The 126,501-nt window shown below is 43.3% G+C and overlaps 5 protein-coding genes across 8 annotated transcripts in view; 3 read left to right on the top strand and 2 right to left on the bottom strand.

The window, feature by feature from the left end:
- Nucleotides 1-4,828: 4,828 nt before the first annotated feature.
- Nucleotides 4,829-69,890, top strand: znf385d (zinc finger protein 385D). The gene is made up of 8 exons (XM_069720395.1): nucleotides 4,829-4,916; nucleotides 14,650-14,786; nucleotides 40,330-40,437; nucleotides 49,340-49,508; nucleotides 62,737-63,081; nucleotides 64,527-64,708; nucleotides 66,954-67,055; nucleotides 69,604-69,890. The coding sequence occupies exons 1-8, from the start codon at nucleotides 4,895-4,897 to the stop codon at nucleotides 69,832-69,834; spliced, it is 1,296 nt and encodes a 431-aa protein (XP_069576496.1). The 5' UTR covers nucleotides 4,829-4,894; the 3' UTR covers nucleotides 69,835-69,890.
- A 19,028-nt stretch (nucleotides 69,891-88,918) lies between these two features.
- rab5ab (RAB5A, member RAS oncogene family, b) lies at nucleotides 88,919-94,290 on the bottom strand. The gene is made up of 6 exons (XM_069720397.1): nucleotides 93,747-94,290; nucleotides 92,937-93,088; nucleotides 91,901-92,023; nucleotides 91,577-91,670; nucleotides 90,694-90,801; nucleotides 88,919-90,330 (listed from the first exon to the last, which is right to left on the bottom strand). Exons 1-6 carry the CDS (start codon nucleotides 94,054-94,056, stop codon nucleotides 90,314-90,316), a joined length of 804 nt encoding a protein of 267 aa, XP_069576498.1. The 5' UTR covers nucleotides 94,057-94,290; the 3' UTR covers nucleotides 88,919-90,313.
- A 4,141-nt stretch (nucleotides 94,291-98,431) lies between these two features.
- Nucleotides 98,432-107,478, top strand: efhb (EF-hand domain family, member B). Of its 4 annotated transcripts, XM_069720394.1 has the most exons (14): nucleotides 98,432-98,734; nucleotides 99,359-99,415; nucleotides 100,216-100,344; nucleotides 100,777-100,945; nucleotides 101,091-101,201; nucleotides 101,309-101,438; nucleotides 101,523-101,594; nucleotides 101,686-101,756; nucleotides 101,867-102,021; nucleotides 102,177-102,384; nucleotides 102,654-102,869; nucleotides 102,963-103,144; nucleotides 103,660-103,755; nucleotides 106,186-107,478. In XM_069720394.1, the coding sequence occupies exons 1-14, from the start codon at nucleotides 98,678-98,680 to the stop codon at nucleotides 106,201-106,203; spliced, it is 1,671 nt and encodes a 556-aa protein (XP_069576495.1). In that variant the 5' UTR covers nucleotides 98,432-98,677; the 3' UTR covers nucleotides 106,204-107,478. The 4 variants fall into 4 exon arrangements, with proteins under 4 accessions (XP_069576495.1, XP_069576494.1, XP_069576491.1 ...); XM_069720393.1 differs by lacking the exon at nucleotides 106,186-107,478 and having other exon boundaries at nucleotides 103,660-105,040; XM_069720390.1 differs by lacking the exon at nucleotides 106,186-107,478 and having other exon boundaries at nucleotides 102,654-103,144; nucleotides 103,660-105,040.
- Nucleotides 107,220-111,262, bottom strand: LOC138633875 (m-AAA protease-interacting protein 1, mitochondrial). Its single transcript, XM_069720396.1, has 5 exons — nucleotides 110,745-111,262; nucleotides 110,215-110,286; nucleotides 109,740-109,866; nucleotides 109,488-109,632; nucleotides 107,220-107,940 (listed from the first exon to the last, which is right to left on the bottom strand). The coding sequence occupies exons 1-5, from the start codon at nucleotides 111,150-111,152 to the stop codon at nucleotides 107,856-107,858; spliced, it is 837 nt and encodes a 278-aa protein (XP_069576497.1). The 5' UTR covers nucleotides 111,153-111,262; the 3' UTR covers nucleotides 107,220-107,855.
- The window catches only part of satb1b (SATB homeobox 1b), a 94,012-nt gene continuing 78,686 nt past the window's right edge, over nucleotides 111,176-126,501 (top strand). The window contains exons 1-2 of the mRNA XM_069720383.1: nucleotides 111,176-111,237; nucleotides 117,525-117,646. The gene's annotated coding sequence lies outside the window, so the exon portion shown is untranslated. The remainder of the gene's footprint in view (nucleotides 111,238-117,524; nucleotides 117,647-126,501) is intronic.

The raw sequence follows: 126,501 nt of genomic DNA, 5'->3' as shown, positions 1-126,501 counted from the left end.
TGAGCAGAGAGTGAAGACAAAAGTGTGTCATCGACAAAGGGTGTGAAAGAGGAGGGAGAGGAAGACAAAGAAGGCAGAGTCAATAAACTTTTATACTATTCAGTCCCTCCAGGAAATCTCAGGCGTTGGAAACAATTAATACGATATTTGTGGTGGGGGGAGTGGGGGGGGGGGCAATTTTGAAAAAAAAGTTTTCTGCAATAAAGGCGGAGAATAGAAAATTCTGTCGAAAGGCATAATAACAAAGAAGTTCGACTTTTTAGACGTAACTCCTCATTTACAGTCGAACACGACTCCTCAACTCATCAGCAAAACAAACCCGCACACCGGCCGTCGGGCGAAACCAGCTCAGCCCAAAGTGACGGGGTTTATGGGAAATGTGGTCTCGTCATGAGAACCGGTTCTCGCTTTCACCGACATCAGTCTAATTACACGGTATGTGTTGAATTACACGAGTTAAAACAGCCTTGTAGTTGTAACAGACTGCATTTTGCGTTTGTTAGTACGGTATGTGGTGAATTACTGCGATTTAAAAAGGATTTAAAGGTCTTATCCTTTACAGCAGATGTTGCCTTTTTTTTCTTTCTTTTTTTTTATAATGAATTACAGTCACCGACAGTTTGTCACTTTTATGACTCAGGATTTTTTTTTCTTTTTTTTTACTTTGAGCCCCGTGGTCCTTTATGCTGACTAAAAGGAAAAAGAAAGAGGACTAAAATATTTCCACGTGTTTCTGTGATGTGCAGTATGCTTTCTATCTAATGTGAGTTTTTCTTTAGTAGGTTGTAGTTAAAAAAACAAAAAATCTTGATTTGCAATTTTTGCCAATTCTGTGATTTACTGCAAAATGAAAAAAGTGCACAAAACTGCAAATTAAACACATTTTGAGAAAAGCCGCTCCATAATCAATCATTTTTGATTACAACAATTTGAAAAATCCCGGAGAGACTGCATATAAATTGTATGTATAAATTCAGATTACCATTTAGCTTTCTTTTGTTCATTATAAAGCAGGTCTAGGTGGTACAGAAATATTGTAAAAATGTTGAAATACTCTGTCGATGTAAAAAAAAAAAAAATACACTGAGCACACATGTTGCAACTGTGCTACTTGGACTTCTGTAGATTTGTGATGTCACAAACTTGCTCTCACATCATATGTCCGACCTTTTACCTGGTAAAAAAAAAAAAAAAAAAAAAAACATTGCGGTCGTTTAGTCGCACAGCTGCAAGATCGGCGGTAACCTGTGATTGGCCGGGGCGTGTGTCACTCAGAGACAGTCGGCCAATCAGAAGAGAGGGTCATTATTTATGCACCTTAGAGACAGCCTGTTGTCGGTAGATCTCCAGAGAAGATTTAAGCGAGGAGACTTAAAGCTATACTGAGAAGATTTGATACTGAAAACCACCTTTTCTTTAATATACGTGGTACATTTAAGTAAGTGAGTTACTGTCGCCTCACTGCAGTAATCAGATTTCTTTGATTTTAGCGTAAGCAAACAACCCTGTTTCTGTAATCCGAGTCGGGCGATTAGAGAAACATGGCCGCGCTGCAGACTTTCCGACGGAGAACGTTTCACTGTGACGGCGAAACCTAAGAAAAGAAAGTTAAAACCATTAAACGTAGCAACGAATCCGTGTTTTTCAAAATGATTTAGTCGATTCACACTGTGAAGACACGCTGTGTGCTCCGCTCAATGCAGGGCCTGTCTTCTCACTGAGCCGGCGGTCCAAATGCTCCGACACACACACACACACACACACACACACACACACACACACACACACACACACACACACACACACACACACACACACACACACACACACACACACACACAGGAAAACAATAAATTAGCATGGTGCACAAATAAGTCTGGGGATATAGGAGAAATCCGATGACTGACCTGCTGCATGCATGAATGTTTTCTACAGGTGGAGACCCGAACCGTGTTACTACACGAATCCCCAATTCCATTTACATTTACTACGAATAAACACAATACCAGCTGGTAGATAATCCTCCCTGGAACTTGGTGGAGGTAAAACAAAACAAAAAACATGATGAAGTAGCAAATGACAAGAAAGGAAATGAGGTCTTTCCCATCAATCAAAGGTGGTGCCAGAGTTGTTTCTTAATTTGTAAGTTGAAGTGCATCTGCAGAAGCGCTCTCAGCTCGTCAATAAGACGATCGGGCCGCCCGTGGCAGCGCCGGGCCCTCCGCTGCTCAGGCGGTCAGATTGATTAGATAAGGTTTGACGTTAATGGAAGTCGGGATACATCATGGGTTTTTTTTATATTTATTTTTGTTGTTCCTTCACGTCAGCTTGACTTTGTTCTTCATGTAAATGTGAGTTGTTATTTCACTCGGCTCGGCACAGTTTCCTTCTTCGCTGTCGTCTGGAAAAAAAAAACCCGCCGCACACGAAGATTTGTTGAGTCACTCTGATCCGACCAATGGGAGGGGCCCCAGTGGGAGGGGCCTAATTGTGATGGCTTTGAGGTCATTTTGTTTGTAAATGTAACTCCTAAAAATGTCGCTATGGAGGTATTTTTTTGTCTTTTATGCAAGCAAAAAAAAATTATTCTCGCACTGCAAACAAAAATCAAGTTTGTAAGTAAAAATATATGAACTGAGAATAAAATTATTTGCATTGTAATAAAATTTGCTGTTAGATTTGGTCACAAAATTTCACTCGAGACTTTTTGGCTGCAAATCGAAAACCTTTGCTCGTAGCCCCCAAAAATGCCCGTTTTTGAGACGTAATATATAATTAATGACTAATTATTTTTAGATGGACCCCCCAGAAAACTAATAAGAAAGAGTGACTTTTGTAAATGGCACCATAATAACTTGTGGAAAAAAATGTATTGACTCTGTATTTCATGAGAGAAATTGAATGGGAGTCTATGGAGCCGGAGTCTTTTTGGAGCTGACCTCTACTGGCACTTGTTGGTACTGCAGTTTAAGGCCTAATTTTTCAGACCCGAAAGCTACGTCCACTTTTATATCCAGTTCATAAATGATACGAAGAGTTGTAGTAAATTAGTAAATATCGGAGCACGATAAATGCTCCTTGTATCTTTAAATTTACTTTAAAAACGTTGTTTTGGTTATTTGCTGAGATGGTGCTCAACAAACAGCTCAGCATACGTCATATGTTGGTCCATAACGTGCAATGATTGGTTAAAAGCAGCTCCAATATTTTGAAACGTAATATCTGCCTGTTAGTTGCAAAGGCAGGGTAAAAATCTTCAATGAAGCGAGACCAGACCCGTATATTCACTTAAGTGAGTTTGGTTCTGGTAATAGCGGGTCTGGCAGCACAACAAGCTGCACTCTCCTGTTATTACCTCGTTAAGTTGTAATGGCGAACGTGTTTGCGCACGGCTGCCACCAGCAGATATGAAGTGAGGCTTCAGGACCTCTCATTTTAGGTTTGTTTTCTCCCAAATTTTCAGAGTAACATCAGGATATCTAACTTTAACATTCACCCTCTTTTTTTTTTTTACAAAAAAAAAAAAAAGAAGAGTGAAAGCTCGGATGCATTTTGACTCTTAATGGTGAAAGTGGTGTGTGGTAACAGCGTGGTACCCTATTAATGCCAGAAAAAGATTTTTGCAGTGTATGTGGCGTTGGTACTGTTTACTGCTTGTGTTTTCTGTGGTTTTGAAATAATTCACCTCATTTCAACCGCGCGGCTTTGTGCTTTCAAGCGATGTAAAATCGTTCGCCGATGCGTTTCGAAACACCGCCGTACAATTTCCCTCTTTTCCCGTGTTGTCGTGGCAAAGAATAGACGTCATAGAGTCGGATGTGAATGGGAGCCAAAACATTTGCGGCTGTCGAAACCAAAACAACGAGCTCAACTAGGCTAAAACGCCTGAGATGGCCTTCAGTCCAGCAGCAACTTTCATGAGACACGACACGGCTTTTTTTCTTCTGAAAAAAATAATCACGTAGAGTTTAAAATTCCTGTCTTTTTTTTTTTTTTTAATTTAAAAAAAATGTAAATTAGTGTATTTTCAGCGTTGTGACTGAAATGTTCCGTTTTCCTGAGCTGTCTCCTGCTTTCATACATCAGTCAGCTCTACTTCCTACGTGTTGCCCGACCTCCTACATAACCTGACTTTTGCCAGCAAACCTCCTTTTTTCTCTTTTCTTTTGTGTGCTTGTAAGCATGTTGAGTGAAGAAGGAGAAAAAGCAACCAGCAAAGATATTTACAGAGGTGGAAACAGAGAGAGAGAGAGAGAGAGAGAGAGATAAGGGACGAGAGCAAAGAAGGAGAAGGAGATGGAAACGAGGGAAAGGGGAATAAGATCAAATAAAGGCAAGACAGTGGGAGGGTGGGGGGGGGACGAGAAGTGAGGAAGAGAGGGAGAGACTCGGTTGACACATAAAACAAAGATGAGACAATTAGAGAGAGAGAGAGAGAGAGAGAGAGAGAGAGAGGAAGGCTGTTGCTGGAAAATGGAGATAGACACCTCGGAGAGAGAGAGAGAGAAGCGAGGGGGATTCGGCTTGTGTGGAGGGGCCAGTGAGGAAGAGGAAGAGGGGGACGAGGAGGAGGAGGAGGGGAAGAGCTAAAGAGGAGGAGGAGGGGACGTAAGAGGACCAGTACGAGGAGAGAGGGAGAAAGAGAGAGAGAGAGGAGAGAGAGAGAGAGAGAGAGGGAGCAGATACGAAGGTGCACAGACAGCGGCGGCGGGCGTGGGGAGAGTGCACCGTGCAAGACCGGCCATCGACGCCGCCGTCCGTCGGATTGAACACACACACACGCACACCTTGAGGGAGTGTATGAGACATGCCCAGGCTGCCGTCCATGGACACACACACACTGGCGGGGCACCAGAGAGGAAATACAGCACAGCGCCGAGCCTGAGGAGAGAGCATGGAGAGCAGCATGTTCTTTGGTGAGTCCGTGTGTTGGCTTTTTATTTAGACGGGTGTGTGTGTGTGTGTGTGTGTGTGTGTGTGTGTGTGTGTGTGTGTGTGTGTGTGTGTGTGTGTGTGTGTGTGTGTGTGTTTCTTCTTATAGCTGATCATCTATTTATTATGTGTGTGTGTGTGTGTGCCTGTGCAGAAGTGCTTCATCTTAATGAACTCCCTTGTTCAGGAGAAGCAGCGCTTTTCCATTTAAGGAGAGTGAAGTTACGCATCTCAGGTGGCTGCAGGTCCGTTTATCACAGTCAAACAGTGTAGAAATGAAAATGTGCTTTCCCAGCCTGATTCGTTGCCTGCTTCTGGGAAACTAAAAGAAGAAGAAGAGGAAGAAGAAGAAAAAAAAAAGATGGATCTGATTTCTTGAAGCGTGAAGTTTCCCTGTAAAAAAAAGAATGTTGAATGAAACCTGCTCACCCAGGTTAAAAACTCACTTCTTTTTTCGCGCTCCTGGTGTTGTTTTTTATTGGACTCTATCCCAGGCGGAGGATTCAAGCTTTTGTTTTTGGGAGGGGGGCGGATGGGGGGGTGGGGGGGAATTTCTTTTATTGCTGTTTTAAAAAAAAGAAATTAAAAAAATAGCCGACTTTGCCTGCAGGGGATCTAAATATGATTTTTGGAGTTCGCCAGCTTCGAGAGCTACTTGATAGACTCTTATGTAGGATATTTAGAAAAAAAGCCCCCCCCCTCTTCTATTAGTTTTTTTTTTTTTTTAATATGGAGGACACTGGAGGAAGCTTTTGGAAGACTTTAATACCCGAGCGGCTTCCAGTCAAGTGCTCTTCTCAGGCTGGCAGGAAGAATAATTACACAGGGATCCGCAGTTGTGGGAGGGGGGGTGATTTGTTAAATGAAAGAGTCTCTCTTTTTTTTTTTGTCCCAGGGATTAAAGCGATCTGAAGTTACAGACCGTGGCATGTAAAGAGCGAGAAGGATTTTCTCTTGTTGTGCCATACACAGATGAAGGAGGGAGGAAGGGAGGAAGAGGGAGGAAGGAGGGAGGAAGGAAGGAGGGAGCTTATAAATGAATAAGCTGTCAGGTGCGGAGAGACAGCTTCGGCTCTTTTTGAGCTCCACCGGCCCGACGTCGGTCAGGTGATGAATATGAAAGGTTTGTGCTGGGGGTCCGGGGTGGATGGACGGGCCCAGAAAACATCACGTTGTGGAGGGCGGGAGCAGGTTCAGAGAGGGTTTGGGCAGCGGCTGATGCTCGTTTCGCCTCCATTTCTGTCCGACAAAGTACCAAGAAGCATCTTATCTCTCGCTGCTCGCTGTACAACAAAACACAAGCGGGTCAGGAGAGGTCGCCGTGCATCGTTTTAGCATTCATGAGTCCTGAGTGCAGCGCGGGGAGGAAAGTGGATGGTCATCTCTTAAAAGATTAATAACAACTGTTTGTGCCACTGTTTAAGGGGAGCATGTTTTTTTTCTGTTGAAGCGATTCACATCAGGTCACTTTTGACCTTTTTTTATTTTAACTTTTTTAAAACACGCCTATTTCTTAGGCCTCTGCTCGGAAATTGCATACTTATAATAAAAAGAGTATATCTCTGCAACCACAATAAAAGAGTATACAAAAATATATATTTTTAATAATAAAGGGAACACTTGTGAGATTTGTTCAGATGTGTAAATATCAGTATATATGTCCATTTTTTAATAATAGTTTTGCTAAGTCTTCTTCCTGGCCCCCAATTGGGGGCCTCCAGGGCTTAAAAGGTTAAAGGTGATGGCAATTTTCCTGCATCCATTTAAAAAATAAAAAAAAAACAGGCTAATAAGGTGTTGAGTGTGCGGCGCAGTCTTACAAGCTATTAAGTGTTGTTGAGTTCGAAAGCCCCCCCCCCCACCCCCCCGGAGCAGAAATCTCTCCGGCGGGTTGTTTTTTTTGGCGGTTTGCGGTTTGGCAGCACGTCTTTTTGGTTAACCTCAGATTACAGAGCGCACGGCGAGTTATTGTTGGAGCCGCTTCCACAGACAGCTGTGTTTATTAGTGAACTCATGACAGCACCGAGAGAGACGGAGAGACACGGTACGCTAATCTGAAGGGGAACCGAGGCTGTCGCGGCGCTCGAAGCCAAATGTTTCCCCGCGTGTGAAATTTAAAAAAAAAAAACAACAACAAAAGAACGCAGGTTAATTGGAAAATCTGTGAAAATGTCGCTTTAAAAACAACAACAACAACTGAATCCAGCCTTTGTAGTCACTCTGCTGGTTTTAATCAGGGTGAAATGATTTCTATCCTCCTCCGCTTGAAGGGAAAATACTGATCCGTTAAAGGGGTCACCGAAGACAATCAGCAAACTCCATGAAATCGCAAAAAGGTGTTAATCACCAGTCTGGAGCATCATCAGCATCTGAATGAGATCGAGCAGAAAGTCAGATTTATCTCCTAATTGGTTTTATATTTGCAGAGGGGAAATGGATGGGCTTCTTTTTTTGTTTTGTTTTGTTTTATTTTATTCAGACTCGCGGCCTCTACGGACGGATCTTATCGGCGGAGGTTCGGGACAGTAGGGGGGAGGGAGTGTAGTAAAGAGGTGGAGGAGAGCACAAGCACAAGATGATTAATTATTAATGCCAGTCGGCGTTCTCCAGACATCATTTTTACTCTCTTGCCTGTCTCGACACGCTTGTCGCAGGAGTAAAGGAAAAAAACACAACAACACTCCAGCCAGGTCCTTTCAGGAAGGGCGAAGCAGAGGACAGATAGAGTCTGAAGTACAGTAGCCGTTCGCTTCCAGTCCAACGAGACGCTCCTGACGTCTCCTACTGTCTCGTGTTTGCATCGTTTAACGAGGCCCTCAAAGGGAACGGATAAACAAAGGCCGGTGGGTTCAAAAAAAAAAAAAAAAAAACTTTCATCAACTCCCATCTTTTTCAAAATGTTTCCACGAGTCGGATCTCATCTCGGCTCTCGACGTCGGCACACACACAAAATAAAAACAGGCCCCAGGTTTCATTTGTGTCAGCTGGTTTTAATTTGAGTCATTAGAGTTACATTTATGGCATGAATCCCTACAGCGCGGCGTCAGCCGACACGATGAGGTTGTCAAAGCTGCTAATGTGTTTGCATGTCCGGCAGACACACACCGAGCGATGTGGAAGTCACTCTCCTTTTAGCTCGCTTTTGGTCTCCACCACCTCCCGAGGCTGATAACTGGCTCTTCGGTTACTTATCGTGTTCTCAAGCTGAGCTGACATTTTGGTCTAAGGCGTGCATCGGGTTCATGAGGAGTCATTTTAGCCTGTTGTGTCTGGAAATGATACCGATCAGACCACCGACTGGAGTGAATCCAAACAACGGAGTAGCGGGTTTTTAAAACCAAAACAATGAGCTGAAAGACGCTAAAAATGCACCATTGAACAGAGTGGGGCGGGGCGGGGGGGAGGGGGGTGACGGCATCGTCGCTAATGATTCTCATCACTACGAGTCCTACTTTTCCTTGTAGGTCCAGTTCAGACTTAAAATTCTTGGTGAGAGGATTTGAAACTTGGAAAAATAATCGCAATTGAAAAGCTGCCAGTTTCCACCGAAGCAACCAGTGGAGGCAACTCATCGGACTTCTGCTCCAACTGACGGCTTTTCAACCTTTTTTCGTAGCTGGATATAATTTATAAAGCCCTAAAACACGAATGAGGATAGTGATGGTGAGTTACTCGCAATAGTTGTATTTTAAGTCGCGATGAAACGGGTTGAGAATTGGAGCTTCAACTAAATAGCTGATATCTTTTCTTTGGGAGTTTTTTCTCCCGGCTGGTGTGAAGCGTTGGGTTCCTTGGTGTGATGTTGTGATTTAACATCATATAAATAGAATTGAATTGCAAATTCATGCCGTGAACTTCAGACAGTAGAGCTCCCCTGTTTTGTAAATCGCTGCCATCATTTCAGAGGAGTTGGTGTTTCCTGTAATAAGCAGAACAATCGCAACCTATCGTGACTGACGGTCTAAAAATGCCCAGCGGCTACTTGACAAACCGAGTCGTAGTCGTCAGCTCCGTTCAGACTGCTGCAACTTTTTCCTGTAACTTTCTAAAACAGTTTTGTCTCTTTAATGAATCTTTGGTTTAAATGGGGCTTTATACATTTGACCCAGTGTTCATTGTGAAATATTGATTAATGCAGCTTGAAGATCTTTAGTGACCTCCTCGGTCAAAAATCTAGTTTTATTGTGCTACTATATTCCACATTCAGAAATGAGTTGGAGTCTATTCAAATGGTGCAGACGGATGAGAGATCATTAAGAAGTGAATTTCAAGATTTATTTTGTCCAAAGACAGATTCATTTAAAAGAACATTTTGGCCGTGAGGGGTCCAATCGTGAGGTCATGTCAAAAGGTGGCGATGACTCAGATGAATTACGGGAGACGAGGCAGGATTGCTGATGGGGACTTCAGGCTGAGGATCCTTGGAAAAAACACAGGAATGAGGTTGGAGATAAGGAGGACGAGGGTTGAACCAACTACGATGATATTTAAAGAGCGAATGGACCCCACCCCAAAAAAACAAACAAACGAAAAACAAGCAGAACAATCATTGGACAAAGAATATATTGTGATTTTGACCACGTGGGAAAGCGGAAGTGACGGAGAAGATGAGTGGAATTAAACCAGATCGTGAAGTGACCCGATCTTCCTTCTTGAACTTATGCATCAGCTTCATCGCATCGTGTCAGAAACTTCGCCTGTTACTTCATGTTTTCGCTACGATAAGATCATTTTTTTTTTTTTTTACGTGATTACACATCGCATTTGATTCTGCACGGCGAGTCGGTTTCAGGTTGTTTTTCTTTATGCACTCAGAAAGTGAGCTCCTTCTCTCTCTGCAGCTTTTCTGTGTGGCCCAAATAAATCCAAACTCACGGTCAGATTTTTTTTTACATACACAAACATTTTAAGAACCTCAACCACTTATAAATCTCCCATTTTTAGCCGATCGCATGCTTCGGTGTCAGCGCCGGCGCGAGGCGGCGAGACGGCTGCGGGACTCGATGTGTAAACAGATCAGAGCTGGAGAGAGATTTGTTTGGAGGCTGCAGCGGCTGACATAAAAATTTTTTTTTTAAAAAAGCCTTTTTTTTTTTTTTTTTTTAAAGTTATTCCTTTCGGTGTTCGACTCGTTCCGATTTACGTTTGAGTTTTGATCATCTCAGAAAAACGCTCCTGAGGAGAAAAAAAAAGAAGAGAAACAGACACCAGGCTGGAGAGAACTCCTTCCTCCATGCATTAGTTATGACTCCCCGGCTGCTCCGCCAATCTTCTCCTTATTTTAATGAGCGCGACCCGGCTGACCTTTTCAGCGCGGTACAGATCTCAGTGCAGTAGTAGATGACAGCGGAGGCTCGGCCCGCCTGGGATCTGCACTCCGCCGGTGAGGGGAGGGAGGTCAGGATTTAGAGAGCTGTCAACGCGACGCAAAATATTAGCATTCATCGCCCGCCTCGTGTTAAATATTGACATTTTTCCAAAACAAAGCGACGATCACGTGGGGCCATCTGGGCCTCGGGCAACTTTGCCGGAGAGTCGTGAAGTCGGTGTTTTGGCCTCCAGGGGTCGGAGGTTAAAGTTCAGTTTAACCCGACTCATTTTTCCTGCTTCTTTTGCGCCTCCTTCGCTGGTGGTGACGGACGAGCAGGCCGGAGAGGCTTTTGAACTGATAACCGCCGCTGCAGGCAAAGGAATGCGCTCACGTGTTCGGGCATGTCGGGCCGTTGTTGTGTTTCACAACCCGGGGGCACGAAGAGAATATTCACAATTACCTTTTTACACCCCAAACAGTCGGAGGTTTACGAGGGTGTTTAAAGGAGGTTAAGTCCATTAAGCAGGAGACTTTTCTACAACTTTTTATGACAATATTTCACTTTTTTTTACTCCACTATACTGATGTGATTTTTAGCAACAGTAGCAGCAATTCTCTGCACTCTTTATGGTAATGTTTGTCGGTTGGTCTTCCACTCTGGTCCAGACTGAAATGTCTCAGCAAATATTAAATGTGTTGGCATGAAATTCGGCTCAAATATTCATTGACCACAGAGGATGAATTATAATGACTTTGATGATCCTCTGACTTTTTTTTTGACATTGGTAGTTATAGTTTGGAGGGAAATACTTCAACGAAGAACGGTTCAGTTGCTGTCATTTTTGGTGTCAACATTGGATTTCCCTTCAGGAGGACTTGTAACAGCTTTGGTCAGCTTTTGTCAGGACCATAAACTCTACGTGTAAATGGATGTGCTCTCCGGGTCTGAATAGAGAATCCAATACAGAAGTGCTTTAAAGTGAAATACCGACAATGGCCACTAGGGGGCTGTTCCAAAAACCCCTCTGGCTCCAATAGACTCCCATTCAAAAAGCCTGAACTTCTCTCCTGAAATACAAAGTCAATAGATTTTTTTCACCAGCTATGATGTTGTCATTAGTTAAACTCCTTCCTTCTGATCAGTGTTCTGGTGGTTCTTCTGGAAATAATTCCATTGTTAATTAGATTTTTGGCTTCAAACACAGCTATGTTTGGGAGCATGCCTGGTTTGATCGACATGCTCGGGGTGCAGTCAGGTTTCCGGTATCGGTGGGCGGACGTAGTGTCCTCAGGTTCTCGTCTAAATATGATCACTTCTGGCCGAAAAACACAAAAACAAGATGGCGAAATGTCAAACTTTCAAATCAGAAACTCACAAACGTCACAGACCAACACTTTTATTGTTTTTTAACTCAATGTCTTCAAAACTAATGCCGTTCTCATCAGCCTTAGTTGTACTTTGTGTTTAGTGGTATTTAAGATGGCGTTGGGCTAAAAAGGAACGAGCAACGGCACAACCGGGTTGGCTGAAGGAAGGAAGGAAGGAAGGAGGGAGGGAAGGGATGGAGGGAGGGAGGGCAGAGCTTCAGACTCATCGAGACCCTCTGAGGTGTCGTGGACCAAATCGACGAAACACTTTAAAACCTTATGAAGCCACAAAGGTCCGATCCGATCACGCCCTCCTCAAGGCGCACGAGGTAACTCCCGCCAGCTGAGGCGGCAGCGACGTAACGTCATATTAAGACTTAACCGGAAATGTTCAAACGCAAATGTTCGTTTTTGTTTTTTTTCCACACAAAACATACATCGAAGCAATAAAATATGATGTAATGTCAGAGATTTAAATCCACAACAGAAACATGAAGTACCTTTTAACGACATTGAAATACATCTCGATTAATACATCGCAATGATAAAAAAAAAATGCCCGTTCAGTGTTGTCATGGAGAATTTGTGAATGATCACACCAGTGACTCGTGTTGATGGAATAACAAGTGATTTTCTTGTTTCCACTGGTGGAACAAAATCGGCTTTGTGGGTACGAGTAGAAAAAACACGGTGACACGTCCGATTTCATCTCCTATCAATCAGCAAAACCAAAACACGACCGCGTCGAACACGCGTGCTGATCCCGATGGTTTTTTGCACCGAGCGCGTCGGCTCGGACGGATGGCGGATTTGAGGCCGAGGTGAAGCGGCGACGCCTGAATGGGGGTGGAGGGGAGAGAGGAGGGGGGGGTGAGGTGGGAGGGAGGTGGCTGGCGTCATGGCTGGCGTGTCGAGAGACGAGCGGCGGTCGGATGATCCCTGGCGAGAAGGACACGCTTTGTTGAAGTCGGGACCGGGACATGTCTCCACATGAGAGACGGGCATGTGTTCATTTTCCGACAGATGGCAGCGCTCCGGTGACTGGAGGGAGAAGACAGAAGACGAGGGAAGGTGGTGGTGGTGGTGGTGGGGGGTGGGGGGGGGGGGTCTGTGTTTTGGGGTTTTTTCTCATCTTTATGACATTTTTTGCTTTTTATTTACCCTTAACCGCCGCCTGGGGACCGAAACGTGGCAAACCTTGTTTTTATTTGTCTCAAGACGGCGTTTTTTTTTATGGCGTATCTGCCAGAGCTTTAGAGCCTCGCTGGCCCACGGTCCCACTGTTGTTAAATGTGTGGTAATAAAAAATCAAAAAAAAAATCATCCCTCTGGTTCTCATTACAGCTTTGTGAAATAGCTTCTTTAATTCCTAATGTTCTGGAAGGCTGTGACAGTTTTCTCTCGACGTTTTGGTGGGTTTTTTTTCAATCCCGCCGTGTTGAAATCGGCCCTCTGCTGTTTCCAATTGGTGGGTTTTTTAAAAAGCACTGCTGGCGTGGCGCACTCACATGACAATAAAAAGTGAAGTATTTACTTTTTGTTTTTCCTGGAGATGTGTGAGGTCAGCCCGCTCTCTCTCTCTCTCTCTCTCTCTCTCTTTCTCTGAATCATCTCACGATGCCTCGCTGCTGTCGTTTTCCAGCCGTCGGCTATTCGTGGCGACAATTCTCAGAATGAAAACATCTGTTTTGCGAGCGATAAACATCGTCGCGGCGTCACACGGCTGGCGCGTGTGTTGCTCTCCGGAGACCGTTCGGGCGTCTGATTGCGATTGTGAAGAGAATTAAGAATTCGTTAAATCTTTGAGAGGATTCAGGACGTTTCTCTGAACCGCGGCGGTCGTGGAAGTGTTGAAATGTGTTTGATTTCGCTTTAATTGCGAGCAGCGGGATGAGTGAATTCAGCGAATAAACAAAGCATCAGTGTGCACTTACACATCAATAGAGAAAAGAACTGAAAGTGCGAACGAAGTCGGCTTATTATTCATGTGTTAACTTGGCTGGTTTAAATTGCATTTATGATGACGATGCCCAAAAAAATTTGACAAATGAAATGAAAATGGAATAAAATCACAATATATAAAATCTAATTGTACAAAAAAAACAAAAAACAATAAAAAATGTTGTTTTATTGTGAATATTGACGTTCATGCTCAACCTTTGGTTCCATACGTTTGCCACAATAACAAGCAAAGACTCATTGATTTGCTTTGTTGGATGTTTGTCAGTTTTCATCAGATGAAAGTGTTTGAAAGCTAATTGAATTGAAGATGATCTTTTCAAGAGTTTGTAAACATTCATAAACCTTCTTTATAAAAAGAAAAACCCACTGCCAAATGATAAAATTGGTTTTATTTGTTGACATTGATCCATTTGTTTGACAAAACAGTCTCAACTCAAGGTCCACCTGTTAGCGTTATTTTAACTTTTGACCACATCTCACGATCTTCATCGATTGATAATGCGTTCGAAAGTTTCCAGAAACATTTGTAAGTCGGAATAATTTCACCGCAAGCATTAAAGCTCCAAAATCGGAGATCGGAAATGAAATAATGAGGAACTTGGTAATAAAATGACGAAAAAAATCTCACTTTGAAACGATGGAAATCCGCCCAGAAAAAAAAAGAGTGTGAGAGTCTTCAGTTTTTCCAGCTTTAAAAATGTTAAAACCGTCCAAATTGGGAGATTTCGGTGGGGATTTCCGTGCAATCGCAGGAGCAACGACCTACTTCAACTGACTCCTGAAAATTTGTTTTCACTGCTGGCGTTCATTTAAATCGAATCAGCTTTTTCACTGCGAGCTCTGGAACTGATGTTGGTGGCAAAAAACAAAAAAGAAGCTCCGCGGACGACTTTACACAAATAACATGAGAAGACGAGAGTCGACAGACTTGAAGCTTCACTTTGGGTGTAAGCTGAGATTTTGGCTCGAGTCTGTTCACCCCACCCCCACCCCCCCGCTCCCTCCCCCTCCCTCCCTCCCTCCCTCCCCCTGCCGTCTGCAGCTCAACATGCTGCCTCTTCTTCTCCCTCCTGCAGGTAACACATGTCAAAATGGCCTCATGCCCGCCCTGGTGCGTCCCACCCTGCCCGCCATCCAGACCTCGCTGGCCATGAAGCAGTTCCTCCCGATTCCTCTGGACTCGGCGGTCAGCCTCTTCCCGGGATTCAACACGGTGAGTCCTCATATCCTCAATCTCTTTCTCTCTCTGTGTGTGTGTGCGTGTCTTGTGATCAGATGCTGTTTGACCCTCGCTGAGGTCACACCTGCTGCGATCCAAGTACAGAATGTTTCCACTGTGGGTTTTTTCTTGACATTGGAAAATATGGTTTCTCCAATAGCAAAAAAAAAAAAATCTATAAATAAAAATCCACACGTGAGCCATCGTCCTTCGTTGAAGCTGTTTTTACCGCCTGGAAGCTTACAATAAGCAGCTTTTCAACCTTCCCGATCGTTCGCCTCGTCTTTTTCACGTCTCCGTGCTAAAAATGTCCAACTAGTACGATTCTTGTACATCTCTGTAGTTTTGAAATGAAAGGACGCATCCTGCGTGTGTCTTGTGTATTCATACACGCCAAACATTCAGACTGGGAACCGGATATTTTCTCTTCTAAGTAATGCAAAGAAGCATCGTTGAAACATATGATTACAGTGATTATTGTGCACTTAGTCTGCGGACTATTTGCATGTTGTGTTTTTATCTTTGTGTTTTTGCAGACGGCTCGAAAACTTAATGTAAACTGATTGCAGGTTGGTTTTCAAGGAGGGATTTTGTTTGCAGACAGAAAGACGTTTACCGCAGAAAATATCGACAATTCGTTTTTTTTTTTTTTTTTAAATTGTCCTCTGTGGAAACTCGCCAGAAATGGACGATGTGATTGGTCGACGCGTTTATTCGCGCGTTAAATCGACATTCCTTCTGGAAAATTTTTATTACGCTTTTTCTGCGCGTAATATTTGCGACAAAAGCTGCAATTTGATAAAAAAAAATAAAAAAAAAATATCAACGTGCAAATTGTGCACGAAAACACGCAGTTCGCTGCAGAAATGTTTTAAATTATTTGCTATAGTTTTTTTTTTTTTTTTTTTTTACATCCAAACAAATTAGCCAATAAATGATGGAACATTTCCTGGAAAGAATTTGGTCATAAAAGGGAAAATAGATGCAACTTTCTACTTCTTATATACATTAAATACCATCAGAATCTAAAATGTTTTTCAGTCGGTGCAAAGCTGCTCAGTCGACGACGTAAACTCTTAAATTCGTCTGTATGCCGACGATTCAACGTGTTTTCTTCGTATTTGGAGCCAAATTTCCAAATGGTTTTGCAGGAAACTTGAGGACATGTCCATGAAATGCTCCAAGGAGGTTTTGTACATCGTGTATTTGTCATTCTGCGTGTTTGCATCTTACCTGATGTCTTTTAGACACAAAGCAACTTAATGAATGGAAAAACTATTTTCACAACATCGATCGAAAACGTTTCTTCACGGTCCGCTCGCTCGTCTGGAGCCAGGTGTCAGGAAATTTAGTTACAGCTTTTTCCTCCAGGGATTTTAATGGTTTTATGATATCAGCATAATAAGGAAATGTGATTAACATATCTGGCGAGTTTATCTTAACACTGAACAGATTTTATTCTGGTACCAGGAGGCAAAACATCCTGTTTCCAGACTCTTAACATCCCACCGGGGCTCGGCTCCAAGATCTCACCAGAAACGTGAACTCCCTGCCGCGCCCGGAGATCTCAAGTTATTATCGGCCTTTAAATCTCCTCTTAAAACTGATGTCGTTGTTTTATCTTGTTTATATCTTAAATCTATCTGTTTTGTCTGCAAAGCACTTTGCAACGCTGATAGCTTTCATTTCTGTAGCACCAGTAATATGTTCACTGACAACATTATTCATCAACTATTTCAATCACCGATTAATTGTTAAAATCATTTTTCAATGAAAAAACACTGAAAGTTTCCAAGTTTGAAATGTTGAAAAGTTGCAAAATTTCTTTGTTTTATCTGATTTTAAACTGATTATCTTTGAGTTTGAGACTGCTACTGGTGCAAAACGAGACTTTTTCTCCCATAATTTTGGACATTTTTACAGACCGATCAATTGTTTACTCAAATAAAATATTGTACAAATAAAATTCTGCAGATTAATCAGTAATTAGAAGGTTTTTAAATCCAGTTTTCCCCTTAAAAGCATGAAGAAAAAAAAAATCTGAATATAGTGCCTGTTATGTGCATTGCAGTCACTGGCCTGGTTTATTATACGTATATGTACTATTCATCTCTTCTTGTTGATATATTTCCTTTGGAGCTCATTTCCTCAGACGGAGTATCACAGTAAACGCCGTGAACAGCTCTCTGAAATGCACCGGCAGCATGTGGCCGCTCAAACCTGATTGGATTTGCGATTGGTGAGGAGCTACCTTTTTAAATGGAGCACTCACACCCCCACACCCCCACCCCCCGCCATAGCTTGCACTTACAGTACCGGGACGCACACACACACACACACACACACACACACACACACACACACACCGTATAGATCTATTGATTTTCCTTCTTTTTTTTTTTTTTTTTGAAAGTAGAAAGTAATTATGAGGAAATATGTGGCCTCACACGGCTCGAATCACCGAGGTCATCAGAAAAATACGATGACTCCTGGGAAAAAAAAAGGGGCGAGAAACCCTGACAGATAAAAAGCCTAAAAGCTTTTTTTTTTTTTTTTTTTTTACTCTTCACTGTCTTCTTTTGAATTACAGAGGATAGCTCAATTTGGAAATCTGCTGGAAAGAAGAAGGAGTTCAAATATGGAGCACAGCTGGATGACGATGAGAAAAAAACAAAAAACACACACATGAAGGAGGGGAAAAAGAAAGCGAGACCAAAGTGGGGGCATCAGGGAGAAAAGAGCAGATAACCCAGGGGAAGACGGATTGTCTCTGCGAGGACAGTTTCATGAGAAAGTTCAGGAATACGGCGTCCCTTTACTCGCCCCGTCTAATCTGTATTTAACAGAGTTGTCTGGAGATAATGAGTAATACACTGGGAAGCCTCCAAATGGTGGAAAGCTGATACTAGATTAACACAAAGTAATCACCTCCCTGCTCTCCGGCGCACACTAACACTCTTTCAACCCTCCGCTTCGCTCTGTTTCCCTTTTCGTTGCTAACTTTTTGTTTTGTTTTTCCCCTCTGAGCTCCCACGGGTTGTTTTTTTTTGTGGTTTTTTTCTGATAACCGGCAGACTATGTTTTAAAAGAAAATATATATATAATTTTTTTTTTTTTTTAAAGTCGAGAAGCTGCATAAAACGAACTCAAACACGAGTCTACGTCGCGTTGTCGCTTTCAACACCAGCGTAAGTCGGGTTTCAAGGGTGCAACAAAGGAGGCTGTTTGTCAGCTCGCAGGTCTGATCGGATTTCTTTATGCGGCGTGCAGCGGGTGGCTTCCTGGGTGGGAGAAGATGGTTGTTGGGTTTTTTTAAGATTACATAAACTGGAAATATCAAATCGGAGGCAAAGTTTCAACATCAAACTTAAGCAAGAGTTTAAAAAAAAAATTGGAAAATTTGTGATATTTACTTTTACGCAATTTGTGTTAAATGTAAAAAATACATTTCCAATCTGAAATGATGTGAACGTGCTAATTTAAGTGCGCGAAAAAGATTCTCGGCTTAAGCTGAAAAGCTTCTTCCCACCTTGAATCAGGGCAACGAGGTCAAGTTTTAAACTAACTTCGGCAAAAGTTTGAAAAATAAAATAAATTGTGATATGTACGATTACACATTTTGTTAAGTGTAAAAAAAAAAAAAAAAAAAAAATCCAGCTGAAATTATGTGAAGTTTGTACGAATGTAAATTCTAAAACGTGCAAATTGAAGTACCTGAAAAACGTTTGGTCGTTTACCAAAACGTTTCCTCCCGCCTCTGCATATGTTCGCTTCGACTCCAGTTTATTAGAAGATCTCAGACTGTAATCGAGCACAGAAACAAAGCAGCTGTTCCACTGAGTGCAGCAGATTTTATGATTTACAGATCAAGCCGAAGCTAGTTTCCATCTGTACTCCTGCCGAAAGCAGACGCTTTCTATCTGCTCGGATGAGGTCAGATTTGCTTACGCGCCTCCAGGGTTCAATAAACATTCACGCTCCCTTATTAAAAAAAATAAAAAGAAGAAAGAAAGAAAAATAAATTCCAAGTAATCCTATAGATGATGATGACAGTTCTTCCATTTACGCACTGCAGCGGTAAGAACAGGACTTCATCTTGGCAGGATTCGGATAATTGGATGCAATTCTTTTCAGATGTGGGACAAATGAAAGCAGAAAACGGTGAAAGCATGTCCACACCTGCATGAAACGGGACGAATACCAAAAGTTTCTCATCGAGGTTTCGTGCGATCTTGTTCTGGGACGAGTGACTGACACAATCAGGAAATCCTGAGCCGCAGGGGAAGAAAGACACGTTTGTTCTTTTTGGCAGCTTTTTGGCAAAAACGAGGTGACGTTAGTGGTTCGGAGGTAAACGAGGATGCTGACTCGGTGTATTCGTGCTATACCAGGTGTTGAACATTTTACGAGCTGCTTGTATCACCTTCCAAAGTTCAGTGATCGGTTCGGGTTGCGTAATCAATGCGTTGCAACTTGATTCACGATGTCAATGTCAAATAGACACTCGTGGAAACTCGGCAAGTGCAGTACCTGGAGATAAACAGTTGGTGGCGCTAATTTCTCCGCTTGTGTACCAGCAGAAGAAGAGGTTGTAGCGAGATGACGTCATTAAAAAAAAAATATCGGTGGGGAACAACGTGTGGGGTGATGGAAATATGACGTGTCAGGTGTTTTCATTTTTGTGCCTGACGAAGTTACTTTAACAGTTTTTTTTGTATTATTATTATTATTATTAACGTAACTATCCCTTTAATATAACTCCCCCTGAGTCAAAACTGTAGACTATATAAAAGTGTTCGTAGCTTCCGGGTCTGAAAAATGAAGTGTCTTGAAAGCTGCAATACCAGCGAGTGCCACTAGAGGTCGGCTCCAAAAAGCCTCCGGCTCCATAGACTCCCATTCAACTTCTCTCATCAAATCCAAAGTGAATAAAATGTGTCCATCAGTTATCTCGGTGTTGTTAGCTAAAGTCACTCCTTCTTATTAGTTTTCTGGAGGTCCATCTGAAAATAATCCCTCATTCATTAGAAAAGAAGATTCAAGAAGACCTGTTTTTGGGGGCGTGTCTGTTTGATTGACAGGTCTGTGGTGCAGTCAGGTTACAGCTATCGGTGGGCGGGACGTAGTATCGCTGGAGTTAAACAGTCATGTTCTGGGTGTTTGCTGGGACTGTTGGTATTTATATCATTGAGAGCAGTGTTGCACCTCTTCAGTAAAACTCAACTACTAATTTTGTAATATTGGATTTACAAATCGATTTTCTTATTACACATACATTCGTATACATACACACTATATTTAGATTATTGGCTTCGCCGTAAACTACAGAGGTCAACGGGGGGTCGTGCAGGCAAAACTAATTACTTTACGAACACGATAATAATTTAAATATCTGATTTAGGTCTGGAAATATTCATATATATTTAATATTACACGGATAAATTGGTATTAAGATTCATGGGATGTCAAAAACAACCCGTTTTGTTGATGAACTACTACAAATATCCACGTATTTCCATCCAAAACATCAAAACATGACAATTATGAAACCCAGCAGCTCATTTATATTTGGCTGTCAATGACAGTACCGTTTTCACTGTTTATTTAACATTTATTAATTTGAGAGTTAAAATTAATTTACCCCTCTGACAGTTTCTGGGCTCCATAACGAGCACATAATCCTGTCTGGTTATTGTTATCTGTCAACAGCCTCTTTAAAAATTACTCCTTTTTTTTTTTTTTTTTTTTACCCCTTAAATTCATCCCAGTGTTTTGCTGTCCGGGTTCAGAGGGGGAGGGGCTTAAAATTCCTCACAGCACCTCTGACCTGCAGATAAATATTTTACTTACAAAATGTAAATGAAATTAATCAAAACATCTGGTGCAATTACAAGTTCTGGCTTTGTCTTACAGAACATTCCTCATCTGTTTTCATATAATCAGGGAGGAAAGCAACGGCGTCTCGTTTCATCGCGTCCTCCCGCCACTGAAATATCTCAAGTGAAAAATAGTGGAAATTATCACCAGAATTGGAGAAATAATTTCTAAAAAAAAAAAAAAAAAAATCACGCACTTGCTCGGTGCGGTTGTGTGTCAAGGTGTGTTGCCGCCGACCCGTTTCGCTCGTAGAGAGAAGGGCCACTTCTTCCTGAAAGAAACAGAAAAAGAAAGCGAGCTTTTTCTTTTAAGAAGAAGAAGTTTCACGATTGCTCTGCAACTTTCAATTGATTCAATCACGGAGGAGTTATTGAAATTGCCACCTTGAAAGAAAGAAATGGAGCAAAACCGGAGAAAGAAACAGGACCGAGAGAGTTTTGGAGTGTAATGAAAGAGAAAAGTGAAAGGGGGGAGTGGGATGTTGGTGGGGGAGGGGGGGGGTAAGCGAACGGAGGGTCGGTGGAGGAGGAAGAGGAGATGTGTGAATGTTTGGGTTGTGTCTCTCTCGCTCTTTTTTTTTTTTTTGGGCCCCTGAAAATAAGATCTATCTCGCCCTGCAGCCGACATTTGTCTCGGAGAAAACAATACAAACTCCATTTCCCCCCGCAGAGTAATCAGGAATGTGATTTATCGATCGTGTGCACGGATCTGCACGCTGGGAAATTGCTTTGTAAGTCCAGAAGCCCGACACCGACCGGGCTCAGCGCCGCACAACCCCGCGACGGCGTCACGGCCCATTTCGATGCCCCCCCCCCCCCCTAAAAACCCTTCTCTCTCTCTCTCTCTCTCTCTCTCTCCCCCCCCCCAGCAGTGGCTGCAATGGAAACGTTGGTCTTTGACGAAGTCACAGCGAGCAGCAAAGTCAGAGCAGCTCTTTTGTGCATTTGAGTAAAAAGCCGTGTGTATTTTCTGCAGGACTCCTCAGCGAGCCCGGCCTCCGGATCAATGCGTCAACCGGACAAACTGGGCATCAAACAGCAGCTCATCAACCTCCGAAAATCTTTTAAGACTTCGCCGACCTCGGCCTCGGTGCCGTGACGGACAGGCGCGCTCCGGGACACCGTGACATCACAGCTGGGCGTGGTTTTATATGTAAATAAATCCAACCTAAACCGGAGAGGACGGAAAAGCTGCATCTCAGCCCGAAGTTAGATTAAACTATTTTAATGATGAGAGAACGTGCACAGAAAATATTAAAGAACAAGACAGTGTGCATAAAAATAATTCAAGAAGAGGCATTCGATTCCCAAGAGGCGTATTAAGAGGAAACATCCAGTCACTGATCTTAAAATTCTGCTTTTCTACCAAGCGTGAACAAAAACAAATCTTGTTTTTGAACGATAACATATCCGGCAGATTGAAGCTGTAGTTTGGTACTTTTATATATAAATGAACATCTGTTACGTTAAAGCTTTTTCCAAATGAGTTCAGTCAGTGTTGATTAAAGTTTTCAGGTAAATCTTTGGGCAGAGCATTTTCTACCTTGAATGAGGATGTGATAATTAAATCGTGCGGCTTTTATAGGCTTTCCACATGTTATCAGACCGAATGGATCAAATTCAGTTTGTGAAACGAGTCATTTCCCAGATGTTGTGATGCTTTAAAACATTTATCCGGCGTTTTAGAGCCGAAACAGCGGAGTCGGAGTCGGCGAGGGCGGAGCCTATGACGTGAGCACGCGTCGACAACAAAAGTTCGCACTGCAGCTTTAAACCGCTTGGGATGAATTCAGCAGCAGCACATATTATAACGTATACCAGCGATTGCAGCATTTCACGTTGCATCCTCGGGACCGAAACTTTATTTATATCTTCTTAAAAGTTGAAATAATTTAGGACTAGAAGGGGAATTGCAGAGCGCAGACTTCGCCAAGGGCCTAAAACCGCAACCGAATCTGCTCCTGCAACCACTTCATGTGTCTGAATATATTTACAAAACTATTTGAATAATTTCAAAATGTGCTCGTGCAAAGCTGGAGCCTCAAATCTCGGCCGTCGTACCGGTTCTTGCGTGCTGTATTGAATTTGAGTGCGTGCATGTGTATCCCAGTGGATTACTGGCGCCGTTATTGTGGAGTCAGCGTATTTCCTGAATGGCCTATGTTTGTTTTCCAAGATTGAAGTTTACGACTATCTGCTGCGATTTTAAGATGTATTGCCTTTTAAAATTGAAAAATACTTTGTGTATTCGCCCCGTGATTCAGGTCCTCTCCAGAATTGAATGGGTTCTTGGGCGAGGCTCCACCTTTCACCGGGTCTAATTGATGTCGGGCCCGAAGTGTTTCCATAAACCTGCTAACAAACAAAACAACCTGCACAGGAACCCTTAAACACCGACTTAACAGCTGTTCATTATTATCAGAGACACTGAAATGTGTCTTAAAAAGCAGAGAAACAAATATATAACAATAACATGTAAACAAATCTCAGCTGTTGTGTTGTTCTGCAGGACATTCAGCGGGGAACATTTAAAGATCTCGTTAAAGGAAATTCTTCGGGAAAAAAAAGGGGAATTACAGCGTTAAAAAAAAAAATACTTCCAGATCCTCCCGCTCTACGGCTTTATTCTTTTATTTTTTTTTTTTGTATCTTCGACTTTCAAATGACAAGTGATTGCTCAAAGCGCCGAATGATGATGGAATAAAAAGAACAAAGGGGGGCGAGTCGGGGCTGTTTTGCAGCCTCTCATTTGATTTACACATGTCCTATAAACATCTAATGCACTCTATAAATTGTGTTCCCTTTGAGGGAAGCGTGCGCGGCCCACAAAAAACGACGCAGTGATCAAAGCGAGGCGGACCAACCGCGGCGCCGGCCGCCTTCCTTGCAGCGGGTCGCACCTGCTGGAGTGGAGTGGAGTGCATATCTGTCTTAACGCATGTAACCCCCCCCCACCCCCCGCCAACCCCCCCACCCCCTCTTTATCATTTAGCTCGTCGCTCTGGGGCTTTTTAACCCTCTGAACCGAGTGGAAGTTTTATGTCGGAGGAGCTCGTCTCGATGTGTTCTCCCACGAGAATATTTCACTCTTGGCTGGACGGCTGCCAGCTCGCTCTCGCTGGCTCTCGCTCGCTCTCGCTGGCTCTCGCTGGCTCTCTCTCTCTCCATCCGCTGGAATGCAGAGAGCCCAAGATGATTTTTTTTATGGAGCTGCTTAGTGCCAGCTTCCCGGCCGAGCCGACGCTAAAGTGCAGCGTCTCCTCCTTGTCTGAGTGACCTATCAGGTGCCGTACGCTGCAGCCTCAGCTAATGACTCTCGTTTGAGTGTTTAAATTCCCCCCCGAATATCAAACCGCGGTGCGATAACGCGCCGACGTCGGGGCTTTTTAAACGGTTTGCGTGTTTCAGAGCATCGTCAGAGTTCTGCATGTGAGAAAGGGGGAAAACGCGAGCCAGGAGAGGCCTGTTTTTGATTTGGATACCTCGCTGCCATGTGCTTTGGGTTCTTTGAGACGGTAACAAAAATATGTCAGCTTTAACTGCCCCATCTGATCATCTTAACACAGGGAATACTGCTCAATTGGAGAATTCAAGACGGTATGTAGCAGTTAAAAAACAAGAAAAGCAGAGCAGTGTTTTAGATTTGGGTTCCCAAGGAGAATTTGTGGAAAGTTTCTGGAGTTTCTGTAAACAACGTTCACAACACCAGACGTCGGTGATGCGTACGAGGCTCAAAGTTCGTTAGAACTGTCACCTCGTAGATTGACGACGTCATAAAAAACAGATCTGTTGTAACAGTCTGCCACAAAATACGTCTTATTCAGCTGTTGCATGATGACCGCAGATGTTGAACAGATTATCACGATGCTGACAGTTTCCTTGCATCAACACGATTTGATTAGCGCACATCAGCGGTTACCTCGAGCTCCCCCACGATTCGAAGGATGCAATTCAAATTTAAGTAGATGTTAAACTTTACTGTCAGATATATCTGAAATCTGTATTTCTTTTGAGAAATTTGGTACGTTCTTTCCTTTTTATTAAATATAAATACTCATTCAACACTTTGACGTTCTATATTTTTGCAACATAAAATATTGTTTCTGATATATATCCAAAGTTTTTCATCTTTTTTTTTTTTTTACAAAAATCTCAAATCCTGAAGAACCGCTGAAAACTCTGTGAGAGCATGTCTGAGTTCAGTTTAAAAAATACAGTACTTGGAAGTTCACAGGAGCGACTGCGTGCAGCTGATTACATTTCACCGTCTTCGAGGAAGAGCGTTCGTCTCACGGTATTATTCTCTTTCATGGTAACAGCCTTTCTCGCTGGAGGCCAGAATCTGATTTTACTTAGGCAGAAAACTTGTGGATTTGTCTTGAAACTCAACCGGAGACAGTTCCTGCCTCCAAAAAACGTTTAAATCACTGAAAATTAAACAATCTGAACTTTGCAGACATTTGAAAATTGGTAATTACAGTTGAAGACAGCTGTTTCTTGAGCTCGCCCGGAGCCGAACGCCGTCCGACACCCGTCGCTCAGCGATCCCTTCCTCGGTGTGTTGCGTGTGTTCGGGTTTGGCCCTCGGGCCGTACCGTGTTTCATCATCAAAGCGGAACCAGCTGGAGCTCCAGTGTGAGCAGTTTGCACCTGCAACACCATTGTTCCCGTAATGAAAAGCACACCGGTCCCAGAGCGGGAATTCACCGCCGTCTTTTCGCACGGAGACAAGGGTTGACCCGGGGATTTACGAGTGTGACGGACTGCTAAGCCTGATTCATTATTTTGATTGGGCTGCTCCGGCGGGCCTCGCACGGCTGCGGTGCGAGAGGTCCTCAAATGCACCCTGTTTGTCTGCCCCCCCCTCCGCCCCCCCACCCACTGTAAAGCTTTCTCATACGTGTTTTTTTTTCTCATGAGTCGTGTTCCTCTCTCCGTGAGCTCACATAAAATGCGTCCCCTGTGTGCCAAAAACAACTCAAACCATGGTCACCAATAAATCATTCTGGCCGCAAAGCCCCTCAGACGTGGGGAGGAGGTGGGGGGGGGGGGGGGGCAGCAGAAGAAACTGGGCTGAGTGTCAGTGGTTTGAATTCCTGCTTTCGCACTGGGAAAGTAGAATGTAAAGAAAATGCAATAACTGTCGTGTTGAAAGTTTGAGATGAGCACATAACCACAAGGGAGTTCCTCCTCCCTCCCCCCCAAAAAATGCAGCTCACGAGTGCATGTAGTCTGCATTTAACGGTACCCGTCTTTACTGCGGGAGATAATCAGTTTAAATACGTATAATGGAATAAATGACAAGCAAGCCACTTAAATAAAAAGCACACTGGCTCAGCTAAACTTTTCCTGCATTTAAGTAAAGCAAAAAAAATACCAACATCGGTGAAAGCAGGATTAGAAAGTTGAATCCCTACAGGGCCTGTGAGGAAAGTTACAGAGGATGCGGTGCATTCGTTGCATTGTTAACATTCAGTGTTTGCAGGTGGCTTATGCATTTTTCTATCCGGCGGCATCGATTTTTTTTTTTTTGGGGGGGGGAAATCCAATAGATGGCCACGCTCCTCGGGCTCCTCTCTCATTACCACAGAATCAGCCTTGTTTGATATTCATGGCGGAATATTACAAGAAGATAAATCGTTTAATCTCAGTTTTTATTGAACCCTGTCATGAGCGAGACACTCCCCTACATCCTGTGGGTGTAGCCGAAGCGGCTTGATAGAATGATGGATTAGAAATTAGCCTGTGAGTGAATTTAGCACAAAAAAACAAAACGCAATCAAACTGCGGTTTCAGTTCGCTGATTTATATGCAAAAAGACTTTCAGTGTCCTGACATCGCACTTTTCGAAAAGCTTATCAAGGTGCATGCTACACAGCTAAACACATGCAGTTTTAGAAGTGAGTGTACCTCATTAGAGAATGAAATATTCCATGTCCATAATCATTATAATTTGTCTTCAGAGTTTTTTTTAAATGTTGTTTTTCAGATCATTTTATGCCGTTTTATCCAACAGATCACTTTGCAATTAAAAAATATGGGCAGCATTTTAAATTTCTCCTTTTAGTAGTTCTCTTTGTCATATAACTTCAGTCCCAGTGATGCATATTAAAAGCATTAGCAGTTTTTTAATCATAGTTTTTAAGGATTATCCCGTTGGCTGTCTGCAGTAGCATCATTGTTGAATCTACAAATTTACAGATGATACAGCTGTGTTTGTCTATAATGGCTTTCTGGTAGCTGGCAGTCAGCAGAGGTTGGAGAAAATCCATTCGAACCTTTGAAGTTGGAAAAAGTGTATTTGAAAGGCTCCAATCTTCAATGCAGTAACAATTTTGGAGAAAAGTTTCAGAACTGGTTAGGTCTTGGATAAAGGGCAGACAATACGTAGTCATGTCTTCAGTCGACTGTCTACCAAACTGGTTTCGTTGAAAGTAGCAGGAGATTACTGAAAGTCTACGGTGATGCTAGCAGCTATACATTGGCACAATGGTGCTTTGGGCTAAATGCTAACATCAACATGCTAACATGCTCACAATCACATGCTGAAGTTTATAAAAAAGGAAGAAAAATAGCATGTTTGTTTTAAAGTTAGTTTGAGTAATGACAGGTGTTGCAGTGGACTGTTTTGGTGATAGCGGAGCTGAGCCGGGGGGCAAAGCTTTCAATTCGCCAGTCGATGTACGTTTCAACCCTCATCTACAGTCTTGACCTTTGGATCAAAAGGAGCCAGTTGAGTTGGTTTGGGATTCTGATTGGGGATGCCTCCTGGGCACCTTCCAGTGGAGGTTTTCTGGGCATGTCCAACTGATAAGAGACCCCGGGGTAAGACCCAGAACCCGCCAGAGGGATTATATTATCTCATCTCGGGATCCCCCCAGGTGGAGCTGGAAAACGTTGCTAGGAAGAGGAAGGTCTGCTGCAACCCGACCTCAGATAAGCAGCAGAAAATGGACAGCTGGATGGATACTTAAGACATGACATGAACCCAATTTTTAGTTTTTGGGAGGGCTTTCTTTGTAAATCACAAATGTCAACGTGATAGCCAGAGAAAAAAACTGAGGAGGACTAGGTTTCATCTTTTGTGCCTCATGGACATCTGCACCAAATTTCATGCCAATCCATCCCATAGTTTTTGAGCTATTTTCATTTCAACCGAAGAGGCGAACGAACCGAGATCCCTGTAGCCAATCGCCTAAAAGTGCTTTTGAACATGTCATTTTTATAAGAAAAAAGTATAACTGTAACACATTGTAAACACATCAGCCTCCTGATAGTTGGGACAGTGCAGTCATAAAAGAATAAAGCATTAAAAACTCATAAAAGTAGCACTATTATTGCTGCACTCTGTTTTTGGTCCATTAATTTGTCAGTTGAATAAAAGGTTTATTGGTCAGAAATATTGTAAAAAGAATATGTTTAATTCTCACTTGGTGCGCACCCAAGACATTTTTTTGACAGGTTGTTTTATATGAACTGGACCACAGAGAGAAGACAAACAGAGCTTTAATTAAATCCGATCTCCAGATAATTACTTCAAATAGCCGTAATGGCTGACAGCCGGGACTCCGTGACGGCGCCGAGCCGAGAGCGATGCTTTAAGGAAGGGACGCGGTGCAGAGGGTGGCGACGGTCTTACATATTTATCTTTCATCTCAGCTGGATGCGGGAGAAAAATTGAAATAGGGTTCAGGGTTGCAGAGGAATGGATAAAGGAAGCGTTGGAACATATTCACGGAGAAATAAATACGAACGAAAGAATGCGGCGTGACGAGAGAGAAACAAAATGAAGCGCAGGGTTCGACCTTCATCGCGATAAAGCGCATCCATTTGGCCCATGCCGCTCCTTTCTTTTCTATTTCACGTGGTTTCGTCTTCATTCTGTAATTTTGTATTACTTAATTGCCGTCAATACTTAGCTTTAAAAAAAACAAAATTATAATAGTAACAATGGGACGAGGTTGCAGCCTTAAGCGAAATGAAATGTAAGATTCTTCGTACCTCGGTTATTGTTTCATTTGGCTTAAAGAATAAACGGAGAATGTACGGTCGATCGTAGCGGCAAAATACAGCTAAAAAGCCTCCACTCAAACACAAACAACTATAATCAGTGAGTGGAAACAGACGCTTCCCACAGACGGCTTTGGTCAAATAGATCTTTAGTAACTCACTTAAAACCATTAGGACATCCACAAAGCGTTTGAAGACAGAACGCAGATTCTGTGAATTTCATTCAAAGCACAGTTTGAATCTTTGCTGCTCTCGGAAACTTTCAATGATGAAATTGCTTCTTTTCTTTTTTTTTTACCTTTTATCTATCTACAGTGTCGGCCTTTTGCTTCCCGGTGCGAACGTATGTCTGTCTGAGTCATTATAGCCATTATAACGCCCCGAGCTGAGCACTTGAGAATATCATTTTTTTTTTTTTTTTTTTTAATAAACGTATGCGGCGGGAAGCGAGCGTGACGGGCGGTCGGGCGTTGCAGGTAATTGGGTGGCAACAAGGACAACTTAGATCTGCCGGTTTGAAAAAAAAAAAAAAACTTTGCAGAGGAAAACTTTTCAGTTAAATCCAATATAGAATAACGTTTGTGTGATAACAGCTTTTATGTAAAGGCTTTATACCAGCTGCATTGAGCCGGATTTGAGCGAACAAGTACAACAGACTTTCTTGACTTCAATTTAACAGGTCAGATTTATACTTGTAAAGTATATTATACATCACAAAGCGTAGCCAACAGCTGTAAAGAAAGACCTTGGGTGCCAACACTGAGCTCGACATGCAGCTTCCTTAACTGAAACACACAGTTTTTATTAACTTAATGACCGCCAGTCAACATAATATAGAAACATAGATATCTTGCCTTTAGTTTGGGCTGACAGGTTATCGATCACCTTTATCAGCAGGTAAGCTGAGCCCTGTGCACTAAGGGAAGCTATATGACATCTTTTAAATATCTTCTTAAAATGTACTTTTATCGGAGAGCTTTTGCTGATTTGAGTGGATTTTAGTGATCAACTCTTATTTCTTTTATACCGTGTTTTAATTTGTTTTTATGGTTGTTTTATACGATTATTGTGTTTAGAGGGTGTTATATTGTTAAAGGCTTGTTAGAATTCACTTGTTGTTTTGTTTTAATGGATAATTTTATGTGAAGCACTTTGTAACTGGAGTTTAGAAAAGTGTTATACCAATAAAGTCTATTAGTATGTTTTATTATATTGAACTGTGTAGCCCGGATTATCAACATGGAGATCAGGCGTATGTCTAAGACCTGGCCGACTCGTTGTGGCAGGAGTTAGTGGACTATTTTGTAAGTTAGCGAGCTTAACGCTAGCAACATCTGAGCTGATACTTTATTTATTTTATATGTCTATTAATTAATTCTTCTGCCAAAACTTAAATTTTTTTACTTATCTCATAAATGGATGTCGTCTCCAGGTCTGGAAAAGTAAAGCTAATGTGGATGTGCCTTAAAGTGTAATACCAATAAGGGCCTCTAGGGGGCTGGCTCAACTTCTCTCATGAAATACAAAGTCAATAAATGTTTTCCACAAGTCGTTGAGGTGTCATTAGCTAAATTCCCTCCTTCTGATCAGAGTCCCGGTCGTCTTTCTGAAAATATTTCTATCAATAATTAGATATTAGGCCTCAAAGAGAGGTATGTTTCGGGGCAAATCTAGTTTTGATTGACATGCCTGCGATGCAGTCAAGATTGAGGTGGGCGGGGCATAGAGTCTTCGGTTCGAGTGAGATCCACCACTCTCTCTCCTCCCCAACTCTTCCAAATAACCAAGATGGTGATGATGAGGAAACTGACTAGCGTTGGTAAATGGCAGAACATCACTGACTCGTTTCAAGGGTGTGACTTTGACTTAAAGATTTACCCTTCTGCTTTTACAGGCCGAGATATAAACGTCAATATTTGCTGGAGTTTTTCAGTTCTCACTCTGGCATCATCTCTGGCCTCGTGTTAAGGATGAGGAAACTTGCATTTCAGAAAATCTCCCAAGTGTCTCTTTCCCACAGAGCCTAAGGCTGCTCATTTGGGCCTCACTGTTTTGACTGCTGTTGCTGACTATATTTGGGGATGTGGTTTAAGGTGGGAATACAAAAAAAAAAAAATAGCCAAGGGGTTTAAAGAGTATCAGACGAATCAAAATTACAGTCCAAATCAAGAATATCATTGTGGAGGGTAAAAACATTTTCCTGCAGTCAGTTTGGTCAAATAAATCTAAGACAAGTGTGTTAATAGATAGAAGATCATTTATTAATCAATCAAATCTAAGACAAGAGCCCAAAATTCAATGATTTGTTTATCTATTTTCTATACGGAGTAATAATTCCCTTCTACATAGATAATGAGATGGGCGTGTCCATGCGTATTGCTCAGTAATTGGAGGATAAAGGAAATGTGTAAAATCGTATTATTTGTGCAGTCACTTATGTATTTTACCTGTTTGATAACTCTTTTTAAAATGTTTGTCAGTTTTGTGACTGTATTCTGAAATATTGCACTTTAGTTTAACTGCTTTAACTTTTGGAAAACGTCTCGCCAGCTTGACTCATTGTCGCGTTTTCTACCTGAAGAATTTGCCGACTTTGTGTTTTGGCGGAGGCTCACATTCCTCCTGTGTTTTTTCTACGAACACCTGGAAGCCCGTTCCTCGCTCATTACAAGCAAATTAACCTCCCCCTCCCCCCTTCAGATTTAAGTTGCTAATATTCAAAGTCCTCTACGGCGCCGGCTGATGATGAACTAACGGACTGGGTCAGGCGGCCGGAGGGTAATTGGGAGACACATAGAAGGGAGGATTAAATCTGACAGGTCATTCATCCCACTTTAGTTAATAGTAAGCGAGTCTGGTGACCGTGAACGCATCGCGTGGACCTCACCGGTGGAGCCCCTCATCAACCAGTCCGTTCTCTCTCTTCTGTTTTGATAGATATGACGCTACATCTTATACACCATCTTTCCAATACACACTAGATTCCTCACATGTCCCGGTGAGGCAGCAGTGTTTACGCTCGCTGTTCTCTGCACTCATACACACCTTTTTAAATATAGCCCGACAGTGTATATAATACGAAGCACAGGGATCTGTTAGATAGGTATATGCCACCCAGAAGGCTTCACACTCTTGCTCAGAATAACAGATGTCGTTGTAAAGTCTCTAAATCTGCCACTGCTGCAGGAAAAGTCCCTGTTTGTGCAGTCACATGCGTTTAAAAAAAAAAAATCATATCTGTATTTCATTTCAGATAAGAAAACAGAAAGAATTTAATCAAAAAGTTCTAAAAAAAAAAACATAGTGGGTACTCCAAGGTCCTTTTGGTGAAAGTCACAACTGTTTTGTCCCATAAATGACGTTAAATGAGTCACAGCTGAAGCACAAGTACTGTTTGGATTGATGTGAAACATCCTTGACTACTTTAACATTAATAACTGGGTCAGAGGATATCTGGTTCTTTGATATGTGTCTTAAAAGTCTGTTCTTTTCAACGCTTATGGGACACTGTTGATAAAACTAATATAATCTGCTGCTTTAAACCGATAACTTTTAGATTGTGGGTCCTCTTTGGATGAATTCCAGCCCATTCTCATCATAAAACGTGTTATATTTTCACTGTAATGTCTCTAAAATTGTGAGATGTCTACGTTTGATACTGGGTTGGAGTAGAAAGACTGACAAGATTCCCATAGGAAGGAGGTCAGAGTCGGTTGGATTTATTTAAACACATGACTTTCACTCAGGAGAAGAACAGGGTGGGATTTATTCTCTGGCCAATAAATCTACGCATCTTATTTAATTTACGTATCCTCCAGAAAGTAACTTCACTCGTGTACATAACGTTAGAATTGTGAAAGTAAGGCAGCGTACTTATTTTAACCCAATTTAAACCCAATCGTGCGGTTTCGGTGGCAGAAACGTGTAAAAAAAAAAAAAAGAAAAACGTTGTACGTACGTCTGAGACGCCATCGGTCTTTGTTGGACACTCAGCGAGACGTGGAAGCAGGACAACAGAAAAGAAGAGACCAAATTCACAGCTACTGTTGCAAGAAAAAAAAAAAAAATCCAGTTTTTTACCTTTTTTATGTGCAGCGCACGATTGATGGGTGACCTTGTCGTCGTCATAACTGAAAGTATAGTTTTGTTACTTTTTGGTAGAAAGAATTTGGCAGAAAGAGAGAAAGAAAGAAGGAAAGAAGGAAGGAAGGAAGGAAAAGTTCCCCATGTAACTTCCCCTGTGAGACTCCCTGCCAGCTAATCATCAGTGGTGTTATCCATCGATCGGCACCCTGCAGGTCTGTTTTGGCCATTTTGTGCTGCAGAGTTGTAAAAATGTGACTGCTGCTCCACAGGGACTCTAATCTCCCCGGAGACGATTCACAGAGACGTATTCAACCAAAGTGTCCAATAATCGATTGTGTTACGTTTGTGTTTGTGTATTTATATTTCATCTTCACACACACACACACACACACACACACACACACACACACACACACACACACACACACACACACACACACACACACACACACACACTCGAGAGTAACGGCGTGTGATTCCTCCTCCGACCACATCAGGAAGTCGTTTTTTTGACCCTTTCTCGTCAGTCGTCTTGCTGTAAAAAGTCATCCGGTCTCGAGCGCCATCTCCGCTCATCACTGTCTCGTCCTTGTCACATTATCCGCCGGCGCCGAGCGGCGCCTGCCGCTGGTGAACTTTGGAGACAGACGGGCCTTCTGCAGGCTGTCAGATACTATCCAGCAAATGACCTGCTTATTCTCCCTCGCTGTCGACTCGGCCGGCGTCTCCTCCCTGACAGAAGCACGTCAGTGAGACTCGAGAGACGGACGCGGGAATGAAACGAGACACCGAGGAAAAATGGATTTACTTATATTGTCAACAGGCCTTAAACTTGATGTTTCTGAAAAAAATCAAATGATAAATACAGCAAATGAAATGAATGAAGTGACGTTTTTCTCATCGGGGAGCTTTAAAATCTGCCTTTAGGTTCGACAGTTAATCACATGAAGGGTGTTTGTTTTTGGGTTTTTTTAAATGTTGTGTTCTACAATAAGTCGTTCCGACCCAGAAATCTGACTGAAGCACCACAGACTGGATATAAAAGTGGACGTAACTTCCGGGTCTAAAAAAATGGTTGCAGAAGTGCTTTAAGCTGCAATACCAGCGAGTGCCACTAGAGGTCGGCTCCAAAAAGCCTCCGGCTCCATAGACTCCCATTCAACTTCTCTCATCAAATCCAAAGTGAATAAAATGTGTCCATCAGTTCTCTCGGTGTTGTTAGCTAAAGTCACTCCTTCTTCTTAGTTTTCTGGAGGTCCATCTGAAAATAATCCCTCATTCATTAGAAAAGAAGATTCAAGAAGACCTGTTTTGGGGGGCGTGTCTGTTTGATTGACAGGCCTGTGGTGCAGTCAGGTTACAGCTATCGGTGGGCGGGCACGTAGTGGATCAGATAGAGTCAGATCCACCGCTCGTCCAAATATGGTCACTTCCTGCTCCAAACCGCTCCGAACTAGCAAAGATGGCGCCGGCCAAAATCCGAGGCTTCATAACGGCCGTTTACAAAACCAACGGGTGACGTCACTGCTGGTTCGCCGCTCGGCAAGCGCACGATGGTCTTTGCACGGCAATCCTGGAGGGATCAAATATGAAGACAAAACTACTTTTCTGCGGGGACGTTAAAGATGTTTTAACGCGACTGTGAGACCTCGTGCGGAAGCTCTGCAAACATTTTCTTCTTCACTAATTTGCAGATGGTCCGCGTTCGCCATCTGCTCTCTGATCGTCTGCGGCGGCGTCACGGTTACCTCAGCCTCGGGGCGAGAGGCACGTTTCAAGACAGACAGCTCATCAGGATGATTGACAGATCTTGGGCGCTGGAAGCCGACCAGCCGAGGAGAAAAAAAGACAAGAAAAGAAAAAAGAAAGCTGCGTATTTGTGCTTCAGGAAGTGATTTGAAAGATGACACTGAATTTTTGCTGCAGCGTGCGACGGTGCACTGCACACTGCTGCAGGCTTGCAGGACGGGCGTACGTGACCTGCTTTGACGTGTGGGGGAGGAGGTGGTGGTTGTGGTGGTGGGGGCGGGGAGGGGGTGTTTGTGCGAGTGGATTGTGTGTGTGTGTGTGTGTGTGTGTGTGTGTGTGTGTGTGTGTGTGTGTGTGTGTGTGTGTGTGTGGGTCGCGTTATATTTACTCCGGCGGCGCTCCGGTCTTCCGGCAGGCGTGGCCCGTTTGTGGCTCGGTGGGTGGCTGATGGGAGCGGAGCAGCAGGGGGGAGAGGGGGGAGAGGGAAGGGGGGTGGGATGTGTGGGGGGGGGGGTGGACACGTCCCCGGCGCTGCAGCTGCTCTCTGCAGACGACGTGGCCCTCGCGCACATCTTGTTTTTCGTCGCAGGCGAAGAGTTGAAAACACCACACGTCAAAGGGGGGGGGGGGGGGGGGGGGGGTTTCCTTTAAAACGATTTTTTTTTTTTTTTTTTTTTTTAGTTTGGAGCACTGAATTGTGGGTAAAATTTCCCAGTGAGGCCAAGAAATGAGTGAAGAGAATTTTGAATCCTCTTTTTCGCCCTCCAGTGAGGATTCATCTCGCAGCGTTGCGCTCCAGAACAATAACATGTTTCCTCGGCCGGTGCGTGTTTCTAGTAAGAGGTCACCGTCGGTCTCTCGCAGCCCAGATGTGGTTTTTTTGGGTGTTTTTTTAACTGCCGTGAGCTTTTCCGCTGCTCGGGCCTGGTTTCGTCCTGCCAAACGAGCCCTCGCCAGCTCCATGTGTCATCCTCTTCTCTCCCTCTCTTTCTCCCCCCCGCCTCCAAAAAAACAACAACTTGGGTGAGATTTACAGTACAAAAAAAAAAAAAAAAAGGTAGACGGTTGCGTAAGAGCTTTCTTTCCCTCTGAAGTGTGTCAGGGCAGAGGAGAGTCCTGCCTCCATGTTTTCAGCCTCCGAACATCGTGGAGTGCGTTTGGGATGAAGAACTGGCCATTATTTGCTTTTACCTTTTTTTTGTTTTTGTTTTTGTGGACGTCGTTGTGTGTTTGGTAACGCCGACGGCAGAAATATGATAACTGATGCTGCGCAGGGTTTTTTCCTCCTTTCGATGTATCTTTAAGGTTTTTTCGGTGAAGACATCATGCCTTCCTATTTTCCATCTGCCGAGGAGGTGCGTTCGGTCACTCAACCTGCCGCAGCTGCGAAAGGTTTTTATTGCTCGGCTGTCTTCTCTGCTGCCGTCGTAAGTCATGCGACTTCAGGAAACAGGAAATTATCCATTTAGGTGGGAATTTTTCAACAGTGAACAGCTTTGCTTTCGCTCGTGACAGTTTTGTATTTTCATTTTCTGGTATATACTTAAAGCGCTTTTATAAACCGCTCAAATGATCATTTTCATCTTTAATCAGAATCATTTTTAGCAGACAAACTTTATGATGAATGTGTTGGCAAAAAAAAATAGCAGAATATTTTGTTTCGTCCAATCTTTATTTTCCTTTCAGCTCCCTCTTAATCTCTACAAACAAAATGTTTGACTCTATCTGATAAAAAAAAAAAAAAAAAAAAAAAACTCCCTCCAGGATTTTTTTGATGATCAAAGTGTTTCATTTTGTGGTGGATTTTTTTTCAAAGTTGCTTTTTTTTTTTTACAACTACTTGACAAAGAGTAATGTATAATCACTTCCTTTGAAAATAAGCCCCACAAAAACAGCTGAGACTGATTCCAAATAATAAAGTTGCCAGCTGTAAAAACCAAAACAGGGAGCTTAAAGACACTAAAGCAGAAACAGCTCCGATCAAAAACAATTTGATCCACGGTCGTGTAGAATATTCGTAGTGCTATTTTTTATTTATTTTTCCACGACATGCTGTGTGTATTTTGTATATATTAAGAATTAATGAGTTCAGGACACGAGCTTTAGTCCTGGTTTTGGTATTTTCTTGACTTTCATCTCCGCTTTAATCAAACCTCGGTGCTGAAAACCCTCATAAGCCTCCCAGCAGAACGGCACCATAACTTACATCCTCCGTCAGGAACACATTGTGGACCGTTTACCATCAAAAAATACTCCACCAAACATGTTCCTGCAGCCCTGAAACCCAACGGCGTCCCTCGCTGATCGTCACGGCGGATTACAAGCGTACGAAAACACCCACCGAGGACGACTCTGATTCTCTGTATTGTCTGTGAACATAAAGCGCTGAGTGATTCATTCGAGACTCCCTCGCTTCTCCGACAGCTCAATTGCAATCGTTTTCTTTTTTTTGGTGAAAAACATTTTATTGTGTTTTTAGAAAACCAAGAATATTCTGAAAATTAACTGAAAAAAAAAAAGGATTATAACTCACTTTGTTCCAAAACGAACATAAAGAGATAAAAATGACAAAATGGAGAAAAGAAATAAACGAATATTTTCCCAAATGCGGCCTCACGGTGAAACTCGGTAACATTCTTCTGTTTTCCTTTCAAAATCGAATTATTCTTATCTCTGTTGTGTTTTTTTGTTTTTTTTCCCAAATGTCAAAGTCAGACGTTCAACGGGCGCGTCTTAAGTCCAGGAGCCCGTTTCAGGACGTCTGAAGCCGAGTTCGCTCTGAGCCCGTCGCCTCTGGCTGAACCTCAACATTTCCCTCTTCGTGAGTGCGTCAGGTTATTCTTGATCAGAGCTCGTCTCCGCGACGTCTCGTCCAACAGATCGAAACAGACGGTTTGGATTCACGTCCCCTCCGGGCCGGTTCTTCCTGCCGGTCGTTGTGAGTCCAAGTCTTCCTTCAGACAGAGCTTTAGGACGGACTGTTCGGATTTTGGGGCGTCGAGACGCCGTCATTGGTTGCCGTGGTTACGGCGTTCGCGTTGCTACGCCGGTTGATGCGGCTCCAAGAAGGCGAACGCGCGACAGATGGAGATATTTCTTGATCAATTGTCTTGTCCCGGTTGGTTCCTTCCAACGTCGCCCGGACAGACGAATAGTAGTCCCTACCCCAAATGTGGTTTGGGTCCAATTTACAAACGTTACATTTAATTGTTTTTGTTTTTGTTGTTGCTGTCCAGACTTATTAATCCATCCAGACACATTCTGGATATGATAAATGAACGGATTTGTACACGACCCAACTTCCCGGCGTCTGTCCTCAGAGAAAGATCTCTTCCAGGGACACGATGTGTCCTTCAGCCTCCTCCTCTCAGAGGTGCCCTGACCTCCGTCGCCTGCCTTCCCAGCTGCTCCTCGTTCGGTCGGTCCCGGTATGAAATCAGTTTTTTTCAGCCGGTTCTTTTTGTCAGATCGTCGTCGTTTTTTACGTTCTGCCTGCAGCCGGTAGACCGACACTAACTGCAGCCTCAATAATGACCGAAGAATTGAATCCATCTGTCAGGAGTGTACTCTTAGATTAAAAAAAAGAAAAACAAGAAGGAAAAAGCCAACTGTTCGGTTCTACTTGGCTCGACAGCTTTTCACTTCCAGCGGCGAATCTCTCAAACAACCCTTTGTTACCGCTGCACAAGCACTTCTGAAATCCCGGGTAACGCTTCGGTTCAGGCAGACTGCGTCCACAGAAAGCGACAGACTAACATCATTGTGCCTCCCCATCCGCAGAACAATTGTCAAGGTGGATTAATCCTCCCGCGCAGCGCCGGCACCTTTTCCACTTTCCGTTGCCAAGCGGGTGCCTGTTGAGATTTTTTTTTTCTGAGAGATGTTTCCCAAAGGGAGGGAGGAACAAACCGGACGGACAAGCATCAGAGCAGTTTCACAGCCGCCGAAAATCTACATCTTTCTGTTTGTGCTCCTCGTATTTGATCCTTTTGTCACAGGAACAACGAACTCACCCTGCCAACAGTCATTATCTGTGCAGCCGCAGCTTCACTTGTCACAGAAGTCCACTTCGAAATAAAACAACTGCGGGTTTCTTTTTTACACTCCAGTTTAACGAGCTCAGCTGATCGTGACCGAGGAAGACGTGAAGTGTTGAAGTGTACCGGACCTCATTCAGGCTGCAGGTCTGCAGGTCTGCCGGCGACGATTCAGTGACAAAGGTGCAAATTCGGTCCTGTAAAGGGGGCAAAGATGTATCTGGATGCACGGCCATGTCATGTGAAATTAGATTTTTAATCAAATGTAATATATCTTACTGAAAATTGTCTAAATCTTAAGTAAAATTTCACAAAAGTGTCGACACCGCTTTTTAACCTCCGTGTTATTATTCAACATCATAAAAGCAAAATATGGAATATTTTTGAAAACTGGTGCAGCATCAGATAGATTTTAGACAGTCATTTTTTTCATGCGCTGCTTCGGTCAAATTATCAGATTCATTTGATGGAGACAAATTGCCCTCGCCTCGGTTTGACTGTCACAGTGCTGCCGGTCCTCCAGCAAGCTGTTATTACAACCCAAATTAAATGGAGGCCGGGTCACGGCTTGATTGAAAGGTAAATACAAATGGAAGTTAAGAATAAAAACGCATTATCTACTGGTGATTTTTGTTTTTGTTTTGTTTGTTGAATACTGATTTTGAAAAAGACAACAGGCGGTGCGAAGGAAGAGAGGACGCTTTCAAAAATATGGCCAGTGTTTTTATCATTCATACAACGTGCAGTTAAGAGTACAAATCAAATCCATATTTAATGTGAACACTCTTTGCTTTTAAAACAGCTCCAGTTCTCTGAAGTACGCTCCGTTTTTAGCAGGTAAAGTGTTCAGAGCATCTCGGACAACTTGATACAGAATCTCATTGTCTCACCCACCTATATTTACCTATCTAAAAATACACAATGATAACATAATGATAACTGGTTTATGGGAAAACTACCGTCCCAACATCCATTAGAATCGGTGAAAGGTCTCACCTGGGCCAAGAACCCAATCAATTCAAGAAAGAACCCAAATCACAGGGCAATTACATAAATGATTATACCAAGCAGTAACCAACAGTGATGTCACCCGTTGGTTTGCGATCTGACAATCTGAAGCCCCCGCCCCCGTCTGATTAATGAGGGATTATTTTCAGATGGACCTCCAGAAAACTAATAAGAAGGAGCGACTTTAGTGAACAACACCATGACAGATCGTGGAAACAAATTATTGACTTCGTATATCATGCGAAAAGTTGAATGGGAGTCTATGGAGGCTTTTTGGAGCCGACCTCTAGTGGCACTTGGTGGTATTGCAGCTTAAGGCACTTCAGCATCAGCCTCATTTTTCAGACCTGTAAAAAACTGGTCAAAAAAATGTACCGAACGCCTTTGATGGGGAGAACAGGAAATGTTCTGTGACGTCAGGCTTAATCGGGGTTTTTTTTTTTTTTTTTAAAGTTTACTTCTGGTGAAATGTTGATAAAAATCGAAGCACTTATGTTCGGTCCCTCGAGGGAATTTACCTGTCAGCCATTTAACTTAAATGTCAGTAAAGACCGACGAGTAAGCAAACGCTGAATTAATTCTGCATTAATGTTGGAGCCTGAACTCACCTGTTGAAGTGAGTGATGGATGCTCGGTTTTCTCTGCGGTCCCCCCTCCCATCCCCCCCCGGGGCAACCTGTTTCCCTCCACCGGAGCTGATTTACAATTCAGCATTTAGCGGCGTTTTTAATCAGCCTCTCTCTGCGTGTGTCTTCTCGCTCCGTCCTCCAGATGGACCCGGTGCAGAAGGCCGTCCTCCATCACACCCTCGGCCTCCCTCCCACCGCCAAGAGGAAGCACGTCTCCTGCAGCGTCTGCCAGCTGCGCTTCAACTCGCAGGTGAGCAAGTTTTCTTCCGAAGAGCAGCGAAAGTTTAAAAAGTCGCGAGGGTGGCTGCTGCTGCCGGCAGAAAAATACAAAATAAACTTCTTCTTTTATTATTATTATTATTTTTTTTTATGTTCAGCTGCTTTGATGCTGCCACGCTGTCATCGCTCTCAACATATGCAGATAAACTAAGTAGAAACGAGTAAATATTAGATGAATAGCAGCTCGAGACGACGCTTCAGATTCAACCTCCGGTAAAGCAGGTAAATACAGTTCAGTGCTGGCAAATATCCCGGAGATGTTCCCCATTGTTTTGATCCGGTTGAAATTTATTTCAATTTTTTTAATTGAAGATCCAATCATCTCTGAAGCTCGAGTCTCATTCAAAGACAGCCAATAAAAAAAACAAATGAAATGGTCAAAGTTGTCATTTTGACGTTAAGAAATGCATCGATTGATTCACCTTGAAGCTTGTTTTGATCAGCTATCATCATCTACCTGTTAAATTTACTGTATTAAGCATTAATACAAACTCAATATTTCCTGTGCCGTTTCAAATGAGAAGCCTTTTAGCATTTGAGCAGACAGAAAACCTTCATTTCTCCACGAGGCTTTTAATGTGAAACGTTTGCAGGGACGTGTTGTGACTGCAGATAATTAATCCAGAACAATCGTCAAAAATAGCAGAAATATATTATTGACTTTGGTAAATAAAAGGCATGAAAATATCTCGGCTATTTTATTGATTATTAAACTTAGTTACACGACCTCAGAAACGAGCGACAGTGATGTAGAAATACCAATTACGGGACCTTCGTGACACGTAACTCATTCTTATAAGAAAAATGCCAAAACAAACCTGTGAATCCTGCAGTTTAATTGCGGTTAAAGACGACGATTGACAAACGTGTTGCCGGTGACTTTGAGCATCGGTTTAAGGAATCCCTCAAATGAATGGATGCGAAGTATTCGCCAACTCCAACGGTCCAGATATGTAAATCTGTAACCCGGTTCCCCCCCCCCCCCCCCCGTGATCAAACACTGATAGAATTCCTCGTCTCTCATTACGGTACCACTGGTGGGACTCTGGCACACCTGGTGGAAGAAATTGCCTCTTTAAGACCTCATCACGATCTTCTTAATTGATCCTCCCCAAACACAATTAAAAACCTTCGCTGCCTTGTTGTGGGAAATGAGTGAGAACTGGAGAGTGAGAGAAAGGAAAGCCTGAAAGCTCAACTATGGTGTTTGGTTGCTAAATAGAAAAATACACAGATGAAATTGTGTTTTTCTGTGTACTTACTTGTGTTTTCTTCTCGTCGCGAAGCGTTAAGAATGAATCGATTGGATAAATTGCCGACCTCTGTTGATAAAGCTTAGGAAAAAATGTTGGGACGTGTTGAAATGTTTGAAATTCATGTCCGGTTCTGGTTCCTGTTTTCCCGGTTTGGGGGGCTGGACTTTATGACACGATAATAAAATTAAATCCCCCCCCTAAAGAAAACCCATTCAGACGGTGTGCTGCCGACAGAGTCAGAGCTGCGTTTGATTGGAGGAGGGCGACTCTCCCCGGAGGCGGCGGCGTCGCTCAGAGCGGCGGGGTGTCGATGACCTCACAGCGGGTGATAACGAGGTGCCGCCCGCCTTCTGGGTTCAGAGCGGGCCTCCGACGGCTACACCCAACCATTGACGTGCAGAGTGGCCGACCAGCTGTTTTTCTTTGCAGCGTTAAAAAAAAAAATAAAACAACAATCTTCAGGGTTCCCGCGGGTCGGAGGAAATTCAGGGAATTTTGAAAAACCTCTCCAGACGGTGAAAATCAGGGAATTTGATTATTTTTTTGGGGGCCAAACCATCAAAAAATCAGGCAATTTTATCAGCATGTTTAAATTTGAGCGGACATTTATCAAAATGTTATATTTTCCGTGTTAGTTAGCTGGTTTTTGTCTGTTTGTATGTTTGGTAGCGTTAGTGGTCACTGACAGAAATGGAAAATGTAGCTTCTTAGGTTGCGAGTTAAATACCGTTATTGTTCGAGGAATTCTTCAGTATTTAGACGCGTGTTTAATTTCTTTCAATAACAGCGTAGTATAGAAGCGTTTATTGTCCGCTCAGCACAACAGCAGCATGTTTTTTTTATATTTGTAATACAGGTCCTGGAAATTTAGCTTTTTAGTCCGTGTTTGGTCCCTCTGTCGTACCAGAATCACCAAAGTAGTGTTTATTGTTTACATCAGGCCGATGAGTGTTTTCTAATGGGATCATTGTTTCACTGGTGCGCCCTCTGGTGGAGTCCTCCAGTAACACGCGTCGTACGTAGTCAAGTATATAACGTGGGAACCCTGAATCTTATAACGTGGACGGGACGCATCGTCGACCCGCCGCTGCAGATCCATTCAAATTCAAACGAGATCGTCGTTAACTTTGTGTTTTTAAAACAAACAGATTGAATCGAGTGTTTTCGTCTCGTCGTGTATTTTCTCGGATTCGTCCAAACTCAAACTGGTGGAAGCTCGTTTGCAACAGGATGTTATCTTCACATTTGTCATCATTACATCGTGCTTCAATAACACACATCGTGTGTTGGAGACAGATTGCTGCAGGATGAGTTTATTACTGTGGAGACTCTGCATTCATTTGCTGTCTGTAATACATCGTAATGAAATGCGGGGCGTTAATATCGGCAGGTGAAATGTGACCGATGGACGAGCGTCTAATGGGGGAGATGGGTTTTGATTCCCCCCCCCCCCCTCCGCACCCCCTTCCTCCCCGGCCTAATTTTCAAACCATTTTAAAAGTAATCAAAAAAACATTTGAAAAAGAAAATCTCTCCCGCCGCCGCTGCCTGTCGTTAAATCAGTTGCATCCCTAAATAACCCTTTCATTAAAGGAGTAATCAATCCATTTAGAAAACGCCGAACTGGGCCGGTGATCACTCTAAAATGAGATTATTATGTCTTACACGGGGAAATCCATCTCGGCGTATATATTTATTGTCCATCAGCGGCTAATTTTTGAGGCTTCATTAGACAAATAGGGTCCGTGTTTAGCTGTCAATCAACAAGGTGGGCGCCGCGAGGAGACGGCGAGTTTCTGCAAATACCCCGAGGCGGGAGGAGCGTTTTCATGTTTCCTCCGCTGGCAGTTTATCATAACGTGAAACAGGAAGCTGCTCTGCAGGAGAAGAAGAAGTCTGTTTGTGAACCGGTTAATGGCTCGATGTCATGAAGGGAAAGGTTGTTTATTTTTTGCTTCACCAGATGCCGTCATGTTTACCGGACAGTCAGATCACTTTTATTACCCGTTTACATTCGACGTGTTTGCGAGGCTTCGTTGTCTTTGTGAAGTCATGTTGTTTACTCCTGAAGAGGTTTTAACGAGCTGATAATGTCTTCGGGATTTCTTTCGGTTCGTTTTCTTGAAATAGACGTGAAGAAACCGTTGAAACTTTGAGTCTGTTCTCGGAGTCATTTCACTGCCGTCACTCTGAAGCTCATAACTCACTTATTGTTGAGGCCAACCGTTCATGCTGGATCTTCTTTTGTTTTTTTCTCAGGACAGCGTCGGCTGTCAAAATCTATCGTTCACTTTCAGGGACCGAGATTGTCCATCGATGACGAAGTGAGAGAGAAGTGACCCAGACGCCGATATCTCAGTATCTAAACAATAATCCATCTCACCACTTCTTCCCCTTCGATATATAAAGGCCATAATTTGAACTTCCCCTTCCAGCGCGGTCGCTCTTAACAACCATAAACATTTGATTTGCAAACACAGCACGTCTCGAGTTCTCCGACTGAGAGGTCGTATCCCGTTCGATGACATTACCGGCTCGGCTCCCTTTTGTTTTGTTTTCCATTGTCAGCGAATGGTATTTGGCACCGGGTACTATTTTTAGTACCGCCTCCCTTACAGAAAAAAAAAACATGAGATTCCCATGTTTTCCACATGCATGTTGCATCATATGATAACATGAGGAAAAACATACGGAAACGTTTTTTTTGCACGGGAATCTACATCACACATTAAGACATGAAAATGTTTCCAAAACCGTGTTTCACACGTGAACAATCACACGTCAAGTGGTCACGCGAGTTCTTTACACGTGAAATTCATGGTTTTTTTTCTGTAAGAGTTCGATTGAGGTTTCGTCAGATTAAAATAAGGCATCAGCAGCGAAACAGTTAAACACGTCTTCTAACATCAACGTAACGGATTTATTATTCATCATCACGAAGGAAATGAAATCAGGTCAATAAACAATGAAACACTGTAAAAAAAAAAAGAAAAAAAAAAGCTGTTTTAAGTTGGAGAAACATTCCTCTCACATCAGTTCATAAAAACAACCCCCCCCCCAAGAAAACAACCGCAATAATAATCTGAACAACAGCATCTTTTTTTTTCATGTTAACTGCATTAAAGAATCATCGGCTATCCAGCGAAACCGAACACGCTGCATGTGAGCAAACAGGAATAAAAACCAGGGCTCCAACTTAATGATCCTTCGCGCTCATGACGATCGTTAATTACACTTTGATGGCAAAACAAGTTTCAGAAAAAGCCATCAGCGATGCAGCTGTGACTGACACTCTTTTCTCATAACTGGGGCTAAAGATGATTTTATTATTGCTAATCTGCATTTATTTGGTCAAAAAGAGGAAAAGGTTATTTTCTTGGGTAACAGTCGACAGCTCCTTTTTCCCAGCATGCCCTCACACGTTTGAAGAACAAAAGTCGTCTGGGTTGTGAGATAGCATCTGCATTCGATTCTTTGAGCGACCGGGGGAAGCACCTTTTCTTTCTTTTTTTTTTCTTTTAATCCCCATCAGCTCGGCCTTCATTGATCTCCGTGACCTTTTAACGACTCAACACGCCCTCGAGACTCGAGTCTCCGGTTTCCACCCGCCCCGACCGCTGCCGCTTTCAATTTAAGCGGCAGCGCGTTTTCCTGGTCGCCCCGGCGGTGACGCCGTTGTTGAACAACGACCGAAGTCATCAGATACCTCCTCCTCGCCGCCGACTTTTTTGTTTTTCGTGCGTGGAGTCACGATGCCGTGGCGCTCCAGACGGTAATCGACGGGTAGATGTGTTGCGGTTTGGACAAAATCAAATATCACGACGTTTTTGGCCCGAATACCGTCGATGTGAATATTGCCACAACATTGAAGGGATGTTTACATTATGACACTTTTGATAAATAATCATCAGTAATTTGGGGTTTATTGACAATGTGGGTAAAAGGCAAAATAATGGAACAGCTAGAACGGTCTTGTGATTTCTGAATATGATATCACTTTACTGTAATGCAGCCTTTAAAACTGGAAGTGACACCCCCCCCACCCGACAGCTACAAATAGCTAAAATGCTGTTTGCACAGTTTTATAATATATTACTCACGTGTAAATTTTTTCTGCAGAATGAATACTTTTATTTTTCCTAATTTAAGTACATCCAGCTAATACTACTTCTTTGCCTTTACTTGAATATATTAACTTACATTTAGTGCTGTATTTTTTTTGCTATATATTTTAGTTTTATTATGTTAAAAAAAAAACATCACAATGCTTCTACTGCATCAAACATGTATTTTTCCTGAATATTAAGGCACAAAATTCTCGTATCAGTTCCGACCCCGCAGCAACAGTCCACGCGGGAATCATTTGGATTTTGATGTAAACTTGAATTCAGGTAAAACATGAATGTACTCAGTAGCACGCCAAGTGCCGGCTGCAGGCTGCAGGCTGCAGGCTGCAAGCAGGTGCCGGGGAGAAATGTATTTTAAGAAAGCGTTAATCCCGTTCGGGTTCGGACATCAGTCACAACACATTTGAGTCACGCTGTGAGTCAGACTGAGGCGCGGCCCTGTTCACACCTGGCGTCCCGGGCGACCTGATCACAAGTGGCCAGCTCTGAGTCACACCTGGCATCAAGAGTGTCTCTGCAAGTGACCTCTTGTGGTTGGATGTCACTCCTCCGCTCCGTGTGCAAATAAACACACACGGAGACACACGGAGACACACGGAGACACACGGAGACGCACGGAGAGGAGTCGTAACAAAAAGGAGACGTGCTTTTAAATGCTCTGTAAAATAAAATAAAAAAAAAGCCGATTTATTAAGTTATCTCTTGGCCATTGTTCTATCGAATTATGTTGTAACACTAAAATTTGAAGCGCTGTTCAAGAAATACAATACATCTTCACGTATCTTAAATGCACTTCTTTGACTTCACTTTCTTTCGAAGCACAGCAGGTTTTTGAGAAGGTGATGTTGGACCGCTGACGTGCTTTGCTTTCTGAAGTTTTGTCCTCCAAATACGGAAGTTTAAACTCCTTCTTAAATCTCGTTATCTCGTTATAAATGTAAACGTATGAACAACAAAATTACTCAACCGGGCTCGATCGATCACATCGGTCCAGGCTCCGATTCTTTAAGTCGCTCCAGCGGGTTTCCTCTAAGCAGCAGCTTTATAGCCACCGGTTTAGTTTGCAGGTAAATCTCTCGTACTCTTTGCGCAGGTGTTTTTTTTTTCTCTCTCGGGCTTTATTTCTACGGCTTCTATCCAACGTGGTCCAGGTGCAGGCCGGCCCGCCTCGGATCTCAATGCTTTGTACTTTACACTCCGTCCGGTTGTCATCACGTCACCCAGAACTCCCGCACTGGTTGTTATGGGTTAAAACAATGCCTGGCGGTTCTGAGGTGGATGGGTGGGTTTCTGCTCGAACGCAACACTGATGTAATGCTAACGACTATAAGGGCCGCCGCCTCTTTTTTAGTATAAAGATGAAAACGCCCAAAAAGATCTGCATCACTATAGGTTTTTAATGTCCCTCGATTTGCCCCTCGAACGGCTCTGTTTCCATGACATGCCCCTCTCGTGGAGCGACTAGCTGCTAGACTTTGGATACACTGTGAATCTGGGTCATAAAGATTTATGACTATATGGCTAAAAATGGTGCTTAAACTCGGTGCTACAAATAAAAGTGTGAGATGCCTTCAACTCCAGGAATAAAAAAACAGAGTGAAGGATTCCACAAATATGAATGATTTAAGGAGGTTTGTTTTCCATGACATCAATGTCGGGCTCTGGAGATGAGTTTTTTTTAAGTATTAATAATAATAATAATAATTACTGTTATTGATGGCAAAGCTGCACAGTTCTTACAGTTTCAGCTGAATTTAGTGGACTCTCTTGAGGTTTTACTGAGAGGAGTCGACTCGCTCATGTTGATGGGTACTTTGGGATTTAAACCGGGACCTTTCGGTTTCTCTAAAAACACTTCAGCGAGCCGGCCATGTTGGTTTGTTTGATGTCTCTCTGTCTCACGAAAGCACCAAGAAGGAAAAAAAACCAAATGGTTTCCTTCCTACTTTTAATCATGCACGTGGCAGACTTGGGAGTTCTTCCACTTCATTGCTCTAATGAAAGATGAATTATTGCCGTAGTTGCATTAAACGCTCATCCATATGAGCGGTAACATACGTCTTCGGTTACCTGGAGGGGGGTTGATGGATGTCGAGTTAAAACGAATGCGTTTCGTGTCAGAACAAGCTGCGCGCTCTGTTAGAAAAGAAATTTAAAAAGCAATGCTTCATCCAAAACAAAAAAAATCGGTACTAAAATGAAGTGGAAATGTTTTAAAAGGCACTCCAGCTAAATTTCACAACCTTTTGCCAACAGAAATTACTGAACGATGAATTTCTGCCAACTTTATTCCCCCACATGTAATGAAACCTCTTTTGCTTGTCTCATTCTATTAACTTGTCTCACGCACTCTTGTGCACCTTCTCGAGCAACCATCCAAAGTTCACAATCAATACCGCGAGTAAAGTAGGAAACTCCAAGCAATATATTGCGCACCTTGAACAAAATATTCCATGGCAGCTTCAATATGAGATCATGCTCCAACAATGCCTGCTAATTACTGTGAAAAGAAACAAAAGGAAACAGGAACAATGTTTTTGCTGGTGTGTTAATGTAAGGGTACTACCTTGAATGGTCTCTTTATCCCAGCAGACTTTAGTGAACATACCCGCTGTGGCCGATAAATAAAACTGCTCACCAGAGTCTTTTTTTTTTTTTTTTTTTTGGGGGGGGGGATGGGAGGGTGCGTGTTTGCCGCACTTATTTATTCCAAGAGGCAAATTGCATCCCTCCTGATACCTTCCTTCCTGCCGCAGGCGAAGTGTGCAGAGGTAAACAAGGGCAACTCAAAGTCTTTGCATATGTTGTCCCTCCCCCCTCCCCCTACCCCCCACCCCCCCAGCCCTACCCCCATATCCCCCACCACCTCCCCCCCGCTTCGATGAATCGGTTGTGAAGGTTGAATCTCGGTGGCGCTACGTGTTCGGACTTTAAAAACCAAACGGCCACTTCAACTTAATCACTGACATTCAGGTGGTGGTTCTTTATTATGAACAGAAATTAGCTTCATATTGAGACTGAATGGTCAATTCATCACGTCTCTGGAACCGAAGGAAAATGATTGATATAATGGGCTTTGTTTTTCCGTGGGAAAAATATTTGACATCAAGGCCTTGTAAAGCTGTTAGTGTCTGTAAAACAATGGATTCATTTAACGTTCCCTTTACTAATAAATAAACTTTTGAGGGGGGAAAAAGTTATTTACTGAGTAGAGCCAAAAAATACAGTGTTTAAATTACTCAGAACCGGAGTTACTTTGGTTATTAATCATTCTTAAAGAGAAAGAGTGTGCTTATTCTGAAACTGGCAGAAATACAAATTTTATGTTAACACCTTTTGAGGACCAAATGGCATATCAACTGTCTCTTGCTTAATTATGTTTAGTCTGTTTCACTCGTTTTCATATTTCATTTCAACCTGGGCTTTTTTTTAAAACATTTTTGCTGCCTTCTCGCTATTAAATCAAGCCTACTATTTGTTCTTCTCACAGAGCCAGGCCTTGGCCCACTACAAGGGCACCAAACATGCCAAGAGGCTAAAAGCCCTGGACGCTCCGAAGAGTAAGCTCAAAGGCTCGGTGGTCGCCAAGGAAACTGCCAACCAGGAGATCGCCAAGGGCATCAGCACCTCGCAGGTCCCCAACGGCACTGACAGGAAAGGTTTGTCTCCTCCCGCCTGCCGCGCATTCCCCAACACGCCGTCTCCGCTCGGTTGTCTCCGTGTTGCTGCCGACCTGCAGAGAATCAGTGTTGAGAGTCCACAATCCACCTTCTTGGCATTTTTTTTTTTTTTTTTTTTTGATTTGCTGCACACAACTCGTAATCGCTTTAGGACCTTTTCTAGACTCGCTGATTATATCAACCCAGTGTTGGCTGGTTTGGCGACCGCCGGCTGTTGACTCAGAGCCGGTGTGTTCCATTTTTACGGTGGATAGATCTGTCAGACACGGGAGGGATGAGGCAGAGTCTCGGTACGCTTCAAAAGGAAAGCGCTCTGTCTGATTATGGAAAGCTGCATTCGGACAAATAACAAGCAACACGGCTGCCAACGCAACGGACACCGGCTAAAAATAAACAGAATCTGCCGTTGTCAAAGAAAAGTTGTCAGACATTTTATTCAGTGCCAAACCGTCTCCCTGCTGTTTCCTGTGGTACACTTTCCAGAACAAGTCGTCCACCACACACGACCACGTAGGTCGTTTGTTCCCACCCTCAAATACGACCTGTTTCCTGTATTGATTAATTGTCTGGGCTGTGCGCAAATCTATTATGCAACTTGTGTCATCGTGGCAACGGTAAAAGCACTTTTTAAAAAACTGTCAAGTGAAAAACAGTCTGCGTTGCATCGAACGCTCCACCCAACCTGCCACAACACTGGCTTCCTAGTTTACGTGACTTAGGTCTTGTTTCCATGGTGCCAATTTACAATTTGAACACATAACGTTCCACCAAACACGTAATGCGCAGTTGAGCGGTCTTAGCCGTCATTATTTACACGACCACAAGAGGTCACTTAACTTTAAAAGCTAACTGCGGGTCGTAATCATGAACTGTGTATAAAAGTAGACGTAGCTTCTTGGTCTGACCGATGAGGCCGATGCGGAAGTGCCCGAAGCTGCAATACCAACCGAGGGCCACTAGGCGGTGGCTCCAAAAAGACTCTGGCTCCATAGACTCCCATTCAACTGCTCTCGTAAAGTAGAAAGTCAATAAAGTCATAATGGTGTCATTCGCTAAAGTCACTCCTTATTAGTTTGCTGGTGGTTCATCTGAAAATAATCCCTCATTAATTAGATATTAGGCCTCAAAGAGCTGAGTTTCTGTTTGATCAACAGTCCTGTGGTGCAGTCAGGTTTTCCGCTCCAGGTGGGCGGGGGCATCGTGTCCTCAGGTTCCCTATCGGATCGAGTCGAATCCACCGCTCACTCCTCCCCAGCTCGTCCAAATATGGTCACTTCCCGCTCCAACAAAAAGCAACACGGTGGTGAAAATATTGAACTTTGTGCTTCAGATTCGGCAGACGCACCAACGGGTGATAAGCTGCTCGTACAAAAAAATAACCTAACGGGTCGTCTACTGATGTACAACTCTGTAACTCAGACTGGACTTCCTGGATCTCGTCTCATCGTCTCCGGTACGTGTTCGCGGTTTCCACTGCAGTCACGCAGCAGCTGGTCAGGTCTGACGGGAAGGTGACGACTTTCCTCTCCGGCTCTTTTTCATTCTGCGCACAACTGCTTTTATCCCTATTTTCTGTTTGTTGAGTGGGACACCATGAATGCGTGATTCGCTGCATTCAGACTGGAGACATCAGCAGGCGCGATGCAGCGAGAGGGAAGTCGGTGACAGCAGACTTTTCATCCCCTTTCAGATCAGGTATAAACGCTTACAAATCATTGGAAGACTATCTTAAAACCACCTCATTTATTTAAAGCTTATTGAATTCTTCGCCGTGACGGCACCCGCACGACCGATCGTTGCTTCCGACTCCTCGTTCTTCATTTTCTGCAGCTCTGCAATTTGCATTATATCCCGTTTTAATTACATTTTTCCCCGCTGCACATTGTTGTGTGCCGACTTCTGTGTAACTTAATATTCGCCATCTTGCAGCCGGGTGGCCGTTTAAATCCGCTTTGCGCCAGGTGTCTGCAGGAAAAGGATCCGTATCGTCTGCGCTGTATTCCTCTGACTTAAAACATGTTTCATAAAGTAAACAAAAACAAACTGCAACTCTCGGCGTCTGACGGGAAAACCAGATGCAGACGATTTTTAATGTTTTTTTTTTTTATGCGCCGGCGTCCCGCGTCACTTTTTGTGGTCGGAAAATGTCGTTGGCGACCGGGGAGCGTTGCCGGGGAGCCGCGCCCCCTTTTCCCCTTCTCCTCTGTAATATTCTTTAAGCTGCCTGTTATTATGTCATAAAATTGGCCCAATGAAATTCTTCCCCTTTAACTGTAACAATAGATGGTTTTTTTTTTTTCCTCGTAAGGAATTGGAAACACATTGAGCCCTGGTATTAATTTGACCTCCACGCGTGTTCCACAGGTATTTAAGTCGGGAGCACATTTCTGGAGCTCAAACGCGCACCGTGACCGATTTGTTGGAGTCTCACGCGTGTAATCCTTAAATTCCAAGTGTGATCAGGTTGAACAAAAGCAGAGCGATTCTTTTTTTCTTTTTTTTTTTTACTCAAATATTCCAAATACTAACAATTATTCTCTGCGTGTCTTCATTAAATGGGGAAAAAAAACCAAACAGTCGAGGTCACATGTTAGTCTTTATGCTACATTAAGAGCTTTACAGCTGGCAGCGGTCTGTCTCGTATCCCACCGAGTTACTCTGCTGCCGTACAAATGTCAAACCATTAAACGGGGCAATTTGCACCGGAGCCCCCCCCCCCCCCCCCCGAGCTAATCCTCGCTGCCGTGTGTCGACATTTACCGTAAAGACAGCTCGCTGTGATGTTACGCTAAAAACATCTGGCTGCCATCGTGGAGGTCCGAAGTTACGCTAGATGTGAAATCTCAGATGCATTTCTGAAATTATAACTAAATTCACAAACCGTTTCGAGAAAAGGAATTTTTGTCGATTACAAGACTGAAACAACATTTTTAATGGGTACATCAAATATCCAACAATATCAACAGTTGGGGAAATGTTTTCTAATATTCCTGCATATTTAAAGCAGAGTCTGTTTTCACCCCCTCAGCCGCTGCTGTCGAGCAGTTATTTATTTTAAAAACGTTGATTTGAGTGTTTAATCTTCTTCGCCCATCGTTTTTAACTCCACATAAAGGATGTGAACTGCGGTGCGTTTAAGTGCAGTGGGAACCTTGAGCATCCAGAAATTAAAAAATTAAGCAGCCAGATTTTCAGTGAAAGACGTGTCACAATATCCTTTTTTTTTTTTTATGACGATCGTGCTAATAGTTATTTAATAATATGCAATGGAAAATATGTTGGGAAAAAGACGTGCTGAACAGAATTGCAAAGTCATAAAATGTTCGTACAAACTTTCCTCACTGTATACCTTTACATTTTGTGCGTGTTTTTTTTATTTTTTTATATATCAGCTTTTATACATTAAATCAATATTGAATAATTAATACCGCTCTTGCTTCCCATGTTGGCGTCGAACTGAGATAAAAGCTTATTAGTTTACTGCGGGACATTTCTGTCAGTCTGTTTTTTTTTATTTTTATCTCAACACAATTCTCCGTATTGACAATCTGTCAGTCAATCAGGACAAACAGTGCAGAGACAGTTACGTGATCGTCTTGTTTCCTTACTCGGACAAAAGCAGCAGAGATTAACACGATGACGAGATGTCGTCATGAAATAAATAAAACGCTCGCTGAGAAAGAATTAAGTTGCGAAATAAACGTTCCCGGTGTGACACTTAGAAATAAAACCGGTGGAAATTAAATAAACAGGCAATATAATTATAATAGGTCACAATTCTGTGGTTAAATGATATAATTTTACAACCACATTTGGTTGGGATGCTGCGTAAAATGTAAATAAAAACACAATGCGATGGTTTGCCGTATTTTAGTGCAAACAGACAACTTAGCAAATTTTGCGAAATTTTATTGTTTTATGAAAAATATATGCTCAGTTTTGAATTTGATTGCAGTTTAAAAAACGTTGGGACAAGGTCATGTCTACCACTGTGCTGCATCACCTCTTGTTTTTACAACACTCTGTAAACGTTTGGGAACTGAGGAAACCAGTTGCTGGAGTTTTGAATGTGAAATTTGGTCCCGTTTTTTGCCCGATATAGAATTTCAGTTGCTCTCCGTCCTATTTTTTCATTAAAATATGGGTTCACGTGATTTGCAAATCATCGCATTCTGTTCTCGTTTACATTTTTCACAGCGTCCCGACATTTTTTTTGAAACAGGCTTATTTCTATTTCGCCTTTATTTAACCAGGTTTGTCCCATTCAGATCCGAGGATCTCTTTTACAATTTAAAGAGTCTGATTGACCACATCTATCATTGTCTCATCGTCTGACACGATTCAAGCCCAATGCGGGTTTTTTTTCTTCTTCTGAGCATCTACAGAAAACTAGACAGCTCGTATGTACAGTAATCTCAGAGATTACCAACTCTGCACAGCTGAACAGTAAAACAAGTTTGAATTCTCGAGAGGTTTTTAAAATGTCCGAAGACACCACAAGCGTGAATTTTAGTCGTTGGTGTGACTCACACGGCCTTGATGGAACAAGCGGGATATATATCTCTGGTATTAGGAGACACTGAGAGCTCTTTGATGACTTTTCACACCTTAAAGAGGACTTTAAAGGAGGCTTTTTTTTTTTTTTTTTTTTTTATACAAGATGTCTCCAGATAAAAGCTGCAACAGTAAAAGTGGTAATCAGGCATTAACCTCCTCCTCCTTCTCCTCCTCCTCCTCCTCCTCCTCCCACTGAAACATACCCATCTGTAATGGACTCCATACATCCCCGACATTAAACTGCTAACACATTATACAACGGCATGGACATTAAACATCGAAGCCGTCACGAGCAAACAAGAGAGACGCCTATTAATCATTTTAGCAAGAAAGCGACACACCGGCGCATTTCTACACCATCTCACCATCGTATCTACGGCACGCGGGGGCGGAAGTTTGTCACGAGTGGCACACGGTAATGAATATTAATGCGCTCAGATGTCAGAAGAATTAATTGTCAGGGTGGGTGAACGCCGCATTATCTGCAAGGCTGGAAGAATTTGATGGTATATCAGGGGCACCCGATGCAGAAGCCGAGTTTCGGGGGAAGAATAACGGCCCCATTGAGAGGAAGTAAAAAAAACAACAACGAGGTCTCCGTTTGAGTGTCGTTTCAATGGGTTTGTTTTTGCTCTGGAATTACCGGAGAAAAACATATTTGGTCCATTATTTCAGTCCAACCTGTCAATGGTGGGAACAATGCAATCTGATTGTTCATTCTTATTTTCAGAAAGGCATCTGATTTGTAATGAGAGGTCCAAAGCTGGGTGGCGACTTCATTAATAATTGGTGATTTTTGTTTGGTTATTTTTTTTTTCTTTCCGTATAAATACAATATGAATCATTTTTAAACGATTCAACTTAGAAACGCAGGTTTTTTTTTTTCCTGCCGCCTTAAAAATGAGAGATAATTCAAAGTCTCCTTGATCAGACTTTCATGTGTGAAATCGAGAGTTCCCCATTAATTGAATGAGTTAAAGCAACGCTCTGCAATTAATTCAACTCATTTCAAATGAAAACTCAGGTGAAAGAATGTTCACAAGTTCTAAAAATAATAACTATTTGAGATGTTGTGTTATTATATTTAATGAAACCGATTCATCTAAATTCCTTCATGATGATTCGGTTTGTGAATTACCGTTCTCCAGCCTCGACTTCGACATTTTGGCCGCCGCCATCTTTGCTCTTTTGGAGCAGGAAGTGACCATATTTGGACGAGCTAAGGAAGAGTTAGCGGTGGATCCGACTCGATCTGATTGGGAACCCGACGACGCTACGCCCCCGCCCACCGATCGCGGAAACCTGGCTGCCCCCGCAGGCCTGTCAATCAAACAGTTCCACTGAATTTTTAAGATGTATGGAAATTACACCCTTCCACCAAATTTCCTGAAAATCAGACCAGTGGTTTTCTTTTCATAATCCGGCCGACAAGCAAACAAACTGCACTGAAATCACAATTTTCAGCGAAGGTAAAACTTCTCGGGTAAAAACACTAAAAACCCTGAAATCCGTACAGCATCTGTTCTCTTTGCTTCGTCATTGAACTCTGCTGTTTTAAAGCGGACGGGACACATTGGAGGTCGTATATAGATAAGGTGGATGACTCAGCGGTCGGCTGTCAAGTTTGTGTGCGTTTTCTTTGTGTGTGTGTGTGTGTGTGTGTGTGTGTGTGTGTGTGTGTGTGTGTGTGTGTGTGTGTGTGTGTGTGTGTGTGTCCTTCCACCAGCGCCGGGGAGAGTGAAGGTAGAGAGAGAGAGAGAGAAATGCCCAGAGCACAGCCCGCCATCTCTCAGTTCCAGTCCAATGCCTGAGGAAATGTACCCTGATATTAGCTATTAAAGAGCAGATTGTCAGGGGAGCCATGCCAGCACTGACAGCAGCTGTACAATGGAGCCGGGCTGCAGGGGAGGCAGGAGGGCGAGCTCAGGCATTTTTTTTTTCCCCCCCTCTTTCTTTCCCTTCCTCAGTCTCCGTGTCGACCCGCTGGGTTTGGAAAAAAAGAAGAAAAAAAGAAAAGCCCTTTAACAGACAGCCGTCACATCGAAACCTGACGAGTGTGCGATTAGATCGGCTCTGTAACCACGCGAAGAAGCCGCCAAAATGTTTCTCATTTGCGAGTTTTTCGAGGGGGGGGACCGCAGAAACTTTTCCCCGACAGAAATTATGTGCAGATCATTTGATGTCGAATGAAACTGAAAGGAGATAAATCAGTCAGAATTCAAATCAATGACTCCCCCAGCATGCTGTTGAATATCAGAGATAATGTCGCCTTATTTTTTTTATATATATTTTTTTTACCTCCTTCAACAACAACAAAAAAAATGATAATTGCAAAGCAGCAGCGGCATATTCGCGCATGCAAATGTTTCACCTTATCAGTCTTTTTATTCCAGGAATATTCAGCTGTGACTCCTTTTTCTCATTTACTCACTTTGAATACTGACAAAAGGAAGAAACAATCTGAGACGTCCAATGAATTTTGACAGAACTCAAGAGCCGTGAGGGATTTCTGTCCTTTAAGTTGTGACAGACTATAATAAGTCCCAATCATTTTAATTAAAGAGCTTAATCCGGTTTCATTGAGAAAGGTAATCAGATGTCTGGGGAGTCCTGTGATTGCCTGAAAGCTTAAGCGGAGTGGAAGGATTTCAGAACCGTGTCTTGGCCAGCAGGACGTATCGGTGGTGGTGGAGGGGGGAGGGGGGGGGGAGAAAAGGGGCTGTGTCCTGTCTCGAAGGGTCACGCCACCTGTCCCGATCGGCCTCGCTCTCAATTCTCTCCCGTCTTTTGTTGCCTTCACCGGTCCCACCCTCTCGATTTCTCTCCCCTTTAATTGCGTCCCGTACTCCATTACTCTCCTTTAATGTTATCGCTCACCTCCTCGCGTCCCCGATCTTCTTTCCCCTCGCTTCATTCCCCCCCCCCCCGGTTTTGTTTTGTTCCCAAAACTTCGCTTCGTTTTTTTAATTCACTTTTCTTTTTCCGGCTCCATCTTTCTCCGTCTTCAACATCTGCCCTCTTTTTGTTTTGTGTTTTTGTTCTCTTATCTTTTTCCTTTTTTTTTTTTTTTTTACCTGGGCTCGCTCTGTCTCCTTCTCTTTCTCCTACCTTTGCTGTCGGGGTTACGTCCCCCCCCCCCCCCCCCCGCCCGTTCCCTACCAACTTTAGATTGATCACAGTCATTACCTCCAATAATGAGAGGGGATTGAGTTCTTAACTGGGCCTTGCAGAGCCAGTTAGGTCACACTGAGCGGGGGGATATGGATTACAGGAGGCTTCCCAGGGTGCCCGGCGTCCTAGGCCAGCCAAAGTACACTTTAATCACCTGCCCTTCCAACAGCAAATGGCTCTTTAATGACACTGTGCTAGATGGGTTCACCCCAACACAAGGGCAAATGCATGCATGGCTTCGCATGAGATGGGCCCACCGACCAGGTCCTGTAGTAAGAAGACGGATAAAAGACAAGATCTTTATTGTTATTACTAATTTCCTTTGTACTTTTATCATTACAAGAACCCAAGGTTAAATATGAATGAGCTCTACTGCTGTCTTAAGAAGAATTGAATTATAATGTTCGGGCAGGAAGTTGGACGCGAGGGCCCAAAGTTGATTAGCTTAAGTTTAGCGTTAAGACCGGAGGATCGGGGAAAACTCGTAGACTGGATGTAAAAGTGGTCCAAAAAATGAGGCTGATGAAGAAGTGCCTTAAGCTGCAATACCAGCGAGTGCCACTAGAGGTCGGCTCCAAAAAGCCTCCGGCTCCATAGACTCCCATTCAACTTCTCTCATCAAATCCAAAGTGAATAAAATGTGTCCATCAGTTATCTCGGTGTTGTTAGCTAAAGTCACTCCTTCTTCTTAGTTTTCTGGAGGTCCATCTGAAAATAATCCCTCATTCATTAGAAAAGAAGATTCAAGAAGACCTGTTTTGGGGGGGGGCGTGTCTGTTTGATTGACAGACCTGTGGTGCAGTCAGGTTACGGCTATCGGTGGGCGGGGCTTAGTATCGTCAGGTTTTCAATCAGATGGCTCCTCCCCCCCATCAAAACAACATCTCCGCAACTCACCAGTTGTATATCCATTGTTTAATACTAAATATACTGGCGTGGTTTCAGCACATGAACTTATGGCCCAAAATATAATGATGATTTTTATTTATTTTATTTGGATTTTAGCCAACTCACGCTGACGCAGTCCATCTTCTGAGGTTTTAATGCTCGATGTCAGAACTGTGCGAAGGTGAATCTGTCTTTCTTTTCTTTTCTTTTTTTGGAAGCTATCAATTTCCGTTTGCTTCCCAGTCTTCGTGTTAAGTTATTGCCAAAGAGAGCTTTTCTTCTGATACCTGGAATGTGAAGAGAGACATCAATTTCATCTTTAGATTCAGCGGAGGGCAAATAAGCAGGTTGCCAACATGTCGGAGCGTAGCCCAAAAAAATAGCACCCCGCGATGCTTTCCGATAGCAGCGTGTCAGTTTCCTGACTGATGCGGCTGGTTGTCCGTCTCCAGTGACGTTACAAAACAGTTCATGAGTCTCTGCCTGCGAAACAAAATACTGGCTCCAGCTGTGGATAAATGAAGGGGAGGGGGGGGGGCACCGGCAAACAAAAGAAACGTGCGCCGTAAAGCAAAAATAAATACGCCGATCAGCTGAAAATGATTCTGGCGGTTCTCTGATGGAACGGACGTCGGCCAAACTGGCGGGCACAGAAACGCTGGCTGACACCAACGCCGAACCTTTACTTGAACTTTTTGCTGGAAAACCTCTCGGTCCGGGTCGGCCATTGAAAAGCTGCCCAGAGAAGCAGGTGCGATGCCCCCCCCCCCCCCCCCCCGCCACCCCTTTCTCTTTTTCAAGACAGAGCGAGCCACTCGCTGTGATTTTCGGGTTTGTTTTGTTGCCTGGCGAACCCCGAGCGGAGCGGGAGGGGGCGGTTCGTTAATTGCGAGAGAGCGGAGAGGTCGCCGGCGTAAACATTACTCACCAGGAGGGACGAGGTCGGCCGTGTCGTAAACAGGTCACAGATCATTTCTTGTTCTCCTTGGTGACGGCCCGGGGCTCCACGGGACGTCATGTGAAAACCGATGTTGTCGTTTCAGTAACAACTAAAGATGGTTTCAGAGCTTTAGCTGAATGTCTAAAAAAAAAATACAAAAAAAAAAAAAAGGGTGGGGGTTCATGTTTGGGTTTTTTTTTTTCCTCGTGATTGAAATGTAAAAATCATGTCTTGTTTCTGCTGTTAAATCAAGCCTGTTGGCGTTCAGACGATTCAAATTTGGAGGAATTTCTTGCCCGTAGCCGATTTCCGAGCTTCAACTTAAATGAAAAAGACTATAAATTAAACTCAGCTAATAAGTGAAGTCACCGTTCCCGCTTTCAAGTGGAGCCTGCAAACTTGAAATAAATGTTCCAGTCATGGTATTTGAATGGGGCAGCCGGGAATAATGGCCTTTTCATGCCAGATGTTTCGTCCTGAAAAAAAATCAGTTCCTCGGGGGCATCTGCAGCAGTCCGCTGAAACTCACACACACACACACACACACACACACACACACACACACACACACACACGCACGCACGCACACACACACACACACACACACACACACACACACTCACTCACAGGTAGAGGTCAGCTCCCCACAGGTGATCACACACTACATCAGCGAACACTCAATCATCCGCTGGCGACTGTAATCAATAGGCGGCGGCGCCGGGTGGATCTTGTCAGTCGGTAAAATGGCATTAAAAGAACTGCGGCAGCGACACTCGGGGAGAAAAGAAGAAACCTCACAGCTGCTGGATGCCGTTTCGGTGTTCACGTCACTTTATATTTCAAAACACAAAGGATTAATTTACCGCGCGCGTCCAAGTAAATGAGCAATTTAAGTCTGGAGTTTTCCAAAAAGGGGGTTGTTCTTTCACGGCTTCTTGGAAAGCGTGCATCGTCGCGGCGAGTCAGCGCCCTCCGGTCCAAGAGTTTTGCGGTCTCAGATGGAGTGCGAGATCGACAGGCGGGAACCCGACCGAGCCAGGTCCGAGGCAGCGCTTTCAATTTAACTGTCAGTCTGCGTTACAGCAATCAGCTATCATCGCGAGCTTAAGGAGGAAGGGAGGTGCGGGGGGGGGGGGGGGGGAGGGGGAGGTGAATCCAAGCGGGAACCCGCCGTGATGTCACCCTTCGGTTTCGTGAGCTGCCCTTTTTTTTTTTTTAGAAAAGGCCTCGAGCGATTCGGCCGTCGCCAAGAAGTGACCGTGGAGCGAAACAGCTGACTACATCTCAGGCCTGTCAATCAAACAGACACGCACACCCCCCCCCCCCCCGCCCCATAAACACGGGCTTTTTGAGGGCTAATTTCGATTTAATGTTATGAAAGGTTAGAAAAAAACAACCTCGGCGAAGGTTTTAGGGGAAAAAAAACCACGTCGGGTCGATGATCGGCGTTCGCTGGGACCGTGTTTACTGTTGCCGTGACGACAGAAGGTCGCATGCTTAGGCGTCGCTTTCAACTTCGTGTGCATTTCAATGCGGACGTCCCACTTCCGTGCATTTTATCTCCCACCTCCTCCTGTTCGTCACCAGAAAGATCTGCACTCAGAAGATGCGGGCGAGTTTCATTATTGTGCTGCACATTTCATAGCTGGAGTCAGTCAGCTGGAAGCTGGAAGTAGGAATGTGCCTTAAACCCCATTTCAAAAAGATTAATGGTTTGGATGCTCACAAAAACAGCCAACTATAAAAAAGTTTAAAATAAATAAATAAATAAAAACTGCATATATTTACATACATTTGAAGCAATTAGCTGAAGCTCTCAGACTGTATGTGGATCAGTAAATACGCCTCGGATCAGTCTCTGATTATTCTAACGTGAAAGATGTCTGAAAGCGTTTGTTTTTTTTCCCGGCGGGTCGTTACAGAAACATACCTGCTGTTTTTTCCGCCTCTGATTTACTTTCCGACCTTTCGCCAGAAGCGATCCGGGCGACGATGTAACCGTCGAAGGGGTTTTGTGTGCGGCAGCTGCCGACACCTCCGTCGGGATGAATAAGAACCATTTATAATGCCCTCACAAAAATAGCATGACATAATTCACTATTGATTTGCTCTCCCGGGCTGGCTGATCTTCATTTCTGTGACACCGGAGTGCGGAGAACTCGGAGGCATTGGCATCGATCAGACGGTGCCGCCGAGGCAAAATTTCATTTTCGTAAATGCGGCGGCCGTCCGCTTGTATTCCATACGCTGACATGCGGTGTTGTTTTATGAGTCAAATATATCGATCGGCTGCCGTCTCTTCGCTCCTCCAGAGACCAGGCGTTTCTCTGGGAGCGCGGCGGCTCTTTGTACATGTTAATGTGATCTGTGATAGTGGAGTCGAAGCTCCGACTGCTTCGCAGAAGCCCGACGACTCGGTAACACAGATGGGATTTGTTTGACATGTATAGAACGCACATAAAGTGGCACGTCGTCGATAATAACTCGCGTTGTGGAGCAGTTTTACCGTCATAAATGGAAGTCGGGGCGTCTTTTCTCCGGTCTAAAAAGTCCCGTCTGATTGGTCAGCTCCTTGTTTGGCTTGTGGTGGTCTTGAATCAATTATAGAAACGGTTCATTTTGTTGTTTGACTTTTAGTTTAAAACATATTAATCTCTGTATATATCATTTGTCATTGTTAACATTTAGAGACGTGGACCGTTTTCATTTTCTCCTAAAGTCTTTATTTTGAGAATGTATGTTTTGGTAGGGTTAGTTGATAGCAATATATGCTATATATCACAATCAAATTTAAAATCACTGTTCCTGTTTAACTACTTAAAGCTGCAGTGACTTTTACTTTTAAATGAACGTGTTTCATTCAAGCCAAACGAGTTCACACTGCTGATTAATGCCATCGTTAATTAGATATCAGGTCTCAAAAAGCGGTATGTTTGGGGGGGGGCGTGTCTTTTTGATTGACAGGCCTGTGGTGCAGTGAGGTTTGTGCTGTAGGTAGGCGGTTCCTCGCTCCTCCCCCAGCTCGTCCAAATATGGTCACTTCTGGCTCCAAAGTAGCACCATGGCGACGGTTGACTTCACTGTTGGTTGCCACCGGTCCACATTATACATATTTAAAACAACATGTGGAGTTTGTCGCAACTGAAACATCCTTTATGCTCCTGTTTGCTAAATGAGCTTTCTGTTCTTTAAAAACTGCCATGTTTGGATGGAAAAATGTCATACAACTCAGTTTTGTGGAAAAGTTTCTTTCAGGATCAACCAGCGATCAACCGGTTTAAGTCAACCAGGCTTCGACTCTGGTTCTCAATCTCTGACAATAATGAACAGAATTATTTATATCTAAATCCAGTTGTCATTAACTCACTGTTTGTTGCTGCACTGTGATTCACTTATTTCCATTTCCCAGCTTTCCCAGCACTGGAAGTACTCGACACACAGCACTTCATGTTTTTTTTTTTTTTATGTCAGTAGTTTTATTTTATTTTCTTGAATAAAAGCAAACAAATCAAATTGAAATGGTCCTCTAAAGTCTGAATAAAAAGGTGCTCTGCCACCTGTTGGGCAAACATGACATGAATAAAACATCGCTCCTAAAATGATGGATTGGACCAATAGGATTCAAAACAAATCGTGTATTTCTCTCCGCAGATGGCATCCCTGGATCGGCGCCGCTGCCGCTGTCCCCCGCGCTCGGACCGGCACAACCCTTGTTGGCGACCCCCGTGGCGCCGGCGCCGCCACCCGCGGACCCGCTGACGGTCCCGAGCGGCACGGCGGCCGCGTCCCCGGAGACTACCTCAGCCGCCGGGGCGGACGAGGGCCCGGCGAAGCTCAACTCGCCCTCGGAACCGGACCCGGAGACCGAGGCCGAGCCGGAGACGGAGACGGACGCGGAGACGGAGACGGAGGATGAGAAGGCCCGGCGCCTGCTCTACTGCTCGCTCTGCAAAGTGGCGGTCAACTCGGCGTCGCAGCTGGAGGCTCACAACAGCGGTAAGAGAACAGATCTACTTCTACACGCTAGACATTTTTTATTCCACGACGTCTAGTTTCATGCGGACGTAATGGTGCTCTATGTGGAGGAGGGTTGTTGTCTGCCGCGTTCCTTCGGTGCTCTTTGTCAGCGTTGTCTCAAACAATCATTTTCAGCCCAGAAAAAAAACATGAATCTGCAATTGTTGTGGGTTTGTCGCTGGTTTCCATGGGAACCTTGTATAAAACTTTGATGATCAGGTATTGTGAGAGAACACGGATTGTTTTTCTGACTCATTCTGTCAAATAAATTTCTAATAGCACGTTCAGACAGATGCTGAGAGGAAAATGACAAAACACATCTATTGTTTCATAGAGGAGTGTTTCACTGCTTTCAACCACACCGTCATTATTTTATTAGATGAGCATTTTATTGAGAGTTTGAACAAGGGATGGATTAAATGAAGAAACAAATATGTATTTATCAACGTAACAAAACTATAAAAATATAGTAGTTGCATTAGATTTCCCAAGTGAACTCAAACTCCCTCATGAATGTAAGTAAGTAAAGTTTATCTGTGTAGCACTTTTCACAGATATAAAATCACAAAGGGCTTTACAATAATAAAACAGTCCACAGACAGCATGACAGCAGTCAAATTAACAGTTCAAATCACAACAACAGTCACAAGAACAGTTCAAATCACCACAACAGTCACAATAACAGTTCAAATCACAACAACAGTCACAATAACAGTTCAAATCACAACAACAGTCAAAATAACAGTTCAAATCACAACAACAGTCACAATAACAGTTCAAATCACAACAACAGTCAAAATAACAGTTCAAATCACAACAACAGTCAAAATAACAGTTCAAATCACAACAACAGTCACAATAACAGTTCAAATCACAACAACAGTCACAATAACAGTTCAAATCACAACAACAGTCAAAATAACAGTTCAAATCACAACAACAGTCACAATAACAGTTCAAATCACAACAACAGTCAAAATAACAGTTCAAATCACAACAGTCACAATAACAGTTCAAATCACAACAACAGTCACAATAACAGTTCAAATCACAACAACAGTCATAATAACAGTTCAAATCACAACAACAGTCACAATAACAGTTCAAATCACAACAACAGTCATAATAACAGTTCAAATCACAACAACAGTCAAAATAACAGTTAAAATATCATTTAAAATCACAACAACAAACAAACAAACCAGGACAGTAGCGGAGAGATAAGCCAGTAAAGGGATAATAAATAATAAAGAAAGCAAAGCTGACATGAACTCACTGATCCAGCTTGTATTAAATCCTCTCGTAATTCACCCACTCAGACGACTTTTTTCTAACCACGTGACCGTCATGGCGTCCAAATTATGTATACGTGTATTATTGCTGCTTCTGTACCGACCGACCTGCTTTCCTGTTTCAACCTGCAGGTACGAAGCACAAGACCATGCTGGAGGCCCGGAGCGGCGTGGGCTCCATCAAGTCCTTCCCTCGGGCCGGAGTCAAGAGCAAACTGGCCCCGACGTCCAAGGCGGCGACGGGTCTGCAGAACAAGACGTTTTTCTGCGAGACGTGCGACGTCCACGTCAACTCGGAGACGCAGCTCAAACAGGTGAGATGGACGAACGGTCAACATGGCCGCCCACCTGAATATCTGCCACTTTGCTCTATTTCTGCTCGCAGAATTCAGAAAACAATCGCCCGCATAAACCAACACGGGGAGCAAAAGGAAGTTCAGGAGCTCAATTTTATTCCTTCGTTACATTTCTATGTATTTTTCTGTTGGTTTTGAAATTTAAAATGAAGCAGGCTCGGCTAACAAAGTCTTTCACAGGAATATCAGGGAATTTTAAAAAAAAACTCTTTTCCAGACAAGGAAAGTCAGAGAATTTTATAATCTTTTTTTGGGCCAAATCATGGAACATCAGGGAATTTTGTTGGCATGTTTAAATTTTAATTGCCATTTATCAAAATGTGATATTTCCCATGTATGTAGCTACAAAGTTAGTTTAACTAGTTATTGTCCGTGTGTAGCTTATTAGCTCGGGCGCTAATTAGCGTTATTGTTAAATGAATTTTTTGCCTCTGCAACCAGTATTTAGACATTTATTATTTTGTAATTTGAATTCTAATGTCGTTCACCATGTGTACGAACACACCAGACACCAGGGTTTCAACGACAGACCAGGTTAAAGCAGCGAAACACAATTACGTGCACTATAATAATCAGATTACGGTAAAAACCTGCATTTACCTGCTGCCGTTAATCAAATCTCTTCCCCCGACCACCACATTTCTGAAGCAAGGATGTTTGAAGTGTGTTCGTGAGGATTTACATTGATGATACATTTGCCGTGTGCACGTCTGAATCTTTGGTAAATGGCTCCTGATTTAGTCCCAGATTTCACTTCCTGTGCGTCACACCTTTATGTGACATGAATTCTTGCAGAAACCTAAAGGAATCTGTTTAAAATACCTTAAATATCCAATAAACTGAGTTTCTCCCAGAGAAATAAAGTTAATAAAAACAAGAAAAACATGTTGGTTTTTTTTTTAAAGTAAAAATGGAAGTTAAAATCAGGTTTCCATGGAAAGCAGAGAAAAGACAAAAATGTCATTGTGACTCGTCTGAGAGTGCGAGTTTATCTTTGTAGTTCAGGGTTTCTTCACAAAAGCCTCTTTTCTTGCAGCTGCTGATCGTTCTGTCATCGGGTGGGGGAGGAGGGGGGGGGGCGACACTCACAATACCTGAAAAACCTCTCGGTTTTGTCTCAGCTAACCTTGAGATCTCGCACTGAAAACAGGCTTTGTATAAATTTTTCATGCGAGGAGAAATTTTGCTCTGAGCGGCAGCGATCCTCGGTGAAAAAAACAGAAGCCGCCGTGACGAATTTCAGTTACAGCTCGAAAAAAAAACAGAAGAAAAGTGTGATTGTTAAACCCACCGCGAGGACCTGTGAAATTTAGACAGACAGGAATCTGCCTTTTGTTGTCAACGTGGAGCCACGCTGAATTATTTATTGGCTTGAGGTTACACAGTATTTCTGTACGTGTCAGTCCAGATTCTTGTCTTATTTCTTTTAAAACCCACTGGCTGTTTCCAATCTTGCAAAATTAGAAAACCACATGTGAATTTAACAAATAATGTGTCGTTCAGTAGGAGTTCACTGCACTGGACCTTTCCCGCTGATATCCTGTATTTTTAAATGCATTTAAAGTGGAAATAAAAACGTGTTGTTCGTTTATCACCCCACTAAACATGTTATTTACCACCCAGCCCAGTTTCGATGATTTAAAAAGGTCTTAATTAGGTCCGAAAGTTTGGGAAAGAATAAGCAGATCTCTGCTGTGAAACACTATGGGCGTGTCCACTGAAGATGCCGAAGCCACGCCCAGTCACGGCAAGCCCCGCCTTAAAATGGAGGCTTCCTCTTCTTCTTAGCTTCATGGTCAAGTTAATTTTTTTTTGTTGGTCGATACAGTCAAACCAACCACATCAGTTTATTAAACTGAGTACCAAATGCAGAATTATTGTTTTTTTTTCTGTTCTGTTTTTTTAATACCTTTAATGTGAAAAGTTGATTTTTATATCGCGTTAAAATAAAGCAACATGCTGCGACCAGCATATTATATTCTCTACTCTACTTCTGTTTCACTTTATTTCTTTTTATATATTCTGAAATGTTCCTTTATATGTGAAACACTGCATGGAATTTCCTCGCTGTAAAGCATTTCTCATAAAACGTGCTTTACAAATAAAGTTTATTATTATTATTATGGTTATTACTATTATTATAGTGTGAATCCCTCTTTGCCTCATTTGAAGCTCATTTTCGGTCTCGTTTTTTTTTTTTCAGCACATCAGCAGCCGGCGTCATAAAGACCGAGCGGCAGGTAAACCGGCCAAACCGAAGTACAGCCCGTACAGCAAACCGCAGAAAGGCCCGACCAAGCAGCCGGTGAGTCAAAGCGCTGATCTTTTCGTCTCGTCTCTTCTCGTCAGGCTACTTTCGGTGTCGAGTGTCTCGACTCGGGTTTCGCGGGGGGGGGGGGGGGGGGAGGATGTCGGACAAACCTGCGACGTAAAGCGCTTCCTTGTCAGCGAAGAAATCCTCAGAAAGCGCGCTCCGATAAATCACCTTCAATCCACTCGACAAGCGCGTAACTTCTGTGAAATGTCAGCTTTCATAACCGGATCACCTGCTACGCAGCTTTTATTAAAAGTGTCTGGCAGCGCACGGCGTGATTTAATACCAAAAAACCTGATATTTTATTGACACGAATAGCGCGGACGGAGGCTCGTCTGAGCCAGGGAGGTGGAGGAATGCAGACTCGGGTGGATTTCTGTTTCGGAGGTGATTGTAAATGTCAGTTTTAACTTATTGGGAGGGCTTCACCGTGTGGTCTCCGGCTGCACGGCGGTTTGTATTAGTGTCAAGGCGAGCTGACAAACCACAGAAGAGGAGGAAGAGGAGGAGGAGGAGGAGGAGAAAGAGGAGGAGGAAGAGGACGCTTGAACTTTCCTGAGGTCGTTGTTTTAAACTTTCTGCTGCTCGCTGTGCCGGGATGTAAACCAGCAGGAGGGAGGTTCCTCTGTCTTCGTGTGTCCGCGCAGGAGGACTCAGACGGTACTTTCTTTTCGTTTTGGCTCCCGCCTCTGAGGTGGTCCTCTCCCCGTTGCCATAGGAACTGCGCTGACGTTGGTGTTCAGCGATTGGTCGAACGCAGGAGCAAACCCGCCGTGTTTAAAACGCTGCGCAAACAGTAAACTAACAGTAAACTACAGTTTCAAACAGAAGCGGAAAGAGTTTCAAATGGAGGCAAACAATAATGTAAGTCCAGGCTTCATTTAGCCGATAACACATCGGAGGAAATGAAGCGTGACTTCAAATGGACGAAGAGAAATATCGCTCCGTTTACGAACCGATGCTCGAACCCTGGATCTTCCTGATAAAAACAATACCTATAAAAAAAATAATGGCAACATAATACAATAAGAGCCTTTTTTTGGGGGGGGGGGGTTTCTTTCTCATAAAACACAACAGGGCTTTTAGTAAAAATACAGGAAGTGTTGAAGTTGTATTAAAAGGCGCAAATGGGAGCCGATCGTAACCGATAGTTCATTTCGGGAATCAGTTAATGCATCTTAAATGGGATTATGGGAAATTGGACCGTTTCCATTTGTTCTTATTGGCCATCTTTGGATCTTAAAAAAAAAAAAAAAAAAGTTAGATTATGAACCTGAATTTTAACCGGATCGAGAAAATTGGAAACTATATTTCCTCAATTGGACAAATAAGCGAAAAACGCCTTCAGAAGCGAATTATTAGCGAGTCACTCGGTGGCGGGTTGGTGGGATGGACGCGTGGATCCAACATGGGGAAACGAGACATTTTACAAAAAGGCCTCCGAGAAACAGCGTTCGTCGCATCCCACTGTTTGCCTGAGACGGAGCGCCGGGGTTAGCAGTGTGGGGGAAACGACTTCTTCCTGAAACCCATCATTGACTGAGTTAACGGAGAGGAGCTTCTCTGATGAGCGCCGAGTAAAGAATGCTTCCCATCGGGGGTGGGTGGGGGTGGGATGAGGGGGGGGGGGGTTCGACGCCCGAGTCCATGATTGATAACCCGTGACAGCCGGCGCCGCGAGAACGGAGCTTTTCCATCACTGATACAGAAGATTAAGCCGGATAACTTTTGGCGCCCTTTTTCACCCGATTAGGTCGATGTTGGAGTTTGCGGCGCTTCGAGTGCGTCTGTCATTTCCTCTTTTTTTTTTTTTCAATTTAAAATACACGACTTCACCAATTCTCTCATTTTCACTACAAAAGGTTTTGACGTCGGAATAATTGAATCTGTGCTCCCAGCAAAAACACTGACACAAAACTCTTCTAATTATCAGGCTGATTGGGCGCATTTGAGGTCTATAAAAAGAGGCGAGCAATCCTCCCCCCCTCCCCCCACCAAATTCCCCCCCCCCCCCCCATGCCCTGATGTCCAATTTGCAGGTACATTGGTCAAACAACGGAGAAATAATGAAGGGGTTGACATTTTCACCGCCGCCGCTCGTATCGGCGCTCGCGGTTTTGCAGATCACCTGGAACCGTTTCAGCAATTAGCGGCTGATTTCTGGCATCTGTGCGACGCCCCGTTAAACTCTTTGGCCCCCGAACTCTTCGCAGCTGTCGTTAAAACCAACCGCAGTGGGGTTTTTTGGGTTTGTTTTTTTTTCGATTTATCCGGGTTTTTCTGGTTATGCAGCAAATTCACAGGTTTTAAAAACCTCCATTGTTTTGTGTCGAGGAGCCGTCTGAGAAAACATTCAATAACTTTGTTTTTAGACACTGTGGTGTCAACAAAACCGTTTCTTTTATTATCGAGTCGTTCGAATCTGCAAATATATATTGCCGACTTTTTCCAGTGATGTCATAGTTTTGCATTAAATATTCACGTTGTTTTGTCCGTCCCGTGTTCGTCCGGTTGACTGTATTTTGTGTTTGTCCACCAGGTAAAGTTGATCTTGGGGAAGGAGCGTCCGTGTCGGCCTCTGACGGCTCAGATCCTCCCGGCCCACCTGGCGGCGGTGGCGGCGGCCATCAGCAACTCTTTCACGCACCGCGCCAACCACGCCACAAGCCCCGCCCTCTTCCAGACACAGACCCTCCCCGCCGCGCTGCTCCGCCCGGCCCCGGGGCCTGTCAGGACCTCCCACCCACAAGTCCTTTTTGCCCCATATTGACCCATCTGACTCGGAGGCCGGCCGGCCGGCGGGCGGGCGGGGAGGGGAAGGGAGGGGGCGGAACAGGGAGGGGGCGGAGTCGAGGACCAAACAAACGCGGGGGGTCGACCCAGACCGAGGACTCGTCTCGGCGTCTGCGCTCCTTCTATGCATCTGGATTACCGAACATCTTCACGTCCGAAACCTTTTTCTGAGTCCTGTCCTCGTGTGGATTAACCGACATTCCTCCCGCCGGATTTATTTCTCTTATCTCACTGGACTGTACGTGATTTTTTTTTTGCGCCATCCCCGCGGCCTCATTCTCCAACCCCCCCCCCCCCCTATCCCCCCCACCCCCCACCTCCCAGACTCGGACCTACATTGTACTGCAATAATATAAAAGACAACCTCTCCCCCTCCCCCCCTCGCCCCCCCTCCCTCTCCCTGTGAACTATGCAGAGTCATTATTTCATGATGCAAGGCACAGTGTGAGCTAAACATAACGGTAGGGATCTGCTTCTTTTTTTTTTGTGATGCTTCGGTGGAGGATTACCGTCACTCATAATTTAAAAAACAAAAAGGCTGTTGCTGGTCGTGAGAGCGAGTTAGGCCCCTCCTCTGTTCCTGTTTGCACTTTAAGCCCCGCCTCTGTTGATGTCCACATTAGATGGCTAGACTGTGTTAGACGGTTAGTGTGTGTTGTACTGTGCGTTTTTTTGTATTCGTCCTTGGATATCGTGTGTGTGTATTGGGATGTGTACGTGTGCGTGTGCGTGTGTGTGTGTGTGTGTGTGTGTGTGTGTGTGTGTGTGTGTGTGTGTGAGAGAGAGAGAGTTGTCCATCCACCATCCCAGTCGATATCCAGCACACATCCTCACTGACTGGGTCTCGGGCCACAGGGACCACAAAGGCTTGTCTGTGTTAAGTGTCAGTGTGTACAAGGTGAACAATTTCAAATAAAAAGAGCCCTAATTTGTTAAAGCTGGTGGAGAATTCACTGGATGATGTCGAACGCGTGCCGAAATGTTCGCCCGGTATCACCGGAGCCAAACTCACCCGGAAAACAGATTTCAGCATCATTGCACTTGGCCACGCCCACTGGCCACCGATTGGTCCGCTCTGTGAAAACGAGAGTCTCCAGACCATAATCACAGCAAAGAATGAAGCTGTATGCTAACTCGTACGTAAGTATCAAAATATCGACATTTTACACATCATCATCCGGTCCGCCACGATTTCTAAACGCTTCGTGCGACGTTTTCCTTGATGAAGAACCACATTCTGACCGTCCTCCGCCGACGACTCAGAAAACTCACAGATTTGAACGTAAACCGCGATCGATCCGCGTCATACTTGTAGCGTTTGAAAAATATTTACACAAACTTAAAAATGGTTCACTCTTGTTGTTATTCTGTTTAGATATAATTCAACACACGGAGCTTCACTCACACAAACGAACACCTGCCGAATGTAAAAATACAGAATTAAGATTCTTCTCACAGCCTCGTTCTCACTGCTAACAAACATGTTTCTGAAGGATGTTCTCTCACCTCGGTGTTTAACTGCAGACACGCTCCTATAATCCCGATGTAAATGCCGCTGCTGGCAAATTAGACTCTATTAAATTATTTATAGTGTATTGTATTCTCTCAGAATGAGCACGCAGAGCGGATGTGTCCTTATCTCGTAATTCGATGCAACAGTTTGACTGCGACGGAGCTGAAAGATGATCTGTTGGAATGTTAATGCAGCAAAGATGATGATGTTCATAATTACCTGAATGCAGTCGGGTTTACCACAACCCGTCGGCCCCGAACACGCGTGTTGCTACTGCAGATGTTCAACAAAAAAAAAAGTCATTAAGCTCTGAATTATTGCACATTTGGTGGTCGGTTAAGTGTTGGCGGCAGCCGGGCGGAGCATGTGGGATCGAGTCTAAATAAACTAGAGAGTGTGTGTTTATGGTAATGAAGGAATATGTCGCCCAGTGAAATGGTGACGCTCACTGCTGTGTTTACAGAACAAAATGCTAATTGCGTTCTTCTTTTGGATAAAAGACTTCTCCGTCTCCATTCTGTCTTAAATGCTGTTGAACCGAAGTGATCCACGTCAGAAGAAGAGATGAAATGTAAAGGGAGCAACAGGCTTACAGTACAACTAAACATTTAATATTCATCTGAAGACACTAAACTGTCCGTATATTTTAAAACTGTATAATTTAAAATTATGAATGTGACGTAGCTTTACAAAACAGTCTGTGACTGTAATATAGAAACCAAAGGTTACATCTGCTGTCAAAATAAGAGCCTTAAATGTTTTTTTTTAAATATTATGAATTCGAAGTGTATAAAACTAATTTACATAGTTTGCAGTTGCAGTCCAGTTGTTCTGGTTAGCTGGCATGCAGTTTGTTTTGATGGTGAGAGCAGAGCTTTGCAGACTGTAAATGGGGAGTTTATAAAGTGAGTTTTGTTTTGTGAGGTTACTTTATGCCGTTAACGCTTTTAGCAGTTTCTGTTGAGGGAATTGTTTGCGGAAACATCGCAAGAATTTTTACAAAATTGCAAGATTTTTTTAAATTGGATAGACACAAATTCACACACACACACACACACACACACACACACACACACACACACACACACACACACACACACACACACACACACACACACACACACACACTATCAATACACCCATGATGTCTGACATCTTCAAGCCCAGATGGATTTCCTCCATCTAAGAAATAACCTCACGGACCGAAGGAGCTTCAGTATTTTTGGATCGACCCCGACTCACCACGGCAACAGAACTCACACGCTTCATATTAAACCCAGTTCCTCCGTCAGGGAACTTTTCCATGAACCCACAACTGAATGCATCCACCCCTCGTTTGGAGCACATCTACCCCCAAACTCCCCGACGCGTGAAAGCAGTCCGTACAGCCAGATGACAGAGATTCGGTTCCCCCGAAGCCCCCGCGAGCTCTCCAAAACCAGTACAAAACATCTGAGAAAGAGGCCGTTTGAGTTCCACCGGGCCATCTGAGGCCCTGGCCCTCTGACAACCGGGCCGTTTGAGGATCAGGCTGAGAACCGGGCCGTCTGAGGATCAGGGCCGCTGCTCTGCGAGGTGAATCTCCGGCCACCATCTCGATTCCATTCAATCCCTGCGGAGCGATGATCACAACCATCTGTAAGTGGGCCGCCGAGCCGCTCTCGCTGTTCAGAGGAGCTCTCGGCAGAAAAAAAAAAACACAGGCTGACTCTTTTCTCTCCGTCAGCAGGGAAAACGCTGTGAACAGCTGGATGTCCAACCGAGCGAGAACTGGAATGTAGATGTCGAGTGTGACTCAGAACAAACTCACTTTCTGGCTCCAGTCGATGAACAAATTGAACCTCAGCAGAAGCTTGTTTCAAAATAATGACTTCAGTAATGATGACATGTTTTTTATTATTATAAATTCAACAACCGACAGTTGGTAAATAGAAGGTGAAACAGGAAAAGCAATATTCTCAGTGTTCCTGTTTATTTATATTCATACATTACATAGTCATCAAGCTGGGGAAGTGATTCCAGCAAAAGTTAATCGCTGATTGATTTCATATCAAATATCAAGAAGAATAAAACAACAAGAGAAAATGTAACTTCACCTCAGTGGAAAAGACAGAAATATGAGTTTCTATATTTCTGCATAAATACAAACTAAAACATCATCAGATTTGCACACAAGTCCTAAAATTAAATAAAGAGAACCCAATAAAACAAATGAGATGGAAGTTTTAAACATGGTCATTTATTTATTGAGGAAAATTAGCCATATCTGTGAGTGGCATCCGATATTAGACATATTTGAGTGAAAAAGTACAAATTAAAAGGGGACGCTCAAAGATTAGCAGCTAATTTGAAGGTGAAATTAGATTCAGGTGTTTTCAATCAACGGGATGACAGTCAGGTTGAGTGGGCGGCCGTGTTTTTATTTAAAGAACAGGAATCTCAAAGTCTGAGCTGCACAACACTTTCTGTTTTTGGAAGTTTATCAAGGCGTGAAAAGAAGAGATTTATCTGAAAGAAAGTTGATGTTCATCAGGCTGGAAAAAGTTAAAGAAAATATCTGTAAGTAGTTTGGACTCCAACAATCAACAGTCAGACAGATTGAGCGCAGATGGAGGAAATTAAAAAAGCGTTGTTATCATCTCCCGGAGCAACAAAGATCACTCCGAGAGCAAGGAATAGTTTGCAAATGACAAAAGAAGCCAGGGTAACTTGTTAGCAGCTAATAAGCTCTCTCACGTTGGCTGATGTTCATGAGACCATCGTCAGGGAAACACTGAACAACTCTGATGTGCACGGCAGGGCTGCAAAGAAAAAGCTGCTGCTCTCCAAAAAGAACATTTCTGCCCTCCTGCAGTTTGTCAAAGATCACGAGGAAAAACCCAGAAAGCTGTTGGAAAAAGATTTTGTGGTCAGATGAGAACAAAAGAAAAACATTTTGGTTGAAATGAGAAGAGTTATTTTGGAGATCGGAAAACATTTAATTCCTCATCTCATCTGTGAAGCACGGTGGCGGTAGTATCATTGTTTGGGCCCGTTTCGCTGCATCTGGATCAGGGTGGTTTGCAGATTCACATATATACTAATTGGATCATTTCCCTCCATAAATTAATGTCCAAACATCGCATTTTTTCATCTCAATTGTTTTAATTAAGTTCTATATATAAAATTTTAGGACTTGTATGCAGAAATATTAAGAAATATATATTTAAAAAAAACATTCGACCACAAATTTTCAGGCTCAGAATAAGAATCTTTTTTTTTTTGTAGGACATAAAAAAATAGTGCCAATAATTTCTTTTTGCATCAGCAGAAAATGTCATGTTCATGTCAGTCTGACTTTTAAAGAGAAATGAAAAGGACTTGAATATTTTAGTCAAATCTGTCTGACTGCATGTATGAAGGTACCCACTGTTCCCCTGTTTAAAAACAACACATCACCTACAATTATAGTTGTTAAAAAACAAAGACGAATATAATTTAACCGTCAGGTTAATGCAGATATGAACAGTCAGGTGGAACTCGTAACAGTCAGAAGCATATTTTGTAACCCACTTTATAAACCTGGAAAAAATGAAACTGGCGCGCATGATTCTTCCTTCGTTTCATTAGTTTTTAATGGGCGAAATCTGTACGTCATTATCATCAGGCCTGATGAAGCTGAAGGAAAAACACACAGCTCATTATGATCCCCAAATATAAAAAGGGATTCTTTTTTTTTCCCCACCGAGTCTGTTGTCACGGATCTTGAGTCATAACAATGTGACTTTTTCAGCTCCTGTGATCAAATGAGTCCACTCGACATTTACTTACCCGCTGACGTGCGGCGAGAACAATGGGATTAAAAAATTCACCAGCTCGCCGTCTTATCAGCTGCAACTGAATTACAAACAAGCGGCGGCTGTTCAGACTGTAGAAAAACAATATAACAACAGCACATATTATTTATGACAGTAACCAGAGTTACGAGCGCCCGGTGACATTTCAGAGCGTGAACACATCTGGATCTGAAATAGTGGACATCAGATGAGTTTTAAATGACTGATTGGTCAACAAATCAGCATAACAGCACACCCTGCTCATCACTAGAAATATGACTCCGACTTCTCAATGGAAAATATGTCATTAGGATTGAATTTCATATAATATGCAGTATAATGTTTTTACTTGTTATAGATCTATCAAATGACCTATTTGGTGAATTCAGGTGTTTTTTTTGTCGCTCCGAGCACCCGTACCGTAACACCATGGATAATCGCGTACCTAAAATCCTAGCAGCGGCTAGCTGGACCGGTTTGTTTTTAACACACGACACGGTGCTAAAATCTTAAATACGAGTCCGTCGATAGCGGATATCTTTGTTCCAACCAGACTGAGCTAGCTGAGCAGTTCAGTCTTTCTATGTTCTGTATTTATTCAGTTTGAGAAACCATCTCCAGAAAGCTATAAAAACGGACTTTAAATCCTTTCTGTTGCTAGGGTCGTTGCTAAGGGCCGGCCTACTTCCTGGAGTAGTAAAAATTGCATACGTTACATTTGCTCCTACTAACGCTACTGATTGTTTTCGAGTTTCCAATTGCCATGGAAACAGAGATCACGCAAACAAAAAGTTTTATGTTTTGAAAACGTTTCAATTACATATTTTATCTAGTTGGTGACTTGTTGTATAATCGCAGCTTCTCGCGTAGCATTGTTTAAATAGGACACGAATCTCAGTAGAACGTCAAATGTTAAATTATTATTATTGGCCGAGAACTTCAAAAACAAAACATTCGTTGTCATTTGAATGAATAAATTTCACGTCTCTGCTCCAGATTCACCTCCATGTGGTCTTCGTTTGTACGACCCTCGTGTTCATTTCCCCGAACACGCCGGTGATTCATAAACCAGCCGGCATGCTCTGTACTCTGCTGTCCGATTCATAATTTCTTTTGTGTCACTCCCACAAAAAGAAGTTCATTGCCTTTCATGAGTTATATATCAAGTTTTTTTTAATTTTTTTTTTTAATTTCAGGGACGAGAGCCCCCCGAAGGCCACAGCACTCTTGGCAGGATGTCGTAACAGACACTCGACATGAGCTGCAATGATATCGCCCTCGGGGGGGCTTTCGGCAGGTCCAGGTAGCTCGCTTTTTTTCCTCCGTGTTCGTGTAAAAAGCTTTGATTCAACATCGTGATAAATGTCTCAATTAACATTCCGGTCCATTAAAGGCTCTGACATTTTTACTTCATCTGGACGTTTACAAAAAGCCTCGCTTCCGGCCAGCGATCGTTCCCGGAGAACTCCGGTGCCGCTTTGTGAATTTGACAGAACGCCTCCATTAAAAGCGGCCTGGTTTTACTGTTGTGTGTGTTTTCCCAGAGTGCTTTTAGGCTCCAGTAACAAAAGATAAAGATTTAATGAGGGGAGGTGTGCAGAGGAGTCGCTGAGAGGTTTGCTTTCAGAACACCTTTGCGGTTTTTTTGTTTTTTTTACGAGTGACTCACTGAAAGCCCAAAAATAGGTTTAAAGCAAAAGGACTGAACATACACACACGCACATACAGTATGTTATTATAATACGTGTATAATTACAGGCAAATCGACCTCTCCGTATCCACCCACACGTGCATCGACACTGGAATCGTTTTAAATAGATAAATTAAGTAGCTCATCTGTGGTGAGCCGTGATGGATTTTCACTGAAGATCTATTTTGAATTTGACAAAAATAACCTTCATGTTTGTGCCACAATAAAATATTTGGTATTAAATGGGCTAATTGGCCACTATTGACAAAGTTTTAACGCCCCGATACATAACTTTTAACTTCAAATAACAGCTTTAAAATCATTTTGACGTAATGCATATTTGTCTTGATTTTTAATTCCCACTCCTTCAAAACTCCGGCAGTTCGTGCACCGTGTAACTTTGGTAACGGAGTCGGATCTTCAAAAAAGTGGGGTTTTTTTGCCAGCCGCAGCTTGTTGAGCTTCTTGTCGTTGCAGACAACCAGCTGCAGGTGGTGATGGAGGACCTTGGTCTTCTTGACGTTGTGGGCAGCATTTCCAGCCACCTTCAGTCTCTTGATACTACAGCACCGAGACCAAGCCTTCAATCTGGCAGTTTGGCGGTCGCCATCTTGGTATTTTGGAGCCAGAAGTGACCATATTTTTGGATGAGCTGGGGGAGGACTCTATGCCCCGCCCACCTGTACCAGAAACCTGATGGTAATTCACCTCAGGACTTCTGTCACATGACCTCTGTCACGTCATTACAAGCTGTCACAAAGACCTCTGTACCCTCTAGTGGACTGGCAGGTGTATTACACGCTTTGCTGTGATACTGGGTTGGATCAGAAGGAGTGAATCTAGCTAATAACAACAGAAAAAAATGTTTTGACTTTGTATTTCATGAGAGAAGTCAAAGCTTTCTGAATGGAAATCTATTGGAGCCAGAGGTTGTTTTTATTGGAGTCAGCCCCTAGTGGCTATCAGTGGTGTTGTCCGCTAAGGCGCTGGCCTCACTATTCAGACCTGAACACTACTTGCATTTTTATGTACAGTCTTTGGGGTTTGTAGGCATTCTTGCGTTATTGTGTTACTGAGACCCTCTGCTTAGAATTCTCAGTCCCAGAAACAAGAGTAAACCGTTTTCTATTTATAGAGCCAAATCTGAGGCTTTGTCAGTGATGCAGAGTTTGGAAAACCCCCCTGGGGTGAAAGATATGCAGTTCCTGTCAAATCAGCTGAGAACGGTGAACCAAGTTTGAAAGACTCCACCAGACAAAAAGCAGAAACTCTGCAGCAACGCAATCGCCTCCAAAATGGTGTTTGAGTCCGGGAAAAGGTGACGTGGAAAACCTGACGAAGGCATCGTATCAAAAATGTTTATATGTTTCAGGCTGTTGCAAACTGGAGAACCGAGTTTTGTTCCCCAGGAAAGTGGAATTTAATGGACTCCGTAGTTTTCATTTAACTTGAATCTAAACTGAATCGATGCTCCTGGTCTCTCGGTGTCCAAAATGTTGTTTTGGTGAAAGTAACCTCCCTAAAAAAAAAAAATGTTTAAACCCAGACATGACTTGCATAGATGGATTTCTGCCTCTCCGTGATTGAGTTTAATAACACACAGATCGTGAAGTGTTGCGCTCTAACTTGCATCTGGCACTTCAAAAAAAAAAAAAAAAAATCTGGGACTACGCTAACGCTGCGGCTACACGGGCAACGCAATCTGAAAAAAAAACCTCAAGGACTCCTCTGACAGCTGTGTTATCACAGTGCTCATGAATATAGACAGCATTGGCTTCTCCCGTTACTGTGACTCACGTTAAGCAGGTGACACAGAAAACCATCTTGCGGCTTAACTGTTCATCTCCCTTTGACTCCGGAGTTCCCTGCAGTGCGATAACTTCATATATCTGTAAGCCTGCAGGATGAAAGGAAGGCGGGACAAACCTTTTGTTTTTGCCAGTAAACCCTGAAAGGCTGTGAAGTCCCGAATCAGGACAGTTAAAGGAAGAGTTCGACATTAAACTGGGAGTCAGATGAGAGGATTGTAAAGATGCTGTAAAGGTGTTTTTGTCTTTTTATGGGAGCAAAAAAAACAACAACCTGTTTTGCACTGCAATCAGAATTGAAGTTTGAAAGTCAAAATATGTGAACTGAGAATAAAGTTATTTGCAGTGTAAACAAATTTGCTCTTAAAGTTTTCTTAGTTTTATTCACAGAATTTAGAATTCTGCTTTTAAAACTTGATTTATTTATTTTTTTTTTGGTTGAGAATCAAAACATTTTTGATCAAAAGTTGGGTTGGACGAGGTGGGCGGGACTAGTCGTCAAATAAACCAGTATTTCACCACAGACACACACACACACACACACACACACATAAAACTTGTGGTGCCAGACAGATAGTTTCTTCACTGCTGACGGCGCATCGTTTCTTCTCCAAGTTAAAACAATGTGCATCCCTGATGTCTGACCTTTCAGCGAAGAGTGTCACAGAGACAGGAAGCTGCTGACAGGCTTCAGGGTGTGAATCAGATTGCGCCGCACAAATAAGCCACACAGCAAAAATACGCCGAAGATCTCCTCCGAAACAATAACTGGAAGGAAAGTTTTATGTCTGAGCTGCTCTGCGATGAACGATGGTCGGTAGTAATAACTAATATCATCCGGGGGGAGGTGGTGGGGGGGTTGTTTACGACCTGTTTATTCACCTTTAATACGTATCCTTAAGGTGGCATTTTTTAGGAAGTACGTAAAAGCTAATAAAAGTGGTAATAAGATAAACATAAAAGAGAAATATTTATTTTTAAAGTGTAAAAAAGTAAAAACCATCGTATAAATACACACACAAGCTTTATTCGCAAAATAAATACATACACCTACAGAGAAATGTAAAGGAAAAATGTAATGATTGCACGAAGAAAAAACAAATATTGTTAATTGTAAAATTCCAGGATTTCTTGTTCACTGCAACAGAAATTGCACATCAGTGATATGGATGACTTTATGAGTAATATGCATGGGGGTGTATGTAATAAGCCGAGAAGCAAACCAAGAAACGGAATGATACGATTCAAGAAGGAAGAATTGAAATGTAGGACATTTAGGGAATTATTTATCACTTCTGAACATCCATAATGGATTTGAAGAAACCAAGACACCTTTAAAAACATACACCAGCTCGGGTTTTTTGCATTTTCTTTGTGAATATTCGAAACAGATTTATATAAAAATGACCAACAGTCCAACTGTTTTTGCTTCTAAGTTGTATTCCTTGTTTCCTGCCAGCACATTTTTACTGTGTTGAAGGGAACAGAAGCAGTAAAGACCAACTGTCTTCATACTGAGTTGTGCAGACCCCTCGGTGACCCCTCGGTGACCCCTCGTTAACGACTGACCTCGACCCGTCTCTGTAATCTTCTTCGTGTGCGACGGGCGCAGCAATTATTGAGCCGTTAATTATTGGCTCAAACAGATGTCAATCATACGAGACGGACACTTTGACCCCGGCGAATAACACGGAGCTGTAAACACCCAGCGAGTATCGTGTGTGTGTGTGTGTGTGTGTGTGTGTGTGTGTGTGTGTGTGTGTGTGTGTGTGTGTGTGTGTGTGTGTGTGTGTGTGTGTGTGTGTGTGTGTGTGTGTGTGTGTGTGTGTGTGTGTGTGTGTGTGTGTGTGTGTGTGTGTGTGTGTGTGTGCGTGTGTGCCCACGACGAGCACTCATGTATGAACACATTTGAGAGGTGCTATAAATTTCAAGGACTAGTAAAAGGAGAGCTTTTCGGGACAATGACTGGCTCATAGATCAGCAGCTCCGTGCGACGGTATGAATACTTCCACCGCTCCATTTCACCTCAAGGAACCCCAAAGAACAGTCGAAGACATTAGCCCGTTTAATTCGGGCCTTATGAAGGGAAAGTATCTGTTAAGGAGCTGAAAGATCCGTCGGTATACGATGCAAGGTGGCGTTGGCTGAGAGATCCCAATCTCTTAATAAAAAAAAAACCTTCCCGGAGCTCTGCAGAGTGAAAAAAAAAAAAAAAAAAGAAAAGCTGAGTTTAGAGAGTGATTTTATCTTCTGCTCGGGCCTATTGAGCTCATTTCAGTCGGTTCTGGCGGTGGAGAGCCGTGCTAAAGCTCTCAGAGTTCAGGCTTTTATTCCCTCTGGGACTCCCGGCGCTTCAATAAGTGTTCATTTATCACGCTTGTGCTGCTTTGGATAAAAAAAAATTAAAAAAAATAATAAGTGTCCATTAATCGGTGTGTGCGTTACGCAAAAGGCAGATATGCAAAATGAATTGATCTTACGGTTACTTTAAAAGCGCAAATTTGCAGGTCGGCGACCTCGGTGAATTCACGTGAAAGGAAAAAAATGGGACAAAAAACACTTCTGAACATTTTACCGCCTTTTCACACACACACACACACACACACACACACACACACACACACACACACACACACACACACACACACACACAGGCTGGATTAGAATCTTTGCCAATCAAATTTATCTCAAGTACAAAATATTAAAGCCTTTGCATGGAAATGTAACGCCGCATGACTCGTGACAGCCAAGGTGGGAGAGAGGCGAAGAGCTGGGTGGATTAGATAAGCGCTATCCACGTAACGATAAACCACAGGAGCTTATGAGCCGAGGCTGCTGTGGTGCGGTCGCTGTGGTAACCGGTTTCCTCTGCATCCCTCTGTGTGTGTGTGTGTGTGTGTGTGTGTGTGTGTGTGTGTGTGTGTGTGTGTGTGTGTGTGTGTGTGTGTGTGTGTGTGTGTGTGTGTGTGTGTGTGTGTGTGTGTGTGTGCGCGCAGCCCGCGAGGCTCTACGTGGATGAAATATCTCACAGCCCGCAGCCGAGGAGTTAAAAGTTTTTTTTTTTTTTTTTTTTTTACCCCTCCGGTCGTCACCGGAACATCGCAAGGAAGCACGTGAAAATATTTCTCAACCCGGCGGAGAGTTATCACTGTAATGAGGCTGTCACCATGGCGACGTCCCAGGGATACCGGTGACAGCCAGGACAGGTGACGCACGCCGCCGGCTGCTGAGATCACAGCGGGCAACGGCCGTGACTTTCAGGAAGGTCGAAGCGCGCGCTTCGTAGCACATGCAGCACTTTGATGTCACCTATCTGATGATATTTCTGCTGATTGACAGGAAACAAAAGGTGGAAAATATCGCTCCTATTCCGTTTCGTCACCTTTTTTGTTTAACCCCTTTCTCCGTAATGATGATGAACGCATCGACCGAAAGCAAACCCCTCGTGAAGCATCTTCTGAGGGGTGGGTGGACCCGCGGTGCACGGGAGGTCGTGCACTATTTCATATTTTCTAGCGGCGTTGTGTTTGGAATAAGTGATATCTGATAAGTGCAGCGTTGACGCGCCACAAGCAAATAATCAAGCGGGAAATCAAAGCTGCTGCAAAACCAGATGAAAAACCCGCCATGTTATTGCTTATGTAAACACGGTCAATGACTAATTTAGTGGCTGATTTCCCTCCAGCATGGTTCCAAGTGGACTTGCTTCTCTACCATATTTTCAATTTGTTTTCTTTTTTTTTTTTTTTTATTACAGCAGCACATACGAACTAACTCAGACTAACACTGGTGATCTGCAGCGCTCAGACTAATTTGCAGAATCCCAACAGGAAAAAGCTGTCGACTTGCAAAGAAAGAGCTTCCTGTAAAATATTGATAACTTTTTTTTTTTGGCAGGTACTTGTTTACTTTCTAACGTTGCACGATTGTTCTTGTAGACTCAAAAAGACACGTAGTCTGCAGCGGCAGTGGTGACGCTGATTGGTTGAGAGGAGGGAATATAAATTCAGGAAATTCTTTTGAATGGAGGTGAATGATGGATGTTACTTTCTGGACCATTTTCTTTCAAACAGATGTGCGGTTTGACTCATGTTAATGCCCCACTATGCGAGTACAGTGCATTGCTGCCCCTCCATGGACACCACGGTGAACTACAGTTTAAAAGTATTGATTCCATAGTGTTGAGAAGCAACTGGAAAAAAATGCATTTAATTTACCAGGATAAATCTAATTAAATACAAACCATCTGTGTGGTAATAACTACTTCCACCAAGGAATTAAAATGTATAAAGTTGTTTGTTTGTTTTTGTGTTAGTCTGTTTGTCGGCAGGTTTACGGAAAAACTACCAGACAGATTTTCATGAAACTTTGTGGAAAGGTGTAACAAGGGCCCCAGAAGAACCCGCTCGAATTTTGAGCCGATCCGAAACCACTGATCACTTTCGTTGGCATCGTAAGACGCTGCATCCAGCCCTCCACTTCCTGTTGCCGTTGCACCGTGCTGTGCTGCTGTTCACGGATTTATCTTTGCTCATCAACACTAAATCTCCCCGTACAGCTCTGAATTTCAAAATATAACACACACTTGCTCTACTGAAAACCCTGCGATGCTAAATTTCTGTCAAATTGTATGCGAAACAAGCTAATTAGCATTTTCTTCTCTCTCTTGCTCATTGTGTGTTTTACATCTGCCTCCTTTAGTAATACTATTATCTGTAATAAATATCATATTTTTGTATTATTGAAGGAGACGTTTACTAAATTGGTACCATCGAAAACAACCCATTCGCCGCGTTTTGCTAATCGGGCCCAAGTAGCCGGTGTAGGCCGACCGAACCCAAATTTGACACGTGCCTTATTAAAAGTATTGCAGATATATTTTGAGTACATTACTTTTATATACTGTAACAGAATACATCCTTTTTCTTTTAAGTTAGCCATCATTACTTTCGCCCAACCTTGGACAGTGTTTGTTAGTTGAAGGAAAGTTTTTGTTCAAAGTCAGTCACATTTTTTGATGTCTGTCACATTTGAATTTCTATTTTTTTATGGAACGAGTATTTTCCATCTCCGGAGCTCAGCCGAGAGAGATTTGGACCAATAAACACCGCCAGTTCAATCTATGACAGACAGCAACGAATCCCACGGCGAGCGTTTCGGCCGCAGACGGAGTCCAGGTGGAGTCGTGGAATCCTTTAATATGTCCAAACTTCACTGCGGTTTTATGAGAAAAACTTTAATATACCTTGTTTACAGGCGTATGACCAAAATGTCAAAACACCCACCCAAAATTTCACTCCTGCTTTCATTCTCTTCTTCAGCGAGCTGCAGACAGTCACATCCTGCACAGTTCACAAAGTGATTTAGTTGCCAGGGAAACCGCAGAAAGGTCGACAAACAGCTGAATTCGGTTTAACAGACTGTGATATCTTCAGACGAGCGGAGACGCACTCTTCCATTATTGCTTTACAGATAGAATTATTGGCTGCTGTCGAGTCTGAAAGTGGGTATTATATCTGCCGATTCAAAAACTCATCCATCCGTCAGCTTCGAGTCGCTCTCGGCTGACACCGAGGTTCTTTCAAAAAAAAAAAAAAAAAGAGGCCCGACTGTGCCGACATTGTTGGAAGCAGAAGTTTGTCAGATGGTTGAAAAGAGCCTGAAACACCTTTCAGACATCAGAAGTGCACGAACAATAACGGAGCATTTTTTTTACACAGCAACGGGTTTGTGGAGGTGAGAAATAATGGTTCACCCCCATCTCACATCCTGAAGACACGTTTTGAGCCCTCGCAGCTGGTTGAAACATCTAAAAAAAACAACTTTTGCTTTTCTGATATTTTTGATGATAGGTCTGTCGAAAGTTTCTGTGCTTTCTTTTGCAGATACTTCCGGTCCCGGAGCTGCGATTTCTGGCCCCACCAGCAGGGTCCTAGATCTCTATGCTGTTCTTTTCTCTCGCTGCTCTCCACATGGCCGCCCACCTCTGAGTCTGGTACTGTTGGACATTTTTCTTCCTGTTAAAAGAGAGGTTTTTTTCCTTCCCACTGTTGGATGTTTTTATTCAGGTTAAAAGGGATTTTTTTTTTTTCCTCCCAGCTGCTCACATGGGAATTTTAAAATGTTTTGGGTTCCTTTGTATAACGTTGTAAAGTTCATTTCTAATAAATTCACCATGTTAAATGCTGTGAAATAACTTGTTGGGATTCGGTGCTATACAAATAAAATTCAATTCAACTGAATTTGGGGTTGTGTTTCTGAGCTCCTAGTCCCATTTCCACACATCTAGCTCCATTTTGAGCATACATTTACTCTCCACTATGTTCGGCAGCACTACGTTTGGTGCTCGGCAAGTAGCATACGGTCGGTTTACAAGAGCTTAGTGGGTGAAAAACAGCTGCTTGCACTGACTGAAAACTGAAAGCAAAGCAATAATCTGGATCATTGAAGACGTAACAAACACTAAATGTGTGAGGACCCAAAGAGGGGCAGTTTCTTTGATGGGTGTAATGTGAAAAGCACCGCCCTGAGTGCATCCAGTAAACTGATGGTATTGGCTCTGGACCAGATTTTCCAAACTTCCTTTCCTCATGAACACCGGAGATAGTTTCTGCGTGACTTTAAAGGTCCCCTGTCAAAGCAACAGCTCAGACACCCACTAACTAACTGCTCCATGATAATTCATCCACAGAGGAAGAAGGTTTTAATTCTTCCCGATGAACCAGGTTATTTCACCGGGCAGAAATTACATTTCCAGGTCGTCCTGATTGACAGCGGGAAACATCAGGAACTAGAATCTCCCAGTGGAAAGATTATAATTGTGAACTGCGGTCGGCATTGGTTTAATGTTTGAACTTTTCTTAAAAGGGCTGTGATTTTACTTTCTGGACAAAGTTTATGGGCCGCTCTGCCAGTAAAGCAGAATGTGACAGTGACTCAGAGGATCCAACATTTGTCTGAAGCTTTTCTGGCTCCACTGCGATGACACTAAAATGCCATCGGAGTTATGCAAAAAAAAAGAAAAAAGAAAGCAGCCTTGTGCCTCTGGTTGATGGTGTTTCTCGACATTAAAAAAAATTGTTGGAATACATAGCAAACTTTTCACAAAAAAAACTTTCAGTAAAAAAAGAACTTTCAGTAAAGACATTTCTTTTTCATCTTTATGATTATTATCCTATCTTGTGTAAAATAGTCCAATAATTCAATAGTTATCTGCAAAATTCAGGATTTTAAAGGGTCAGTTTAAATATTAAAACATATTTGCTGGAAGTACACACACAAAAGTGATTGAAAAAAATACTTTTCTTCTCGTGCTATTGATCCACATAGATTGTCATGGTGATTATGTTCAGTTCATTTGTGCCGTTGGAAACCACAAACGAGAAAACCGCCTCAGCACGAGGTTCCTTCAGTCGCTGCCATGTGTATTTTCATCATATCAGCAGATCAACAGCCTCATCACCTGATGGACTTTGTCCAGCTGTCATCGAATTTATGTCCCTTTTTTTTTCTGAGCGTTTTCCGTCTGCTGATGAAGATATGATGCGAAAAACAAACGTTTTTGAGGTTTTATTTTTCCAGGTCATGAGTTATGTTGACACACTCGAATTCTTCAAGTTCTCTTTCTGGTACTCACGGGGTAAAAATAGAGGATAACTCACACCTCGGTGTTTTTATATAAGAAATGTTTCATGTGAACTAATAACTTTTAATCCTGTTAGCACCAAAAGTAAAAAGGTCTTATTACGTCTCCACGACGGCAACAGCAGATCGGCATTTTGCTTTCTGTTGGTCCGTCCCTGCAAATCTCCAGAACACGATATCTCAGGATAGCCTTGAAGTCATTTCTTTAAATTTGGTACAAATGTTCACTTGAACTCAAGGACGAACTGATTAGATTTTGGCGGTCAAAGGTCAAAAGGTCGTCGCTGAAACTTCACATCCATTCTGTCCGTCCATCCCAGTCTTGTGAACTCAAACATCTCAAGATCGCCTTGAAGGAATTTCGTAAGATTTGGCACGAATGTTCACTCGGACTGAAGGACAAACTGATTACATTTCGGTGGTTAAAGGTCAATATGACCACATGTCACATTCCTCTAAATGCAATGCCATAATTTACGAATAGAAAGGGGAGATGATGACCAATATTTTTCCAGGTGATCCTTGTGACAGCCCTCTTGACTTGAGCAGGAAGTCCCTCAGTGATTATGCGAATCACCTGGGCTTGCTGCTCCTCGGCTATATAAGCTGCAGAATCCAGCCGGCTCTGTTTGTCTCTGGGCATTAGTGTTTGTTGTCGAGGTTCGGGTTACCTTTTATATTTATTTTCTTTGTTCACTGTACTATACTTCACTAAACGCTACTTTTGTTTGGGTTGATAAATCTTCAGTTCAAATAGAATATCCTGTCCTCTCCTCTTTGTCCTTCCCTCGAGTCGGGCTGTGATGAAGTAGGGACGCGGTGCTAACCCAATTATTTGTGGCTCAGTTTTAACTGGAGTTTCTCCCGGTGGGCTCAGCAATAAATTCTATTAGGGAGCCTGTTGCAGCTTTATTGCTTTAATATGGTGGCAAATTGGGCCTTTATAGTGGTCCAATTAATGGATACTTTAGCTTTGGGGACTGTAGTTGGAAATATGTTGACCGTTTCAATATGAATCATGGTGTGGCTTTGGTAACTTGAATTGACGTCCTTGACTTCCTGTTTGGGCCGTCTTTCCCTTATTAGGTAGAAAGCAGGAAGTCCATCAGTGATTATGAGTATCACCTGTGCCCGCTGCTCCTCGGCTATTTAAGCTGCAGGATTCAGCCAGTTTCCTCTTTTTATGGCAAAAATGACATCAATTCACCACATACGAGTGTTATGCAACTCGGGGTTAATCAGCCTTTTACCCCCGCGCTGTCTGATTTATTGAAATCATCAAGGCTATAAGAGGTTTCAGCCACTGTAACCACGGGTTTAATTGGTCATTTATCCCGGTGCCGAGCAGCCTCGCGACCCCTCGCTCTGACTAACCGCCTCTTGCCTCCAGTGGCGTGTGTGGGCGCCGCCGGATGAACAAGCTGTTAATGAGTTTGCGAGAGCGGCAGATTTTTATTTTTTTGAGTCTTGGCCAAACATGTGATCAGGCCGGTTCGAGAGTTCAAGAAACACTCGTCTGGTGCGGACTTCATGAAGTGGCGGCGATGGACTCGAGCCGAGAGAGGAGGCGGAAGATGGAAGTCTGCTGAAGCACGGCGGACCTCGGACCGACGACGCAGCTCGAGTGAGAAATTGGAAGAAAAAAAAAAAAAAAAAAAGGTGGTTTGTGGAGTTAAGGGTAGACATTTTAAAAAAAAAAGACTCTTCTGCTACAGATTGTTTTTTTTTAGTTTGGATGATGTTACGACGAGGAGGCGAACACAACAACGCTACGGAGTGGAATTAAATAAATTGCAGGATTGAGCCGAGAGAGTTTCAGCCGTTCTAGTGAGCGTAGAAATCACAAACATCGCTGCCTCTCTGCTGCAGACTTCTGTTAGTTTTGTCTTTCATTTTCAAATGTTATGAAAAAAAAAATATATATATAGAAATTGTTTTGTGGAAAGATATTCATAGAAATTTAAATAGAAATCAGCGAATTGCAGAAAATTGTTGCATCACGAGAGGATGAAACCAACCGATTGTGCTGATCCAAACTTTTACATCTAGCACCCCCGTGAGGCTCGCAGTGTGAAATGCAATGGAACTCATCTGTAGGCCTGGAGGACCTCCCATGATGCACTGGGCTCCTCTCTTTCGTTCACTATGCATCCATAAGGCCCTTTGTGTCCTCCTGTACTTTCATCTCCTGCTCGTCTCCTCTCACCTTTCTCGCAGGTGTCTGTTTCTGATCTCCAGTTTCAGACTCCAACAAACCCGCCCAGCGTTAATCCTTCATCGTCCCTCTATGCTGTTCTTTTCCCTCTCTGCTCCTCACAGCTGCTCCAGGTTTCTTCCTGTTAAAACCAACAAAAAAAATGTCCCCTCCCAATCGTTGCTGACGTGGGTTTCGTCTTTAGATCTCATCAAAAACACAGTAACTTCAACGATAACGCGCTAAAGATCAGATCAGCATCTTAGCTCACAATGCTGAAGAGAACCTTGAAGGTCCAACGAGAGCTCATTCAATAATTAACATAAAAGCACGACGTCGTTTCACATTACTTCAAAACTTCCAGACATATTCACAGTGAAAAAACGCGTACAAGACACCTCTTTATTGAATTTATTAAGTTTTGTATTCAGACACTCAAAACTGATCAGCCCATCACTAGTAATGCTGTTTTTACATCATTAAAATTCATTGAGCTGTAAAGAGAGAGACCGCCGGTTAGGTTAATGACGCTACCCGCTTATAGCCGTGTAGGTTAGCAAGTCCAAATACAGTCCCGTCATAGAAAATCGAAAGGGGGGGGGGGCAGTCATCAATAATTAAAACATGATCAACACTGTGCAATGCAATAAAAGTTCCTTTCGAACACGACCAAATGGACCATTTCTGAGAAAAGAAAAAAAGTAACAAGACACCAGAGGGATTTTTTGTTTTGTTTTGTTAATAACACTACATATACCTAAAAAGACCACCACTGCTTTAACATTTGACCAATTTGTGACAAGGTCGAGAATGAAAATTCAAAAAGAAAAAAAAAATAAGAAAAGGAAATAAAAACGAAGACCTATATTGAACTGTACAATTGTTCGGAATCTCTAGATTGAATTTTCCTGGTGAGCTCTGCAAGCTGTACTAAAAGGAAGAAGAAGAAGACAACATTGCACCTTAGAACAACATTAGAGTATATATATGTTTGGGGTTTTTTTTTCTCCAGACTTGTGAAAATGGGTCGTCGTTCCAAATGTTCTTGTTTTGTGTGCCGTCTGAAATCTATTCTAACAAACTCAGTGATGCAGGTCGACTTACTGGCCTGAACAGAAACAACTGCGGATTCACAAAGCCGAGAGTTTCAACAAAGAAAACTCGTCGCGTCTTCTTCGAAAAAGACGGGAAAAAAACTGGATGTTGCAGAGTCTTCACGTTTCCTGTTGTTTTTTTTGGTTTTTTTTGTATTTTCCACGTCGGGATTTAAAAACGGGACTGAAGGTGGATGTTTGCTGACGTTCCCCCGCAACGTGAAGACTTTCGGGACGACGTGCGGCCGCGTCGCTTCACGAGGAGCTTATAAGAAGTGCGTCGAGGCCGTTTGTTTTCTTCTCTTCTTCCTTTATTTTATTCCAAAACTCAGCAAAATTTTATTTTCTGCGGTTTTGTTTTTCTCCCCTCCCCCCGACCGGAGGATGAACTCGTCTTCTCGGGTAACAGATGTGAGATAGGGGAGCAGTTTGGGGTCGCTCGTCTGAGGAGCCGGGCGTCTCGGGATTATTGGGAACAAATTTAGTTTTCTTTTCTTCTGATTGTGAGCAAAAAAAAAACAAAAACAAAAACAAAAAGTCAACCCGCAACATACAACAGGCTATCACAGGCAACATCCGGTCGACCCGATGAGGCGAACGCCTTCTCGTCAGCGGGACCACTTTTTCCGAAAAACTCACAGGCGATCACGGAGGGTGTTTTTTTTTTTTCCTCATTCTTCGTTTTCATGAACGGAGTTTTAGTTCAGTCTTCCAACTGAAAACAAAAAAAAAAAAAGATAAAAATGTGTTGTTTTCCTTTTCTTTTCTTTTTTTTAGGCGTTGTAGTGATACATGCATCCATTATACTGATATACACTTCTTAAAAAAAAAAAGTAAAAAAAGAAAAAGAACATCAACAAAATAAAGGTATTAGAAATGCAGCTATACAGAGTCTTTTTAAGCTATTCCAGGGGGGGGGGGGCTGAAGGTGGAGGGGTTGACGTCAGGGACCCGAGGAGCCCGATGTCCAGATGTTGTTCGGTTGAGAGGAGGAAGGAGGAGGGTGTGTGTGTGTGTGTGTGTGTGTGTGTGAGGAGGAGGGGGATGGATGTGCAGGAGGAAGAGCTGGGTTAGTTACTGCAGCAGGGGCGGCTGGTGGGCTGAGCCGTCTCCGTCAGGTCCACCCCCCGGTTCCGCCCGCTGCTGGCGCCGGCGGCTTGAGGCTCGTTCTTCGGTAGCTTCTTCGCTGCGGGGGTGACGGGAGATACGAGGTCAGAGGTCAACCGCACATCAGAGGAGCTCGAGACGAGCGATTGCATCCTACATTTATTTTTTAAAAGATTCACGTCGTGTACGCTCACTTCTGGTTCTGAAGAGTCATTAGAAGTTGTTTTGTTTTTCCGGAGAACGTTTTGTTTTTCCAGTCCCCGATGTGAAACCGAGTCTTTAGCAGTAAAACTACAGTTTAACAGTGTTTGCGTTGATATTTACGTCCTCCTCTGGTGTCTCTGTGTTTTCATTTTATTTTTAGATTTATGAAACGGGGGTAAAAGTTGCTTTTTAAAGAAAAAGACTTTGTCATAAATCACTTTGCGATAATTATGATAACAAATTAAACCAACAAAGACAATCTCTCTGGTTGCTGCCTCACAGGAGAGTTGAGAGAGCTGTCAATCAAACACTCAAACTGTCAACAACAGCGGCTGAACTACAGTAGACATTTTTACAGTTGAAAAGCTTGCTGGCGCCCTCTGGTGGACGAACTGTGTATTGACCACACTGTTAACACCTTTTTATATATATATATATATATATATATATATACGTATATATATAAAGGTGACTGCCTTTCAACATCTTATAGTAGCTTATTACTACACGACCTGCACTGAAATGCAGACTTAAGAGGAAGGTAATATCTAATGTGGGAAAACAGTGAGTCTCTGGAGGCGTTGAAAGAAGTGGAAAACATCACACTACGCAGGAGCTCTCGAGAAATAAGGACAAGAGGAGACACTTACCGATGGCCATGAAAATCTCATTCACGTTCATAGAGGTCTTCGCTGACGTTTCCATGAAGAGCAAGCTGTTGTCGTCTGCGTACGACTGAGCATCCTAACGGGAGTTAAAAACCAACACCGGGAAATCAGAAGAAGTCGCAGTATGTCACAGTTTAAATGGACAAAGATCAAATAAATGAACCAGACAAACAACGTTTAAATTCTGAGACTCGGTTTTAAACAGAGCAGGAAGTGAATTCTCTCTTTATCTGATAATTATTCCTGCGCTTCAGGTTCACTTCCTTAAAAGTTTTGATTGATAAGAAGTTTTTAAGAAGACGAAACCTGGAAGTCCAGCGCTCTCTTGTTCGCGAGGTCCGCCTTGTTCCCGGCCAGGGCTATTACGATGTTTGGACTGGCTTGTCTCTGAAGCTCTTTAACCCAGTTCTTCGCCCGTACAAATGACTCCTGGCAAACAGAGCAGGGAGGAGTTGGTGGTGGGTGGTGGGGTGGGGGTACTCAGTCAGTGAAAATAACAATGAGTTGGACTGAACTACAGCTTCCTGTTTACATCTGGCAATAATATGCATCTTAAAGCTGTCCACATGTGACGCATTTTTAATACCAGGTGTGAACAGGGCCGAAAATACAATTTGTTTTGTTCTCTTCTGCGCCCCCTCTGGTGATAAGTAGTAACTGCAGCTGAGTTTTTTTGGTACTTCACTTCCCAGATCTATCTGAAAAAAATCTGAACAATTATTATTTTTAGAAGTGTGCACAAAATAAAACGGTTGTTTTTTTTTGGGGGGGGAAAGTAAAATGGAACAAAACTTCTACTGGATTTGGAGTTAAAATTAAACTCTGCTCTCATCTTATGTGACTAACTTTTATACATTTTTTTTTATATCATTGTCGAACCACGCACGTAAATACAAAAAAGGGAGGAAAATAAAGGATTAACAGAAAGAAATACTTCCTCAACAGGCAATCCCAGAGTATCTTTTCAGATAATACGATAAATCGAAGACAACCAAATTAAGTCGCGTTTGTTTGCCGAATATCTCTGAAACTAAAAGTGTGAAAAGTGGACTGCGTGTTTAATATGTGGGAAGTTAACGATTGCAAGAAGTGACTTTTGTAATCAAAATTACTTCTTCACTGTCCTCATGTGGAACCCTTTTTTTTTTGGAGTACATAAATGGTGTTTCCTAAAGATTGACGACAAAACTGCTGAGTCGTTGAGTAAGACTCATCATTTAATGTGTCACGGTATAAAAATAAAAGTTCTGTTTTTAGCTCGACTGCTGCCAAGAGCTTTAAAGAAGGAACCCCCCCCCCCCCGGCTATATCCTCATCTTTTGACAACACGACCGAGACTCACCTCATTTGTGATGTCATAGACCACGATGGCCGCCTGGGCGCCTCTGTAGTACATGGGGGCCAGACTGTGGTAGCGCTCCTGACCGGCCGTGTCCCAGATTTCAAACTTGACCGTCGTGTCGTCCAAACATACCGTCTGAGTCAGGAAGGCAGCTGCAAGGGAGGGGGAGGGTGGGGCAAAAAGCAGAGGAACAACATTGACAACCGAGGTTTGGTATCGACATGTCGGAGGTTTCTTCCTGTTCAAAGGGAGGGTGTTTTTTTTTTCTTTCTTCCTATCTTATGTGGGACTTTTTGAATTGTTGGGTTTCTCTGTATAATGCTGTAAAAGTTCTTCTGTAAAGGATTTAAATGTGCCACGAAATAACCCGTGTTGTGATACAACTCTTTTAACTCCACCTTTTGCCTTTTTCTTGCTTAATTATCTGGTGTGAACAGATGGAGGGAAAAAAAAAAAAAAATCGTAATCAGTGAAATCAACAATTTCACAGCCAACGGTGACTCACTGAAACGAGCTGATGTAACGGAGGCGGATTCGACCGGCCGATTCCCAGTCATAAGTACAATCGGCCTCATTAATGAGCGCAGGATTATATAAAATAACAAGGCTGGAACGAGGAGCGACTGTCCAGGAGTTCAGTTATATTATTTCTACAGTTCAGACATTTGGACACTTTTGTTTTTAAGGGGTAAATCAAAACGAGGAGGAGGAGGAGGAGGAAGCTGCAACCTTCGTGAGCAAGTATTTCAAGTTGAGGCTCATTAATCGGCATCAGCACACATCCCCCCCCCTCTCCCCGTGACCACTTGCCTCCGATCGTGCTCTCCTGGAATTCGTGAAACTGGCCCTTGACGAAACGAAGCACGAGACTCGACTTCCCCACCGCCGACTCTCCTAAAAGCACGAGTTTGAACTGGCAGATCTTGTTGCCGGCGTTGGGCCCGTTGGGTCGCGTGGCGCCGCCTCTACTTGCCATGTCACACGAGTCTGGTCTCTTCCTCCCGGGATCGCCGGCGTGTTGCGAAATAAACCTGCAGAAAATAAAACCCGAGCTGGAGACGAGAAAAAGAAAAGCGTCATCAAAAGGCGTCTTTACTTCCTGATGATTTCCATTAATCATTTTGCTGTTGCTTCACTACTTTTTTTTCCTAAACTCTGATTTGTCAAACTCGATTAATGTTGTATTTCTAATTGCTTATCGGCTCGACAACATTCTTGGTATAATCCAGCTTTCATAAATCCTCGACTAAAAAAACAAAACAAAACAAAAAAGCTAAGAAGTCAGAGCATGGTTACGATCAGGTTGCTGCAACTTTTCTGTGGCATGTGGGGAAATACTTCAGGATTTATTTTCCCGGTTAGTTTTGTACGGTTTTACAGATATTTCTTTTAGTTCTCTACAAACTGACACAACAAGAGTTTCACATTACCGGCGGCACGTTTATTTGAAGCTTTAACTGTAGGTGGTTTCTTGGCATCGTAACGAGTTGTGATAACAGGTTTGACCAAAAAAAAAAGAGAAAAAGAACATACTGCAGTTTGGCAAACAGCGAGTCAATTTTCCGCCTGATAGGACGTCCCATTATTTTGGTGCCTGGTGCTTCACAAAAGAGTTTCCAAATGTCCAAAAGTACCTGACCTGCAACTAACAAATGACACGTTGACCAACTGAACGACGAAGCGAGATTATGTGGGTTAGCGAGGTATGTTGAGACTAAAGCAGGGTCACAAAGGTGTCTCTTTCTTTTAAACTGGCTCCCTAGATCACCGTGGTAACCGAGGCTGGAGGCTTGACCTGGTCCGGGGCAGGTTATGTTGGTGATGTCGGATCGAAACGTGAGAAAGTAAAAAGTGTCGCTTGCTGACCGATCAGATCTCTCAGAAAATTGTCATCAACAATCGTGAAGATTCAGTGGAGTGAGACGGTCCTCTGAGGAGTGAGACAGTCCTCTGAGGAATGAGACGGTCAGACAGTCCTCTGAGGAGTGAGACAGTCCTCTGAGGAATGAGACAGTCAGACAGTCCTCTGAGGAGTGAGACGGTCAGACAGTCCTCTGAGGAGTGAGACAGTCCTCTGAGGAATGAGACGGTCAGACAGTCCTCTGAGGAGTGAGACGGTCAGACGGTCCTCTGAGGAGTGAGACGGTCCTCTGAGGAGTGAGACAGTCAGACAGTCCTCTGAGGAGTGAGACAGTCCTCTGAGGAGTGAGACAGTCAGACAGTCCTCTGAGGAGTGAGACGGTCCTCTGAGGAGTGAGACAGTCAGACAGTCCTCTGAGGAGTGAGACGGTCCTCTGAGGAATGAGACGGTCAGACAGTCCTCTGAGGAGTGAGACGGCCCTCTGAGTGAGACGGTCAAACAGTCCTCTGAGGAGTGAGACAGTCAGACAGTCCTCTGAGTGAGACGGTCCTCTGAGGAATGAGACGGTCAGACAGTCCTCTGAGGAATGAGACGGTCAGACGGTCCTCTGAGGAGTGAGACGGTCCTCTGAGGAGTGAGACAGTCCTCTGAGGAATGAAGACGGTCAGACAGTCCTCTGCGGAGTGAGACGGTCCTCTGAGGAATGAGACGGTCAGACAGTCCTCTGAGGAATGAGACGGTCAGACAGTCCTCTGAGGAATGAGACAGTCAGACAGTCCTCTGAGGAGTGAGACTGTCCCACTTTATAGTGATATTATAAGTCTTTCGACTTCGGCTCCAGTGATATTTTTTTTTTTTTTTGCCAGCACGTCCTGCTGCAGCTACGTATGTGTTTAACTTCAATAAAGTTTTTTTTTAAATTAATCGTTGCTCCTCGTTTAAAAAACACAAATGTGTTTCTGTTGTCAGGACGCTCCTCAAAGGTTTGTGAACAGCTGCTCCCTTTATGTGAAAGCAGAAAACAGGAGTTAACAGAGAACAAGCTGATAAACCACCTTCGTCGTAACGGGATTGTGTCTGACTTGTTTTCAAAAAAGGAGGATCGGGATCTTCATGAATCTTTACGAATCTTCATGAATCTTCATGAATCTTTATGAATCTTCACGAATCTTTATGAATCTTCATGAATCTTTATGAATCTTCATGAATCTTCATGAATCTTTATGAATCTTCACGAATCTTTATGAATCTTCATGAATCTTTATGAATCTTCATGAATCTTTATGAATCTTTATGAATCTTCATGAATCTTCATGAACCGTCATCTCGTCTACTTTTCTGTTTTCTGACAAAAGTCCCAAAAAGCTGCAACTCTCGTGCGCTTTAACTTTTATCTTATTTTCACAGATTTAAATCAGTTTTTAATGTTTTTAGTGACTTTATAATTTATTTTAAAATGTCCTTTTCTTTTGCTTTATGTTTTGATGCTTTTAATGTTTATTTTTTTATATGAAACACTTTAAATTGCCTTGTTGTAATGTGCTCTACAAAATAAACTTCCGAGTCTGGGTTTCAGGGTGACGTCACAAGATTTCTGTGATCGAGAACTGCAGGAAAAAAACCACCATCAACCACATGAAGCTGACAATAATAATAACAACAACAACAACAACAACATCATCTCTGTAGCTCTGAGACGCTTCTCATTAACCACCGACCGAGTAAAACGCAGAGTACCTTCAAACAATTGCCGTCAACTTCCGTCGAAACCGCGCTGCGACACACAGATAGATAAATAAACAAACAAACAAACAAACAAACAACCTTGTTTGTGTCGCTGCTGACTGGCTCGAACGAGCAGCTGCTAGCGTTAGCAACACATGCTAACAACGTGAGTTCAAAACAACCTAGCGAGATCAAACGCGAAGCGTCAGTTAACCCGAGTTACCGCAACACACACACACACACACACACACACACACTAGACGTGACAACGTTTGAGTAAACACAACAACAACAAAAAAAAACAACAACACTCCCCTCGAGATGATGCAGGTTTTTTTTTTTTTTTTTTTTTTTGGTGTGTACGAGCTAAGTGACAGCTAGCGAGCGTTAGCCGCAAACTAGCCGATGTTTGCGGTCGCAGATGTTGTTGTTGTTGTTGTTGAAAGTTCAAATTGTTGGTGTGTTAAGTGACCCGAGCGGTGGCGACGACTCGCTCGGATTTTACCAGCCGGTGGCAACGTTAACTTACTGTGCTAACTTTAGCACGGCACCCCCCCCCCCCATCCAGGATAATAGAAAAGCTGCTCGGCTAACAACATCGCGAGGAGCTGTTAGCCACCTTTAGCTATATCTTTTTTTTTCCCTTTTTTTTCTTTTTCCCTTTTTTTTTCCTTTTTCCCTTTTTTTTTTTTCCCCCCTCCTTTAGCTCGCGTTTAGCTCCTCACCCACCGGAGAGAGAGAGAGAGAGAGGAGGAGAGAGAGAGGAGAGAGAGGAGGAGGGGGAGAACCTGGTTTTGAATGTCGGGACGCTCGTCGATGTTTTCGGGGCACTTTCAGCGTCCGTTCGCGGCGTCGTCGTCGTCGAGCGTCCGGCCGGCTGCCGACACGGTGGGTCTGAACGAGGCTCCTCCGCGGTCTCCCACTCCGCTCAACTTCCCTTCTCGCATCGTACGAAGAGAAAAAAAGAGAAAAGGATGATGACAAGATCGGATGACTGGAATTGACAATCCGCCTGCGTCGTATCGGCGCCGCTGGACCAATCACACGCTCGGGATTTTTATTCCCCAATTTTTAGTGGCGTTTTATTTTTATTTTTTTTTTTTTTTATTTTGTTGTTGTTGTTGTTGTTGTGTTGTCTTGTCTCTTCAATAGATAGATAGACAGATAAAAGAAAATTAAAAATTAAAAAAATAAATAATAATACAGGGTAAATGACGGAGTAAAAATAGAGCGAGTAAAAAAATAAATAAATATTTTTAAAAAAATGCACATGGCAATAAAAATAGAATAGTTATATTAAACTAAACAGAGGAACGATGTTATTACGACTTGTCCAGTTGTATTATGCCAGTCTTTTAAATCTCTTCTTATCCGAGAGCATTTGCTGATTTCTTCTTTACTCCTGTTTGTTTTTATATGGTTGTTTTATACGATCATTGTGTTGTTAAAGGCTTGTTAGAATTCACTTGTTGTTTTGTTTTTATGGCTTATTTTATGTGAAGCACTTTGTAACTGGAGTTCAGGAAAGTGCTATACATATAAAGTGTATTATTATTATTGTTGTTGTTATTATTATTGCAGTGGGCAGGAATGATCTCGGTATCGGTCCTTGGTGGGTTGTTTTTTTTTTGTCTGTGGGAGAAAGTGGTCCGCTGTCCCTGCAGGTAGGTGGTGAAGAGGTGTAAAATAAATCATGAATAACAAACAAAGACTCTCCATATGGAAAAAAAAAAAGGGGAATTTGTCTTACTCGGTTACAAAAGCGAGTATAAATACCATTAATGATATGTCATATTTTTATTTTTTTTGTAAATAATTATCAATCTAAATAACTTAATTAACACCCCTATGATGAGCTCGTGAAGTTTTTTGTTTTTTTTCCATATTATTTAAAAAAATAAATAAAAAAAAAACATTTTTAAAATAAAACCGAAGCGGTGTTTTTTTTTTTTAATTCAACTCATGACTGGCGTTGCTAAGCAACGGAACTCAAAACAGGTGCTCGTTTCTTCTCGTCTTTGGCTTTTTAGGTTTTTAAGCGTCTCCAGAAACTTGTTCAGCGTTCAAACTTCCTCCAGGTAGTTAAATCAGCGTGTCGGGTAAAAGAAACTAAACATTTTGGGTCCCTTGTGTGGCAGCAACACGTGAATTCAAGATGAGTATGACGGACGGAAATACCTTTAACCAGCTGGGATATCCAAACATACCGACGGTAAGTCAACTTTTGCGTTTACATTATTTTGTCTATATTTTGTCTGTAGTGTTAATAAAAGGAAACGTATGCTATCTTTTTTTTAATATATATTTTTTTTTAATTTTTTTAATTTTTTTTTAGTCTAACACTGGAACTCAGTTGTTAGATAAACTAAAGGAAATAAAGTACTGTTATAAACAAACACACCTAGAAACAGAATAAAATGTAAAGTAAAATACATAAATAGGCAGGATATTTCCACATTATAAATACTGCTATTATTATATAAACATAATAAAAAAAATTAAAAGGTCCCAATGACATTATTAGGTTAGGTTAGGTAGTCACTTTATTAATCCCCGAGGATAATTTTTTTCCGCTACAGCAGCATACAGAAGCAATAAGATAATAATAAAACAATAGAAAAGCAGTAAAATAGCAGTAAAAATATAAAATGCACAGTATATACAGTACAGTATATATCTATATATATTATATACAAACAACCAAGAAACACAGACAACAGTGTTATTGTTATGTGATGGATTTTACTGCACAAAGTCAACAGTTCCTGACACAACTAATGTACAATATGTTCATGTATTAATATACGCACTATATATTTTGTTCTTTTAACACCAGGCCGGGAAAGTGAAACCTGTTGGACACAGAGCCAAGACCTGTTTACAAGTGGAAACTGTAAGTTGGATTTTTTTTTATGAGCATTTTGACACAGCCAGTGTAGTTCCCGGAGGTGCCGGAAGGCGGCGGTAATGCGCCTTTTACGAAATGTTTGCCATCCACCACAGAAGAAGAGCACGTTTTCAGCCACCAGACTCGAGCTTCAAGCGTATTTACGGCACAAAAAAAGGTAAATGTTAAAAAAGAAACAACTACAAGCCGTCAAAAAAAAGGTTCTGTAAGGAACTCCTTCAAGAAAAATAAACCTAAGTGAGGTGCGAGCAGCCTGTCATGCTTCTTCTACCGATATTTAAAAACGAAGCACCGAGCAGACGGTAAGTTAAAGTCATTTTTCAGCTGCAGTCACTATTTGGAAAGTTTAAAAGTGCATTTTATGGGTTGTATTTGCACTTTAAAAGTATTCCAACTGGTTAAAATGGGCCAAAAAATGAGCTATAATAATAATAATAATAAAAAAATAGAAGAATCTCAAATAATTTAGTTTATTATCGCAAAGGTTTTAAAGGAATGGGGAAATATTCACATTTAAAATGCTTGAATCAAAATTTTTAGCTTTTTTAATTTTTTTTTTACATAAACTACTTTTTGAAACACTTTCGATGAATTTTCTGTAAATGAACTAACTGATAAATCGAATAATCGCTGCAGCTCTAAATGTCTAACATGTGACATCAGTTATTTTCTGTGTTCTCGGGCTTAAACGCGCGAATATAATTTGAAGGTTGCGTGTTTGTGCTTTTGTGACACGTCACGTCAGAGAACTTTTTTTTTTTTTTTTTTTTTTACCACTTCTTCAGCCCCCGACCCCTCCGGAGGTGAAAAAGTTCCACCAACCGGAACCAGGAACCGCCCGAGTGCACCAAGTCGAGGCGAGCGACGCGGCCAGCACGCTCGTTCACGGCGTCAGCACCAAGTCGTCCTTCACCGTGAGTATGCCGACGTCGGGCGCACGTCTCCGTGGCGACTCGGAGGGGAAAAGCTGGCGATCGAGGTTCCCGTCGAGCCGTCGGTTCTCCAGCGAGCTGCTGGAATATTCGGTTATATATACTCATATGAACACGGGAGCGTCACGCAGCTGCAGCAGATGTTGATGATGTAAATCCCAAAGGTGCTCGATCTGTTGTTGGAAAATCATATCGGACGCAAATTATCCCTCACAGCAAAGTCTTTTTTTGTTTTTATACGTCTCCACTCGTGTGTGAATAGCATCGGTAATGTCTCCTTTTTTTTTTTTTTTTTTTTAATGCCGATGCTTTAAAAAAACGGCAAAAAGGTAACTTTGCAGACACAATTTTAAGCACGCGATGACGCCATACAATCAGAATATGATTTTTTTTTTCTTTATATGAATTCAACAGAGTGGAAGTTTGCTAAATCCGCCCCGGAAGACTTTGTTCCAGCAGAAGTTGCAGGATCTCAACGAGTCCGTTTACACGACCGCGCCGCTCGGATGGTCACGTTACCGACGCGCTCGGCTCGCCGACGGGTTCAACGAGGAAGCCGCGGCCGGCGTGAAGATGGTCAAAGGTATGTACGACGTCGCGGTCCGGACGACACAAATATAGGAAAACAGGTTTGCGCTGACAAGATGGAAACGCCGTAACGTCAACGTGCCAGTATTACGGAAACGGGAAATGATGCTGTCGAAATCTTTTGAATGTCTTCTGTCCAGGGCTGGACCTGCGCGAGGTTGTTAACCCTTCAAAATCAGCCCAGGACGTGGAGACGGAAGCTCAGGAGGGACACGCGGCGTACGTTAACAGCCACAATGCTTATTTTGTCGGTAAGAACGGCGGAAAAGACTTTATTTGGAGAATCTTATGAATCCTTTTTTTTTTTAACGCGACGTCCGTCTTCCGCCTACGACACGATCGTCTCGCCGCCGCCCAGGCGAGAGGATCGACAGGAAGTACGACTCGGGTCACTACAGCGAAGACGGCACCTTCGGCGCCCCCACGCCTCATTTCAACGACGGCCGCGACGTCGGCAAAACGCTGCGCTGGCTCGGGGAGATGAAGACGTACGTGACTCCGAAACATTTTTAAAAAATCGTATTTGAGGAAGCGCTCAGCAGTTTTTTTTTTTTTTTTTTTTCCCGCTACAGGTCTTACGGTTCAAAGGCTAGTTGGAAAAGATCCGGAAACACGGAAGCACAAAGCGGCAAAGCCGACAACGTGTACGTCATTTATTTATTTTTCTTTCTATAAGCAGTTCTTGTAAACCTCCAGATTTAAACATCACATCTGGATGTTTCTTCTTTTCTCCAGGAGAGGAGGGTACACTTTGCCTCTTCCGCCCGATCACGCGTTTGGACGTCCTTTGATCCGGGATGAATTCGGTAAGAGTTTTACGTTACCGCGCGTTTCCGTGGTTACATACTGAAATACGTGCGAGTCCCTGAACACATTTTTGCTGTTGTTGTTGTCGTCGTTCTCGCTTCCTCCGCAGGTGTCGCAGGTGTCCTCGACGCCGCCAGGGCGCGGCCGTACGTGAAGGACGGAGACCAGCGGCGCAGCCTGGTCAACGCGGTGAGACACCAGCTGAAGAAGCTCAACTTCAACAACTTCCCCTCCCTGCTGAAGGCGTTCAGACATTACGACAAGGTGCGCACCGTCTTCCCCCGCTGCCCTCACCAGCACGCCCCATTCTGCTCTAAAAAGAGGATTTGATCCGCCTTCACCGACAGAAAGAAGAAAGATTTAGAAAAAGCTGTGAGCCGTTTGAAACGTGTCTTCCTGCTGATGTGTTATATTACCAGAAAGGACGAGGAAAGATTGACAAGGACGACCTGCAGGCGGCGTGCCGTCAGCTGCAGCTGGACGTGAGCGGGCCGGTTCTGGACGACCTGATGGAGCTCTGCGACAACGACGGCGACGGGCTCATCGACTTCCTGGAGTTCGCCAACTTTCTCAACTGGAAGGACAAGATGCCGATCGGCGGCCTCGAGCAACGCATCATCACCGACGGTCGGTCGCAGTCGTATCATTTCCGTTTGGTACTTTTTGTTGTTAAGTTATAAAAAAAATGTCTTGTGCTCTGATTTTATTCTCTGGTTTTGCTCTCGGATACAGAATTGTAAAATTCGGAGAGGGAATGTTGCGTTCGTCATGAAATACTTAAAATCCTACATTTCCCGACAGATGTGTCTCAGTTTTAAACTTCCTAACTTTTCGCATCACGTCGAACTTGTTTTTTTTGGGGGGGGATTATTCTGTGTTTTATTCGTCTCCTGCAGAGCGTCCGACCGGCGGAGCTCCGGACGACCCTCCGTCAGATCCCTCGCAGCCTCCTCCACCCTCCCTGGCTTTGATCGAGCCCGAGGACCTGGAGCCCGTCGAGCCGGGCGGCACCAAGAAGATCCCGCGGACCCTGAGGCAACCGAGGGCCGTCCCAGACCACTTTGCGACCTCCTCGTCCCTCATCGGGGCGGACAGGGACGATTCAGCATCCAGTAAGTCATCGGGACAGATACGAAATTTAAAAAAAAAAAAAAAAAACACCACGTTATCGCTCAGTTTTTGTAACCGCGTTTCTTCCCGCGCAGGCGGCCGGACCTTCGGCATCCCGTCCATTCGCTTCGACCTTCCGACTCCGCGCATCAGAAGAGTCGGCGACTGCGTCAACTACGGCGACACGTTGACGGCCAGGGGTCTTCTCCACCCGTCCATTCACGCCGCCCAAGGCGTTACCAGGGAGCACTTCCTGTGTCCTCGCAGCAAGAAAGAGGTACGGACGCTGACTTCCTCTGTTGTCCAGTTTAGACGTTTCTTTTGTATAAAAGTTTGTCATTAACAGCAAAGTGGATCTTTTTTTGTGTGTTTTTGTTTGTTCAAAAAAAAAAGACAAATGTTGGTGAAACAGACTTGCAGACGATGTTTGATCAAAATAAGCTTTTTTTTTTTCTGTTTTTATTCCAACGTGTCCAGATTTTCTTACTAATTTGTGCTCTGTAACGTATTAAAGACTTGAAATTTGATCTCCATTGTTTTGAATAATTGACGCTGCTGGTGGGAAATATGAAATAAGACTTTATTTAGTTAAATTGGACTTAAAGTGCCTTAAAGAATCAATTCTTTCTCTTCTGTGATCCTTTTACATTTTTAACATTTTATTTGTCCAGAAAAAGTCTATTGAACTTTTCCCATCTTTTCTTATCAGGTTTGTTTTGTCAAGTTTGTCTTTTGGTTCATTGTTTTAAAACTAATTTTTAAAACCGACACCTTTCACCGTCTTCGTCGCAGATCGCCGAGATCTTCACGAACATCGGTGTGAGTGTTTCCGAGGAGACGTTCGAAGAGGCCTGGAAGCTGGCGTCCACGCGGCAGCCGAGCGGGGAGGTTTGTGTCTACGATTTCCGTAACGTACTCGAGGAAATAAAAGAGATGTAAAACTGGAGATTTGTTTCACCGCCGCAATGTTTCCTCTTCGGTCAAGTTTCTCCATCTGACGATATCCTCCGCTGGCCGGTGGGAACTCTGGAGCTCCAGGAGGTTTTAATTTAATGGAAGAATTAACGCAGGAGGAAATATTTATTAATGTTAAATCTTACACTTAACCGATCTGTGAAAATAGTGATTCCTACATAAAATTACATTTTTATCTTAAAATATCTGGAGCAATATATACATTTGTCATTATGTTGTTTTAATGAATGTAAAAGAAAAATCGGTATTCGTCTTTAGCCTGAACCTTTTTTTGGGACCCGATGTATGTTCCTGCAGAAAAATACGAGCTCCCCCAAGAAACAACATGTTACATTTGAATAGGAAGGACGTCACGCCATAAAACTTAGAAAAACGAAAACCTTTATTTAAATGTTTTTCCTGCGCTTGTTCCTCTCCTGTTACTTTATGAATTTGTTTAAAGCCAGTTGGCAGTTTCTGGCAAAGCAGCGATTCAAAATGAGGTTATGTGAAGAGACATACGGCACCTGCAACGGGGGTTTTTTCTTCTTTTTTTTTTCTCTCTCTCTTTGAAGCTCTGTTTTAATTTTTTGGGAACAGCAGAAAATATGTTTTCTGATCTAGTGTTCAAAGGAGCCATTAATAGAGCTCATAGAGCACATTTTATATACATACCTATAACTTCTGCCTTTAGGGCCTCTTGACAATTCCTCTGAAAAAATGATACACAGTCAGTGTTTTCCCAAAGTTGGTGGAAGACTTGGGTGAACATATGTGGTCGTCCACCAGAAAAACTTTTACATTTTTCGATTAAAATGACGCAATTTCACATCGTGTTGATCAATAATATTACCATATCTTTTGTAAAATGTTCCCTAAAATGTAACTGCAGATGATTTAAAAAAAATAAAAATAAATAAAACTTGAAGTCTTCTCGGGAACAAATGCAACCGTTAGATCTGCTTAAAGTAATTTAACGTTTTGCTTTTTACGATGAGTCGGCTTAACTGGTTCCCAAAACTGTGTGTGTGGTTTTTGACATCACTGATTTTTGGGACTTGTCCTCGTCCCAACTTATTTCGTTGTCTTTCTTCTTGCCTGAATATTGAATCTAGTTTCCAGTCAGTATTAAGAAGAGTAATGTAAAAGCACAATGTTGGAGAATTTTCGACAGAGTAGCAGAAATTTAACTTCATTTTACTGTTTAATCAAAATGTGTCGTTCCCTTAGATCAAATAGGGAGGGAGTGGGGGGGTGATTTTATTTGTGTTACAGTCAACGTGAGGCATTTTCATGTCTTTGTGTGTACTTGCTTTCATTCCTCATTAGTATTCATTAGTCGTCATTTTAATAGCACCACAAATTCCCGATAAATATGTCAGGAAAAAAAAAAAAAAAAATCCCGTTTCCTCGTCTGTTTGCAGGGAATCAATTTGTCTATTAGAATTTTTAAAATAGAATTTCATCCACAGAAGCGGCTCATTTGCCGTGTTGACATGTCGTCTGCCTCGTTGGAAGCGACACGCCATCTTTTGTTGGTGCACCTAAGCTGCTGTGAAACAGTGTTAAACCTTTAATTGATTGCTTCAGACTCCACAAACAAGCCTTTGTGACTGGCAGAAGGAAAAAAAAATCAAAATCTAGAGAGACGAGTAAATACCGAGAGGTGCTTTCTCTGCACCTTATCATTGTTCTGTCAGTATTAGATTTGATTTCCAAGCATATTTATCTCTTAATACTATTAATCAACCTTAAAATGGGAGTCTTGACAGATAGCACGGTGAATGAGCCACATGCAGACGTGCGAACAGACCGACGCGCTCTCGGAGGCGTGGGGAATTGTTTGCAATGTTTCGCTAACCGGATTAATGAAAACGGAGTTGGCACGCAGCCTCGACAGATCCACACGTCAAGAACATACACAAAACAATAAAATAACTAATGGGGGAAAAAAAAAATACATTAGCTTTTATGTATTCACCACTTGTTTTTTTGTTTTTGTTTTCTTGTTAATTTCCATTAAACTGAGTGATGCACAGGCGTGGCGAATTGTTTAATGTGCTCTCGCCGTATCCACGAGCATATTGACACGTTAAGCAAACCGCACTCATTTAATCTCATTACGACTCCGCGAGATGCTCGACTGGAAACGCACACACACACACACACACACACACACACACACACACACACACACACACACACACACACACACACAACAACAACAAAATAATAATATTGTGGAAAAACCCACGCAAACTTCCACAGACCCCCGCGACGCAAGAAAAATTAGAATAATCCTCGCCGCGTTTCATTATGCGCGAATTAGCGGCCGCTAATGACAGAATCCTCTCTGTTTGTCAGATACGTCGTCAACGTTAATAATATCGCGGCGAGCCTCCAGCAGAATGGGATGACACGCGGCATTCACGGGACTGTCACGCGTGATGGCGCTGATGAGCGGCACGCGCCTGGGCGGTGACCGCCGACGCCACGCCGAGGCGGAGGATCTTCCGGCGTGACTTGGTGGTTTTTCTCGCCCGTTACTATTCAGACTTTCCACGACACCGGCAACCTTGAACTGCTTTGTTCTGGGAAACGAATCATCTCGTCGCCTGTTGCTTTTTAAAAAAAAAAAAAATTATCGGTACCAATTCTGGTATTAGTTAAGTACCGGGACTTTCTATTCGTCGTTTGTGTTATGAAATACAAAGGCTTCACAGAGTACTTCAATTTATGATTGCACTTCTGTCTTATTATCTGTTTCAAATTGGACATTTTTATTTTTTAAATGTATAAAAACCTCCTTTTTCCTTGTTAAAAAACAAAAAACAAAACAAACCCGGCCTCTACGTTACCCACAATGCAACTTGGCCGCCATCAGTTCTGTTGGAGCGGCAGTGATCATCAAGACCTGTGAACACTTTAATGTGCAAAACCAATGGTGGAAGAAGTACTTTGATTTTTTTTTTTTTTTTTTTACTGAAGTAGCAATACTATCATAAAAAACTAAATAAAGTTCAGCTACAAGTAAAATTCCTGCATTCAAATCTTATTTATGTAAAAGTACACAAGTACCGTCAACAAAATGTATTTAAAGTATCAAAGATAAAGGCGCTCATGCAAAATGGCCCAAATTAGGGTGTTATATTGATCATATTTTTATGGCTTCATTGACGTGTACACGTGAGCAGCATTTGATTGTTGTCACAGTAGAGCTACATATAATAATACAATACGAGATATTTTATATCTAAAATATTCACTAAAAACTGTGAAATAAATACAAATACTCTATTTCCCTCTGAAAGGTAAATGGAAAATGAAAAGAATATACCAGTAAAAGTTCAAGTATGTCTGAGATAGAGTTCCCGCGTAAATGAAAAGGGTGGAGGGCATTTGGTGCCACGATAAAAGCATTTATTGATACGAGGTATTAGTTTAACACACTCAGTGGATCTGAGCGTCAGTTTTGACCTTTTGAAGAAAGAAAAAGAAAAGTGGTTTAAACAAAAAGAAAATCTTAAATGTCCATTTACGATCTTTTTCAGCTGCTTCCACCTCCATGAAATGATTCATTTGATCTACTGGTGTGACAGTTTAATGCTTTTTGACGTGATGGACAACTGAGAAGAGAAAAAAAAAGAAGAAGAAGAAGCTGTCTGAGAGATGTGTGATTGAAAGCTCCAGAAAAAAACAAGAAAAAAACAAGCTCGTACGTGAACCTGGACTTTTTTTTCTTGGTGACACATTTAACCGAGACGGTTCAATAAAAATACAAATAAAAAAGAAGTCTTCCTCCAGTGAATCACCGTCGCTGCAGCGCAGCTTTTTAAAGGCATCTAAGAAAAGTTACCGTCAAGTAGCACGAGTCGGTTCTCATTCATACTCCGTTAAAGGTTCTGAGGTTGTTCTGGTTTCGGCTCAGCCTCGCCGCTCCGGGTCCCGTTTCCGTTTCCGTCGTCCGGTTGAAACGCCGTCTTCCGTCGGACAGTGAAACTCAGCAGCTTTAATACTTTGGTTGTCGGGTCCGATCACTCAGCTGGTTGCCAGTGCCAGTGCCAGACGGTGGTGACGGTCCAGTCGGGAGAGGCGCCGCTCGTCAGCTCTCGGTGGAATCTGCGTGGAGAGAAGTCCAGATGTTCAAATTCATTCACGCCCTCGATTCTTCTCTAAAAAAAAAAAAAAAAAAAACATCCCTAAATTAACGTCTACTACATTCAAAGGGCCGAACCGACAAACGCTTCGACATTCAAGCTAAAGTTTTCGCTTCACCTTGAAAGTGAGGCGGTGAAAGCGGCTTCCTCATCCCGCCGCGCCGTCCGTCTGCTGCGCGAAAACCCTTTTAGGATAACATTTGCAGTGTAACAGGCTTTCTCAGAGGGGATCGTAAGACCTGAGACAATAGGGGATGGAAAATGTGGGCTAACTCGATAGGTGGGTTTTGGGTACAACAGCCGCGCCGTGTGGTCCAACAACTAACCGGATTACCGACCGGGGACGGAAAGAGGCTTTGGACGGGAAACGGTTTCCTCTTTTTGTGCGCGGTCGGCAAGTTTCATTGGCGAATCGGACACTTTACTTTCTTAACAAGTGGAGTCTTCTCAGACGAGGAATGGTGGTTTTAATACGAGTGTTAAAGTCGAGCCGCCGTCCTTTATGTTTGATTTAAGGACGAGGCGCTGAACGGAAAGAGCCCCCGAAGCGTCGTGCCATATTTGGCCGATTTTTCTTTTTGCCAAACGATTGTTGATCGTTTGCATGCAAAGACGCAGATGTCGCGAGTTTGAAAATATTTGTACTCGAGCGTTCGGTCTGAACAAACTTAACAAACAGTTCTTCTGCTGGTTTTTCTAAAAAAAAAAAAAAAGTCGGACAATAACGGAGCCAAGAATAATAATTAATTTTAATTTTTTTTTAAAGTCTGAATCCAGGCAGTTGGGCGTGAATGAACATTTTAAATATCAATCTTTAACTAGTTGCATGTGTGTGTGTGTGTGTGTGTGTGTGTCTGCAAGCCAATCCACCAACGTGTTGGAGAAGCTGTTTACAGTCATCTGATCATTTTATTGTTTTCCAATTAATATTTCTATTAATGCGTCTCACTTTTTTTTTTAATTATTATTATTTTGTATTTTTTATTTGAAGGGTCTTTAGTGAAAGTGACATTTATTTTCACCGTTTCCCCCAAGTCAGGCATCAAATTATCCGATGAACTCTTATCTCCACCCACACGCCACACTTAAGAACATCTTTCCATAATTATCCTCGCTGCATCTATTTAAATAAACAACACGTTTATCTCGCCACCGTCAGCTCGGTTCTCCGCCCGACAAAAAGCACACGAAGGCCTGCAGGTAACTTGGAGCTTTTGCCAACATATAATTATCTCAAAAGTAAATATTTGTACTTTTTAATTTTTTATTATTATTATTATTATTATTATTATTATTATTATTATGGATTCGCCGTAACTCCCTATTATGGAGGAAATTGAGCAAACAAAAGAATTTTGGCACAAAACCATACGAGCGAATTAATGATAAAAAAAATAAATACAAAAAAAACTGTCTCCAAGCAAAAGATAGAAAGGAAATCGACGGCGAGGAAATTCATAATCGCCGATGCTGGACGTCCGAGATGCTCGCTGGACGCCGGGCGCTTACTCGTAGACGGCGGTGGCGACTTTCTTCCGAGGGTCGCCGCCTTCGCCGGAGTCCAACTTGAAGATTTTGGAGCCCTCGGGGTCGTCGGGTCCTTCGTGCGGCGACAGGAGCCAAAACCTCATGACGATGAAGCAGAACTTTCTACCTGGAAGAGGGAGGAGGAAAAAAATTAAATAAAAAGACAGATTTTGTGATGTCACAGATCTGAAATCGGAAGTTTTCCGTCACCTCTCGGTGGAAACGAGAACTCACCGTGTCGATCGAAGACGACGGAGACGTCTTCGGGAAGCACAAATATGATATCTTCCATTTTGACGGCGAGCTGCCGCCGCCGAGCGTCGCCGAGCGACCGGCACCTCCTCTCCACGTACTCCGCCGTCTGCGTGAACAGAAACCAGACGATTGCCGCGTTCGAGCGTCGTCGTATTTACCGTCCGCGTCCACCACGTCGGAACTCGGAAGGTTTTCTAAAAGCCTCCAGTTGTGGCGCGTTTTGCAGAAAAGTCACGGGAGTTCATTTCTCGTTGGACGTTAACGCTAATTTATCGTCATTTTAGTCACGCAGGTTTTTTTGTTTTTTTCCTACGTCCGAGGAAAACGTTCACCTTCCCGTTAGCTTTCTAAATCGTTCGCCCCGTCGTGTGTCATTACGTTATTTCACCAAAAAGAAAAAAACGGTGGACATTTCATTTGAATCGGTCTGTAACGCGTTTTGTTTGCGAGTCACCTCGTCGGACACGATCCCCTTCAGCTCGTGATATCTGCCGCTGGACATCTTGTCGGAGACGTGGACCAAAGCCTGGAGCAAGACGAAGGAACAACAGGGTGGTTTATTTAACAATTACGACACGACAACCGGACAAACTTCACGCGATGACGATCGAAACGCTTTTTATCAGACGGAAAGATTCAGTTTGAATTAAATGAAGCAGCGAAATGTCCTTTTTGTGAATTCCAGTTAACGTGCAGCGTGTTTTCTCCCTTTGGTCTTGAGATGAACTCTTTCCATCTACTTGATCTTGTGTGACCTCCAAGGAAACTCACTCACAGACACGTAAAGACTTCAGCCTGTTTCATGTAAGAATAACAAGGAAGCTTTGAGGATATTTAACATATAAAATGAGAAAAAGAACAAAGTGCTGTTTTTGGAGATTAGATGTTGTTCTTTTTATCCAGCTCACCTGTGGACAGGTGAAGAACAACTTCTTCGTGTTTGTTGTTCATAGTTGGTAGAAGGCCTGTTGTGTCGGTAGTTACCTGCTTTATTCCTCTTTCAAACTCCACAGAGTTGATGTCTGTGTCGAAGTACAGATCGATCAGGTACATTATGACTTTGCACCGGATCCATGTGATCGGGTCTGGGATGCCGACCACGGAGACGGAGGGCTGACGGTCGGAGCCCCCCGGCGGCCCGTCGTCACCTCCGGGTTGCGAGCTGAACAGTCTTTGCCTCTCGCCGATGAACGCCACCCTCCGCCGGCCCGTCCTCCGGCCCGGCTCCGTGCCGAAAGGACGCGCAGGACGCGCACTCACGCCCGCCCAGTGCCGGCGCAGGGCCGGCTGCCCGCCGCCGGTCCAGCCTCTCTTCCAGGCGCAGAGCCCGGGCGTGCCGGCTGCGAGGCCGCGGAGCTCCCGCCACGCAGCGGGGCTGGTGATGCGCTGCATCACACCGGGGAGGACGCAGCGTTCCGGGCTGTGACTGAACCACGGACCGGCCAGGACGCAGCCTCCATTGAAACAGCTGCCTTTGGTAAACTTACGCAACTCACCCCCATGTTTTACCCACAATCCTTATGGCGAGCACGACGTACACACACGGATGCTGCTTTCAAGTGCTGTTGTAAACTGTAGCTACAATTGGAGCACTTTCTTTGGCCCTGTGTTAAGTGGGTTGTCTTTCAACTTTTGCAGCACAGTTACTTATTATTTGCTGCTGTTCTCCATCTTACATTTTCTTTTTTTCTATATTTGTTTAATTTGTTTTATGAGTATATTTTATTCTGCTTTAATGCCTTTAATTTGACATTGCAGCCCGTTTTTATGCCTGCAAACCTACATTTCTTTTGAGATGGTCAAAAAAGTTAAAACTAGAAACTTGACGGTGGGTCATTAGACATAAACACAAACAGTAGAGCTTCAATATGGGACCGTCAGCTCTGGCATGACAACATAGTAGGATTCATAATGCTTAATCATCTAATTCACAATGCTCTTTACAGCTTTATACAATTATTTAGGATATTTGTTTTCTTGTTTGTATGATCTGCTGGTTTATTGGCTCATCAGCAAAGCAAAAATATTGTCAACACTCATAATATCACTTTTATTTTACACATTTTTTTTATCCTACACATTTGTGTGACGCCTCGTGTGTTGTCTTCACGTTCATTCCGCCGCTTGCCAGCTTCTAAAACGAAACTAAACAACAGATTTCCAAAGACAACATTTGTTCAGCTTAAAGAGTTTTTTTTACGTGTTGAGCCGGCAGCGTCAGAAACTCACAAAGCAGCACTTGAAGGCAGCAAGGTGGCTTTTACAGACGGAGTCCAGCAGAGGGGGGTAAATACCCATTTATCTGTCGCGTGCCCTCCGTGTGTGCCATAAAGTACCAGGAAACTAAGTTTGCGCGTGTCTGTGCGCGCATCTATTATGAAGACAATAAAAGAGAACATCTAAAAAGGCACTTTATATAAAAAAATTAAAAAAAAAAAAAAAAGACACACACACACACACACACACAACGCACGTGCACAGAGCCAGTTGTTTCGCACGGGCCAGCAGTTTGAGCCCGGGCTTTTGTTTTCTGCGCAGGTGCCCAAAATGATTGTGCGAAAATGTGAAATTTGATCAGCAGACCAAAACATCATTAAGTCCCCGCTGTTCTCGGTGATTGCAGGTCAGCAGCGTTTCCCCGTCTCTCTCTCTCTCTCTCTCTCTCTCTCTCTTACTCTGCACGCGCGCGTCAAGCACACAAACAAACACAAACGCGCACGCGGCAGACACCTGCGCGCGGCCCCGCCCACCTGAAGTTCTCCCCAACTAATTTTATTTATCAATAATTAGCCGCGCAGCACTTGGTTATTTCGGAATTGCGCTCAGACACGGAAACCCTTTTTCTTTTTTTTCTCTCGAGGATGTTTGGTTAGTAATTACATGTGTCAGTTGAGAATGCTTTTTAACATCTGCGAGTCGAGTGGAGCGGAATATTAACGACTCCGAGAGCGGATGTGGGATTAATTGTTGGGGGGGGGGGGGGGGTGGTGGAGGAGGTGGGGGGGGGGAGAATCTGGAGATCAGAAGAAGGAGAGCTGGTGTCCAGGCTGGCTGCCGGTTTATTACACCATCGGTAATACAAACACACAAACACAGTGAAGATGTTCACAGGAGGTCTGAGTTGCCATTAAAGTGGTGGATTTGTTCTTTCCAATCCAAAATTCAACCGCAAAGAAACTTTACACTCATGCAGTTTTTTTTTTTTTTTTTTTTTTGGGACCCCCGGGGCTCTTTGGTTGTTTCTTGAAGTGTTCGTAATTCATGTGTTGGCCTCGGTGAGGTTTACAGAGATCGACAATCCTTTTGTGTGTTTGTTTGTTTGTTTTTTGAAGGTGTTGGAACAACCTGCGGAGGAGGTTTGCTTCAATTCTTTCTCTGTCTGGTTCGGACTATTCTGTCGAGTCAGCATCTTTAAACGTGACCGTTCTTTTGGGGTTATATCAGTTTATCTAGGTTCATATTTTTTTTGTTTGTTTGTTGTTGTTTTTTGCCCTAAATTACACAGCAGATTGGTACCTTTCAGTATTTCTAAAAAAAAATCCTGCAGGTGAGCTCGAGTCTCAGGTGTTGTTTTTCCTCTTTTCTGAATCTATCGAAGCGGATTTCTTGCGGCGTCGAGGTGTCGGCGACGCTCCCGTCCGGAGTTTTTCGATGACCTCACACCTCCGAGTCCGGTTCTATGCCAAGTTTAAGATTTAAAAATAGCGACGAGACGAGCGGCACAACGAGGTTTTGAAAATACTTGCGGATGAAAGTTCTCGCGTGTCGACACCTCCGGGGAGCAGAATAAGGATTAAAAAACAAAAAAGAAGCCGAGTCATAGTTCAGCGTCACAGAATTACGACTCTCCACAACCACGTATTAAGGACTGTATTCGGTGCGCTGTAATTACTGTCTGCTGTTTTATCTGTGTACACACTGCGAGTGTAATTTATCCAACCGGAGAAAAGTCCCACAGTGCAACAGCAACGCCAGCGTCCACGATCGGTGTCTGAAGTCTCTCATTTTAGAGCCCAGTTGAGTCTGGATCTTCTTCTTTTTTTTAAAGCATTTTCCATTTTTTGTTTTTTTAATTTTTCTTTATGTGTGTAAATTATTGAAGGCTCTCACAACAAAAAAAAGAAAAGTAAACAAATAAAGTCTCTCGAAGGGAAGACGCAGCGGTAAAACACACCCGCCTTGATGAAATATTATTTTAAAAGTTTACATCTTTGCAGTGACAACAGAGCCCCCCCCCCCACCACCACCACCACCACCACCACTCCCCCCCCACCTCCTTTTTTTGTTTTGTTTTCCAGTCATTATCGGCTTTCGTAGAAGAGCTCGGTCCACTTTGGCGCCGAAAGAAAAAAGATGGCGTGTTAAATCTGGAAATATGTTGTTTTTGTGAATTTGAATTTAATCTGGGCTACAGGTATTGGTTTTTTTTTTTTTTGTGTGTGTGCGCTGGCAGGGAGCCACACACAATAGCAGGCACAGGTGTTGACCAGGAAAAACAACAACAACAACAACAACACACACACACACACACACACACACACAGAAAGAGAGAGAGAGACTGAGGGAAAGAAAAAGGAAAAGGCAGGAAGTGATTTGAATTATCATTGTGGAACGCATTTGGCATGTCTGCAGTGGAAAGAGATTAAAAAAACAAAATTAAAAAAAAAAAGAGCAGCCACAAAGTTTCGGTGTGAAAATCGACGCGTGGATATTTCCAAGATTTCCGTTCTCTCTCTTTTTTTTTTTGTCTTTTTTTTGTCTTTCTCTGACAAACTCTCCATTTCAAAACCGCTTGTTGATCAAGAAGCGGCGATATCTTTGACTCCAAGCGTCGGAGTAACGGCAGAAAATTAGCACAAATGTAATAGTTCCTGTTTTGGTTTTTTTTTTTTGGGGGGGGGGTATCGATGCATAAATAAAAAATAAAAAAATCGGTTGAAATTTATTATTCATCTGAGATGTGATTAATATGCAAAATTATGCAAATTAAGATGCAATTAGGCTCCAATTCTCTAGTGGAATTTTCCATTATAATTTAATACAAAGTAACAGAGTAATTGGTGTCACGTGTAATTACGGTTACTCAAGTGCACTTTCAGGCATGCAAATGATTCACTATATGTTTGGGTTTATCCTATGCAAATGTAACCATGTGGTGTTTTAACAAGTTGTCGGGGGGTGGGGGGGTTCAGACACCAAGGTGTTTTTTTTTTTCTTTATTATCACCAGCTAAATACTTCCAGTTACTTTTTTTTTTTTTAGTTTTTTCTCTCCTTGAATTTGTGAATCGTGGAGACTTTTTTTTTTTTTTTTTTTTTTTTTTTTAATTATCCGTCACCAATCAATTCATCGGAGAAGTGTTGTTTTTTTGGGGTTTTTTTTGGTGGGGGGGGGGGGTTCAACATGAAAACTGTTGCTTCAGTTCACACAGAAAGTGTCACCCCACCCCCCTCCCCTCCCCCCCACCCCCTCCTCATTATAAAGATAAGCGCCCTCCTGTTTGATCGATGACGCCGCGAAAAAAATGTCGCGGGCAAAATGGCTCAAAAAAAATAAAATAAAATAAAACCACTAACGCCGCGGCTCGGTGTGACAAACTTTCCGCAGAGAGAGAAAGGAAAAAGAGAAGCGATTATGTAATTGATATCTATTCAGATAGATGTGAAAGTCCTGCATGACGCTCGGGGAGAGAAGAAGAAGAAGAAGAAGAAAAAAAAAAACACAAATCTCTCTCGCAGAGCAAATTCCTTCTTGGGAGGCAAATTGATTTTAAATTTTTACATGGCTGGTTACATGTCCTGACATCTTGCTTTTGCTCTCTCTCTCTCTCTCCAACACACACACACACACACACACACACACACACACACACACACACACACACACACACACACACACACACACACACACACACACACACACACACACATTGGCATTAAAACCTACAGGCAGATACGCTCACTCGTACAGACGCACACCCTCTGCTATCTGTCTTGTTCATGATCAACGGTCTGAACAAAGACGTCCTCCCTCCTTCCTCGTCTCCCCCCCACCACCACCACCACCACCACCACCTCTCTCTCTCTCTCTCTCTCTCTCTCTCCGCCTCCACTCTGCTCACACAACTCTCTCTCTCTCTCTCTCTCTCTCTCTCAAAGAACATAATCCCTCAACAAAATGGAAACACAAAGGAAACTTGAGCTCAATCCTATAAACGCACAGACACAGCAGACAATGCCTCCTCCCACCCGTCCACCCCCCCCCCCACCACCACCACCACCACCCTCAATTTCCCCCCCTTTCCAACATCCATAAATGCCCCGTGGCACAGATCAGGCTTTTATCAACACCCCCCCACCCCTTCTTCCTCCTCCTCCCCCCACTCCTTCTCCTCCTCCTACATCCATCCCTCCATCCCTCCTTCCCTCGCCGGTTTTGTCCCACCACCACCTCCTCTTCTCCTCCGCCCGTCCCATCTCCCCATGCCTCCACACCGGCAGGCGTCGGAGGGAGTTTGAAGGCCGTTTGATGATTTTTTTTTTTTTTTTTTGCTCCACGTTTGCAGATGAATTTATTCCCTTCTTACGCCTCTTTGATTTTTTTTTTTTTTTCCCGTCGTACAAGTAGACCGACGGTCGTAAAGTTCAAGTGAAAGCGGCGGTTTTGAAGAAAAGCAAAGTCGATTCGGGCGAATTTCCTCAGTCGGCCGTCTAAAGACGAATCGCGCGTCAATCAGGCGGCCGCGTCCCGGCGCTCCCACATTTTCTTTTTGAGGTCGTCGGTACATCCGGAGGCGGTGCTCACCGCCGCCATTACGCACTTCTTCTTATCTTATCCCCAAACAAACCTGGACGTTGAAGCGCGTTTCCTTTGTCGCAATTTTCCAACGAAAAGACGCCATCGTACTTCTTTTTCTTTTCTTTTTTTTTTTGTTGTTGATGTAAACTTGTTGACGAGCTGCCTGGACGTTATCTCGCCACCGAGTTCTCTAAACTAAACAACAGAAACGTGTTGTCTGTCGTCATGGCGATAAAAGAAGCGTCGCGACGACAAAACCGTTTTCCGATTTGGTTCCTCGTGCTTGGTGTGTTTTGTTGATGCGGTTTGAGATGGAAGGACGAACTTCGGTCAACTTTCAGCGGGAACACAAACACCGACTGTTGGTTGGAAACCGAGTTAAACGGCGGCTCTTTTCTTAATTGCTACGGCCTCAAAAGTACTTTGTCACTTGAACAGAAACACGTAGATGTTGTTTTGTTTAAGTTATTGCGTCACGCCGACTTACGATGACTCCAGTTTTCTTGGTTTTTTTCCCAACTCAAACTTTTCAATTCCATTTTATTCATAAAGCGCCAAATCACAACGCAGGTTATTTCACTTAACACACTAAACTCCCGGAAAAAAAAAATTCAACAATTCCCACATAAGCTGGGAGGAAGAAACCTCCAACAGACGTGGGCTCACTTTTAAAACACACACAGTATTAATAAACTCAACTTCCTGAAAGTTCGCTTCCTGTTGCGCAACACCGGACTCCGCGAACTTTAACGTACTTTAAAACCCACACAAATATCCATCCGTTCACTTTATTGGACTTCACAACACTGAACATCTGCAGCGCCATTAATATGAAAGCGTCTCGTGCAGCGAAGACGCGAAGTGAAGACGGCTTGTGGCTTTTCGATAATGTAGGTCAGCGACAGTTTCCAGCTTCGACTGAACTGCTTTGCACCCGTATTTTATTTTGTGTTGTTGTTCCTGCAGCTCCGACACCAGACCGGCACCTGAGCACCCGACACCGCTGACGCCTCGGCCGGCTCCTCCAGAGATCCCCGCTCGGAGACCGCAGGAGAAGGAGAAGGAGCCCCCTGGAGGTGGAGGTGGAGGTGGGTGAGGTTTTGATCTACTCTAATCTGGCTGTGTGGGTGGGAGGAGTAGATGATGATGATGATGATGATGATGATGATGAGGAGGAGGAAGGAGAGGAGGAGAGGGGGGGGGTGTTTGGCACCAGCGCCCGGGACTCTCTGCGACTGTGTGGTCTTCGGAGAACCACTTAACCGCCCCCGTGCTCTCCTCCGGTTTCCCAGGGCCTCGGGAAGTGTGAAGCGCAGACTTCGCTCCCCTCCTCACCCCCCCCATCACCCCTCCCCCCTCCTCTCCCCCCTCCTCCTCCCCAACTCCCTGCACAAACCTGCTGATTAGATCAACCCCCGCGCCGGTGGCGAGGCGAGGAGAGATAACCGATGCAAAGTAGGCCGCCTTCCACACTCGCCTTGTCACAGGAAGAGGAAGTGCCCTCGTGCACCCTCACCTGTGCTCGTCGTCGCCGCCGCCGCCGCTGCAGCAGCAGCAGCAGCAGCGTCGCACAGCTGGAGGCGCGTGAGATCAAGAGAGAAGAGCAGCGAAGATCACGTGTTGCGTTTCCTGCGACTGCGTGTCGAGTGACCGTCTGGGATTAAGAGAGCAAAAAAAAAAAAAACCACGGAAAATAACTCGTCTCCGTCTTTAACACGTCTTCAGAAGTATCCGTACGTGTTAATAGGCTGAAATAACGCAGTGATTGCTGCTTTTTTTTATACATTAAACTCCGAAGCACTCAAACGCACCGTGAACGTGTAGTTAACTTAATTTTGATTTAACAAAAAAAAAAGTCAAGGTGAGAAATGTGTGTTCAATAATTAAACAGACCTGAAGCTTAAATCAATTTGGAAATTTAGAAAGTTATGGGAAGAAAAACAGGTTTGAATTGTTTTATGAAAAAAAAAAAAAAAAAAAATATATATATATATATATATATATATATATATATACGCACATATTCCCCGACATTTAACACAGCCAGCGGAGCAAAAACAAAATCCCACAAACATCAGAGATCTGGGATGGCGAGTCCTTCTCTATAAATTCTATAAATGTCTGGTCTCTTTTCATGGATTACTGTCATTTGCCATCCACTATTGTGAGCGCCTGCCAGACTGGCTTGCCATTTCTGGGCCTGTGTTTCCAACCTTGATATATTTGCCAAATGAATATTTGAAGCTGTAATTAAATTTATCCCACCTCTACACCTTCTGTAAGACGGCCACCTTGCACATTTCTCACATGCCACATTTCAGCTATTTTTTGTGTGAAAAAGAGCAGAAAAAAAAAAAAAATCCACAGCTTGTTGCCATTTTTTAATGATTTGGAAAGAGGGTATTTCTTTTTTTTTTCAACTGGAATAAATCTGATTTCAGGACATTCATAATGGACCTGCTTACGTATTCAGACAAAAATACACTCACGCGGCGCGGTGAGAGGTGTCGCTGGCGTCGTAAACAAACTTCGTAAAATGTCAGGAAATAAAGACAAAAAAAGACAAAGAATTAGGAGATTAAATTTCAGCAGAAATTAATGCGGTAAAGCAGAAATCAGGTGTTACTATTTCCAGACGGCGAAGCGAAGGTGCTCCGCGGCACGATTTAAATCCCCGAAAAGTTCACTGGAGGAAAACGTTCATGTTTTATTTGAACGTACAAAGAAGGACTCGAACTGGTGCTTTGATGCGTGCAAGAAAACAAACAAAAACATTTCATTAATTCATGATCAGCAACGTGGAGGGTTTTTTTGTTTCTTTTGTTTTTCTACTTCACAAACGCACGTTTAAATGAAAAACACACCGAATGTTTTCGCGATTGTTTCGGTGTATTTCAAATAGTTTTAATAAAGGGATTTCTCCTTTTTAAAAAGTTGTTTTATTTTCACTTCTTTTGGTGTCACGGTGTGATATCACCTTTTTAAAGGAGCCCACTCCTGATAATTAAAACCATCCTCAAGACTCCCAATAATTACGACTGGTTTCCGCGCTTTTTTTTTCTTTTTTGAATCGTGCTGGCGGTGATATAATTCATTAAGTGTTTGTCCAAAGAAGTGATTTAGAGTCTTTAAAGTGCTCCTCCATGCAGAATAACTATTAAAGCAGCCGTATGCACATATGCTCGGCAGCGTTTAAACGGTTCCTGTCGAAGTCAGTGTCGGGGCACGAGCAATGATAAACATAAATTATGACTAATACGCTGCACCACTGGCTTTGTTTCTCAAAAAAAAAAAAAAATTACTGACACAGGGAAAACCACTTTGGATTCACACCCTCCCTCCTCCTCCTCCTCCTCCTCCTCCTCCTCCTCATCTGTGTGTGCTGAAGCGAGGATGTAGGAAGTACAACACAAATGGCTCGGGCATCACCTTGATATATTCAGATGGGTGAGCTAATTGTTTACGCCTCGGCGTACTCCGTTGTCATTACCTGGATTCGCTCGTGAGCTCTCTCCGGGGCGACGCAAGGGCGCCTTTTGTTTTCACGTTCAAGCTCCGTTAAAAAAAAAAAAAAAAAAAAAAAAGTTCGCAAGACCCGCTAATCAGACACCAATCAGACTTTTCCTCGCCGCCCTGAAGCGAGGGCAGACACTATTTCACTTTTCTTTTCTTTTTTTTGATGCTTTCATATAAAAAGCTGCTCTAATATTGTTTAAGGGTCAATTGATGCATTTAGTGGCCTCATAGAAAACTTAACAGCAACTATTTGATGATCAAATGATGATTTTTGTCATGTAGGGAAATGTTTTTTTTTTTTTCAGCATCTTCTTCTTCGTCATATCGAATAGTGAACTGAATATTTTGTGCTTCTGGACTCGTAGTTTGTGTTTTGGTGGATCGACGTTCATCAGCTGACCGTCTCTCACTTTTCGCTTCTCTGTATTTGCTTTCCCTTCACTCGTATTAACTGCTCGCTCGGTGTGGTTTTCATTATTACCATTGTTGACCCATCTTACTGCCCCCCATCTCCCTCCCCCCCACCACCACCCACCCCCGACACTGTGAAAAGCCCCTCCGGTTCATGGCGAACACAGCCCCCCGATATATTACCATACACCCTGCATTCATCACTTTGTTTCCCCCCTTTTGTGTTTCTCCCTTTTTTTTTTTTTTTTTTTTTTTTATGGGGAACTGCAGGAATTATTAGCGGCTTAGCCACCGAGGAGGCCCTCTAAGTAGCTCTCGGGGTGTAAGCCTCTTTCCCCAAGTCAAGGCCAGCAGCACTCTGAGCACCACCCCCCCCCCCGCCGCCGCCCCCGCCCAGCGCGATAATGTACATGTCAGCGGGGACACGCCATGATCCCTCACTTCTCCATGCTAAATGATCATTTTCTTTCTTTACACTCTTGTCTTTCATTCAAGTAAATCCACTCCCCTAAAAAAAAAAAAAAAAAAACCAACAACAACAAAAAACACACACACACAAAAAAAAAACTCCCCAAAAATATTAACACGCCGTCAAACAATAGTCTGAAGAAAGCATGAATCAGCAGATGATTCCCAATTCCATGCGCACAACAGGGGATTGTATTGAGGCTACGTGTGTGTGTGTGTGTGTGTGTGTGTGTGTGTGTGTGTGTGTGTGTGTGTGTGTGTGTGTGTGTGTGTGTGTGTGTGTGTGTGTGTGTGTGTGTGTGTTAGAGGTGGGTGGATGGGGGAGCCTCTGTTTAGCACCGACACTCCCAATCCAGCACAAAAAAAAAAAAAGAAATTCCAAAACCCCCGGCATCGGTAGAGAGCTTATGATCTGTGGGAAAGCCAAGGCGAGTTGCGGAGCGGCAGAGCCACCTCGCCCGAGTCTCCAGACGGCCTGATTTGGGAACGCCGTGAAATCCGTGGCACCTCTCCTGGCTTCCCGGCTGAACGCTTGCCATATCTTGTGATGGACTGGAGGCAGGAGAGACGCGCAAAAAAGCAGCCAGGGATGAATACGGCTTAATCTTTACCCGGGCCACATGTGTGTGCATGATAACATGGTTGCTTTTCTTCCTGCGCGGGGTTATTCTCCGCCAGCTGCCAGGTTAGCTGCCTCGCGCAGCCCCGTGTTTCGCTGCGATATTTGCCCGCCGTAAAAAGAACTATTGCACCTAAGGTGGGGGCTAATGCATGTTTTTGGAAGTGGCGGTAATTCCTGACACATTTCGAGAGACAGATAGGGTGTCTTATAGCAAATGACAATATATGTAAAGACACCTAGCCTCCTTCCCTCCCCCCTCACGGTTTTTTATTTTTTTTAATTTATTTTTTTTCCTAATATTTTATTTGTGAGGAGGCCTCCTTGCGCCGCGGATGGAGGTTTATTTTTGTAATCAAACTGCAGACATTGTGATCAGAAAAAAGCATGAAAAAAAAATACCTAAACACACATTTATTTACTGTGTGTGTGTGGGTGTGGGGGGGGGATGGGATAGGGGGGGGGGTCTTCAGGTCTGCAGACACACAGGAGGGAGAAGAGCTATTTTTTGCAGCACAAACATCACACGAGGTTCCTACACGGAATAAATTTAGATCTGAATGTGTCTGCGATTTAAATTTTTTTTTAAAAAAGGTGGTGAATTCCTCCTCGATTGGGATTTTTGTTTTGTGTGTGTGCAAATTTTACACACAACAAAGCGCAATTTCAAGTAGCCAGTCTGTAACCCCACCCCACCCCCCTCCCCCCCGACCTCCCCCCGACCCCACCTCCGACCCCACCTCCAACCCCAACCTCCACCTCCACATGCTCTCAATGTATGTACGTATTTGTTTGCATCATTTTCCAAAAGCTGTAATGCAACTCAGCAGCAGCTTGGTGTAAATCCCCCCCACCCCCCACCACCCCACCACCACCTCCCCTCTCTCTCTCTCTCTTTCTGCTTCTCACGTAAAACTTTCTCCTCCTCCTCCTCCTCCTCCTCCTCCTCCTCCTCTTCCTCTTCCACTCGTCAGCCCGGCTGCACAAAGCCCCCCATTTATTATGATTGCATTACCATAAATTATTTTATAACATCTGCTTGTCAATAATCATCGGACAGATTCTGCGCGACCTCTGACCCCCGCGCGGCAAACAAAAAAACAAAAACAAACGTTACTTTTTGTTTTCGTTATGGATAACTAGTTTGGGACTTTTGACGTGACTAAAGAACAATGTACAGTAAACGCTCACACACACACACGCTGCTTCAAACCGACATTTGTTAAGTGTTTATTAACGTACGTGTCAGAAAGTTAATTAACTGTCATGTAAATGATGGATAGTGTAACACGGCTGCGAGTTTATTTGTGGGAAACGTTTCAAAAAACGAGGGAATTCAAAGTGACTTACGCGACAAGTAAAAAGCATCGAGACAAAAAGAGTTCAAAACGTCACAAACTTACACCATTTCACGTAAAACTCACTATCAAGGCTTTTTGGTTGCCGTCACGGCGGATAAATATTTCTAGATTTAGATAAATATCTACAGATTCTACAGCAGCAAGCGTTTACAGTATTTCAGCTGCTTTTAAAATGCACCAAAATAAACTGGTAGATATTTACGGAGGTGAAATCTGACATCACGCCGACTTAAGTCCTCCAAAACGTGACGATGGCAGCTAATTTATAAGGAGATGCAAAAGCGATAAATCGGTAATAATCCACGGCAACGACGCGCCGACATTTCAAACCGTCATTCAGGTGCTCAAAGACGCCGGAGTGCGTCGGTCTGTTACACGTTTCTCCCCCGAGCTGCTCGAACAGCAGACAAACAACTGCAATGTCAGACGCCGTCCTAATTGAAAAGTTAATTAACTTTTTGAAGTCATCAGCTGTCAGTCTCACAAATCAGACTCCACTCCTTCCCTCTCCCCCTTTCCCCCTCCCTCCCTCCCTCCCCCCCCCTACCCGGGGGATCAACTTTTATATCAGCCTTAATGGCTGGGGACCTCCGCGTGGCTACGTGGGGGAACATTTGGTCATTGAAAGCACCATTTATAGAGTATTGTTTAATTAAAGTCAAATTAAGAGAACTGTATGCAGAATTTAATTTCTGCTATGAATTACTGTTGGAAAAACAAGAGTGCAACTCGGATAATCAAACTTTTCATTATCCTCGCCTCCCTCCTGAGGTGTGCTGCGCCGCTTCGCCTCCACGTCTTTGTTCGACAACTCCCCGACACATAAACGAGAGGAAGCTACCCACAATGCATTGCATATCTCCCAGTTCCCCCCCCCCCTCCCTCGTACGTCAACTTCCTTCACATCCGACGTTTTTTTTTTTGTTTGTTTGTTTTTACCAACAAACAAAAGCTTTTGAGCCGGCCGTCGACGTCTGGAGCAGATAACCGTCTCAGAAGTGTTGCTATCGGTGATGTTTTGAAATTCCAGCGACTTTATGGGAAACCTCTGAAACTGTTTGTTCTTCAGGAATATTTTTTAGGATATAAACACGTTCAAGTAAACCTACAAAGTCTTAAAAACTAAACAAAAAAAGAAGTCAAATGTGCATTTGCTTACACGTTTCAGCTATTAATCAACAACTTCCTTATCTTAAAGATGCATTTTTTTTTCTTTTTTGGGGGGAAAAAGTGAGGAAATATATTTGATTGTGAAAGTTAAGCAGTTTGCCTTTTTTTTTGTGTGTGTGTACTTGTGACCAGTTTGAATATTTCTGAGGACGTTTTGTCTTTGTCCTGACTTTCTGGAAGACCTTGGAAGAGCTGTTTGAGAGTTACAGCTTGGTTATAAAAACCTGGACCGTGGCGCCACCTGTTGATTGGTTGGTGAACTGCACTCCTGAAGCCTCCAGTTCGGTATTTTGGCCGTCGCCATCTCGACTCGACTCGACTCAATCTCCGACTGCGCCGCAGGCCTGTCAAACAAACAGACCCCCGCCCCCCTCCCCCGCCCAAACATGGCACTTTTTCAAGCCGAATATCTAATTAATGACGGGATTATTTTCAGATAGACCGCCGGAAAACTGATAAAAAGGAGCGACTTTAGCGAATGACACCATCATGACTTGAGGAAAACATATATTTTCTTTGTATTTCATGAGAGAAAGAAGGAGTCCACTGTGGCCGATTCTTTTTGGGAGCCAGCCCCTAGCGTCACTCTGTGGTATTGCACTCTAAGGCACCTCCGCCCTCTCACCTTTTCAGCTACGTCCACTTTTATATACATTGGATGATTTTTAACCAAAAAGCAGGAGCTTGTTGTAAACCCTCACCACGTGGTTCTGGGGTGCCTCAACGTGACACGGTGCCCCCTCTAGTGGACTGACGGGTGTATTGCCGGGTTGGGATGAGAGCCGGTCTTCCCTTCCACTGATAAACCTTCTTTCTTTTTTTTTGACACTGGAAGAAGCTTGATTTCCCACCATCATATCATATCGCCGTCTCATTTTGAAGGGTTGCGCGAAGACGAATCCCCCCCCTCCTCCCTCCACCTACATCCCCCTCTCCTCCTCCCCCTCCTCCCCTCTGTGTTGTTTCCGGGGGGTCAGCGCAGGTTTAATTGATTCTCCTTCTCCCTCCGTCTCTTATTAGGGCCACAGCGCCTCTCCATGGGAACTGCTAATTGGCACTCCCCCGTGGCCACTTGGAGAAGCAGGCAGACGTGGCCCGGTAGACACTTCTCGCCGGTCCGCGGGGACGGCGGCGGATAAGAGATTCACGCCCGACTGTACGCGGCTCCGCCGATCGCTTCTTTTGGGGACGACTAGTCTGATGTCTCCCTCCTTTCACCATCTGGACACCAGATTTTTACTGACAAACGGATCGGGACCAGAGAGACTCATGAAATATGATGAAACATGATTTATTTATTTTTTTTAAACTGGTGTGTGTGTGTGTGTTCTGGTACTTCTGTCTTTACGGGGGCCAAATTGAGACGAGATCTAGACTTTGTTTCAGTGGGAGGACATTCCTGGAAACGTGAAGGTACTTTTGAAAAAAGTGATCTTGACATTTTGGAAAAGTGAAAGAGAGGACTTTTTTTTTTTTTTTTTTCTCGAAGAGTATATATTAAAAAATTCAGTATTTTGTTTGAAAGCACAAAACTTTTTGCGCTTTTTTTTTTTTTTTTAAAGTGAGGACGTTTTTGAAAAGTCTGGAAGTCTTTTGGATATTTTCAGAAAGCGAAAAACTGTTTGAAACATGCATGTTTGTACTATGAGGCTGTTTCTGGAGAAGGAGAAGTGTGGACGGTCTCTGAGGACATTTGGGACTGTTTAAAAAACACATTTTTGTCAATCGAAAATATGTTTTTGGGGAAAGTGAAGTAACTTGGAAAGCGAAGGACGGCGCAGCTGGTCGAAGGACGTCTTTGTGTCGAAGAGTCGCGTTATTTCAGTGAAAAGTCAAGAAGTACGAAGGTGAACAATTGTGAGACTCGTGCAAGTTTTGTGTATTTTTTAAAGAGAATTGATGGTGTGGTGAGATTTGTGCAGTTGGTGTGTGTGTGTGTGTGTGTGTGTGTGTGTGTGTGTGTGTGTGTGTGTGTGTGTGTGTGTGTGTGTGTGTGTGTGTGTGTGTGTGTTTAGTTTTGTGCGTTTTGCTTGGAAGTAGGTGGGATTGTAATGCGTGTGTGTGTGTGTGTGTGTGTGTGTGTGTGTGTGTGTGTGTGTGTGTGTGTGTGTGTGTGTGTGTGTGTGTGTGTGTGTGTTCACCTCAAACCGGCCTTGATGTTAGTTAGTCAGACGTGAAGACGTGAAGCAGACAGTCAGGCTGTCACCTTCGCCGTTCCTCTTTTTCTCGCTTCGCTCCGACCACAACAGGCTGTTGTGTTTATTCCATATCAAGCTGAAGTTCACTCGGTCTTTTGCATCCTGTGTGCGCTCAATACATAAAAAAAAAAAAAAAACAGCGCGTTTCCTCGAATATGACATTTAAATCTTTTCAGGTAAACTTCTGTAAAAGGCAGAGC

This window comes from Brachyistius frenatus, unplaced genomic scaffold (assembly GCF_029030835.1).
Source record: "Brachyistius frenatus isolate BFR_SWC_R1_liver_20210118 unplaced genomic scaffold, ASM2903083v1 Contig_239, whole genome shotgun sequence".
Taxonomy (NCBI): domain Eukaryota; kingdom Metazoa; phylum Chordata; class Actinopteri; family Embiotocidae; genus Brachyistius; species Brachyistius frenatus.
Note: the sequence above shows the minus strand (reverse complement) of the source record. Positions and strands in the feature narration are given on the sequence as shown.

Excerpts from the sequence above, each read along its gene's own strand:
- znf385d (XM_069720395.1), top strand. The coding sequence starts at position 4,895 with ATGGAGAGCAGCATGTTCTTTG. Across the intron at positions 64,709-66,953 it reads CGGAGACGCAGCTCAAACAG|CACATCAGCAGCCGGCGTCA; the intron begins GTGAGATGGACG and ends TTTTTTTTTCAG. Across the intron at positions 67,056-69,603 it reads AAGGCCCGACCAAGCAGCCG|GTAAAGTTGATCTTGGGGAA; the intron begins GTGAGTCAAAGC and ends TTTGTCCACCAG.
- rab5ab (XM_069720397.1), bottom strand. The coding sequence starts at position 94,056 with ATGATTAATGGAAATCATCAGGAAGTAAAGACGCCTTTTGATGACGCT. Across the intron at positions 93,089-93,746 it reads CCAGGAGAGCACGATCGGAG|CTGCCTTCCTGACTCAGACG; the intron begins GCAAGTGGTCAC and ends CCTCCCTTGCAG. Across the intron at positions 91,671-91,900 it reads AGAGAGCGCTGGACTTCCAG|GATGCTCAGTCGTACGCAGA; the intron begins GTTTCGTCTTCT and ends AACTCCCGTTAG.
- efhb (XM_069720390.1), top strand. The coding sequence starts at position 98,678 with ATGAGTATGACGGACGGAAATACCTTTAACCAGCTGGGATATCCAAAC. Across the intron at positions 99,416-100,215 it reads CCTGTTTACAAGTGGAAACT|CCCCCGACCCCTCCGGAGGT; the intron begins GTAAGTTGGATT and ends CCACTTCTTCAG. Across the intron at positions 101,202-101,308 it reads CCACAATGCTTATTTTGTCG|GCGAGAGGATCGACAGGAAG; the intron begins GTAAGAACGGCG and ends GCCGCCGCCCAG.
- LOC138633875 (XM_069720396.1), bottom strand. The coding sequence starts at position 111,152 with ATGCAGCGCATCACCAGCCCCGCTGCGTGGCGGGAGCTCCGCGGCCTC. Across the intron at positions 109,633-109,739 it reads CGTCGTCTTCGATCGACACG|GTAGAAAGTTCTGCTTCATC; the intron begins GTGAGTTCTCGT and ends TCCCTCTTCCAG. Across the intron at positions 107,941-109,487 it reads GTCGCCACCGCCGTCTACGA|ATTCCACCGAGAGCTGACGA; the intron begins GTAAGCGCCCGG and ends CTCTCCACGCAG.